The sequence below is a fragment of the Cryptomeria japonica genome, chromosome 1, assembly GCF_030272615.1.
Source record: "Cryptomeria japonica chromosome 1, Sugi_1.0, whole genome shotgun sequence".
NCBI classification, from domain to species: domain Eukaryota; kingdom Viridiplantae; phylum Streptophyta; class Pinopsida; order Cupressales; family Cupressaceae; genus Cryptomeria; species Cryptomeria japonica.
In genome coordinates, this window is record NC_081405.1 from 89,087,120 (window position 1) to 89,231,298 (window position 144,179).

Here is a 144,179-nt window from a genome sequence, read left to right on the forward strand (position 1 = left end):
ACATCGACCACCTTCTTTAATATATATTTTTCTTTAAATTAACCCCGCCATTATCACTATTATATTTTGTTTTATTTTAATTTCATTTTTATTATATTTTAATATATAGTTAATGTTTTATTTATTTATATATATATATATATATATATACTTAAACATTAATCTTTTTTAAATAAATTCTTTAATAAACCCTTTCTATAATATATATATCGGATTTTCATTACATAATTTAATTTCATAAATACATTATTTCGAATGGTCATGATCATAAAATAAGAAAATAATCACTTAAGCACAATTAAATATTCAATATATAACTGTATATATATATATATATTATGGATTTTTATAAAATAGTTTAATTCCTCAAACTTATTTACATATTTGATAATTACACTCTTATCTATAAGTCTGTGATCGAATTATCATTAGAATTCATATACACATGTATATAATGCGTATATATTTTTTATCTCAAATGATTACATATATGTATAAACAAAAGTCTTGACGAAATCAAATTTCACTATAATTGGATATTGATATATGTATATGATTGAATTCTTATATACATATACATTTTATACTATTGACCAATTTACAAAAGTACTTATTAGTACGCTTTTCCATACATTATACATATCTGAACAAGAAGGACATAAAAACCTAGGGTCGATATTCGTTTTCGAATCATCTACACATTTTATCTCTTTTAACCATAAAGCTTAATATTTCACCATTACTCATGCAACTTATATTCAATTCAATCGCCACTCACATCATGCAATCAATGCACATGTATAATTATTTAAATCAATCTACTACTCATTCCAAATTCATCATTTCAATTTGAACAAACACTCAATAAGGTCATTTTAATCATCCATCTTTCAAGATGCAAATATAAATCCTAATGTGGTGTGTGAAAGATTCCATCTATCCTAACGAAATACAAGAGCTAAGACAACTCTACCTAAACCATGTTCTCGCCTTCATCATTGTTCACCTGTTCCTGCATTCACTTTGCACTCAATCGCTCATTAGCAATGACGATCCTAATTTACAATAAAAATTATTACTGATCATTCAATTGTATATAAATCATATCAGTACATTCGATATCCTTTCTTATTTCATTAACAGTTCTATTTCATTTCAATTTCATGTGAAAAATAAACATTATTTTCCTAATTAAATAATTATGGAAAAATAGGGTTCGTGACACTCCTCGATATAGTATTTAGATAATAGGTTGTAGGATATAAGATTTACAGTATAAGGTACAAGATTGATGGAACATAGTCTAGGTAACATAGGGTTGAGGGTAGTGGTCGCATTGATTCCTCCCTCTATCTCTCCATCTTCCTCTCTCGCTCTTCTCTCTCACCTCTCTCTCCATGAACCATGGTCTCCCCCTCCCTCTCTGTCTCCCCCTTCCTTACCCTCATATATATCTTCCTCCCCTACTCTCTCATACTCTCTCTCTCTCTCTCCCCTCTCCATTGTCTAGGTCGTCACCTCTTCCTCCTAGCCTCTCTCTCCTTCTCTTGCATTTCTAGGTTTCTCCCTCTTGTCTCCACCTCTATACAACTCCATATATGTCTCATTAGGCACCTCTATCTATGCCCCTGTATGTATGTCTCCCCTCTCTCTCCCATATAGGTATACAAGATTGATGGAACATTGTTTAGGGTAGCACGGTGGTATTGATACTTCTCTCTATCTCTCCATCTTCCTCTCTCTTTCTTATCTATCACCTCTCTCTTTCCCCTTCCTATGTCTATCCCTCCATCTCTATCTCCCCATTCCTTACCCTCATATATATCTTCCTCCCCTACTCTCTCATACTCTCTCTCCATTTCATCTATTCTAACACATGTGTTTCCCCATACAAAGGTACCTAGAGGGCAAGAGAGAGGTTATATAGCTAGATTAGAAGAGAGGGGTGAGATAGATAAAGGGGGATAGAAGAGGAGAGCTAATGAATTAGGAGAATGAGAGAGAAGATGAGGGAGAGAGAAAAGAGAAAGAGAGGGCTAAGGAGGGGTAGAGGGAGAGGTATACATGGAGTGAGATACCTAGAGAGGTAGATAGGTGAGGGAGAAAGAGAAGGAAATGATAGGGAATTTAACAGAGAGAGAGAGAGAGAGAGAGAGAGAGAGAGAGAGAGAGAGAGAGAGAGAGAGAGAGAGAGAGAGAGAGAGAGAGAGAGAGAGAGAGAGAGAGAGAGGTAAGAAGGTAGGGAGAGAAGTGAAAAGGGAGGGAGTGAACTAGAGATGGGTTATATAAAGATATAAGATACCTAGAGGGGGAGAGAGACATGAGAGACCTAGATAGGGGGAGAGAGAGAGGGTTGAGATAGATGGAGGAGGATATAGAGAGGCTGGTAATGAGATATGGATGGATATGTAGAGAGGTGGAGAGAGAAAGTGGGAGAAACATAGAGAGGGGTAGAGAGGGTGTGATGGAAAGCTAGTGATGTTGATGGTAAAGAGAATAAGAATTAGTAGGGAAGGGGGAGAGAGAGGGGATAAGGGGTGAAATACATTAATCCTATATATACCCACTTCATTCCACTACCACCAATAAAAAATATTTAAGATAAATTAAAATGACTCCTTCAACCCTAAATCTAGAACTTTATTGCATTTTATTTTCCCTAATTTAAACAACGTATACTTCATGATTTTGCCATGGATTATACCAAACAATATCATGTGTACTAACATGTGATAAGCATGCAAGGATATTAACCTAACAATCTCATGTGTAAATGCCTCTATTACCTAACTTGAGGAACATTCTATTATATAAACATGTGATAAGCATGCAAGGATTATACCAAATAATATCATGTGTAAATGCCTCTATTACCTAAAGAGGAACATTCTATTATATAAATCATCCATTTTGTATAACATCAAATGTGAAAAAAACAACACATCTTGCCAACCATGACCTAAGCTTGTGCATGTTTAAAAGATAAAATATGTAATTTAACCTATGACTTTGTGTTTATGATGTAATTTTATCACAAATCCACAAAAACATGAAATGAGGAATACACTTTTGTTGGGGTGCACATGCTTCTATTACCTAAAGAGAAATGTTATGGTGTCCAACCATTCATTTGAGATAACATCAAATTAACATTAAAATAAAATAAAAACTATGAAGCCTTTGTTATTATTTTATTTGTGTAGACATTTTAAGTTTAATTACATATATCTTGCATCTAGGTGTTCATAATAAGAATCATGATAGATTTTATCTTGAAATTCATGAGAACTTTGTATCTCTCATGACTATTTCTCATTCTTCCTAGACTTTAATTTAGCATGTATTATATTTTTAGTAGTATCTCCTAGTCATCTTCATGCTCTTATATCTAATCTAACATACATGATTCCATCTTACCCTTCTAATACGTTCCTATAAATCATCTTGTCTTTGTGCATTTATTTTAGAGAAGCGAGTCATCTAGTTCTTATCGTAAATGTAGATCACTCAATAGACTTTGAAAGATTAACCCATTATATATTTTGATGAATGTTTCACATCTAATAATTCTTGTATATCTAAAATCTCTCTTTCTTATTATTAGACCTAAGGTTTGTTATCACAAAGATTTACTTTCTTACCTCCATCCATTTTTATTTTTATTTTTATAAATAAGGCTATACAAATTTTGAATTAAAAATATACTACTACAATATTAATAAAATACTATGGGATCACACCCTTAAAGATTAAGTGAAACCAACTCTTTACTAAAGAAAGAGTTCAAATGACCAAGCCCAAACATAACACACCAAAGCAACTAATGCAACACCAATAAGAGAGGGCTCTTTGTCATCAAGTTGTTTTATTCATGCTTTTTGTCCAAACAAAAATCTAATCTTGAGGTCCTTACAAATGTTTTCTTTAGTGGACTAAACCCACAATCAAAAATTTCATGGAAGGATTTTGAAGATGAAGTGCTTGTTCAACCTTTCGTACCATGATTTAAAATATGAAGTGCCCATCAAATATACCCAAGCAACTACGGATTTAGAAGTCACTTGATCGCGGCTCGCCTGTAGCTATTCTGGCTCCAAAACGGACCTTTCGTACAGCGTGTTAGCGACAGGTTAGTCAATCGTAACCGTTAATTGCAAAATCGACGATATAAAATGCGCGACTAACACGCATGTTAGTCAATCTGTACTGTCATTTTGGAGCTAGAATAGACACATCCCACTTGATCAAATTGGCATTGATGCACATGAGGGAACCACTTAAATCACATTACATTTTTAGGCTTAAAAAAAAAATGTTGCTTAATGTATGATTTAAAGCTATCAATGAGAGAATGGAACTGTGTGATTGAATTTAGACACCAAATGAAATGGTGTGTCAAACATTAAACTTCGTGCTTCAAAGCTCTCAACACCAGACTGAAAGTGACACACTGAACATCAAGCAAACATGCATCAATAACGTTTCACTTGCAGCAAAATAGAATAAAAAACTCTGTTAAGAGCTCTTTTATGGGTTTCTCCTCTGTACCACGTTTCTTTTCAAAATGGACCATCTAAACAAATCGAAAACTTAATAAATTATACTGTTTAAACTTTGCACAAGAAAAGCATAATAATTTGTGTTTACCCCAACTATCTATTTGCACTTTCCCAGAGGAGTATCTCTCTGCAGGATAACCAGGCCAGTTGAATCCATATGGTCTTCTCCAAGGTTCGTTATCATTTTGCGTTGTAGCTTGGATCACAGTTCCTTGTATCAGCATACGAGTCTCCAAACGCAAACAATGCTTTCGCCTTCTCTGCATTTCCTTCACCTGCAAATAAAAGACCAATAAATGAAATTCACCTTAAAATAAAAGAGAGCAAAACTAATGAGACCCAACAAAGATATTGTGCTCACAAGCAAAACGTAGCAGAACAATTGCTAAGGACGCAACGATTTTTAGGCCCATGTTAGCCATTGTGAGATTGATGTCTCCAAGCATAGACTCTCTTCTGAACTAAAAAACTGACCTGGAGATCACATAATGAACTTGGTAGGCGCGAGCAATGAGAGCCAGGTGTTCAGCCACAGTACCATCCATGAGAGACATAGTCAAACTTCTTCTGCACTTGCCTCAGGTTCTCTCCGTTGGGTTTCTGTATCACAACTCCTAAATACCATTCAGCGTGTAATTTCCGGCTGCGACGTCCAAACCTTGCATGCAGCATCAGAAAATGAAAATGGAATTCAATAGCGGTCAAATTCAAAACCTTGCATGAATATGTTTGAAATTATGTTTGGGCGGGAGCGGGATAAGAGTTTTAAAATTCAAATTCAAATTCAAATTTTTAGACACGTGAGCCATGCCCGTGAGGCGTGACCGGGAGAGTGGCCGGCAAATGTTAGCCGCGTGCAATTGCTTTCCGTCAACCGCAAAGGGCAACATGCCTCCATGTCAGAAGTCCGATGGTGGGTCCCGGAACGTTTGTATGGTGCTGTATGGCATGAAAGGGCATGCGATTTTGGGGAGCCGCATCATGACATGGTATGCCGTTTTAGAGACAGAATAGCTACAACCGGGCATGGCATGGGGTGGGCCGTTTTGTCGGCTGCATAGCCATTGCCGCTTATCATAGTCCAGGGTTCTCATCACAATCCCAATCAGTCTTGTTCGTACAAATTTCATTGCCAAATCTATGAGTACAGTTAAATGTACTGCTTTCTGCCCCGTGGCTATAATTCTGTTACTGGTACCCTCTACAACTGATACGCATTCAGAATCACATAGTGAACTTAGTCCCACAGCTGTAATTTTAAGCTGGAACGTAAAACAAATTGTGCTGTTTCTGTATCATTCTACTACTTTCTGGTGGCTTTAAATAGCTTTCTCTAGTAAGCATCACTCTGCTTCAGTCATCATAATTGCTACCTTGTGTGGACAACAAAGGCCAAGTTTAAAGGCAGGGGTGAAGTTAATGAAATGGGCCGGCCTTTAATAAAATTTATCTGATATTTTAAAATAAGAACCCTTTCTTAATAATAAACATTGTATATTTATTTAATAATAAATCTACATTTAAATATATGAAATATAAATGATGTGAAAGTAAAAAACAACAAAAAGAATATATATAGATTGAGGTAGGAAAAAGGGTTAAATAGTATACTTAAAGTGGCCTACATATATTTTTTCTAAAAATTATCAAATTTCAAAATATCTAATATTCATATATAAATTAAATTACGATTAGTTATTAAATATAAATCTTTTTTTTTTAATGATAAAAATAATTTAAATTTAAATTGAAAAATAACTCTTAAAATTTGAATTTTACTAATACTTTCTTCTTTGCTTAATGCTATTCTTAGTAAATTGGTTGATAAATTCATAGCACTTAAAGTACATGACAATCATATTAAGAAAAAATGTCAGAATTTTGGAAAATAAAAAAATCAAGCTTTTGAAGAGAAAAAATGGCTGTTTTCATTTTTCAATTCGTCAAACATATTTACTTGGAGGTTGGAGGTGTTTGAGAGTGAGCATATTGAACACTCATTGACCCCATTTGTCTTGAATTTCTTCTACCTTGAAATCTCCAATAGTTATGCTTAGGAAATGGATTTTTTTTTTTAGAAATCACCCAAAATTTCTTGTTAGAAATGGTTATAAATATATATAATCATTAAACTTATTTTATATAAATAAATGTACATATAAATTAAAATTTTAATTAAATCTATTTTATAGAATAATTAAAAAATGAAATTAAAATATAATTATATGTTTTAACTCAAATTATATTTTATAGTAGAAATTAAAAAAATTATAAAACAAAATATTGTTGATAATTGAAATAATTGAATAAGTAAAAAATTAATATTAATATTAAAAAAAATTAATATATCTTTTTAAGTTCAGCGAGAATCTCTTCAAAGATTTTAGAAAGAGATAAACTTGCACGAAACTTGAGAAAAGTTTAAGAAAATTTTAAATTTCTACCATCTGAGTCCATCAAATAAAGGAGAAAGCCATTAATTTGGTCGAAGTGATTGTTAGTTTGTTATTCAAAATGGATGGATACAACTGTATAGTGCACATTAGATATTAACAATGTGATACAGAGCAAAAATATACTCCAACAACGGTGAGCAACAACACGACCAACTTAGAAATGGCTGTTTGCAATGAAAAACGTGTTTCGTCCGTCGAAACGTTAAACAGAGCCTTGCTGTCATGTTTTTGGTAACAGAGCCCACAACTAGCAATTAGGAAAACCCTGCAATTAAAATCATTTCAAATTACATGCAATTTTCTTAAAATCTTTGTCTGTCACATGAAAATGTAATTCAATTTAATCATTTCAGTTATAGAAGTTACAGATATGGAAGCGATATAATGGCAGTGGTTGGAAACTGACTGACTTCCAAACTAACATACATTTTTCAATTCATTATGTGAGTATCATATGCAGATATAGAAACGATATAATGACAGCGACTGGAAACTGATGACTTTTAAACTAACATACATTCTTCAATTCATTATGTGAGTATAATACGTAGATATAGAAGCGATATAATGACAACGATTGAAAACTGACTGACTTTCAAACTAACATACATTCTTCAATTCATTATGAGTATTATACGCTTTTCAACATAATCAATATGTTGATAAACAAACTGCAATACCATAGCAAGTCACTTGCCTCAAGACTCTGCACAAATTATATTGTCCTCTGAGTGTAATATTAAAAATGTTTGAGCTGCATAATTGATAACAAAGATAGAATAAATATCTAAAAGAAATAACATACTACTTGATAATTTCACGATAATTTAATAGATGTGCAAAATATGGATTAATAACTCACCAATCAAGAGAAAAATATTCACCACACACACCATGCACAAGAAATGCAAAGAATTAACCATGAAAGCAATAATATGCTTACAACCAAAGTACAATTTGCAATATGCACTTGAATATCCCACATAAATATTTACTCAAACTAAACTCAATAATGTTCACTTTGTAAGCAATGTATATTAAAAAAAGAATACAAAGATTTCATTGTTCTAAATAAAGCATAAACTAACCATTCTAAACATACAATGAATTCATGCATTCAAATGCATGGAGAAGTCTTATTACGTTGAGAGGCGTAACACTACAATGACACTCACCCAAATTTCTTATCCGTGTCCTTTTAATGACTAGACAACATATAATTTAAAAATAAGTTAAAGACCAAAATTAAAATTAAAATGCAACTTCCTATTATTATTATTATTATTATTTTGATCGGTAATTGTTGCTAAATTTTATTAATATATTGGGATTTAAACTTGGCCCGAACTAGTAGAGGTTACATCAAGGGAACCTCGTCTCCAGACCATCAAGGCACCAAAGTGTAAGAACCCTAAACAGGTCGAACATTACATAATGGTTTTGGTTCCGCCCTTCTCATGAGAACAAAGAAACATATTGAAGGAGGCTTCCTCCTTAACTCTCTTATCTGTCTTCCTCTTCACTTTTGTCCATCCATCCTTCTATGGATTTTTCTTGGGGTTATCATCATACATTTGCCTTACCTCCGGGTTTCAAGCACAATCTTAAATTTCATTTTTCTCCAAACCACCAATGCCTGCCTTAGAGCAAAATTTTGCCCCCAAGTCCTGATTACTCCCCTTACCTATTATATCATCTATATCACCAGTATCAACACTGGCATTAGCCAAAGCCCCAAAAACATCATCACGCACAAAAGAAGAGTTGTCGACACACTGAGTTCGAGCGACGCCCATCTCCTTAGAGGCACGAAGGGTGTTAGTTTCACTATTTTTTTCCACCACATAATGTGACTCAGAAACATCTTTCCACCATGTGCCTTGCTTTTTTGATTTTTTTTAATCACAATTTACAACAATATGGCCCATTTGGAAGCATCTCCAACATTTGAAAGGGATGCCCTCATAATCCACTGCTTGTAGCCAATCTCCTTGTCCAGATTTCAAAACTAAATCAGCAAGGAAGCCTTTTTTTACTATTGAGTTGACCAAAATTGAGATAGGTTACTATAGAGTGACCCCATATCCATTTGTAAGTCCATACAAAACATTCCTAAATCCCACGAACTCCAAGAACCACTATGCCACAGTTTGGCAATTATTTACTCTAAGGGCTCTTGAGAGACAACATGAGAATAACACATCCTACAAAGATCCAAAGACCCAAAGAATAAATAAAGGCCTTTGGTAGCATTCATCCAACCACCTTGACGTGTTGGCGTAGTTTTTTTGACCTCACCATGCACGAAACATAAGATATATTTGTTTCCATGATTGCATTACTCTTAATTGACACATTTTGCAAGCATGAATTAATTGTTGAAATAGTTAGACAATTTCAACTTGCATCACCTCTATATTCGTTTAGAACATTTGTAGGTGCCACAGATTTTAAGAACCGCTCCATCATAGTTTAATAGGTTTTTGCACTTATGTCTCTTAAGAGAATTTATAAAAAACCTATAGTTTGAATTGATCAAGATAGTTGGGGTACATGTGTTGGCACATTTAGTTGGGCTCCACGAAATATGGAACACAATATATGTTTGTTTCCATGTTTGTATTGCTCTCAACTTACATTTAAAAAAAAAAAAATGCATTCATTGTTGGAAAGGTCAAATAGTGTTGAGTTGACTAAAATTGAGGTAGGGTACTGTAGAGGGACCCCATATCCACTTATAAGTCCAAATGAAATATTCCTATATGCTACAAACTTTGAGAATTACTCTGTCATAACTTGATAGTTTTTTGCTCTTAGGGCTCTTAAGAAATTGTGTTGGATAGTATAACCTGTGAAGATTGGGAGATCCAGAGAATGTATAGAGGCCTCTCATCGCATTTACCTACCAACCCCAATGTGCTAGCATAGTCATTTTGGCCCCACCACACATGAAACACAAGATATGATTGTTTCCATGTTTGTACTACTCTCAAATGATGGCTTTTCAAAGAACAAATTCATTGTTGGAACAACCAAATAGTGTCAAGTTAACCAAAATCAAGATATGATACTATGGAGGGACCTCATATCCACTTGTAAGTCTAGATAAAACATTCATATGTTCCACAAACTCCAAGAACTACTCTATCATATTTTGTAATTTTTTTGCTCTTAGGGATCTCAAGAGACATTGTCAAAATAACATAGCCTACAGGGATCGAGAGACTTAGAGGAAGAATGGAGGCCTTTGGAAGCATTCACTTGTCCACCTTGACATCTTGGCATATTTGGTTTGGCTCCACACCACATGAAACACAATATATGCCTATCTCCATGGTTGCAATGCTCTCAAATGACACCTTTTGGAAGAATGCATTCATTGTTGGAATGGTCAAATAGGTTGAGGTTGCCAAAATTGAGATAAGATACTATAGAGGGACCACATATCCACCTAAGGTCCATATGGAACATTCCTATGTGCCACAAAATTTGAGAACTACTTTGTCATAGATTTATAATTTTTTGCTTTTAGAGCTCTTAAGAGAATGTCCAAATAACATAGCTTGAAAGGATTGAGAGACCCAAAGAATGAGCAAAGGCCTCTAGTAGCATTCACTTGCCCAAATTGACAAGTTGGCATAAATGGTTTATCCCCACCACATATTAAACACAAGATATGTATGTTTCAACCATTGCATTTCTCTTAGATGATACTTTTTGCAAGAATGTATTCATTGCAAAAAAAGATAAATTATTGGAGACAGACTCCACATCCATCTGTAAGTCTAGAAAAAGAATTCCCATTTGTCATAGATTTTGAGAACCACTTCATCATAGTTTGATTAATTTTTGCTCTCAGATCTCTTATGAGACTTTGTCATAAGCCTATAGTTTTGAACAATCAAGATAGATGGGGTGCAAAACAAGGCCTCCTCTATGATTTACCCACAAACCCCAATGTGTTAGCACCACCAACTGGGTCCCATGAGACACGGGACATAAAATATGCCTATTTCCATGTTTATATTGCACTCAATTGATGATTTTTCAAGAATGTATTCATTATTGCAATGGTCAAACAATGTTAAGTTGACAAAAAATGAGATAGGGTACTATAGATGGACCCATATCCAAAATAAAATTTTATGTGCAATGAACTCAAAGAACTACTATGTCACTAGATATCTTAAGAGATTGCACTAGAATAACCTTCTATATTTTTTGGCAATTGTTTTGCTCATAGCTTATGAGATTGCACTAGAATAACATAGCTTGCAAGGATAAGAAAATCTAGAGAATGAACATATAATTGTGTTGGCATAGTCATTTTGGCCCCACCAAGCATGGAACACAAGAGATATGCTTGTACTACTCTCAAATGGCATTTTTTTCTAAGAATGCATTGATTGTTGGAATTGTCAAATAATGTTGTCTTGAATAAAATTGAGACAGGGTATTGTAGAGAGGCCCCATCTCCACTTGTTGGTCTAGATGAAACATTCCTATGTGCCATGAACCTCAAGAATTAATTCATCATATTTTTGCAAATTTTTGCTCTTAGGGCTCTTAAGAGATGACACCAGAATAACATAGTTTGTAAGGGTTGAGAGACTTAAAGAATGAACAAATGAATTTGGTAGTATTCACTATAAGATATGCATGTTTCCATGGTTGTACTACTCTTAAATCATGCTTCTTGCAAGAATGTATTCATTGTTGGAATGGTCAAATGGTGTTGAATCGATCAAAATAAATATAGGATAGTGTAGAGGGACCCCCTATCCATCTATAGGTTCAAAACAAATATTCTTATGTGCCATGAAATCTTAGAACTAATTCGTTATAGTTTGATAGTTTTATTTCTCTTAGGGCTCTTAAGAGATGGCGTCAAAATAACATAGCTTTCAAGGATTAGAAGACCCCAAAAATGAATAGAGGTCTTTGGTAGAATTTACCCACCTATCTTGATATTTTAGCACAACCAATTTGGCCTCACATAAAATACGTCTGTTTCCACATTTGCACTATTTCCAAATGATGCTTTTTGTAAGAATGCATTCACTATGGGCATGGTCAAATGGTGTCAATTTTATCACAATCGAGATGGGATTCTATAGAAGGACCTCATATCCATCTATAGTTCTACATAGAACATTGTTAGGTGCCACAAATTTCAAGAACCACTTTGTCATAGTTTGATAGTTTTTGTGTACTTGGGAATCTTAAGAGATTTTGTCAGGAGCCTATAGTCTAGAATGATTAGGACATCTAGGGTGAAATCATCCCATAGCATTCATCCACCCACTCCAATGTGTTGGAATAGTTGGTTGGGCTCCATGAGGCAAAGAACAAAAAATATGGTTCCAGATAAGGTTGCGTTGAACACAAATGACACTTTTTTTAACACTGCATTTATCATCACCAAGGTCAAATGATTTTGAGATAAAAAAAATTGAGAGAAGTTGTTATGGAGGGACCCTACATGCACCTATAGGTTTGGAAATATCTTTTTAGATGCCATACATTTTGAGAACCACTCTGTCATAGTTTGACAGTTTTTTATGCTTAGGTTTTTAAAGAAAATTTGTTAGAGGCATGTAGTTCAAAATGATTAGGACATTTGGGGTAATAAATGAGGCCTTCCCTAGCATTCACCTACCCACCCTAACATATTAGAAATTTAGTTGCCCCTTGTGAGGCAAATAATAAAAAATGTGGCTCCTCACAACGTTATGTTGAATGAAAATGGCACAACATTTCATCCATCGTTGCCATGATTAACGGGATCTAAGACAAGAAAAATTGAGAGAGGTTACCATGGAGGAACCCTACATGCACTTTTAGGTTTAGATATAAAATTCATAGGTGTCATAGATTTCAAGAATCACTTCGTCATAGTTTGATAATATTTTTGCACTTAGATCTCTCAATAGACTTTGTGGAAAGCTTGTGGTCTAGAATGATCGAGATAGTTGAGGTGCAAAACGGGGCCTCCCCTAGAATTCACTCATCTAGCGAATGTGTTGACATAATTAGTTGGGCCACAAATTGCAAAAAAAACAAAAAATATTGCTCCTAGCTAAGAGACGTTATTATTGCTACAATAAATGACACTTTTTGTAATATTGCTACAATAAATGATTGTGAGATAAGAAAAGCTAAGAGATGTTATTATGGAGGGACCATAAATGTACCTCTAAGTTTAGAAGAAATATTTGTAGGTACCACAAATTTTGAGAACTTCTACATCATAATTTGGTAACTTTTCGCACTTAGGTCTCTTAATAGACTTTTCTAGAAGCCTATGATTTAGAATGATAAGAACAACTAAGGTGCAAAATGGTGCCTTCCATAATATTCATGCACTCACCCCAATGTGTTGGTGAATTTGATTGGATCGATGAGCTTAAGAACAAAAAAATATGGCTCTTGACAAGGTTGTGATGAATGCAAATGATATTTTTTAGTAACATTACATCCATTGTCACCACGGTCAAACTATTTCAAGATAAAAAAAAATGATGGATTATTATGGAGGGAGCCTATGTGCACTTGTAGATTTAGACACAGCATCATAAGTTCCACACATTTTGAAAACTACTCAATTATAATTTGATATTTTTTGCTCTTAGGTTTCTTAACAAACTTTGTAGAAAACTTTTCATCAACTAATCGGAGTAAAAAAATTGACAACCTAGGTGAAAGTTATGCCCGATTGAAAAAAGTTACCAAATTCTATTATAAGGGGTGGTAGGGAAGTGGTCCTCAAGAATCCTACCATTGACTAGGTGGTGCATTGTCAATGGCATGACTTTATGAGGTGACGAATGTTAGACACATTTAAGATTTGTTTTTTTTTTTCAAAACTGTAGACCTGAGAGGATTTGGGTGGATTTAATTTAGGTTTAGGTTCCATTTTTGTGCAGCTAGGAATGGTGCTCCCGTGATTGAGGTTCAATAGTCGAGGGCTAGCTTGTTGATACTAGGACCTAGTGATCGAAGGTCGAGTGCCGACAATAAAGACCAAGGTATAATTGTGCATTGGTGTTGGCATGATAGAGGGTGGGTCTGGGGTCTGTGGGGTAGGATAGAGTTGAATTATATGAAGAAAATGTGGTGAATATATGTTGTGAAGTGTGTAAGCTAAGATGCATATATTATATATCTGTGAGAGTGTTCTGAAGTAGATCAGATCTCAGATGATGAAGATTGAGTTTGAAAAGGTTCACATGACATACCTTTTGTATTTTCTACGTCTTATTTGTATTTGAGGTTGGTGCTTCATAATCTTAGTTGGTGCTCAGTTTGTTAGATTAGGGGATTGGTGTCTCCTATAGGTTGGTGACTGCAAATTAGATTGGAGATTGGTGTCTCCTTCTTAGTTTGAAATTCTCATGGGTTGGTGCCTACAAAATCGTTGTAAGTTCATCATTATATTTTGTGGGGCTAAATTTGGATAGTAGATCCAAGCAACTATTCCCACTATGGTTTATGTGGTTTATCTAACTTTGAGTTTGTTAAGATAATGCATTGTGTTAGCACCCCTCCATTTTTCAAATTACAAATGCATGTTTACATTTTATCAAGTGCCCCATAGTCGGTAAAATCTTAATACCTTGGAACCATGTTTCAAAGTTCCCAAGTTCTAAAGTGATCTGATACCGCGACCCCAAAGAAGGACCATTGTTTATCGGACGGTCAGACGATAACTGAAAACCTGCATTAATCAAAGATTTATGTTTCTTCTTCGATGACCGATACTACCTTTTGAGACCAATGTCGAGCATCAGAGAGTTCAAAATCTCTTGTTTCATGCCCTGTACGCTCCTAGGTCAATCAGGTACTGTACATCACACACCTTCCAAGGAATGAATCAAAAGAAGATTTGCAAGTACCCTTATTGATGGTTGATTAAACGGCTAAAGGCAAGTAAAGGTGGTGGCATGAGTTGTAGCATTTGATTATGTCACCTTTTTGCAGATAAAAAATTATTGCACCACCACTGGGAACTGGCCAAAATAACGCATGCTATCATGAGTTTTCTTTGTCATAATGGTTTTGCCTTGTGATGACCAGTTGCCGGTTGTTAATCCTGACTTGAATTGGCCAGATAGCGAACAAGAAAATATCATCGAAGGCTTGCACGCTCTTGCATGGAAACAACAAACTGATTTTGCAAGATATAGAAAGGCAATCACCTTATTGGCAAAAATAGCAGGAAAAGGCCGAAAATCACAAACAATGCTTGCAAGAAGAAATAGTTGGGAGGAGAAACCCTAGTAATTAGTTTTTTAGATGACAAAGAAGATGATTCTCAAAGGGAAAGCTCCGGTGATACAACCAGATGCTAATGACATGCAGGATGACATCCTCTTCAATTTGATCGATTTTTCTTGTGAATGTATATAGGATGAAGATGAATTTGGAGCGGTAATCTAGGTGTTGATCAAGGAAGAAACAAAGGCCGAAATGATTGGCAACCAAATTGTGGGCAAGAATACAATACCTAAAGAAAGGGAAGAAAATTAGGATTATTTATGGTATGGGTTCAGTGTTAATATTTTCTGATGAGTTTTGTTTTATCTAGGATGATTTTGAAACAGTCATTTTCAAGACCATTACTCTTCAAGAACCATTACTTTGAAACGACAAATGGGTATTAGTAGTTATAAAAGGGTAGGAAAGAGAAAGTTTTTAAGGGGGGGAGGTTTTTGGGAATGCAAACTTTGTGTTATTTTCTGAAAACTCCAGTTTTAGTTAATATTGTTGCTTTAATAATAAGTAAGGAAGCTTTTGAACAGTTTATCTAATGTGAATAGACTTTGTGCTACCAAGGATAAATTTGCATTTTTCCTATGTGGGTGCTTTTTGTTCAAGTTTCTGAACTCTAAGTTACTAAAGTATCTGTTTTTCCTCTATCGTTCACTATTATATGGTGTTTATCTTTGAATAAATATTGAATGAAAGTGACATTTTTTTATAATTAGTTGAAGGTTTCTTTCCTTATTCACATTTTGTTTCCTTTCTCTTTCTTTCTTTTCCTTTAAGGCTTTCTCGTTAAAAGTCTCACCTTTTCTACTTTTTGGTTAAAAGCATACCTAGAAAAACCTAAATTTATTTCATAAGAGGGAGTTGTTCCTCTCAAATTTAGAGGAAAGTTGCAAAGCAGTTGCAACTTCTCCAACTGTTGTTAATAGTTGTTCTCTTGCTCGGGCTACGAGTCAATAATGTCACATTTTTTAAGAGAACAAAATTTGTTAACCAACAAATTTTTTGGTGACTCTGCTGGGGAGAAGAAAAGATCGGTGCCTTCTTGCTGCAAATATCTATTAGTGCTTCCCCAAGAATGGAGGTAGGCGACTCTGTTTAATTAAATATCTCAAGAAAATGGCCCAGTGCTAGGCAAATGCAAAAGACCAATCCAAATCTAAAAGATGGCCTGCACCAACAATTGAGGAAATATTGGCTGAAAAAAACAAGATACTTCATTCTTTTTGGAATTCTTTCAAAGAAAGTATCTCTAAGGCTGAAAGAACGAAGTTATGCCCATCTAAATATTATAGATCTTCTTTGTTGTTGAAAAGAGTACATCAAAGGTACTCTCATCTCAAGAATCTTGAAAGAAATATTCATCAATCACAGGCTTCGATGAAGGGAATAGAATTGTTAAAAGAAGATAAAGGATTGGTGTCCTATAACTTCTCTGTTCTTGGTGAGAAGAATACTGTGCAAGCATTAGTAGAACCATCAATACTGCGAGGCCCCAATCAACAACACAATAATTTTTTGCACCGAACCAAAGATGAAAAACCTGTCTTTTTCACCATGCATGTATGTGGAGCAAAGGGAAAAATCATTTCTCTCTTGAAGGAAAGGCTCTATCGGATAAAAATAAGATTGTCTTTATTCCGAGTTGGTTTTTGAAAGATTATCAGGACAAATTTTAGTGTGGAGTTGAGGATAAGAATGGTCATGTTACCAAGGTAGAGATAGAGGCACTCACTCATAACTCCGACAACATTGGAAGAGGTATGAATGTGTCATCGTCTGAATCTTTTGATAAAAGTTATGAAGAAGGAAGAATATTAGGAAAAGAAATACATGCATGTAAAAGTAGTTCGTTTGAATCAGTAAAAGAAATGAATGACTTGTTTCTTCAATCTTCTAGTTTCATCAATGAGGACTTTATTTATGAAATAAGAGAAGATGTGGTTTCTGTTAAATTTGATCCTATGATAGTATAAAGTAACATTCAAAAGCTACAATCACCAAATATACACCTCAAAATTGATCTACTCTATAGCTTGCAAGAACAATCTTTGATTCCTGAAGATGAAATTGTGATTAATATTACACCAGAAAAGAATGTGTAGGAACATTTGAGGAAGCCTGAAAGTGAAAATGATTGGATCAAATTTAATGCACTGTATTTGCCAACTCATTCTTATGAAGATATAAAACTTAGAGATAATCCCCTCTTTGAAATCTCTCATTCCTTCGAAACTAATATTAGACAAAATAGGTTCAAGTTTTGTCAATTTGAAAGAATGGAAATCGATAACCAAAGAAATAAGGATGGAATAAGGTGTGATATTCCATATGAAAAAGGAATCGTGCTTTCAATAAAGGGAAATTTGCCAGTTCGTAAGGATGAAAGTGTTGATAGTAAGATGGGTGAATTGATGATTGCAAATTGTCAAGTGGTTGTTTTTAATAGTAATCTTGGATCTAGCAATGTAAACCCTAATTTCCATATTGGTGTTACACATGAAGTCATTGGTAAAGAAGATTTTGATTCAGAGGTTTTGATGAAGAATGGTTATTTGGGCATGAGTATGTGCTTAAGAAGTTTCTGCAGTTCATCATTTGGAGGTCTAATATTGCAATGGTTGTAGGGTGGCAGTTATCTCCAACTGCAGCATATGATCACAACCCATTTTTTCGCACAAGTGCCTACTTTTCTCAACCTATTAATGGATTCATCTAAGAAACTTTTAACATCTTCAAGGTAGAGCCATTGGGCCATGTGTATATGGTTAGGTATTTTTGGTGTGCGGTTAGTTTAGTTTCCTTTTGCCTTGTCTCTTTTTGGTTTGTGTCTAGTCTTCCCTCTGCTCCTCTGCAAAGTAGCATTCTATCTCCTGCACTTTCTGACTTTGTAGCTCAATGGATAATGCACTGGTCTTAGTTGGGATTCTGGGTCCCTTGCTGCGTCCTCCTAGTCCTTGTCCCCAGTCAGAGCTAGTTGTTAGCACCCCTCCATTTTTTAACTTACAAATGCCTATTTACATTTTATCAGGTGCCCCGTAGTCGGTAAAATCTTAATACCTCATAATCATGTTTCAAAGTTCTCAAGTTCTAAAGTGATCCAATACTGCGACCCCAAAAGAGGACCATTGCATATAGGACGGTTGGACGATAACTAAAAACTTGCATTACTCAAAGATTTATGTTTCTTCTCCAATGATTGATACTACCTTTTGAGATCGATGTCGAGCTTGAGAGAGTTCAAAATCTCTTGTTTCATGCCCCGTACGCTCCTAGGTCGACATAGTATCGTACATCGCACGCCTTCCAAGGAATGAATCAAAAGAAGATTTGCAAGTACCCTTATTAATAGTTGATTAAATGGCTAAAGGCACATAAAGGTGGTGGCATGAGTTGTAGCATTTGATTCTGTCACCTTTTAGCAGATAAAAATTTAATACACCACCCCTAGGAACTGGCCAAAATAACACATGCTATCATGAGTTTCCTTTGTCAGAATGGTTTTGCCTTGTAATGACCTGTTGCCAGTTGTTAATCCTGACTTGAATTGGCCGGATAGCGAACAAGGGAATATCATCGAAGGGCTACATGCTCTTGCATGGAAACAACAAATTGATTTTGTAGGATATAGAAAGGAAATCACCTTATTGGAAAAAATAGTGGAACATGTCAAAAATCACGAACAACGCTTGCAAGAATAAATAGTTGTGAGGAGAAACCCTAGTAATTAGTTTTTTAGACAACGAAGAAGATGGTGCTCAAAGGGAAAGCTTTGGTGATACATCCAGATGTTAATGACATGTAGGATGACATCCTCTTCAATTTGACCGACTTTTCTTGATAATATATATAGGATGAAGATGAATTTGTAGCAGTTCTTTGGGTGTTGATCAAGGAAGAAATAAAGGCTGAAATGATTGACAATCAAATTGTGGATAGGAATCCAGTACCTGAAGAAAGGGAAGAAAATTAGGATTTTTTATGGTATGGGTTCAGTGTTAATGTATTCTGATTAGTTTTTTTTGTCGAGGATGATTTTGAAACAGTCATTTTCAAGACCTTGACTCATCAAGAACCGTTACTTTGAAATGACAAATGGGTATTAGTAATTATAAAAGGGTAGGAAAGAGAAGGTTTTTAACGGGGGAAGGTTTTTGGGAATGCAGACTTTGTGTTGTTTTCTGAAAACTCTGGTTTTAGTTAATATTGTTGCTTTAATAATAAGGAAGCTTTTGAATAGTTTATCTCATGTGAATAGACTCTGTGCTACCAAGGATAAATTTGCATTCTTCCTATGTGGGTGCTTTCTGTTCAAGTTTCTGAGCTTTAAGTTACTTTTTTGTTTTCCATCTATTGTTCACTGTTATATGGTGTTTATCTTTGAATAAATATTGAATGATAGTGACATTTATTGATAATTAGTTAAAGGTTTCTTTCCTTATTCGCATGTTGTTTCCTTTCTCTTTCTTTCTTTTCCGTTAAGGGTTTTTGGTTAAAAGTATCACCTTTTTTGCTTTCTGGTTAAAAGCATACCCCAAAAAACCTAAATTTATATCATAAGAGATAGATGTACCTCTCAAATTTAGAGGAAAGTTGCAAAGCAGTTGCAACTTCTCGAACTATTGTTAATAGTTTGTTCTCTTGCTCAGGCTAGGAGTCAACATTGTCACATTTTTTAGGAGAACAAAATCTGTTAACCAACACATTGCAAGATAAAAAAATAAGTTTGGGATAAGTTGCACATAATATCTATGAAGGAGATGACAAGGTAAAGTAAGCAAAGCTTTAGACCTACCAAGGTTAGTTTGAAAGTCTAAACAAGGAAGAAGTGAATGTTGCTACATTTTTACTTTGGCTAGATGAAATTGTCAATAGCATCAAAGGACTTCGTGGATAAATGAAAAAAACAATGATTGTGAAAGAGGTACTCAAATTCCTTCCCTCAAGGTTTGATTCAAAAGTATCTACAGTGAAAGAAGCTAAAGATTTGAACACTCTAGTTATGGATAAATTATATGAGATGAGAATTGTGAATAAAAAATCTTCAAGAAAAGAGACATTTTTCAAGGCATCTAAGAAGATCGAAGAATCTTATCCCAATGTTGAATTAGATCTAGAAGAAAACTTTGTAAGGAAGTTGCAGAGAGGCTCTGAAAAATACAAAGATAAGTTACATTTCAAATGTTTCAATTGTGGTAAAATTGGTCATTTTGTTCCCCAATGTCCCTACAAAATAAGTAGCAATGAAGATAAGGAGCACAATGCCTATTGAAAGAAGCGAATGAAGCACAAGAAGAAGATTTTTCAGAAGCATAAGAAAAGTTTCTATTGTAAAGAAGATAGCTACTCATCTAATGAGTACGATTAGCACACCTTCAGAAGTGAAAATGAAAAGAAAGGAGCTCTATTCATGGATATGGAAACCTTAGATGGTGATGCAAAAAATGTGAATTATGGAGATGAAGAAGTGGATTTTGAGAAAGAACTATATTACGCCTACAAAGAGATTGAGAAACTTAAGAAAATAATCACGAAGGACATTAAAGCCAAATTTAAACTAACACAAAGTATTGAAAAATCTAAGTAGCCGATCATAGATCTAAAAGTTTAGATAGAAGAAGAAGTATCCCTGAGAAAGGATTTGCAGAAACAAAAGAATTAGTTGTGCAAGAATTTGAAGTTTAGAAAAAGCATTGATATTCTAGATGAGATCATAATCTATCAAAAATCACAACACATCAAGACCGGTAATGGATTTGGTGATATTAGAATAGTAAGGCTATTGAGTATTCAATGAAGGCAACCATAAAGGATTCAAATGAGAATGGATCTAAAAGTTCAAGATCTATTTAGAACAAGGTGACTAAGGTCAACAACAAAGAAGATGACGTTATCACCCGAGTTCACAAATAAAAGAGCAAATTTGAAAGACAAATCCAAGAGGAAAAGCGTACAAAAATCACCACACATCAATACTGGTATTGGATTGGTGATATTAGAGTAGTAAGTCTATAGAGAATTCCATGAAGGCAACCACACAGGATTTAGATGAGAATGGATCCGAAAGTTCAAAATTTGTTTAGAACAAGGTGATGAAGGACAATGAGAAAGAAGATAACGTTTTCCAAGAGGACGTTCACAAATAAAAGAGTGCATTCAAAAGGCAAATCCAAGAGGAAAAGTGCACAATACTAGGTGCAATTATTCCTTTTCTAGTTACTTTTTTATTTGTAATCAATTTGGTCATAAGGTACTAGATTGCAAAAGGTTGTTTCCAAGAAGAACTAACTTTGTAAGCAGAAATCTATTTGCATCTTTGTTTAGTTTTAATATTATTTGTTATAAGTGCAACAACTTGGATCACATTGAAAGACGTTATAGAAGTGGTTTTATGAATCCACCTAAGTTAGATATAAAGGAGACTATCTCAACAAACCATAAGAATGGAATTGATAAAGTGTGGAAAAGGAAACAAAAAGAATAGATGTCAGAGAGTTCAATGATTGCACAAACCGCTCTTCATACATAGAGTGAGTAGAACCTATGGATCATTGATAGCGGATGTTCTAGCCACATGACCAAAGATAAGAGAAAGTTTATCAATATGATAAAGTGGAACAATGGAATAGTAAGACTCAATAATAAATCAATTAGTAAGATTTTAGAAAAGGGTACTTTAAGCTTTGATAGCGGAAAAACTAAGACATATGATGTCGTGTATGTAGAAGGTTTGAAATGTAATTTTTTGAATGTAAGACGTGTGAAAAAAGCTACCATCTTTCATTCAATGCAAATGGATGTGAGATCTAGAAAATCAAGCATTGATGAGATGATTGCAAAAGGATGTAGGACAAAAGGTGATGTGTATAATCTCAGTAAAGTCAATGGAAAGAAATGTCTTGTAGTATAGAAAGAGGAAAGTTGACTATGGCACATAAGGATGGGGCATAAAAAATTGATCATCTTGTGAAGATCATATCTAAGGAAGTAGTAAGAGGTATGCCCAAAATCACAACTCTCATGTACTCTCTACAAGGAACGTTAGGAAGGAAAGAAGACCAGAGTAAAGTTTTTGAAAAAGGAGTATTTGACTACAGATCCATTCAAGTTAGTTAATATAGATCTATGCGAATCAATGAGGACAAAGAGTCTATAGGGTGACATTTATTTTGTGATGCTTGTTGATTATTTTACTAGAATGTCATGGGTTACTTTCTTAAAAGAAAAATCTAAAGTTTTTGAGAAGTTCAAAATATTCAAATATTTGGTAGAGAATGATATTGGTTGAAATATCAAATATCTAAGATTTGATAGAGGTGGTTAGTTTACTTCTAATAACTTTGAATAATTGTGTGAGAAGCATGGAATCTAGAGATACTACTTTGCTACAAGGACTCAACAAAATGGAGTGGTGGAAAGGAAGAATGGAACAATTCAAGAGATGGCAAGAACAACATCGAGCCAAGCGAGGCTACTTGATTTATATTAGAGAGGAGTTGTGCATACCACAATTTACATTCTGAATAGAGGACAAACAAGGGTAAATAACACTGACACACTATGAATTGTTAGCAATAGCAAACAAACATGTACAACTTGCCTTATAATAAAAATTGAACCAGGACATTTTATAGAAGCTAGTAAAGATGGAAATTGGTTAGAGGTAATGGAAGAGGAGCTAAATGAGGTTGAGAAGAAAAAAACTTGGGAACTTGTTCTAAGACGTAAAGACATGAATGCCATTGACACAAAATGAGTTTTTAGAAACAAATTGAATGAAGAGGGAAAAGTAATTAGAAATAAGACCATACTAGTATACAAAGGCAATGCACAAGTGGAAGGAATTGATTTTGAAGAGGCATTTGCTCCGTAGCAAGATTGGAGGCAATCATAATGTTTTTAGTCTTATTAGATTTCAAGAATTCCAAGATATATTAGATGGATGTCAAGTCAACATTTTTGAATGGTGAATTAGAAGAAGAGGTATATATTGAGGAATCGAAAGAGTTTCAATAGCCAAAGAATCTAGATTTTTGTATATAGATTGAAGAAAGCTCTTTATGGACTTAAGAAAGCCCCTAGAGTGTGGCATTCAAGATTGGACAAGCATCTCTGGCAGCAAGGTTTCAAGAAAGGCATTGTAGATAGTAGCTTGTACATCAAAATGGAAGGTGATTATCACTTAATTGTTGTTGTTTGGGTTGATGATATTATCTTTATAGGTAGTAGTAATGAAATGTGTAAGGATTTTGTTGATGAAATGCAAAAATAATCTGAGATATCAATGCTTGGTGAATTATCATTCTTCCTTGGCTTACAAATCTCATAGTGGGATATAAGCATATTTATTTCACAAAACATATATATAAAAGAGATGTTGTGGAAGTTTAAGATGGAAAATTACAAATCGGTTACCACACCTATGGTTACATGGTGTAAGTTGATTAAATATGATGAGTCTTCTCCAATAGATCAAACTTTGTATAGATCAATGATATGAAGTTTGTTGTATGTGATTGCTTCTAGACTAAATATAATGCAAGCAATATATATGGTTGCAAGCATTCAAGCCACACGTAAGGAAACTCATGTGAAGAATGTAAAATAATTTTTAGATTTTTGAAAGCTACTAAAAGCAAAATTTTTAGTTTGACAATGTATACTGATGCATATTGAGTCGCAAGTGTTGATGACATGAAGAGCACTAGTGCTAGTTCATTCTTTCTTGGCAACAATATTATGTATAGGTTAAGTAAGAAGCAAGATTGAATGTCTTTATTCATAGTAGAAACAGAGTATGTTGCAACAGTTCCATGTTGCACTCAGGTACTTTGGATGAAACAAACACTAAAGGATATGAAAATTGAGTATGATGAGTCTATTCCTATTCTTTGTGATAGAACATTTTAATAAAATATCATTTTCTGAGAGAGAAGGTTGTAGACAAAGAATTTAAGATGGAGTATGCTGGGACAAAAGAAAAAAATATAGATATCTTCAAAAAACCTCTTTCCAAAGAAATATTTGAATATCTTAGGCAAAATCTAAGAGTAGTATCTCCCTCCTCTTAAATCAAGAGGAAGTAAAATTTTACACTCCCTATTGCAAGAAGACAAGGACATGCACTAAAGTGCAAAATGTAACAATGCATGGAGTTTATCAGATAGGGGGAGAGAAAGTCTTAGAGGAAGGATTCAAGTATCCCTTTGCCATTGACATCAAAGGGAGAGAGATTCCAAAATGCATGAATGCTACATCATGGGAAAGAATCAATAATCCATCTACATTAAGGAAAAGGGAGAGTCAAATAGAGAGATATCCCACAAAGGAGAAGAGATAAAACATAAAATGATGTGCTATTCACAAGGGGAGCATTTTGTTGTTTCCATCAATTAGAAAGGGGGAGATTATTGAATATAGTGTTGTCATTGATGTCAAGGTGTCATGGTGATTGATTTATGTAAAAATATTTGAGGTGACTTGGATAGATCTTTTGTAAAATGTTAGTGTTATCAATGTACCTTGGTATCAATTGTTCTTGCATGTCTACGACATTTTTTGTAACCTGGAAGTGGTTGCGTTGAGTTTCTAAGGTTTGCATGTATACTAAGTCACACTATTGTTTTTGCTACTGCAATCTAGCTTGTGGTTTAAAAAATAAGTAAGGCTACACATGAAGAAAAATATTCCTAAGTTTGTGAGTTTTTTCTCTAGTATACAAAAAGTTAGAGATGATAGAGTATTCACACTAATAGTTCATTGATTGAGCAGAATGTTCTGTTGGATGAAGTAGAGAAGGGTAATGTGCACAAGTAGGAGGAAGTGTATGAAGTTAAATTGGGATTCATTGAGTTCTTGTTGGGAAATGCACACTATGTTCTTACTCTTGGGATATAGTGTCGGTGTTAGAATCGAGCTGACTACATGTTTTACATTGTTTGATTTAAGAAACTTATTCTCGTCCAATTTGCAGACATTGAAATTAGATCTTATGCCGCCATGAAGATGTAAATAATATGAGAATGCATATATAATGCAAATCAGTTCTATTCTAATTTTCAGTAGAAGAGATAAAGTTGAATTCTATGAGGAAAAGGTGGTGAATAAAGTGTGTGAGCTAACATGCATATCTTATACATAGTGTGAGAGTATTCTAAAGCATATCAAATCAGACAAATGATAAAGATTTGAGTTTGAAAAGGTATGCATGATTCCTACATCTTATTTGTATTTGAGGTTGGTGTCTCCTATAGGTTCGTGCTTGCAAATCATATTGGAGATTTGTGTATCCTTAAGTTGAAATTCTTGTGGTTTGGTGCCTACAAAATCATTGTAACTTCATCATTATTTTTTGTGGGGCTAGATTTGGACAATAGATCCAAGCAACTATTCTCACTGTGGGTTTTCCCTTATGGGTTTTCCATGGATATTTGGTGTTCTCTTGTGTTTATGTATCTATCTTTGCATAATTAATTTGATGATAATGTAAGATGCGGTAATGATATTAACATCGCTCTATGTTTGATGTTGAAATTTGTATATAATGATTCACCCCCTCTCTCAAAATATTTGTGTACATAACAAAACCCTCATAAGAAGTCCATTCCAATAAATTATTTTGATCAATCATTTTTCAAATTTCAAATATGCAATAAACCCCAAATTTGCAAAACAACACCTACAAATGTGTCTCATACTTTGATATGTCTCAAATATTTCCCTACATTGCCATGGAATTAACTTTGCACCAAGTTTAATCAAACAAGGGTTATACAAACTTGGGAGCTCACACCTCCCACAACCATGAATAAAATTTTGATACCACTTGTTTGGCAATAATGCATAATATCCACAATGTTTAATCCATTTCTTGCATAGCTCCATTGGTAAAAAACTACATACAAGTTTACATGATAACTATTAGAATATTTAATTATAATTTAGTCACCTATATTTAGTTCCTTGTTTAATGGTCATTTAGCTTTTAAGCTTTATTTAGCATTTAGTTTTTTCTTTTTAGTTAATTAACTTTTAAGCTTTATTTAGCGTTTAGCTTTTTAGTAGTTCACTTTAAACGAGTTGTTCTTAATTTAGAACGTCATCCTTGTAATATTTTTATATACGCTTGTATATTGTTGAATAGATTATCCGATTATTGAATCATTCATTCAATTTATTTTTCATGGTATCAGAGCATGGAAATTAAAAATTTTGAAATTTTTTGTTATTAAAATTTTTCGAAGTTTTTATTGAAGAGATTTTTTTAAAACTGTTTTTTTTTTTAAAAAAGGGGCAGATTCTTTTTCTCTTCCTGGGCAATTTTTTTTTTGAAGGTTGAAATTTTTCCTAGGGTTTCTGCAATTTTCAACTAGGGTTTTGACCCTTCAATTCAAGTCAAAATTTTATTCTGGTTGCAGATTTTTAGTGGGTTTTTTGAGACCTCAACTGGGTCATCGTCAGATTTTTCTGGGCGCATCGTTTTTCGTGCCTCAATTTTTGAGCCGTCGGATTTGCATTATGTTTTCAGATTTTTGGTGGGTTTTTCGAGAGATTTTTTGGGTTGGTCTCAAATTTTTCTGGGTGCCTCGTTTTCTGCACCTCGAATTTTGTGCCAGTAAATTTGCCTTGAAATTTAAAAACAGTTCACAATTTTTGCTATTTCTGTGGACGTTGGGAATTTTGCTGTTTTTTTTGGGCACCATTTATGTTGTTGTGTGTAGAAAATTTTAATTTTTGGGTTTCTTCCAAACCTCAAAATTCGTGCCAGAATTCTCCTCCAGGGTTTTAGATTTTTTGTTTCTATTCTAATTTTTGAATCAGATTGACCTCGTTCAACTTCCATTTTCGCAACATCATGTTGGAACACAGTCAAAAGTTCAACAACTGCCACAACACCTGGAAACAGTGCATGTTCACGATATCTGAATATCGTAGCCTTGATCAGATTGATTTAGGCCAGACCTCGTCCTACAGGTCCCAGGGTTTTCACCTTTTTTTTTCCTCAAAAATTGTTCGAAGGGTTTATAACTTTTTCCTTAAAAATTATTATCTGTCATTTGCAAAGCTTGTGTGGGTTTTCTGATTTTTCGCCATAAAAAATCATGAGAGGGTTTTGCTTGATTTTTTTTCTCAAAAATCAGGGTTTTACCACGTGATGTTGTCTGGTGTTTTCCCGCATGATGTCTGATGTTTCACCGCGTGATGTTTGGTGTCTTACCATGTGGTGTTTTGGGTCTTGCCATGCGAAGTTCCAGGGTTTTGTTCGATTTTTTCCACAAAAATTGTTTCAAGGGTTTTTACCATTTTTTTCCACAAAAATGATGATTTGTATCTTCAGTTTTGGAGGGTTTGCCGATTTTTCCTCAAAATCATGGTTTTAGGTTTCAGTTTGGTTACCCAACATCAGGTTGGATGGATTTTGGTATTCTTGGTCATTAACACTTTTTAGATCCAGGGAGGGTCTCCGCTGTAGCAGAGTGTTCTTTTCATTTGTGATCAAAAGACCCGCAGTGTCTTCTCTAGGGTAGTTAGTAGATAGAATGACCATTAAGGGAGGGTATAGAATATTTAATTATATTTTAGTCACCTATATTTAGTTCCTTGTTTAATAGTCATTTAGCTTTTTAGTTAATTAGCTTTTAATCTGTATTTAGCATTTAGCTTTTTCTTTTTAGTTAATTAGCTTTTAAGCTTTATTTAGCGTTTAGCTTTTTAGTAGTTCACTTTAAACGATTTGTTCTTAATTTAGAACATCCTTCTTGTAATCTCTTTATATACGCTTGTATATTGTTGAATAGATTATCCGATTATTGAATCATTCATTCAATTTATTTTTCAATAACCATTGTCCAAATATCAAATAGACAAGCCACAAGATAACACAAGATATACCTTGGAAAAACCCTCAAGAAGAAAAGACCCAACATCCAAAGACATCCATACTCTATGTATTATTCAACAATAAAACATTGCAATACACTTATAGAGTTTCCATGAAAACTTCTCAAACATCAAGACTCTCCAATGTATCCTCCATGTGTCTAATATAAATCCACACATCTCATTCTATGATTTATAGATGCACTCAGAAGAAGACTCGATACAATGACAATCTACTCACCCAATCAATCTTAACCACTAAACATGTGTTTGATTTTATAGACTCAAGCTCACACAAATAAAACCAAGTGGCAAGATAAAACCATGTGCCTCAAAATCATGAGTACATAAATTCATTGACTCCTCATTTACTTTTTGATACACATTATTAAATAGTTTTTCAGAATAATAATTAATTATTCTCTATCTTTCACATATAAAATAGCTAACCCAATATTACACACAACACCTAATACTAATTGTTTGTGTACATATGATTCCTCAGAAAATTGAAGAGATGAAGGACTTGTAAAATATCAAACATTTTCCTCAAAATTACATTTAAACATAAAAATTGAAGTAATAAAAGATGAGATGCATATATCATGGGTAATAGTGTACCTTTTATTTTTTTAATAATTTATAAATGTAGCCAATTTTAGAAATATGTATACTTGCTCATTACTAACTCAAAACTATCATGCATTTTAAATTGCTAGAAACAACTAGGTAGACAAACAAAACAAAAAATCATGAACATAAGGGAAAATCAATAAAGCAATATAGCTTTTAAAAAAATCAATTTACGGTATTTTTTTAAAGAATCTTCCAACTATGCATGCTATACATTCAGCGAATCAAAAGATATAGAAAATATTATAATTCTAAACTCTCTTATATTTGGAGAAAAAAATATTACACAAAAAAGAAAAATAATAAAATGAAACATACAAATTACGTCTAATATTTCTTATTAGATGTACTTTGATAAAGGGAAGGACAAAAGAATTGTTGAATTGTTCCCAATTGAGGACTTAGTTTGAAAAAAAACATCCAGATGAATGAAGTGAACCTAAATAAATTTTTAAATGCTATGCATATATATCTCAATGTGTTTGGTATATTGGTGCAAGTAGTGTGAATGGTACTATAATTATTGCACCAATATAGAGGGGGTTCAACTTGTGGTTATCTAAACTCTAAAGATACTGTGGAACCAAACTAATCTTAACGACAAAAACATCATACCCACAAAAAATTATTAAATTCCATTATAAACGGTACCTCAAACGTATTTCAACATTACCTAAAAATTGCAACAATTTACAGTCGTTACTTTGACCATCTAGAAACTTACAAGCATTGATATAATGTCAACTAAATCTTCTGCAATCACCAAGCCTCGTGAAGCCTTGACACAAAGACTCTCCCATGCCAACCATAAGCCCAAGTCAATTTGTGTACTAGCGTCCATACATGTTGATTAGACCTAGCTTTTATAAGTTATCATCATTATATGTATCATTCTTAAATGCTCTAACTTTTAGAGGTTTTACACAGAGTTTGGATCATTTTCTTTTGGCATCTTTTCTTGAAGAATGAAATTTAAAAGTTTTGATGCCCAACAAACAAATTATTTTGCCTACTCACCTTCATAGGTCCCATGATCAATTTAGTGCAAAGGACGTCAAACGCAGATCTCATGTTACTCATTTGCTTCATTTTTAGATGACTTAATTTTTTAAATCCCCACATTCAGTTGAATTTTATTCTTTGTTTAAGATCTTTGATTTGAAGTGATTAGTATCTACACTAGGGGTCATAAGCTTGCTATAGTAGCATGCAATCGCTTTGAGCATTTGCACTTTGGGGTCTTTAACATTTGTTTCCATAGCATGTAGATGCTCTTAGAATTGCGCTTTTGAGTCATTTGCTTGCTTTGGTGGCTTATGGCTCTAGGTACACGTTTTTGGTTTTGCTCATGGAGAAAATACTATTTGGTAATTTAGAAGTGCATTAAAGATGCGGATGTATTTTCTTCTGATTTCAGGTAAATAAGATTAATGCTTATTTCCTCAATGTGTTTGTGCACTTCTCATAGAGCATTGATGACATTGCATGATTAATTTTGATTGGGTCCTTATCATTTATGCACTGATGACATTGCATGGTGAATTTGGATTGTTTCACCTGTTTCTTCATCTCTAATCTTCATATCATTTTAACTCATGCAATACTTTACATAAAAGCTCATGGTAGACAAGGGTAGAAAAGAGTGCAGAAGATTTTTCATCAATATTTGATCACACTGTGATCCATCGTTAGGATGTAAAAAGATTACTTAGATTAGTGATTGCATATATCACAAAGTGTCATCTGAAACATTAAAGAAAAAATCTTCTAGACAGTTTTCCCCAAAAGCTTTTTAGATGTGTTCTACCACTAAGTAGACTTGGCTAGGCCTCACAAATTCTAAGGAAATGCTTGGTCTCAACAAGCACTAAGGGATGAGAAAGATCGTCAAATACTTCACATAAAACATCATCAGTAGCCGTCTACACTGAATTAAGTAGAATTATTTGCACACGGCAAGAAGCTTGACTACTAAAAAAATAAAAATAAAGGTGAATTGAAATAAGATTCCATGTCAAGTAATAGTGATCCAACTTGTCTGTCTAGGGATCCCTTGGACCCCTACCTCTGTTCCCATGCAGCAGTAACTAACCTGCATGTGCATGAGTATAATTGAGTCCCCAATTTGGTTGAGTGTTGTGCACACATTGCCATTAGTTCACCCCCTACATGCAGAAATGATCCTGTTGCTGTAACTCCATTGCAAAGCATTACTAAATTAGTGGTGCATGGTACATTCAATAATAATTCGTCATAGACATCTCTACATTATAGCAATTGGTTCTTCCAGCCATAATTGAAGGTTACTTTTTTTTCTTATTTACAATACTTAGCTTTAAGGTCAGCTTCAAGTAGGGTATCATTTCCCCCTGTAATCAGAATTTTTGTGACAAAACTAAAATGCTTCTAATTTACCCACATTGGAAACATTTTGCCTTATGTCATTATCAAGACACTATTTTTGTGATGAAACTAAAATATATCTTTATTTGTTAGGCTATTGATTCAGCATAAATCAATGCTCAAGCTCCTATATGAAACATAGAAGAAGTGCACAACATCCGTTGTTGCTCATCAGTATTTTGCAGATCTTTCATTAATCCACCTACCTATGATACTGTTAAGATTTGGACCATACATTTCCAGGCAGGGAATGCAATACTTCCACTGCTGTTTATGACTTGGTAAATGGTGGAACAAACTGGTGGTGATCATCAAGCAGTACACAATATATCTGTTGTAATGTTGAAAATTGCATATGATAGCAATTTCACACCATTACACCAGTGTCAACTTTAGTATTTATGACAAAAGCTATGTCTTGATTTCAAAGCTTCTGACTCCACAAATGACAAAGATCAAGTGTTTTCAATCTCTGTTTTTAAAAATTAGCAGATTTTTTTAGGACTACAATGCTATGTGTGGATGTTTGTGCGACATTCTAGCATCTCGATAATGTTTTAAATTCAAACGGGAATCTTCTGCATGTCTCATTAACAACGCGTGTCATAATGTCCACATGGAAGAGTAATGGCTCCTCCTGCCTATTTGACCAAACAAAACTCCCTCATTTTCATTCATTTGGGTACTTTTCACTTACATTCACTCTCTAACAAGCAATCTCTGTTCTATCTACTACAAACACTCTGCTTGAATGTTACCAGCCCTTACAATCTTCAAAAATTATAAGCATACTAGCAACAGTCTAAACTCCTCCATCTATTTGCACTATCAAATCTGTAGAACATCTCAAGGGAGGAGCCACAAGACTGTTGGTAACACTCCCTTGCTTTTGCATCTATTGATCTTTGTGTCTTTGCACATATTTTATATCTTTTGTGATAGGAGTTTTCCTCCAAAGCGGGGATTGTTTCTACCAAACGTATATTTACTTTAAGTGTCTTTTAGTTTAGCTTTCTTTTACAATATCTATTTGGCTGTCCCTGGAGGTCAGAAGACCAAAACTGGGGTTTGATTGAAGCAAGCCCCTGAACAGCTAGCAACATTTTTCCTGTTCTCTCTGTGTGTGGGTTCAAGTACGAGATAATCTGAAGATGAGCATTTTGGGAACCCAACAGTTGATTTTGACTGGACGATAGCATGGCACGCTATAGTCCGCACAATGCACCATAGTCCGAGGCCGATAGCTCACTTCACTAGCAACAGGTTCTCTTTTGTCTGTACTCTGTATTTCTGTAACTTTTAGCTAATCTCCTTTCTATAATTCACTAAAATTACTTACACAAGCCTAGTTGTAGAAACTCTTCTCATTAGCATACAGATTTCTATTCTACCTCCTTGTTATATTGAATTAAGCTAAATAGCACAATCAATATTGCTGGAGGTAATTGAGGGCTATTTGCTCTTTAAGGCTGCATTGTCTTAAAGGGTAGCGAATCTCCTCTCTTACACCTGCGCATACCATCTTCACGGTGAACACAAAGAGACTACTCCTCCAAGACTTCACTTAATGCTACACTCAGGATCTTGTGACCCTAATAGACTTTGAAGTATGACTACCACAAACTTTTCTTACAGAAAGCCACTACAGATATTATGAGGTGAATATTTCAGCAGATATATTTCTATTGATTTGATTAGAAGTGCAACCAGGTCTCTACAGGATTTTATTTGCTTAGGGATACATTTAATGGTGTACAGATTAATGAACTTGGACCTCGGTGGTGGTCAATCCTGTTCTAAGATAAATTCCATCTCTGCTAATTACTTTAATGATTCATCCAATGATAAGATAGAAATCTATAATATTCTTCTTCTGGTTAAGCTGTGCAGATAACAATCAGTAGTAAGCTAAGAAATTTCGTTTTCTTGACATTTCTAATATCTGATATGGTGCATCTATAGGTGTTGAAACCTAAAGAAGTGCATAATTAGGACTTAGAAGCACGTATTATGAAAATGCCCTACGAGAATATAGGATGAAATCAAGAAAATGCTAGAATTGATTTAATTCAGAGTTTCTCCTCAGAAAAGTCTTCAATAAGCCTGTAAACTAAATAACTCACATACTAATTATAAAATAGATTAACCTTCAACTTTTATTTTTATTTTTGAGAAATGCAACACCTAATCCAACAAAGAAAATAGAGAAAAGGATATTCATGGATAAAGGGAATGAGAGAAAATATTCATGAAAATCCTCACGATAAAAAGAGGATGATGCTGTACTGAAAATGTATAATAAGGTGAAAAGCTACAGATTGCTTCCAGATTTATGATTCATGTTAATTGATCAGTTCATGAAATATGCATATTTTATTCAAATTTTGACATCTGATTTGACAGTAGCAAGAATAAATTATCCCAAAGATGCAAATTATCAGAGTAAGGTTAACGTAAGTGTTCGCTTCCATTTCCAAGCAAAACTACCTACAGATAAGTTCTCTTTATTTGCATGATAATTCTCAACTAATTGTACCAATACTTAAATTAGATAACTGTACAGAGGCGATTTTGACATGATCCAGAATGATGCCCCTTTCTAAAGCCCCTATAGATTAGATTATGGAAAAAATCTCTTACACCAGAAAAACTCAAAAATGCACAGAAGTTGCCCCATATTCAAGACAACTTTGCTGAAAACCGAGTGACAAAGAATCAATAGCTACACTGGCATTGAATGTCACGTGAACAAATTGAGTAACTTCTAATTTCTTTAGCACTACCGAGTACATGGTATGCTAGATATTACAACAATGGAAGGCAACTGGACATATCTAATGAAATTTCCAATCAGCTTTAAGAAAAATGAATAAGATCAATGATCATGTCAAAGAATTGGATAACTTTCACTCTCTATTCATCAGATGGCAATGTTGGGCTCTTTGAACACATGTCAATCTTGTGCAATTTTCGTAATTTTTCTACAGGATTACATAGACCTGCACATCAGAACAATAATACTTAGTGTGAGCAAGAAATTCATTCAGCATCAGCCAACCCGAACCTATCAATCCTTTGGATATTCCATAAAAATGAAACAATTTAGTTTATATCGGATGTTAGTAAAGCATGCTTTAATTAGCCATACCCAGTCTCTGACAATCTAGCAGCAATGAATCTTGAATACACACTACATTCTGCAAAGTCTAGAAACAAAAACTCCATCTAATAATAGATAACAGCAGCTGGCATCAACTGAAAATAATGTTCACTCAATCCTGATAGAACCACTTTATATCATAGCAGCAAAAATCGGAAAAAATCAGGAAAAATTCGGATTTAATAAAATGTTAAAAATTGTAGGAAAAAGACACAAACTACTTTTTTTTGAAATGTAAGGGCATTTCAACAGCAGAGATAGAGAGAGCAAATAAAATAGAGTTTAACACACAAATTATAGAAAATAGGATTTTGTTGTTTATATTATTCATATTGTTGATTACATTGCATTGCACAAAGCATACTTCATCGTGCATAAATAATAACTAGATGGTTACATATGATAAGATTGCAATAACAATATAGTTTGTACAAAGCAACCTATAAACTTAAGTGCAAAGTTCCAAAAAATCAAACATAGCCAATAGCTCTTACTACTACAAATAGAGCCATGCGCCTTGCAGGCCCTGATGATGAAGCTCCTAGTTTAGAGCCTCACCTAAGTTGTCCAACCTCATGACTATCTGTTGTTAAGTATTCACACATCGCCCCATTGCAAATGGGGACCCCTACTTTTTGTTAATTTTAACACTTTCAGATTGACATAACTTAGAAATTTAGATTTAGTTTTAATTAGTTTGTTTAACTGAAAGAAAATGACAACATAGAAATAAACAAATTAACAGCAAGACACAGTTACCATGGGAAAACCTCCTAGGGGGAAAAACCTTGCCAGAAAAGATCCTTAGATCTGATTATGGATTATAGTTATGTAATCATTACAACACTTATCTCATGTATTTGCAGGTTCAGATGTTGCTGTCACAAGAGGTATGAAGTGACTGCCTTCAACAATCACTTCCTGTCATATGAAGGATAGATGCTACTGCTCCATTACCCTAGATTGTAGGCCTCCAAATAATTCGCTGTGTATAACCTAGATGGCAGTCCTTCAAGCAGTTTGCTTGGCATACATAAATGGTAGTCCTTCCAGTAATTCGTTGTGTGTGTATGAATGGCAGACCTCCAATCAGTTCGCTGTGCATTCACTGAATTTTGCCAACACCTCAAGATGGATTTCGCACCTCCTAATGATAGATGAAGGTTGCTGTAGTTGTAGATGACTGAAGTTCGCACTTAGGCAAGTATGAAGATTTTCGCATAAGATGAAGGAGCTTAATTGACTTGAGTGTATAACAAATGAATCTTGATATTTTATTTATATGGAGCGAACTCCTTGACTAGGTCGGCTTTTCAATAATTAAACTTTTAATTATTTCCTTTTATCTGCCTTGTTAATAGGGTCGGCCCTATTGGATAGTGCGCTGAGTGTTTATTTGATATAGCGTGGGGGATAGGGCCACGTTGGAAGGAAGAGGGGCCAGACCTTATTTGGGCGGATTCCAATGTTGCCCAAGGCAATATGAATCCGCCCTTCCCTAATTAATATCAACACTCCCTCTTAATTAGGGAGGAGAACATAACTATAATCTTCCATCTTGCATACACAAGCAAGGAATGGAATTACATAATACAATCTTCCAGCTTGCACGCAAGCATATAGACTGGATCCACCTTACATTGCCCACAGAGGGTGGAGAGGATCTTTTCGACCATCTTACATTGCCCGCAGAGGATGGTCAATCAATTACACTAATACCATCTTACATTTCCCGCAGAGGATGGTTTTAACAATTACACTTCTCCCTGAGAAGTTTTACAATACCATCTTACATTGCCCGCAGAGGATGGTTTAACATTTTACAATACCATCTTACATTGCCCGCAGAGGATGGTTACTAATTACACTTCTCCCTGAGAAGTTTATAATACCACCTTACATTGCCCGCAGAGGGTGGTTTAACATTTACAATACCATCTTACATTGCCCGCAGAGGATGGTTAATAATTATACTTCTCCCTGAGAAGTTTTTGCAATACCACCTTACATTGCCCGCAGAGGGTGGTTTGATACAACACAACGTATTACTGAGATTGAGATTCCCTTTCAATTAGGGTTTCATTTTCCATAATACCAAGTCTATCCCTGAAGTACGCAAACTTCACTTTGGATAGAGGCTTGGTAAGAATATCTGCAACCTACTCATCAGTGCTGACATACTTTAGCTGAATAGCACATCTTTGCACCATGTCCCGAATGAATTGATAGTGAGTTTCCACATGTTTTGACCAGTCATGAAACACTGGGTTGATAGACATCTTAATACAACTCTGGTTATCACTTTGAATAACTGTAGGATTCCAAGCCTGACCAAACAGCCCTGCAAGAAGCTTGCAAAGCCACACTGCTTCTCTAGAAGCTACACTTGCTGCAATATACTCAGCTTCAGCAGTACTCAATGCCACTGAAGATTGTTTCCTACAAGCCCAAGAGATTACTACGGATCCCAAGCTAAAACAAATACCGGAGGTGCTTTTTCTGTCTTTGACGCTTCCAGCCCAGTCTGCATCTGAATAACCTTCCAAGGTTATTGGAGTGTTAAGTGGATACTTCAGCCCAAAACCAATTGTGCCTCGCAAGTATCTTAGGATATGCTTCGCTGCAACAAGATGAACATGTTTGGGCATGCTCATGAACTAGCCGAGAGCATTTACAGCAAAACATATGTTTGGTCTAGTGTTAACTAGATACATCAGTGATTCAATCAACTGTCGGTACTCAGATGGATCTGCAAATTCAGAGTTAGCTGCAGAAACACTTAACTTCTTTAAGTTAGATTCCATAGGAGTAGACATGGGTTTACAATCCATCATTCTAAATCTTTTCAAAATGTCAATAGTATACTTTCCTTGACTTAGAAAAATTTCGTTAGATCTTTGCCATACTTCTAGACCTAGAAAATAATGTATTAGACCTAAGTCTTTCATTTCAAATTCTGAAGCTAATTCTTTCTTGCATCTAATAATAAGTTCATCTTTACCAGTAAGGAATAAGTCATCCACATAAAGAACTAGAATTAGCATTTCATCATTGGCTACCTTAAAGTATATGTTAGAGTCGACATCATTTTTACAAAAGCTTAGACTTAGCAAGTATTTATCAATTCTTTCATACCAAGCACGAGGAGCTTGTTTAAGGCCATACAAAGCTTTCTTTAACCTGCACACATGAGTTAATCTATCCTGAATCTCATAACCCTCAGGTTGCTCAATATAGACTTCTTCCTCAATGACACCATTGAGGAAGGCTGTCTTAACATCCATCTGATGTAGTTTCCAACCCCTAGCAGCAGCAATGGCTATTATAGTTCTAATAGAGGTATATCTAGCAATAGGAGCAAAAGTTTCTTTATAGTCTATGCCTTCCTTTTGAGAAAAACCACGAGCTACAAATCTAGCCTTATATTTTTCAATACTACCATCAGCATTATGTTTAATTTGAAATAACCATTTAGAGGAAACAACAGATTTATCTTTGGGTCTGGGCACAATGTCCCACACATCATTCTTGATGATTGACTGATATTCTTCATCCATAGCAAGCTTCCAGGCATGATGAATCAAGGCTTCTTCAACATTGCAAGGTTCAGTTTCAATGAGATTGCACATCAAATCAACGTAATTGGAGAATACATGAGGTCTCTTAGTTTGAAAGAAGGTGCCACTGGGAGCAACAAATCTTTCAGCTTCTTGAATGGTGTTCCTTACCCAAAGAGGCCTCTTTTTGGTAACGACAATGTCACTAGGAATATCAGTGGGATTCATGGGCTCTGGTGGATCATCATGATCATCTTGAAGTGGAGGTTCTACTTGCTCCCTCTGAATCTCAGGGTTAGAATCAACATTTATATCTTGATTGTTATTAGTTTCATCAATAACACAAGAACCTTTTGATTTCTTAAAAGCAATATCTTCTTCAAATGTAACATCCCTACTTACCTCAACATACCTTTGACCTGGGATGTATATTCTGAATGCTTTGGAGGATTCACTGTAACTGACTAGAATGCCTTTCTTTCCGGAGGGTTCCAGCTTGGTTCGCTTTTCTTTGGGCACATGAATATAAACAGGACTTCCAAAGATTCTGAGGTGACTGATGTCTGGTTTGGATCCTGTGAAGGCTTCTTCAGGGGTCATGTTCTTTAGAACACGGTGAGGGCATCTATTATGGATATATACTACTGTTCTAGAGGCCTCTGCCCATAGGGAGGTCTGCAAGTCTTGATCGTGAATCATAGCCTTTGTAGCCTCCACAATAGTTCTATTCTTTCTTTCGGCAACACCATTTTGTTGAGGATTGTATGGAACACAAAACTCCCTCTTAATTCCTAACTCAACACAAAAATCATAAAAGCTACCGGAGGTGTACTCACCTCCATTGTCAAATCTTAAACATTTAATTCTTTTACCAGAGGAGTTTTCAGTTAATGCTTTGAACTCTTTGAATTTACTTAGGACTTCATCGGATTCTTTAGATTTCAAGATGTAGATCCAAGTTTTCCTAGAGAAATCATCTATGAAGATTACATAATAAAGAAATCCACTAGGAGAAGCTATAGACATAGGACCACATAAATCAGAGCGAACAAGTTCTAGTTTTTCTTTAGCCCTATTTTCACTTTTATGAAATGGACTTTTAACATTTTTACCTATAGCACAACTTTTACAAATGTTATCATGGATTTGACTGAGTTTAGGCATACCTTTTACTAACTTTTCAAGGGATGGAAAAGCTTGATAATGCAAGTGTCCAAGCCTTCTATGCCATAACTCCCAGGATTCAGGAACCTCATTAATGAGTGCTTGGATAGGGTTAGTAGAGAGTTTATAAAGACTATCATATCTATGACCAATTATATGAGCAGATTTAAAACTAGATTTCTTAGGCCATGCAAGAACTTTTCCATCAGAAAATGCAATTTGATAACCTTTATCTTCTAGAGCAGAAATGGAAATTAGGTTTCTTTTAATTCCAGGAACAAACAAGATATCACTGAGGTGCAAGGAAAAACCAGAAACTAAATTTAGAGAGGTAGAGCCAGAACTTACTGAATAACGAGCGTCATCACCAATTACTACATGAAGGCTGGTATCCTTTTCTACTAAGTCTGAAAGGTGATCACATTAGCCTGTGATGTGTCTGGAGGCACCAATGTCAATCAACCAAGTATTGCTATCTGAAGGAACACTGCTAGATAGAGCGGAGATGAATAAAAAATCATCATTTTGTTCTGATACTTCATTTAGGTTGGCTTCACTTTGGTTAGGGTTATGCTGACATTCTTTAGCATAGTGATCAAATTTGTCACATCTAAAGCAACGGACACGCGAGGTATCTCTTGGTTTCTTCCAAGGGTGCTGGGAACTAAATGGTCTGAATTCCCTATTTCTTTTAGGATAAGGTTTCTTCCAATTTCCCCCTTTCTTGCATTGTGCTGCAAGCATGTGATGATCATCTATATGGGGACTTTTGGTTTGTCCTCTTGTGATGAGGCGAGACTCTTCTTGGATACAGTCATTTTTAAGGCGATCAAGGGTGGGTAACTCAGTCCTACCACTTATGGTTTGGATAAATGACTACCATGAGTGAGGTAGACCATTTAGGGCAATCATGACAAGGTCTTTATCTTCCATGTTATGGCCAATTAAACTTAGTTGATTCTTTAGTTCTGAAATTCTCATAAAGTAGGAAATAATAGAATCTTCTTTTGCCATTTTGATATTAAGTAGTAGTTGTCTTAAAGTAATTGCCCTACTGAGATTGTTAATTTCATATGTACCTTGTAAATGGTTGAACAGTTCCCTTGCAGTGGTAAATGAGGCAATAGAGGTGACTAGGTGGTCTTTGACTGAATCAATGAGAATCTTCCTGGCAGCATCCTTTTTGAATTGTTTTAGCTCGGCTGCATCCGTAGGTTCAGTTAGCTCTTTTGCTTCTATGAATTGGAGAAGATCTTCTTCCTCTAGAGCCAACTTGATTCAAACTTTCCAAGCAGTCAAGTTTAGATTCCCATCAAGCCTATCTTCAACTTTCAGCCCCATTGACCTAACCTAAAAATGAGACAACAATCTGGAAATAAAGGAGTACTGAATTCTGAAATATGAAAGTTGATCTAGCCTATAGCTCTGATACCATGTTAATTTTAACACTTTCAGATTGACATAACTTAGAAATTTAGATTTAGTTTTAATTAGTTTGTTTAACTGAAAGAAAATGACAACATAGAAATAAACAAATTAACAGCAAGACACAGTTACCCTGGGAAAACCTCATAGGAGGAAAAACCCAGCCAGAAAAGATCCTTAGATCTGATTATGGATTATAGTTATGTAATCATTACAACACTTATCTCATGTATTTGCAGGTTCAGATGTTGCTGTCACAAGAGGTATGAGGTGACTGCCTTCAACAATCACTTGCTGTCATATGAAGGATAGATGCTGCTGCTCCATTACCCTAGATTGCAGGCCTCCAAAGAATTCGCTGTGTATAACCTAGATGGTAGTCCTTCAAGCAATTTGCTTGGTATACATAAATGGTAGTCCTTCCAGTAATTCGTTGTGTGTGTATGAATAGCAGACCTCCAATCAGTTCGTTGTGCATTCACTGAATTTTGCCAACACCTCAAGATGGATTTCGCACCTCCTAATGATAGATGAAGGATGCTGTAGTTGCAGATGACTGAAGTTCACACTTAGGCAAGTATGAAGATTTTCGCATAAGATGAAGGAGCTTAATTGACTTGAGCGTATAACAAATAAATCTTGATCTTTTATTTATATGGAGCGAACTCCTTGACTATGTCGGCTTTTCAATAATTAAACTTTTAATTATTTCTTTTTATCTGCCTTGTTAATAGGGTCGGCCCTATTGGATAGTGCGCTGAGTGTTTATTTGATATAGCGTGGGGGATAGGGCCACGTTGGAGGGAAGAGGGGCCAGACCTTATTTGGGCGGATTCCAATGTTGCCCAAGGCAATATGAATCCGCCCTTTCCTAATTAATATCAACACTTTTTGCTTTCTAGGGTTAGTTTTCTTTGCTTGGTTGTCTGGTCTTGGCTTTTAGCCTTTGCATTGGAGAGTTGTCAGAGAGATCATTAGGATAGCAAGCTCTGCTTAAGTAAAAGGGATTGAGTCAGGTGGATCTCCTCAAGAGGTCAGGTCAATTGAGTGATTAGGGGATATTTAGATCATTCCTAGGGTGTTTTTTGTGTACTATCTGATCGCACTTCAAGTTGCTAAATCAAACCTTGGTTGAATGCATAATGTCCTCCTAGGTCCCATCCCTTACATCAAGGACAAAGCGAATTCGCCTTAAGAAGTTTGGAATGTCATCCTGATCCTGAAATGTCTAGAAAATTGAAGAATCCTCCAAAAACTAGATTTTGCATTATAACTCCTAGAGGTTCAAAACCACTCTCAAACATCCTGACAATATATATGGAATATAACTTAAAGTATTCACTTATACTTAAATGTTATATTCCATATATGAATCCTGACGGAGAGACTATCATGTCAAATTTCGCTCTTGACCCTTCCAAAGGGTCAAGAGCGAATTTCCTTGGATCTTCTTCCCTGGTCCTAATTTGCATAAGAAACCTTGTCCTTATGGTGGTATGAAGAGAGCATTAATGTTTGCAACAAAGAGAAGTGATGAAAAGTGAGGAATTCGGACATGATTGCAAATTTCGCTCCTGACCCTTCCAAAGGGTCCAGAGTGAAATCCTCCTTATTGCTTATTTGTTCATTAAGGACATCAAATAATGGACTTGAATGGCAAGGAGAGGATTCAAGAAGATAAGACTAAAGCATGATGAGTGAAAAAGGTCAAGAAATTTGAGCATAAATGTGAATTTTGCTCCTAACCCTTCCAAAGTGTCCAGAGCGAAATTTCACAAAGGACCTAAGATTTCACCTAAGTCATTGGTTGGTTGGATTGATTTGAAAGGATATGGAAGGAAATACATCAAAAGGTTGAGTCTAAGGCGAAGTCAAGTCAATTTCAAGGTGAATTAAGCCTAGAATAGGAATTTCGCTCTTGACCCTTCCAAAGGGTCTAGAGCAAATTCCTCTATAAGACAACCCACCTTGACCCAAACTAGGAACTAGCTCATTCCCAGGCATTAGTGAAGGCAAAACACTTGTTTGGATAAAAAAATATGGTAAAGAAAGGTGAGAAATGAGCTCAAGGAAGAATTTCGCTCCTGACCCTTCCAAAGGGTCCAGAGCGAAATTCACATAACCTTTTATTTTCCTCCTTGTTATGGCCAAGTTTTGGATTTCTAAGCCATGGTTGAAAGGACTTTGATGCGTTCTTACTTTGAAAGGTGAATTGAGGTGATGGAATAGTGAAAATCAATAGGAATTTCGCTACTGACCCTTCCAAAGGGTCCAAAGCGAAATCCTCAGTTTGACCCCCTATTTTGCCTAAGACGTTGAAAAGACCTTGTTTTGAGCTAAGTGGATGGCAAATGGACTTGATTGAGGTGAGGAGAGGTGAGTTTGATCAAATTTGAAGGTAAATTGAATGGAAGAAGTGAGAAATCAACCTAGAATGGAAATTTCGCTCTTGACCCTTCCAAAGGGTCCAAAGCGAAATTCCCCATAAACACTATTTTCTTCCTTGTTTAGACTAATATCTTAGTTCCTTGGGCATATTGGGAAGTGGATTGACATGTGATTAGAAGTGAAGGAGTGAAGGATTTTGTTCTAAATCATGAATTTCGCTCCTGACCCTTCCAAAGGGTCCAGAGCGAAATTCTTGAAAACACCTTTTTTCCTCTTTGATAAGGTCAAATCCTTAGTTTCTATGGTGTGGTTGAAGGTGGATTGGTTTATATTGACTTTGCAATGGAGATTGGAGTTCAAGAGATGAAGAGTCAAGCCTAGAATGTGAATTTCACTCCTGACCCTTCCAAAGGGTCTAGAGCGAAATTCCCAAAATCTCCTTTTTCTCTCAATTTTGTGTCAAGCCAAGTGTGGATCAGGGTGAATTAAGATTGAAGATGTCCTTAAGCATGCCTTTAAATGGCTTGTGACCACCAAAAATGAAGGTTTTTGAGCTAAATCTTGAATTTCACTCCTGACCCTTCCAAAGGGTCTAGAGCGAAATCCTAAATAGGTCCTGTCCTAGCCATGGTTTTGAGCGAATTTCTCCTTTCAAGCCATTTTGAGGTCAAACAAGTGTTGTCTTCATGAGAGGGGGATCCAAAGTTGAGAGTCAAAGGAAAGCAAGGTATGAAGAATGAATCTAGGTGAAGGAAAACAAGCAAATCTTGAATTTCGCTCTTGACCCTTCCAAAGGGTCCAGAGTGAAATTCTCAAAATCACGTAGTTTGCTCATGATTGAGATCAAGAGATGGATTCCTAGGCCTTGGTGGAGAGAAGACTAGTGTATGCTTGACTTGGGAGGCATTTTGGAGTAGAGAAATGATGGAATTTGGACTTAATCATGAATTTCGCTCTTGACCCTTCCAAAGGGTCCAGAGCAAAATTCTTAAAACCTCTATTTTGCTCCCAATTTTGCATCAAGCCTAGTGTTGATTGAGATTAAAAACATCCTTAGGCATGCATTTGAGTAAGTTGTGGTCGCAAAATGTGAAGAATTTTTCCTAAAATGGAAATTTCGCTCCTGACCCTTCCAAAGGGTCCAGAGCGAAATTCCTAGGAGGTCTAATATTTTGCCTAGGTCTTTGAGCAAAACCTATTCCTAGACAATTTTGGAGGCAAAAGGCTAGGCCTAAGATTATGAAATGATGAAATGAGGTCTAAATTGAGCAAAATAGCAAATTTCGCTCTTGACCCTTCCAAAGGGTCCAGAGCGAAATTCTTATAAGGCCTATCCCTGAGGAGGATCCTAAGCGAATTCCATTTTGATGCCTTCTTGTTGATGATTTAAGGTAAGAAATGCTATGTTAAGATGAATATATCATGTGTCCTTAATCACCTTTTGGTTTGTTTTGCAGGTGGAAGAAAATCAGGCCAGGACAAGGACGACCTATTCCAGTCTCATCATCGTCAAGGACATTCCAAGTGCATAAAGGAGGACTCTAGGTGTTTCAAAGCGTTGGAAGACTACAAGTGTTCGAGAAGTTGCAAGCTAGCCTCAAGACCTCATTCTACCACATGAAGAAACCACATGATGACAGAGAAGAATGACCTTACCAAAAATTAAAGGCGAGGTATGCTACCGGAGAAAGAAAACTTGACAGTAAGGAAGCCTCATCAAGCACATGGAAGTTAGAGGTACATCATTCTTCGCATCAAGGACAAAGGAGGATCAATGAAGAAACAAACGTCAGATAAGGTGGCATCCCAGTCACTTTTCCTCCAGTTGGATTGGTCCACCTCAGCATGTCCAGATTCAATGTACCTAATTTATCAGGGACGACACAAGCTTCGGTGTACCTACCCCTGCTTCCTATTGGTCCTCACTCCTTGAATATAATTTTCTCATTGGCTAAGGAAGTTTGTTATAACAAACCCTACTTAGGGTTCCTATCTTATAATCCTAGCCATTGATTCTAAGTCAATCAGAGCCGTCAATTTGTAAAGGGCTCTCTATATAAAGCCCTGGCTCTTCATTTGTAAAGGTTAATAGTTAGGAGTTAGCAAAAGAGAGATAGTCAATAATTAGTAGCTCAATAGTAGATAGCATTTTAGAGTCGACTGGAATCATCCAACTTCAGCTTAACTTCAATTATCGCTTCTTCATTGATATGCATCAACCTGACGGTGTTTATGCTTGTAGCGGTGATATGAACATCATAAAGCTACCCTTAGAAGATAGCACTAACCTTGTGGAGATGATCATAGCATGTCAAAGCAAGACTTAGTTAGAGTTTCATCAAAGGTCATCCATTGCTCCTAATTCTTAGTGTTAGAATTAGATTCCTCTCCAACCCTTATCCTTTTTTCCCTTTTTAAAAAATCAAGGATCAGTAAAGACCCACGTTTCAATGATATCCAAAGTAAATCATATGCTCAGGTCATCAAATGTAAGTCCCCTTGTGATTCCAGCAAAATCACATCATACCGCAAGAGCTTATCCACACGTAGAGACCCTACATATCAGATACTTGGAGTTGCTCCGATTGATCCTTCGGCAAGATCTTCAGCATTCGGGGAAACTTTGTTCAAGAGAGGATAAGATACCTTGGCATTTTATTCTATGTTCGCATGTGCATGAAAAACACATCAACACTATCCAAGTTGGCCTCCACGATCTCTAAATCCTCAAGCTCAAGGAAGTCATTAAAAAGACAGTTTTTCTTTGCTGAGCAGGCATCATAAATTACAAAACAGGAATCAACTGGTTTATATTTGTGATTTAATAGTACTTGCGATTTCTAGAACAATGTGAAAAAGAACTATATTAAGAGTGTGAAAGGGAAATTAAATGACAGAGGCAATTATAAAGTTCATCTTAATAGGTTTTGAATCAAATAGCTCAGGATAGAGTAATAGAAAATGTTTTTGAAATAGAATCTTACATCTCGAAAGACCATAAATGATGTTGAAATGTTCTCATTGATAACTATTTTAGCAGATTTGTAAAACAATGAAGCGAGTATTAAATATTTTTCCATTAGATAATGAAGACCTGCTAGTACAAAAGAAGAGATCGACTATTTGAGCCAAAAATTTAGCTATTATTATTCAAGTAAATTTCCCTTGATTTTGCGTATAATTGGATGATGGGGTTAAAAACATTGATGAACTTTGAGTTGAGAATTTGTGAGATTATAGGTACAAGTTTCAATGAAAAATCAAAGCACAAGGAACATTCCCTTTCAATGGGACAGATGCTACTGAAATCTATCTAGATTGTGAAAGACAAAATATATGAGGCCTGCTTCGGGAGGGATTAAGATAAACCTACAAGACTAGGGCATGACTTCTACAAATCATGTATTAGTTTGCCTAATATCAATTTAACTGGCATGGAATGCTACACTATATGTGCTATTGTACTCCCCTGTAGCCTCTTGAACCTCCATGTATAGGATGAGCCTAAATGGACTGTAGTTCCCTGATAATTGCAGGGCATGCATTCAAGTAATGAGTTTCACCAATTAACAAAGCATTAAGCCTATAAAATAGATAGGAAATTTATATACAACCAAAACAATTATTCATTTTAATATAAAATATTGCTGAAGTTCATTTTTTCAGCACTAAAAGCTGATTTTAAACTTTCTGATAGAAGCCATTCTGCTTCCAGTTCCACAATGTCTATTTACTATTATGTATATACTTTTGCTTCCCACTTTAATATACAATTGTCACTACCCTACTTGCTTGTCATTAAAACTCGATGGCCAATGTCAAATTGAAGCTTCAAATTATCACACTTTGTTGGCATCTGAAAAAGAAATTCACCCCAACCTAACTTTGATAATCTAAACAACCACCTTGGTATTAATATTGAGAATTATACATTAAAATTCTTTTCAATAGTCAAGATCACAAGAATTCCAAGAAAACAAACCTCTTTAGCTTGATATCAATTCTATAGAGTTTTGTTTTCGTTTAGTCTGACTTTCTATATTTACTTTTGGTAAGTACTCTTATATGGTTCATATATGTTCAAAAAACCGGATAGAAGCCTTAGTATTTATGATATAGTCTATGATTTAACTCAGTTAGTATTTATGGTATAGTCTATGATTTCCCACTAAGTTGTCTTTGGATTTATATACATGGAAAGCATTTCTACGAGCTTAAGGAAAATGATAGTAGAGTGGAATACTGAGAAAAAAGCAGCACATCTCTCAACCATTCCACGTTAATGTCTTTAGCATCAAACATAGAAGCATACCAAAGAACGTGTCTCTATTTTAATGTCCTTAACATCTATTAGAAATATACGTCCATTCAAGGGTGCCTACCTATGATTTGCCTCAGCAACCTGATGGGATTTGGCAAATCTTTGATGGTGTATCACGTCCCAGTGGCTAGTGCTCAGTTTTGCGCTAAAAATCAACGAAAAAGCCCCATTAAATATTGGGTATCACGAAAGTTTGGTGAATAGTAAATTCATTTCTTGGGCAATTATTTAAACTTAAAAAAATTCTTGAAAACTGTGGCTGATCAAATTGGGATTTTTAGGGGAAAAAATCGTTTCGGTTGAAGATTTTTTTAAAATTGTGAAAATCGAGATTTTTTGAGGATTTATGCTTCTATGCTTTATATAAATAATATAATGAAAACAGGCCAGGTGACACTGAAACTAGGCTTAAGAGTATGTTGGATTCTTCCTCTTATTTTAGATATATCCAGGCATCTTCTTGAAGACGTGCTTCTTCTGTTTATTGCTAGCAAGTGCATGTTAAATTAATATCAACTTTAAGCAGTCAAACTAGAGATATATCAAAGCATCTTGAAAACCAAATTTGCAGCTAGCTCGGCAATTCTTGTACATTAAGCATCAATGATCTCTTTGAGGTGGACAGGCTTGAATTGTTATAGATTAACACAAATATTAAAGAGTGGCTGTGCCAAAAGTGTAGGAATTGTTGAAGCATAGTCCAATCTACTGGGTGTGCCATAAGGAACTCTTAAAAGTTAAAGCATTACCTCAGGGCAAGAATGATGTCATAAACTGAGCTTTGATTCTGAGTGCCATACGTTAGCCAATCCAGCAACCTTATGAAAGATATCAATTGATAGGATTGGATAGTGAATTGAAGATTCTCTGTTAAAGTTGTGTGAATACTCACACGTGGGTGAGGAACTCTGATATTCCAACAGCAAGTGAATCATTCCCCTTTTGGATTTCTCTCCTCCCTTGTAAGGAGACTTATGTTAAAGTTATTTTACTGAAAGAAATATTCTAGCCATCTAAGGAATATTTTTACAATTCTGTTCTCTGATAACTGTGCAGACTCTAGGATTGAAGCTCATATCTAATACAGATTGAATTGATATACTGACCTATATTTGAGCAAATTCATAGTAATTATCTAAAACAATCAATGACTTCATAACTAAAACCTTTGCTTTGAACTTTTAGCAGTGATATTTTAGTTTCTAGAGTGTCCAAATTCAAAAACTTCTCACACCCAACACTATTCCCAGCCCCTCAAGTGGGGTGCTACATATCCATGCCAAGTGAACTCTAGACTTATGCACCCATCCAATTCTTCTGCATCATATTTACCTTTGCCTTGACCTTACTCCCAATGGCATTTATGTTTTTATACTGTCAAATTAGTGACTTATACCTTTGCAAGAAGAAAAATATCAAGATTCTCAGCAATGGATCCAGAAATACTAGGCACGGATGAAATAAGTGTAAGAGAAGATAAAAAGTAGTTTTTTTGCATGCACTTTTCATTCTCTCAAAAAAATGCAGCTTCATTGTCCACTAGAAACCAATAGAGATGCACCTTTATATGCTTCAAAATGTTTGATTAAGACTAAAATTGAGAAACGTTATCTTTTTACTCCACAGATTGTCTCAATTCTCAAGATTATGCAATTCCAATATATTTCAAAACACATAAATACTAAGCTTGCAAATATCAAATATGCTTTCAGAAAGTTATCTAGGCCTATAATGTTTCAATGACAAATTCTATGAAAGTGAAGAGGATGATTTTACAAATATACAGATCCCAGTTTTACATTAGATGTTTAGATTTGGTAGTTATTATAATAATTAGCACTTCTACTTCGCTATTCTGACTTGCTGCCCTTTAGAGCCCCATTGACATACTACGGTCATTTGTGGAGATTCCTATTAACTCTTACTTTCTTTCTTCTTGACTCCATAATCACACATAGTATAACATTTGCATCATTCCTATGAATTGTACTTTCTTATTTACCATAAGTTTGATAGAGCCCTATCTCGTGTAGATGACTTGAAAATTTTCCCCATCTATAACTTAAAATTAATAAGTATATGCAAGCACATGTTTGAGGTGAGCATACCTGAACACTTAGGGATATCCCATACAGCAATAGAATTAGATTTGCATCGAGAGTCACATATTGCTCGATTATCTTCGTGGTTGACATTCATAGCAAGCATCCATGACCCGATTGTGACATCCTCATTGCTGAACATTCTAAAGCTGTAAATGCAGATGCAGTAGGATTTTATGAATACAATAATTATAGCTTCTATTTGGTGTTAAAGTGACAATCTTAGCATGTCTTTATATAATAACTGGTCATTACACTAGAATATTCAAGCCAAACACAAAACATGAGAGGCAGCTATGCAAGGGAATCACCTCCCTAATATTAAACAAGTGAAACTACTGAGCATAGAAAACAAGGATTCATATACACATTGCACTACATATTTGACATAATATGGCAAAATCAACGTACATAACAAACCAATATTGTAAAAAATCAGTTCTAAACTAAAATTGGACTACACTTGTAAACCCGTTAAAAAATAATACCTAATTCTGATCACTTCCCAATTTTGTGCAATTAGAGTCGAGATAAAAGAAATTCCAACCCAAACAATCTAAAAAGTGAATCACTGGAAAATGCTTCTGAAAACTTACACATAATTATTCGTTATATGGCTTCCATCTATGTGATGTTGACATAGTTAAGTCAATAATAAAAATTAATAGCCGTTTGTTCAAGTTAAGCCATGCCTTTTCTGTTATTGGTTGACAGTAAAAAGGGGACAAAATCAAAAGAGTCAACTAAATGCTGACTACCTGAATTCAAAACAATCACACAATGCCTCCACTGTTTCTGAGTTTTTCAGTTTCATGGTGATGGGGCAGTGTACTTTTCAGTCTGCCAAAGATAGCTTTCCTAACTGATGCAGGAGCATGTGATATCCCCAAAGTGAACCTCATCAAGTATTGTTGTTATTGAGAAAGCTCCTTGTATTATCTTTAGGGATTGTTGGAGTTGTTTGTCATTGATGTCAAAGCAACATAAGAATAGTTGTTATACATTCCCAATAAAGAGAGTGGGTGAAATAAGAAGACTGATATAGAGATATCATGATAAGACATATGATTCAAAGAACAGCGATTTGTATCATTGACGGTGACTTCATAGTCTAAAAGAATATTTAAAGATGGCAGTCAAATTAACATAGCTGACTCTACATTAATAGAGCAGTAATGAAGAGAAGGAAGTAAATATATGGTCGATGAATCTCCTTGGCCAACTTCAGATTAATTGTCTAAGTCAAAAGAATATTAATTTGTTTATGTGAAAGATGGGAACGGTTGGGAAAAGAAGAACAGAAATCCATGTTACAAAAGGCAACAAATATATTAAAAAAGAAAAGCATCGATTTGAATTATAGAAGAACCAATTCATTATGTGTGCTACCATAACCATAGGCGTCATGTGTTATATTCGGTGGTCATGATTCAAGCATGATTCCCCTGAGGTTTCCGTAAGAACCATTACACAGCTTGGGGTTCATTACGTGCGTCAATGTTATAGTTGTTTCTGTTTACAAACGATGAGTTTATAAAATCAATATAACGACTGAACCAGCTAATTCAGCATTATATTAATCCGGCAACTATATTGTTGATCAAACGATATATTCCCTCCTTGCTATTTGATACGTGGTCCAACACGACATATCTATGGAGCAACATAATTACGAGCAATGAACCCATGAACGAAGACAAGCATATGAGAGAAGATGGCATTGAGCTGGTGTCTCCTCCGCACATTGACAAAGTACATTAATGGTGTAAAAGACTCTAAAGCAAAAATGGATCTTCCGCTGCTGTGAGTATTTCGTCCCGAAGTTGTGGACATAGATAGCAATCCGAACCTCCTAGGTAGTAACTGTTGTCACAAAAGCTTGCACCCATGCTGAGCTATCAACTCAGCAACCTTGTGAAATGTGGAAACAACCCAGAAGTGTGGGACCTTGCGCAAGGGGGTTGAATCTCCGGAGAAGGCTGGCTTCCTTCTCAATCCAAGTGCAGGTGTTGAACCAACTCAACATTCCAAATTATACTTCTGAACCTACCCTAACAGCGCGCGGAGGAAAAGGGAAGAGAGAAATGCTTAAAATGAAAGGAGGTGATGCACCAAGATAAGGGATGTTTCTCTCCCCACCCGAAATGGCACAAAGAATCAAATGAAATACCCAGGAGATGCACAAACTTCAGTTGCATGAATGACCTCAACGCATGTATGGAGGTTAGAACTTGCTGAATGTCAAGAGGGGAGAAAGTTTCCCACAAGTCACACCCAGAAACGGGTTAACACAACATATATGTGAAAGAAAGTCACAAACATACAGTTACAATGAAGGTAAGAACACATACACAACATGCATAAGTTGAAGTAAGGCAAGAATGCTGATTTCAATTCATTATAAGGCCAATGGCCAAACTTATAATTGCAAAAATGCAAGAGAAATATACAAGTCTTCAAGAGAAGTGAAAGAGCATAGAATAACTCAAGCCAGCATGGAGAGAACCCTTTACAATGAGGCTTAACAACCTTTATATAGAAAACAGGTTGCAGAGGAGAGACCATTGGTCAAGGAAGAGAAGCCTTGACCCTTGTATGTGCAGAGGAATGTCAGTCAAGGAATGCAGGGAAGTGCAGGCACCTGACATGGTGTACATGCAAGCAACTCGACCATACCTTGACAAGGCAATCCCAAGAAGAAAAGTACTTCTAGAAGGTGGATTGCTTGACAATCCAAAGTCAGAGCATGCAAGCATGACATGAAGGTCAACAAGTAACCATAAATAAGCATGGCTTTGTAGTCCACTTGATGGAAATCCTGCAAAAATCATTAAATGCACCTGTGTAGCTCCACAAAAGAAAGTGTACAAGTCGCAAGAGTTGGTGGAGCATTAAGAATTTTGAGTGTTGATCATACCATTTGGAAGTGTTGAAAGTTGTCGGAAGTCGTTTTGGTGTCTGTTTTATCATCTACCAAACATTAGGATAGGATACCCGAAGGTACTCTATCCTCTCCTGAAAAATCACTAGTGATTCCAAGGTCTATATGTGCGAACAAGCGACTTTAGTGGAATAGCTTCTTGGGTAGTGTATGCTGAAATTTTCAAGGGGACTTACGTTTGACAAGTATTCTTGAACTGCTGGACTTAGATGGATTTAGCAATTTTAGGGTCTTCTTTTTTTTGGGGGGATTTTTTGGGATTTAGACTTTCAAAAGAAAGGGAAAAAGAGATAGGGTTTGAGGAGGTTAATCTAATCCTACAAATTCTGGAGACGGTATCAACTGGATGCTCTCGAGAAACCAAACCTTGCTTCGCCACACTAGGGACAACTACACAAGGTCGGTGCAATCTTCAATGGGTTGTGCTTATGATCGAGATGTTGGGATGCACAGGGGATGGGCTCAGACTAACTTTGCACGGTGAGATGGAAATCATCCATACACCAAAAGTATGAGCGGAGATACACCATCAATTGACACTTATCAAATCCTTCATTCGAATTAACAACAATGAAAGCAAATCTAAGTTAATTTTAACTAAGTGTTGAGGCAATTGAAACCATGCAAATCATTCAAATAATAGAGATTACAAAGTATGAGCGGAGATACACCATCAATTGACACTTATCAAATCCTTCATTCGAATTAACAACAATGAAAGCAAATCTAAGTTAATTTTAACTAAGTGTTGAGGCAATTGAAACCATGCAAATCATTCAAATAATAGAGATTACAAAGCAGCGCACATGCAATATATTATCTGGAAATGACCTTAAGCAACAATACATCAAAAACCTCACCCTCTCCAAATGAGAGGAGGTAGCCTTATATAGTTTTCAAGAATAAATGAACGCCCGAGATCAAATAGTGATCAAGGGCCCAGATTGAAAGCTATAAACCCTAATTAGGGTTTCCCAAAACTAACTACCCTCAACCAATTACATTTGGGACACTTGTCCTTCTTGCTAAATATGAACCATCAATGAAAATAGAAGGTTGTTGCATTGTGAAGTGTGCCCTTCAAAAAGCTTCTTGATAAGTCATGTTCATCGAACCTGGACATGCTGACTTGGAGCGATCTGATTGGTTGGAAAATGACGAGGCGCCACCTCAACGTGTTGGATGTCTTCCTTGAATTCTCCAATTTGTGTCAAGAAATCATCCAAGTATGGAAATTTGATTCCTTCTTGTCGCCATTTGATTCTGATTGGGAGCTTGTCTTTTTAATTCCTTCAGGAAATGAAATCCTTCAAGAAGTTGGAAGTTTATTTAACTTTCCCATATTTTCACCAAGTCTGAGAACTTTTCTTTCTGGATGCCTTGAGATTCTTTCAAGTGTCTCGAATTTGGAGAAGAAATCTCTTCGCGAAGTATTTCTCATACTTAGCCAAATTTTGTCCCTCTCTATGCTCGGACGAACCTTGTTCGTGGTCCCGTTTTCAATTCTGAAATTGGCTCGAAACTCCATTTGTGTTTTCTGTGATGATCTTGCCTTCAGTTGCCAATTTATGTTGCGTGGGAGGAGGGTTAAAAAGCTCTAGGTAACCCCTTGCAAATATGAAATGATGGGATCAAGTTGTTCAGGCATTCGCTGTGATCATGTCCTTCTTCTCGATACCCTGACATGCCTTCAACATTTCCCATACTAAGCCAAATTTTGGCTATCTTCACGCCCGGATGAACCTTGCCTGTGAACTCCAACTGCGATCTCTATGATGATCCCGCTTCTATTTCATCCCGCAACCTGTAAAACCAAAGGAAAATAAGTTAGAAATCTATCTTGGATTAAATAAAATAAAGGCTGCGAACAGCTAAGTGTTTGGAAAATTTCACTTCATTTTCATACTTAGCCATGAGAACGGGATTTTCACATGTAAATTCTCCAACCTTCAAGATAACTGTGATCACAATCCAACACCAAGTGTTATAACTCCGAAAATTTCTTATACTTAGCCAAAACGATGATTTTCCTCCCTTAGAAATTCGAACAAATTTACTAAAAATCATTTCTCAAACTCTGGAAAAACTCAAAAAATACATAAATCTGCATCATGAATTTAATTTCATCTTCAAAAATACTCAAAAATTCAGGAGAGATTCCATAATTCATCCTTATACTGGTTGTCTTTCTCCAAAAATCTGTGAAACTTTTGTCAAAAAAGTTTATCCATCTTCCAGCAATATCCAAAACTTTCTCCAGATGAACTCCAAACTGAAAGTATTTTACTATGCTCTCCTTAATATTTTCGAACTTCTTGGTGTAGAAATGAAGTTTACAACGAAGTATTTGTAAATAAAGTTAAATCCTCAATCAGAAACCCTTAAAATCTTCCAAATCATGTTTCCAATTTTAACTTCATTCTTTTAGAAAGTGTTGTCATGTTTCCAAATTCAAAGAAAATATCTTCTGAAAGTTTCCAATTTGGCTATAAGTTCGAAATATTTATTAATCTTCCAATATTCTCTTTAAAAAAAACTTTCCATTTTGGATTTAAGTTCGAAATCCTTATCAATCTTCCAATATTCTCCTTTTGAAAACTTTCTATTTTGGATTTAAGTTCGAAATCTTGAAGGATTTTCATGACATCACTTTGTATTTTCGTTGATTCTGTTTGACTTTTATGTGTAGGCGGACTTTTGGAGGCTTACCTTCATCCTCCTCAAACTTGGGCGGACTTTCCTTACCTCTCCAAGGCATGACGGGGTTTGAGAAGGCTCTTCAACATCATACTTAGCATCTACTTCCTAGGGCGGAGTTTTGATGGGTCTCCAACATAGGGCGGACTTTGGACTTCACCCCTTGGGCACCCTACACACATGGCAGACTTTAGAGTGTTGGCCATCATGGCCTCTTCCAAAACATGGCGGACTTTGAAGGGTTGGCCACCAACATGGTAGGATAGGGCGGAGTTTCAAGGCCATTCACTCAGTAGCACCTTGGGCGGAGTTTTGGTAAGTCCCCTTAGGCATGGCGGACTTTGGTGGCACCTCCTACATGACTCTCAGACCTTTGGCAGACTTTAGACTTGGCTCCATCAAGGTGAAATTTTGGCTAAGGCATGGGGCGGACTTTGAAGGCCTCTCCTCATGGCTCTCTTTACCCTTGGCGGACTTTGGAGGTCTCTCCTACATGGCCTTGAAGACCTTGGGCGGACTTTAGCCTTTGCTCCTTCATGGCAAAATTTTGGCTAAGGCATGGGGCGGATTTTGAAGGTCTCTCCTCATGGCTCTCCATCAAGGCGAAATTTTGGCTAAGGCATGGGGCGGACTTTGAAGGTCCCTCCTCATAGCTCTCTTTACCCTTGGCGGACTTTAAACTTGGCACCTCCTACCTTGCTCTCTTACTTTGGCGGACTTGGGAGAGGGCTCCTACATGACCTCCATCTTGGGCGGACTTTGGTGGTGTCCCCAACTTGGGCGTACTTCTATCATCTCTCCCACCTTGGGCGGACTTTGGAGACACCTCCTAGGGCGGACTTTAGGCATCCCTCCTCTTGGGCAGACTCCAAGCATCTCTCCCATCTTGGCGGAGTTTTGGTCTACCTCCCAACATGGCGGACTTTTAGACATCTCCAACATGTGCGGACTTCTAGACCTTTGCTCTTCAAGGCGGACTTTTGGAGGCTCTCAAGAGGGCAAACTATATATGAAATATAACATTTAAGTATAAGTGTGAAATACCACTTATACTTTAAGTTATATTTCATATATATTGTCAGGATGTTTGAGAGTGGTTTCGGGCCTCTAGGACTAATAATGCAAAATCTAGTTTTTGGAGGATTCTCCAATTTTCCAAACTTAGTCAAATTTCAGGATCAGGATGACATTCCAGACTTAGCCAAATTTCAGGACATTTGAGGATCAGGATGATTTTTCGAGTTGATTATCCTTTGAAGGTGCCATGACCCCCTAAAATATAGGAACTTAGCTTTTTGGGTCAAAACTTGAAAATTTTGGATCGCGGTCGAAGCAGGTCAGTGGTACAAGTGTAAACCCTAGGTTTGCATCCCGAAAAAGCAAAAAGCCTAAAATCTAGAGATTTAGCTTTTTTAGGTCAAAACTTGGAATTTTCGAGTTCCGGTAGAAGTTGGTCAGTGTTGTGACCATTTCACACATCGCCCCATTTAAAATGGGGACCCCCTCTTTTTGCTCGTTTTTGCTCGCCTTTCGCTTTGCTTTTTAGGGTTTTGGTAGTTCGTCAGTTGTCTGGATTTAGGGTCAAGCCTTAGGGTTTCCGTTTTGATCTTTTCAGGCCAGAGTCCAGTCAGTCTTGAGAGCTTTTTAAGCTTCCTTTTGTAGGATGCAATTTTGAATGGAATGAATTCGCCAGAATGGTCTATTTTCAATTGGAATTTTGAGTGCAGAGTCTTAATTTGTCTAAGTGTTGATGATGAAAATGTGAATTTTATTCAATTGAGTAATTTTGACCTAAATTTTGAGTTTTTTGATATTTGATCCTGGGCATGGGGAATGACTTGTTTTTGCCTTGTGAAGTGATTAAACTTGTGAAATCATGATATTTTGGCCTGTAGGAGCAAAATCGCTCCTGTCCCTCAGTGAAGGACCGGAGCTCGTTTTCAAAAATCTTACTATCTCTGCAGGATCAAGATGATTTTTCGAATGGAAGTAGTAAAGAAAGGCGTGATCTTTCCGTTGAATATAAATTGAAGAATTTCACGAACACAAAAATGCCTCAGGAAGCAAAATCGCTCCTGTCCCTCAGTGAAGGACCGGAGCTTAAAATCAAACATCAACTCGTCCTTGCAGGATTTTAACAACTTGACGATTTGGAGAGATCCAAGGGAGTGCATTTTACCAGATGAATATAATTTGAAGGCACAAACATGAAGAAAAGTGGACCAGAATGCCAAGATCGCTCCTGTCCCTCAGTCAGGGACCAGGGCGAAATCCATTGTAGCTCCCGTCCCTCTCCCAGGGACCAGAGCGAAATTCTTCATAAGGCATGTCTTAGGCAAAGATCAAGCAAGTTTTATGTTTGAAGGCAAGAAAGGAGGTGAATTGAACCCGTTGAAGACAAATTGAAGATTACAAAACGTCTGCAAGGGACCCAAATGCCTAAGTTCGCTCATGTCCCTCAGTCAGGGACCAGAGCGATTTTTACCTTAGACAAATTTCTTGCCAAGTAAGAGCAAATTCCAAGGCATGGATGAGTGAAACGGAGCACTACAAGACCATTGAAGATAATTTTTGAAGTTAGCAAAGTGAGATGAAGCCTACAAGAGCAAGATCGCTCCTGTCCCTCAGTCAGGGACCAGGGCGAAATTATGATTATTTTGCCTTTCCTCCAAGTTCAAGACACTCCAAGACGAAGTACAAGGAGGTGAGGACGTTTTAAGGCATCTCAATGAAGAACGAAGTATCCAAAATCGCCAATGTTGAAGGAATTACACCAAGACACCCAGTTCGCTCCTGTCCCTCAGGCAGGGACCAGAGCGAAATTTTCATAAAAGCCTAGATTTTGAAAGTTTAACAAGTATTAAGCGACCAAGAAGGATCAAGGGACTTCATTTTACACGATGAAAGTAATGGCAAGTTGTTAAAAGCAAGCATGAGCTCAAAACCTTGAAGTTCGCTCCTGTCCCTCAGTCAGGGACCAGAGCGATATTTACCATATTGACCAAATCCTTCAAAGGATCACGATAAGTCAAGGTTTTGTGAGATGATAAAAGGTCTAAGGTATCTTAAGAAGATGATATGCAAAGGTTTCAAACGTCAAATGACTATCAATTGAGCCAAGGAAGCTATATCGCTCCTGTCCCCTCAGTCAGGGACCAGGGCGATTTTCACAGGATCCTTCATTTTCCTTCAAAATCAAGACAAGGCAAGGATAGGCAAGATCAAGGACATCATTAGGAAGCAATGAACGAAGAACAAGGGTTGAAAGATGGCGAGTTTTGACTAGAACATGGAGATCGCTCCTGTCCCTCACCAAGGGACCAGGGCGATAATCCTCCAAACATCTATATGCCTTGTGGAAGTCAAGTGAAACAAGCGTGGAATGGAGGAACTATGTCATTGCTTGCCATATAAAGAGTATTGGTGATTAAAGAAGCGAGATCAAGGAGAGAAACACCAGGATTGCTCCTGTCCCTCACCAAGGGACCAAGGCGATATTTGCTAAAATACTTGTTATCCTTCGAAGATCATGTCAAAACAAAGTTGCAAAAGGTTTAAAACGTCGTTTGGAAGGCAATGAACGAGGAGTTAAAATCAAGAATGAAGAATTTCAAGTAAGAACATAGGGATCGCTCCTGTCCCTCTCCAAGGGACCAGAGCGATATCACCTCAAGAGGCACTCATTTGCAAAGTCAAGTCACCCAAGTTCGAAATTCATAGCAAAAACGCCAGCTTCAACGTAAGGATGAAGATTTTGAACGTCAAAAGCACAAGAATCAAGACCAAATTGAAATTTCGCTCCTGTCCCTCAGTCAGGGACCAGGGCGATGAGGTTTGCACTTTTCCATTTTCAAATTTTGGGCACTCAAACATTTTTTTGAATTTATTTTAAATGCTAAATTCGATAAATTAAAAAATTCAATTAAAATAGCATTTAAAATTTGCGCAAGATATTAATTAATTATTTTTGCCTTGTAAAAAATCGAATTTGTTAAATTAAAAAACGATGGCATTTAATTAATTAATTATTATTTTAAATAAATAAAATGGGGCACTTGGAATTTAAATTCTTTTACAAACAAAAGTCGGCCTTGTTTTCTATTTTAAAATTGGTTTTTAATTGCTATATTTTGTAAAAGTCGGCCTCAAGGTAATTGTGGTGTGAGCGCCTATAAAGGGTGGTGAAGATTTTCATTTTCACATTATCATTTTATCATCCACATTCAAGTGCGATTTGGAGTATCCAAAGGTGGTGCGAAATTATCATTCAAGTGGAGGTGCGAGTGGTGTTCAAGGTGCGAATTTCATCAAAGGAAGGCGTAAACATCATCTAAGGAGTGCGAACGTGAAGTTTGAATTAAGGCGAAAGACATTGAAGAATACGTCAAAGACTCCAAGGGTGGCGAAGTTGATAAGAAAGACGTTCACTTGAAGATCACGTGGAAAAGACTATCTAACGTTAATTTTGCCTAGGCGAATCCATTTGTTTTGCATTCTAGACTTAGCTCTCTAGTGAGGTATGGCAATATGGTTTTATTGTTTTAATTTTGAGCGTTTATTCGTCATAGCCTAGATTTTGAATTTTGAAGTTTTGAATTCCCCTAGCTCAATCGTTTTTTTTTAGGAAATGATAACTCAAAGACTTATCATGATGTTTCCTAAAATTTACTCTCTAATTTATGATATATATTGCAAGATCTAGTACTTATTATGAAATGTTGTGTAGGTATGGCGACCCCAAAGGCGGGAGCATCCACCAGTCGTCCAGCGCTCATGAAGGAAGATCAAAAGACCGAAGAAGTGGAGACCAAGATCGTGTCTAAATGGAGCAACATTGGAGATACTAACTTGGGCAACTTCAGCACGAAGAAGTTTCGAGATGTCCCTTACATTGGCAAGCCATCACCTGTCGCCTGGAGGATAATTGAAAGTGGCATCATTAAGGCGGTCGGCTTCCCTCCAGCAGTACAGTGTCATGAGTTGATGATCGAGTGCGCTCGTCATTATGATCCTCGGTCCAAAACGATCGTGTCCACTGAAGGAAACACTTTGGCGTAGCTTTCAGAGGAAGCTATAAGTGAAGCTTTCCATCTTCCAGAGCACAGAGACATGATATACAAGAGCATAGAAGGAACCAGGTCAATGTACGGAGATGATCCAGATGCTTGCCTAAGCATCATCAACAAGAACTGGTTACTCAAGAGTCGTCCTCGCCTGAGTAAGGTACCGAACACACCACACAGGATTGATTTCCAGGAGGAGTACAGAGATTTGATTACAATGCTCAACCGAGTTATAGGAGCCCCTCACGCCTTCTATTTTGAGAAGTGGATGTTCTACTTCATCCAGGTGATCGTTCAAGGGAAAGGAACAATTCATTGGGCTAGAATGATTAGCCATTGCTTGGACGTTCAGTTGACGAGACTAAAAGCTACCAAGTCCTTCCACATGAGTTCATACGTCATCTATGCCTTGATTAGGAGTTTTGAGTACGCAGGACTACCTCACAGAGGAGTGATTGGAAGAGGACCCGGCGAGGTCAGGGTTTGTGATTCCTATGTCCACTTGCATCATCCGCCAGGAAGCAACTACAAGCTAGTTAATGATACCTTCACGATGAACATCACAAGGACGTTGCAAGGTGGGATTCACAACAGATTATCTCAGGATGCACAGGAATTAATAAAGAGGTATGGTGCTTGGTTTATTCAATTTCCGAAGTTTACTTATATCAGAGTACATGGATGTCCTTTACCTCCATACATGTTGCCGAGATATCCGACAGACAGAATTGTGTTACTTGAAGTAACAAGACAGTTGGCAGCCTATGCGAAGGCATTCAGACACAGACATGGGAATGGAGTTCCGGTACCTATCATTTTGGGCAATTCAGTCGAGGTATGTCCTAATGCTTTAGCTATGGATGACGCAGAGAAGGAGTTAGCCTTGTATTCTTTTTCATCCTTTGCTTTGAGAGAAAGCTTTGATCCACATAGACATTTAGAGGAGACAGTCGGTAGGAAGTTTAAGCATGAGTACCAAATTGAAGATTTTATGATGAATCTCTTAGATGATCTTGAAGTGAAACGAAAAATGCATTCTAGATTGCCTTTGGATTTCATCAGGAAATGCAGGATTTACAGAGTGGCTGACCAAGCTCAGGACAGTGGCAGACATATCCAGTCATCCTATGATCGAAAGAGTAAATCAGTAAGGTTAGATTGGAATGAGCCCGAGGTCGTGGATTTAGATGCTTTGATGGCTCCAGTCTTGTCTTGTACTCGCAGATGGGTTGACGTACAGCATCAGAAGTTGAGAGAGCAAGGCATAACTATGACTTTCACTTTGGAAGAGAAACCAGCCGAAGGTGGAGCTAGTGTAAGCGAAGGCAATCCTAATCCTAGAAATTCAGGTGAAGGTAACCTTCGAAGTGCAAGTGAAGGCAATCTCCATCCAAGAGGTTCGAAGAGGAAAGAAAGACCAAAAAAGAGGGAATCTTCCAAGAAGAAGCAAGGGGCCAACCGAGATCGTTCATCCGGTACTTCTTCTAGACCAGAGAAGAGAACACTTCAAGCGGAAGAATCCATGGAGTCGATGGTACAGAACGATAGGCAGGAAGAAGGACAGGCACCGCAAAGGTCACCAGATGGATCTCTCCAGGATTATGAGCTAGATGAAGATAAAGAAGATAACGAAGTAACATCTCCTCCCAGAGAAGAAGAAGTAGTGCATAAGGAAATTCAGGTTCAGGAGACAAGATCGGCCATCCCAGATTGGTTGAAGGAAAGATTAACCAAGGTGATCGTGATAGAGGACGAAGATAATATAATTGATTTAGAGAGCCTTGTTGGACGTTCACACGAAGTAACAGAGAAGAGAAAGGCTACCAAGATGTCCAAGATGATTCGAGATGAGACTGGATCCAGAAAACTGCAAATAGCTACACCGGCAGTAGACAAATATGAAGGTGAGATCCTAGCAGAGGAATATGATATACAGACTTTTGAGTTAGGACCATCCACAGCAGAGCAGACACTAGATGATGCCACCGATTCATTTGAGGCATTGAAAGACAAGCTTAGAGAAGAAATGGAGAAGAATAGAAAGCTTGAGAGAGAGGTCGGTGCATGGAGGACATATTTCAGTCACCTCAATGAACCTTTGGGACGTCAGGATCCAGCTAGATCACCAGTGCAAGCACTTCCCCTTCAATCAATTAATGAGGCAGAAAGATTCAGGAATATGGTCCAGCGTACGAGTACTTGGATGGATAAATCTCATACAGTTGCCGTAGAATTTGTAACAAGGATAATGAAGACTATTCATCAAGCTATCCAGGTTCTTGAGATAATCCACAATTTGATGATAACAGTAGCCGCATTTGCTCATACCAAAGATGTTATCATTCCTGTCTTGAAAGTAATCAGACACACATCAAGGAAGGTCTTAGCGCAGGAAAAGATCATGGATGGAGGACCTCACAGTTTGCTTCAGTGGTCCACCTTACTCCAGATGAAGGAAGTTCTCTTCGAGGACATCAGTACTAGATGTAGTCAAGTTGAGGAGGTGATCAATCCGATCCAGGACAGAGTATTTGAGGTACTTCGTACCATTCTTGGCAGGAGGATTGAGGTCGAGACAGATGTGGATATGCAGGAATTAGAGGATAGAATCAAGGTAATCTTTTGCAAGGACACTAATATCACAGACGAGCAATATGATCAGATGTTTGCCACCATGCTCCTGATTGAAAGAACAAAGGAACTTGAATCTTCATGGGACGCAGCTCTTCTAGATGCATTTGATCAGGTCATCCACTTGGAAGAAAGTATGAAGAATCTTCCCGAGATTCCAATTGCAGAGATCGAAGGAATCGTATCAAGATTCATTGCATATGCTAAAAAGGAACATTGGAAAGGGAATAAGATTCTAGATGAGAGGTTGTTATAGATGACATGGCACCTTAATTGTCATTGGTTTATGTCTCCTAGGTTTTTGTGCCGAACTTAATATTTGGCTATGCATTTAATATTGTTCAGTAAAAAGGAGGCCATTTGTAACAAACCCTAAGTAGGGTTTAGGTGTCATGATCTTGACCGTTGATCTGCTTTCAATCTGGACCATTCATTGTAATTGAGGATGCTATTTATACCCTCATTTTCATTTCATTTGTAATAGAGATAGTTAAGAGATTAGAGAGAGAGTTTGATGTATTAGAGAGATTAGAGTTTAGAAGCAATTTATTTTTGTAGCAAGATTGAGTTTGAGGAAAGGAATTCAAGCAATTGTTGTACATGATGACTTTGAAATCAATGAAATATTGAAGTTATGGTGTTTTGTTGCAACTTTCTTGGTTATCTTCATGGTTGTTCAATTCATTTGAATCATGCTCAATCAAAGTAGTGTGTTAATTTGAAGGACATAGTGTGAGACTTGATCTTTGGTAGGATTCGTAATCCAAACCACTAGCTTCTTGCTGATTGTAGGAACGCCTTGCGTGGTCGACTGGAGATATTTGAATCACTTAACCTTCAATCATTATTGTATCTTGGATATGTACCTTCGTGGTAGTGTCTTTGATCTTTGATGCATTGAAAATCATTTGTTACCTTAGAAGATCGCATCAATTTCAATTGAGTTGTTATTTTATGGCGAAATTGAAGTTGGTAGAATCTTGCCAAGTCTTGTCCACATGAAGTCATTCTTAGGGTTAGATTAGATTAGACCTCTTGCAAACCCTATCCTTTTGTTATTTTTTGAAAAGCTTCTTTAGTTTAGTAAGACTTTCGGAGTGTAAGGCCCCTTAAGGATACAGCAAATCACATCATACCGCTGGAGCTTATCCACACGTAGAGACCCTACTAACCAGAACATTGGAGTCATCCTAACTGATCCTTCATGCGAATCTTCAGCAGTTAGAGACTTTATTCAAGAGAGGATAAGATGCCTTTGGGTATTTTATTCTGTGTATGATGGTGTACAAAATACACGTCAATAGTCAGTGGTATCAGTGCAAACCCTAGGTTTGCATCCCGAAAAAGCAAAAAAGTCTAAAATCTAGGGGTTTAGCTTGTTTAGATCAAAACTTGGAATTTTCGAGTTCCGATCGAAGCAGGTCAGTGGTGCAAGTGTAAACCCTAGGTTTGCATCCCGAAAAAGCAAAAAGCCTAAAATCTAGGGATTTAGCTTTTTAGGTCAAAACTTGGAATTTTCGAGTTCCGGTCGAAGCAGGTCAGTGGTGCAAGTGTAAACCCTAGGTTCCCATTCCGAAAAAGCAAAAAGCAGGCATCCCTAAAAAATAGGAAAAACTTTCTAAAAATAGCCATACCGGGGATTGGGCTAAAAAGGCCAAAAACAAAACTTCCTAAAAAATAGGAAAAAGCAAAAAAGCAAACTTTCTAAAAATAGAAAGTTGTCCAAATTCGTCCAAATCAATTGAGATCTTCGTCCTTTGGCCTCTCTAAGCACTCTGGTGGTGTTCGCATTTCGAAAGCACATAACTTAGTTTTTAACTTTCAATCGTCAGGCCTGAAATGCTCTGAACTGGACAAGGCTTGGTGAAACTACAGCAAAAGGTCATAGGACACTAACAAAACCCTAGAAAGCAAGAAAAGAGAGGGTCCCCATTTGCAATGGGGCGATGTGTGAAAAAGGTGACAACAAGTCGGAATTTGGGAACTTCTGGGTTCCGGAGTTCCGAAGAAGAGAAGACCTAGGAACATGGGAACCTCGGGGTTCCGGGGAAGAGGACTTAGGAACTTGGGAACCTCAGGGTTCCGGAGTTTCGAGGTCAAGGAAGGGAAGACTTAGGAACTTGGGAACTTTGGGGTTCCAGAGTTCCAGGGAAGAGGATTTAGGAACTTGGGAACTTCGGGATTCCGGAGAAGAGGACTTAGGAACTTGGGAACTTCGGGGTTCCGAAGAAGAGGACTTAGGAACTTGGGAACCTCGAGATTTCAAAGTTCCAGGGTCAAGGAAGGGAACACTTAGGAACTTGGGAACTTCAGGGTTCTGGAGAAGAGGACTTAGGAACTAAGGAACTTCGGAATTCCGAAGAAAAGGACTTAGGAACTTGGGAACCTCGGGATTTCGGAGTTCCGGGGTCAAGGAAGGGAACACTTAGGAACTTGGGAACTTCGGAAGTTCTAGAGAAGAGGACTTAGGAACTAAGGAACTTTGGGGTTCCGAAGAAGAGGACTTAGGAACTTGGGAACCTTGGGATTTCGGAGTTCCGGGGTCAAGGAAGGGAACACTTAGGAACTTGGGAACTTCGGGGTTCCAAAGTTCCAGGGAAGAGGACTTAGGAACTTGGGAACCTCGAGATTTCAGAGTTCCGGGGTCAAGGAAGGGAAGACTTAGGAACTTGGGAACTTCGGGGTTCCGAAGTTCCGAGGAAGAGGACTTTGGAACTTGGGAACCGTGGTGTTCTAGAGTTCTGGGGTCAAGGAAAGGAAGACTTAGGAACTTCCTTTTTACAAGACAACACTTCACACTTCATGATTCCATTGTTTTCTCTTTGATCAACTGAGGTAGTGCTGGTCCATAGAACATATCTATGATCGATTCTCGTTGATGGACCAAGGGTGTCATAGAATGACAACAGTAACCGATATTGATAATATTACCACTAATATTGATAATCTTCAAATAACGATAACCATATGACGGGGATATTCTCTTAGAGCCGTTTAAGTGTTATTGCCGACTTTGGAATGCTGCCACCTGAAGGAATCATTCGATGAAAGGGAAAACAAAAGATTAAGGTCAAAAACAAATTAATCATTGATTAGTCAAGAAGTAATGAAGTTATTCAAGGTGCAATGAAAGGATGCAACCATTTGACACGATAGATACTTAAGGGGTATCGGTAAGGGAATATTGGGGCTTTTTTATATTCATATTTGGGTCTCCTTCAGTAGTACATTCAGGGTTGCATAGATTATAGATAACAATCAGGTTCAACACCATTATTTGCATACTTAAAGGAATGATCAGAATATATAATTCCAATCAGTGAAATAAAGAGGATTCAAAGCATCCAGGAAGATAATCATCAATCAGATCAGATCGGATCAGAATTATTATTAAGTTACAAGCAGTAGTATCTTGTCCTTGGTGGAATGCAAGGGGTACATTCATTCCCATGATCAAATGAGAGAAAGATAAGTTCTGCCCTCCGAGCCACTCTTGAATTTTATAATGGAATATATTTAATTATAATAAAAACCATATTTATTAATATATTACAACTCTAATTTAAAGTTAGAATTGTTGTCTCAGGATAAAATAATGGTATATCCCAAATGGGGACATTACAGAGCATCGGACTGTTTTTGGTTTTCTCGTTTGCCAATTTTGATTTTGTAATCTTTGTTCCATTTTTGGCTTGACTGAATTGTCAAATTCAGTTTTGTTAGTTATAGATGTTGAAAGTAATGGATCAGGAAGGGAAGAAAGAGGGATCAATCGGTGAAGTGCAGCGAGTTTAGTCAGTGACGAATTGGGTTGGAAAAATTGGAGGTCAGAAGAAGAATTGCAGACCAGACAACAGTTTGTTGGCTGACCCAAGACAGACTGTGAAACATTATTGTGTATTAATTGCCATCGCATGAGGAAAGAGTTAATTTTGTTCTGTTATGTAATTATTTCCATTCGAAGGGCATTCATTCCTCATCGAAAGATGTAGACAGTGATTACGCATAGAGAATAGGGGACTAGGTGTTGAAATGGTAATTGATTGTATTAAAAATGGAGATGAAAGGCCTCCATAAATAAGAAGTTACAAGACAATTTTTCTAAATCAGAAACAATCATAAACAAAAAGCAGAAATAAAAAGTTACTAAACTAACAAACATTATATAAATGATCATTAAATAATAAATACGACAATATTACTTTAATACGCTCCCTTAATGGTCATTCTACTAACTACACCAAGTAGCCCCTAAATTTTAAAGACTTGTCTGGGCTTTTAGAGACTTGGTTACAAGATTACAATTCCATCTTCAACAAGTTGTCTGATGAAATGACAATGAAGCTTAAAATGTTTGATTCGCACATGGAAGATTAGATTCTTGACAAGTTTTAGCACCTTTTGATTGTCACAAAACAAGGGTGAAGGCACTGCTTGAGACATTTTCATGTTAGAAGCATCCTTCGTAGCCATATTGCCTCACATGCTGCTTTAACAGTTCCTGGATACTCTACTTTTGTTGAGGAAAGAGTTACCACATGCTGCTTCTTACTTGTCCATGTGATTGTACCTGTACCAAGACTGAATACATGCCTAGAAGTAGACTTCTTGTCATCAACAAAACCTACCCAATTTGAGTCTATGCCAAAGTCTGGTGTCCCTTTCAAATACCTTGGTACACACTTCGCTGCAATCCTATGTTCAACTTTAGGGGTTGTCATGAAATGAGATATGTATGTAGTGTTGGTGTTGGAAATAAGCCACACCTGGACCGATGATGGACTGGTCCAAGAGGGGCCAGTAGCTCAGTGGTAGAGCATTCCAGCAACGTATGGAAGGTCCTAGGTTCGAGTCCCAGCTGGTCCATGTCTCAACATGTAGCTCACAGCATAATCAAGATCAGGTCTAGTGGCTATAAGATAGAGGACACTACCAACTAGTTGCCTGAAAGTTGACTCATTCACCATAAGTGAACCTGATTTCGCTGATAGTTTCAACCCTTTCTCCATAGGTGTAGATGAAGGTTTGCAATCTATCATCTTGAACTTATCCAGCAAAATCTTGACATAATTCAATTGAGAAATAAAAATTTTGCCACATGTCTACCAAACCTCTACAAGGAGACAATAATGCAGAAGTCCCAAATCTATCATATCAAATGCTTGACACAAATTCAGTTTGATTAGCTCAAGCAACTGTGCTCCATTACCAGTAATGATGATATCATATAGATGACAAGAAAAATTGTGTCATTACGAGCACTCTTGACATACAGGTTGGGATTTGAAGGACTTCTTTGAAAGCCTTTAACAACCAAATATTGATCAATCTTGATGTACCATGCTTTGGGGGCTTGTTTTAGGCCATAAAGAGCCTTCACCAATTTGCATACTTGGTGCTCTCTGCCCGCAACCTTGAAAAATTGACGCTGCATCATGTAGACCTCTTCTCCAAATCACCATTGAGGAAGGCACTCTTCACGTCCATTTGATGAAATTTCCAACTAGATTGTGCTACAATGGCTAGAACCAGGTTGATGGTGCTCATCTTTGTTGTAGGAGAAAAGGTTTCCTCATAATCAATGCCTTCTTTCTATGAGAAGCCTTTAGCCACCAACTGAGCTTTATATTTATCAAGTGTTCCATCAGCTTTGCCTTTCACTTTATAGATCCATTTGCAGCCAATGGGTTCCTTCCCTAGTGGAAGATCTAATAGAACCCAAGTGTTATTCTTTAGAAGACTACGATGTTCAACTTCCATAGCCTTTTTCCATTCAAGTATATATTTTGCCTTTGAATAAGTCTACGGCTCATAAACACTTTGAATGTTGGCCATAAGAGCAAGATTGACCGTGCTCTTCTTCTTACTCTTGCCTCTAGAGGATCTACCTGCAACAAGCTCATTATCTTGAACATCACCGATAACCTTTTCCCACCACTTAGGCCAGAGAGTAGAACCATCTACTTCCAAATCAAAAGTATCAACATGACTTGGGCTGCCTAGAATAAAATCATCTAGATGCTAATCCAGGTTATCTTGAGGGAACTCTAGTTGTACAATGTCATGCCTAAGAGATTCCACAAGTTCAAGTTTGGAATCATCAGAATCCCTCCCTTCAAGTGGAGCTAATGGAAGCCTAACACCTATATTTTTTGTCTGTAGAGACTGATCTTCAAAACATTGGATATGAGAAGAGAGTAGAAAGGGCCCACCTTCATCAAAAACCACATCGCTACTAAATGTGAGATGATCAGTGTCCACATCAATCAGCTGATAGGCCTTATGATTGTCATTGTAGCCTATAAGCATCAACTTCTAACTTTTGGAATCCAATTTTGTTCTCTTTGCATCTAGAATCCAAGCATATGCTATCAAACCAAAAACCTTGGGGTGGCTGATTTATGGTTTCCTCCCAGACCACACTTCCTTGGGAGTCATCTTAACAGTCTATGTGGGAGATTGATTCGGAAGGTATATGGTATTATACACCGCCTCAGCCCAAAATTTCTTAGGCACATTCTTGTGTTCTAGCATACACCAAGCCATCTCTGTTATGGTTCGGTTCCTCCACTCAACAACACCATTTTGCTAAGGGGCATAGGGTGTGGTAAGTTGATGTTTGATACCATGTTTAGCACAAAAGTTTGTGAAGTCAACGGAACAAAATTCACCCCCATTATCTGACATAAGAGTTATGATTTGATGTCCTGACTCTTTTTCAATTAATGCTTTAAACTTCTAAAATTCATTAAATACATCTGATTTCGCTTTTCGAAAAAACACCCACATTTTTCTATTAAAATCATCGACAAACAGAAGAAAATACCTAGCACCACTGACCGATGTTGTATGTGTTGGTCCACAAACATCTGCATAAACGAGCTATAGGACCTTGGATGCTCTCCAAGCTTGTCCATTGGAGAATGGAGTTTGATGTTGCTTCCCTGCTTGGCAAGCTCTGCACACACCATGTGTTTGTTGTTGAATCTCAGGTAAGCCTTTACCAAATTCTCTAGAGTCAACTACGAGAGATATGACAAGTTGAGATGCCCATACCGTTGATGCCAAAGAGTGTTGATTGATGAACTCTTCGCAACCATTGCAATCTCCTAAGAATCTCCAGTATCAACCAGCCTATACAATCCATGATCTTCGAAGCCAATTGCAATTGGTTTCTTGGACTCCTTATCAACAATATGGCACTTGTGTGCACTAAAGATGACATCCAACTTCGGACAGAGTCACATAATTTGACTAAAAGAAAGAAGATTGAGCTCCATGCCTAAAAGATTGTATATGTTGAGAAATATGAGATTTCCCACCAGATGTGATCTAAACATTGCCCTTGCCGAAAACTGTAAACTCTTCACCTCCTCCAAAGATCACAAAATAGGAGCAAGCCTTGTACTTTGTGAACCAATCTCTTCTGTGTGTGAAATGCTAAGAAGCTCCATAATTAACGTACTAGGCAGATGATTTGGCATGGTCTACTGGTCTTTTGGCCATCAATGCAAAAAAGGCAGACTCCTTTTTATCAGTATGCTCTACAACATGGGCCTTCTGTTGAAACCCTCCCTGGTTGGATTTCTCATCAGCCAATCATTTTCTGCATTGTTTCTTCATATGGCCTCCAGTTGATCACAAATATTCTTGATCTTTGTAAGATGCTCTTGTAGGGACATCCTATTGTCCTCACTACTGAAAACAACATATTCTTTAAAAAGAATACTTTGCCCTTGTCTGATGTTTCATGGAGATCTTTCAGATGCATCCAAATCTCCGCAATTGTCTTGCCAAATGACACTTGTGGAAGCATGTCATTTTTGAAGACTTATCCTGGTCTTTTCCTGCCGCCAAGGGACTAGCAGTTTTACCCAAAACAATCTGGTCTAGACATTAGTATTCAAAAATGGTGAGCATGTGTTGTAATCTAAGTCACCAGGTTCGGCCGAATTTCAACATTGAAGTTCAAAATTCGCTGAACTTGAAACATTCTGCAAAAACCCTAAAAAATTCAATTAAATTCGAATAAAAGTTTAGGGTAGCCGAAAAAGGTTTTTTTCGCTTGCGTTTTAGGGTTTCGTTGAGGTTTTAATAAATAGGGCAGCCACGGGAGTTGCAGTCACGCCCACGGGAGTCGCCATTGCCCAGTTCGCCCATGGGAGTTGCAGTCCGCCCAGTCTGCCACGGCGCCAGTCCGTCACGTCCGCTACCAGTCCACCACGGCGCCACCATTGCCTGACCTGCACAGGTAGGCCACCATTTTTTTATTTTATTTTAGGTTTAATAATTATAAATTATAATGTTTATTTTATAATGTTTATTTATAAATTTATAATGTTTATATTTTATAATGTTTATACTTTATAATGTTTAGGGACCACTTCCTTGCTAATACAGGGGGTTCAGGTGAAGGTTTTCAAGCATGCATAGGTGCGACTCCAGAACTTAAAGCTATTCTAGAGAAAGAGTTGGCTGCTTCAACGGTAGGCAAAATGAAGAAGGCACAAAAGAAACAGAGAATTGAAGGAGATATATCTAGATTCACATCTGTCATGTCTTCCTCTTCTGTGCAATCCAAACCAGTGAGTGATTCAAAACAAAGTGGAACACTGAACAACTTTTGGAAACCAGTAGAGAAACAACAGGTGGATGATGCAGTTGCTGATTTGTTTTACACAAGTGCTATTCCATTCAATGTTGCGAGAAATCCTCATTTCCGTAATGCAGTTCAGAAAATTGCAGAGTTTGGCAAAGGGTACACACGGCTATCAGGACAACTCTTTTGCAGAGGTCAAAATACAGAGTGACTGAAAAATTAGCTAATGTCAAAGCCACTTGGAAGGAAACAGGTTGCACTATATTGAGTGATGGATGGTTAGATATGTGTCAAAGGCCATTGATTAATGTTTTGGTGTCTTGTCCTGAAGGTGTTGTGTTTTTGAAAGTCATTGACACCATGAACCACAAGTAAACTTCAAGAGTATATTTTTCAAATATTAGAGGAAGCCATTCTTGAAGTAGGGGTGGAAAATGTGGTTCAAGTGGTAACTGATAGTGCAGCAAATTGTGTGGGAGCTGGGAGGCTGATTGTAGAGAAGTACCCACAGATATATTGGAGCCCATGTGCAGCCCATTGTCTCGATTTGTTGCTTCATGACTCGGCTAAATTCCCATGGGTAAATGAAGCTATTCATAGAGGGAGAGCAATTGCAAATTTCATACGGAATCATCGTCTCACATTGAGTATTTATAGGCAACATGCATCAAAGGAATTGTTGAGGCCTTGTGAAACAAGATTTGCTTCATATTATATCACTTTGAAAAGAGTGGTTGAAGAAAAAACAGCCTTGAGATCTGTTATTTGTTCCAATCAGTGGGAAAGTTCAGTGCTTTCTAAAGGCCCTAAGGGGAAGAACATAGAGCAAATCATCCTAAACAGCAATTTCTGGGAAAGTGCAGCAAAAGTTTTGCTTCTATGTGAACCAATTGTTGATGTGCTTCGTATGGTTGATGGTGACACTCCTTGCCTTGGCATGCTTTATGAAAGCATGGACAGGTGTAAGGAATCTATTCAAAAAGCACTAAATAATGAAGAAGCAGAATATATGCAGATATGGGAGACAGTTGATTGCAGATGGAAAATGATGCACACACCTTTACATGCAACAACTTGCTTTTTGGAGCCTAAGTTGTTTTCTATTGATAGAAGGGGTGATAATGAAATCATGGCAAGGCTTTACCAAGCCATTAGCAGGTATGTACCAGATCCAAAAATTGTAGCACTAATCAAAGATCAAAGTTGGCAATACAAGAGAGGAGAAAGGATGTTTGGAGGGGCAGAAACCAAATATGACTTGCCACGTATGCCTAGATATAGATGGTGGATCACTTATGGATCATCAACTCCTGAACTGCAAGAGTTTGCTATTCGAATTTTGAGTCAGGGAGCAAGTTCATCAGCTTGTGAGAGGAACTAGAGTTGCTTTGACCACATCCATTCCAAAAAGAGGAACAAATTGTTGACTAGAAAGTTGGGAGATCTTGTCTATGTTCACAACAATTTGAAATTGTTGATGAACAAATCAGCAAAGAACACTTCTTTAGAACAAACTCTTGAAGGCATAGCCATGCCAGATGTAGATGAGCCTGACTTTGCAGATGATGAACTGAGTAGTGATACAGATGATGATGATTTGGCATCCCAGCCAAGTGCTCTTGATGACTTAGAGTTATTTTAAAGTTCTAAAGTTTTTGACTGTTATTGTACCTTTTTGACAAAAGAACATCTTTGAAATTGTGAAAGCATATGTTTCCTATGGTTTATATTTTATAAATGTGTCATTTTTTTGTAATGATTTCAAATCTATTTATCAATGTTAAACTATTTAGGCAATTTTATAGACATATTACATATATTTATTAAAAAATTTAAAAAATTACATATGGCGAATTTAATTTAAATTTTATACATTTCGAATTTTTTCCGCATCAAACTTCATTCGAATTTCAAAGCTGTTGAACTTCGAATTCGAATTCAAACCTAGTGACTTAGGTTGTAATTATTGTCGTTGAAGCGTTGATTGCTTTCCAACATGATGTTGGTCAATGATGCCATCCCTCCCGCTTTCCAATACACAAAAAAATGAGGTAAAAACCAGCAACGAATTTTTTAAAAATCTGATTTTTCTTGTCAAAATCAGTCAACCCTTCATTGTGTAGCTGACACAAATCCCAAGGTGCTGAAATTTTGAAAAACCCTTCTAACACAGATCTTGAGGTGATTTGCTTAGAAAGAACACCATATTCACAAAAAACCCTAGCCATGGGTAAGAACAAAGCTGATTCTATGATCAGAAGAAAGAAAACATAAATAATAGAAACCACATAAACAAATTCATCTGGAACCCTATTCGAAGAAGGATTCACCTAACGTGGTTTTTGTTAGACCCTTCGCGATTTTTGCACAGACCCAAAAAATGGTCGCATTGGAAAACACACCTGTTAGGTCACGAAAATCTCGGAATCCGACATAGAAAACAAAGAAAACACACCTGTTGGGTTGCAAAAATCTCGAAATCCGACATAGAAAACAAAGAAACTACCACAATTTTTGTAAAAAAAGTCATTAAAAAAAAATGGCCCACAATGTACAATCTTGTTGCATGAAAAGGCAAAAAGACACCCACATCGCAAAACAAACTCGAACCCTCGCACATAGGCTATAGAAAATGTCCTGCAATTTTAAAAAATTGCCTTAAGCTTGCACGTGATTTGCAAGAGAGGTTGTGATTCTTACAGAAAACCTGCACAAACACACACAAACCCATCACGATTTCAAAGTAAAAATCTTGCAATTTAATGAAGAAATGAAGTCGCGATTTTCAAGTGAAAAACCCTCAAAAAACTTCGAAATGCAAAAAATCGCCACGATTTTCAGCTTGAAGAAAACCCTTGGATTTTATCCCACGATTTTTGTTTGTAAAAGATCAAAATAAGTTTTGAAAACTAGTTTTCAGGATCACCATGAAATTTATTTTAAAAAAATTCACCAAAAAATTATCTGGCTTTGATACCATGATATGGTAATTGATTGTATTAACAATGGAGACGAGGCTCCATAAGTAAGAAATTATAAGACGATGTTTCTAAATAAGAAACAATAATAAACGGCAAGCATAAATAGAAAGTTAATAAACTAACATTACATAAATGATCATTAAATAATCAATATGACAATACCATGATCTGGTAATTGATTGTATTAACAATGGAGACAAGAGGCTCCATAAGTAAGAAATTATAAGACGATGTTTCTAAATAAGAAACAATCATAAACGGCAAGCATAAATAGAAAATTACTAAACTAACATTACATAAATGACCATTAAATAATCAATATGACAATATTACTTTAGTAGTAGACGCCAGTAATGGCCAGTGTAGGAATGTTTTAAAACCAAATTTTGAACAGTGATAGGAATAGTGTAATAAGCATTGGAAAACAGAGGAATTTAATAGGAATGGAGCAATAGCCTATAATGCAATGATATGGCTTATGGGCTTGTTTATTTCTGATTTGGAAAGTCTGAATAAGGTTGCAGTCGATTGTGTGTGTCATCATCTTTTCATATATTAGGGGACAAGTTGATCATTAATGGTGTTGCTCTGTTTTGTTTATTGTCTCAAGATAAAATATGAATGAGTTGTCAAAGTTACTTTGTTCTGCCTGACATAGATGCATGGAGAGTTGTTCTGATACGTCTCTGAAGTTTAGTGGAGGAATGTTTTAAAACCAAAATTTGAACAGCGATAGGAATAGTGTAATAAGCATTGGAAAATAGAGGAATTTTAAAAGGAATGGAGTAATAGCCTATTATAATGCAATGATATGGCTTATGGTCTTGTTTATTTCTGATTTAAAAAGTCTGAATAAGGTTGTAGTCGATTGTGTTTGTCATCATCTTTTCATATATCAGGGAACAAGTTGATCATTAATCTGTTCTGTTTATTGTCTCAAGATAAAATATGAATGATTTGTAAAAGTTACTTAGTTCTGCCTGACATAGACACATGGAGAGTGGTTCTGTTATGTCTCTGAAGTTTATGATGTTTTGATAAGTTGCTGACAACCTTCAAGGTTCCTGTCACTATCTGAAGCTAATGTTAACATTTTGAGTTCCTGTCCCCATTGTGGCCAAAAATGGTTTGCTTTCGTTGTTGTTTGGAATAGTCCTCGTTCATCATTTGGTATTAGAACTACAATAGGAGCGCAGAAGCATGAAGGTGTCTCAAGGAAACCCTAGAAATCAGTTGCAGAAGAGGAGTCTGCAACTACAGGGGATTTGAGCCTTACAAGAATTTGTTGCAGGTGAGAGTAGACCCATGACTACAGAAGGTGGAGAAGAGGCACATAAAAGATTGCTTGCGATTGTGAGAGTAGAAGATGAATTCAAGGGGAATGATGAGATCGGTCATGCGAAAGCCCACGATAATCCCATCTTGGGAAAAGTACTGGGACGAGGTGGAGAAAAGAAAGCTTTATGAGAGAAATTGGAAATGGTTGCAAGTAGAATGGATGCCTTGGAAAGGAAGTATTTTCCTAATGATGTTGTGATTGCAAGGATTAGACAAGAAGTTGAAGATAAGCAATTTGCAACAAGGACATGTCTCGTGGAAAGCATGAAGGCATAAAATGACGATGAGGAGATAAGTTCAATAGAGTCTGAAAATGAAGCCACAAAGAATGAGATTGCCACAGTTGAGGAGGTTGAAGCACCTAAAGAAGTTAAGATTCAAGCATTAGAGGCTGAAGAATTCCCCAAGAAAGAGTTTGGATAGCTGTACCGAACGAAAAGGAAGTTAAGATTGTGAATACTCTTCCTGCATTGATCCATGAGGAAAGATGTACGGAACATACAATCAAAACAATTTGCAGGAATTAATAAGATACTCTGATACACAAATAATCATAAGTTCATAACATAATAATATACCCTAGGGCAACCATTTTTTCAAAAATTTAGCCTTCAAACAAACTTGAACCAATTGTATTCCCAATAAAAATGCAATTACAATATGACTTCCACACTCAAGCCTTCACAAGAGGGATAACCAACAAATTTGGAGAGCCTCCAGCAACATAACGCTATTTGCAAATACACTATTAAACCTCCATCTCCAGTACCTAATAAGTAATGAATAGAATACATGAAACCAGCAAATATTAATTGCAAAACCATGAGCCAAAACCACCCAAAATGAGGCACTCAAATCCTAAGTCAAAATCCAATGCCCAAATTGCTATAGTTGTAATGCCCACCTGTGTTGGCTCTTGCCTTGTTTGGTGATGTAAGAGCCCAAGTGTTTGTGCCTTATTTTGTTGATCAATTTTTAATTTTGATGCTTTACTATACTTGCTGATAATATTATTCTTGCATTGCCATCCAAGTGTATCGATCATGTATTGTGGGCTATGTAAATGTGTGAAAATGTATATGCTTGGACTCAGTAGTGCTCCAATTTTACTATTTTCATTATGATGTGGTTTTGCTTATTCTCATGGAGTTCAACATTGTAATTATTTATTATGCATGTGTATACCTGAGATGATTTTTAATTAGATGTAGATTTTGATATAATCTCGTTGGTGGATATACACACTCACACACACAAAATCACATAATATACGAGGGAATTCTTTGGCTTTCCCAACTATAATAAATAACTGTGGCTGGCCTCTTATTTTGTTAAAAACACAATGCAGAATTCAGGCTATTCCCGCTCTTGCTGTGCGTAGGATGTTTCGACCCAACTCAAAAGGATCTTCAAAGCTGATGAAGAAGAAACTGAAAATGCAAAAAGGAAGATAATTGACAACAGTATTTTCTGGAACAGACATGTCCACAATAGTTGAATATAGAATATGTTTTTTGGAAAATTATTCTGATTCTTTGCAGGAAGCATTGGGGAGATTTAGCTGTTGATAATTTTTTACAAGACCACCTGAAACCAATGGCATTAGCAGCAATATTGTGGATATATTTGATATAACCAGGGTTCGATCAAGTGAAGACATCAAGCAAGCAATAACACTACACAGAGATGGAACTAAAAGAAACAATATGGAAGTTTTCAACTTCTATATGGGACATTACGATTCCATGTTATCCCTAAATCGTATTGAGGGTGCTATTGCTGAATTGGAAGGTCTAGGAGCACTAATACACCATAGGCATTGAAGACCAACATGTCTGCTATCTGAAAAGTCCTTATAGGATGATTATGTGTGTGTGCATGTGCATATATGAATGCATACATGCATGCATGTATGTGTGTACAACTATTTTGTATGCTTGACTTCCTCAACCGTGTTGGCACACGTTTCCCCAACAGTCATATATATAATTTTTGTGCCTCTTTTAAAAAAACTTTGCTGGAAACTTTTTCAAAACAAAAAAATCGCGAAGGCACATGCTGACACAAAACGGTTTCATTGAATTGTGCCTTTGAAAAAACGAATCTCCACGACGTCTATTCCCAAATACTTATCTCCGTATCTATGAAAAGCCATGTATAAAAAAACGTGTGAAAGAAATCAACAAAACTTGGTTCCAAAATAAACTCCAAAAATAGTCGAAACAAAGTAAAAATGTGTCCCTTTGAATTGTCAAATGATGGCATGGCATTAAGGCTGACTAAGCAGCTGACAGAGGTGGCAAGCAAACACACACCTTGTTGAAGGTGACATACATGAAACTAAACCACACACACAAACTGGTCAAGCTGGTCAAGCAGCTCAAGCACAAAAATTAACCTTGACATCAATGACAAAAATTCCAACAAACTCCCCCTTTGTCATTGATGGCAGCTCCATCTCCAACAACAACTTCTCCATCTCCCCCTTTGACATCAATGACTAATATCAATCTGCAATCAACCAAATACTAAAACAAATTCATAATCAAACCTACAAACACTGAACAGGGGCATAAAATAATACAATGAATACTCCCCCTAAGGAATGCAACCCTTCAATGATGGAGTGAAATCATTCCTAACTGCTATCTTAACCTTTCAAAAGTATCTTTAGGCAAAGGCTTCGTAAAAACATCTGCAAGTTGATCCTTAGTAGAAACATATTCACGCTTTACCTGCTGATCACTGACTTGTTCACGCAAAAAATGATACTCGATCGAAATGTGCTTAGTTCTAGAGTGCAAGACAGGATTTTTAGATATGTTAATAGCACTCGTGTTATCACATAAAATAGAAATAGGACAACTAAAGTCTACCTTGAAGTCTTCCAACGTTTGCTTCATCCAAAGAACCTATGTGCAGCAAGACACTGCTGCAATGTATTCCGCCTCAGTTGTAGGGAGAGAAACAAAAAGCTTGCTTTTTATTGTGCCATGAGACCAAACACTTACCAAGAAAGAAGGCAACTCCATTTGTGCTCTTCTTATCATCCACTGAACCACCTGTTGTGACCATTTCACACATCGCCCCATTAAAATGGGGACCCCCTCTTTTCGCTTTTTGTTTTGCCTGTTCTTCTCTCTGCTTTTAGGGTTTTGAGTGAGTGAGTTGTCTGTCTGGGCTAGGGCTAAGCCTTAGGGGTTTCTTTTGAATGTTTTTCAAGCTAAGTCCAGTCAAATTTTGAAAGTTATTAAGCATCCTCCCGAGGATTGAGATTGTTGAAATAAGGTAAGTCTGTCAGGAAGGTCAGATAGGTCTCAGGTTAGGTCTAGATTCAGGAATTTTTTGGGGTAAAATCAAATTTTGTCTAAGTGTTAGCATTTTGAAGGTAAAATTGTGTATTCTTGCCTAGGTAAATTTTGATCATTTTCGAGGCAAGATGATGCCTGAAACAGAGAAATTGCTCCTATCCTTTGCTGGAGGCCCAAGGCAAATTTCATTCTAAGTGCAATTTCTTGTTTTGAGAAGGCTTGCTAACTGATTCCTGGCCTTGAAAATGACCTAACTCTGCCTTGTGAAGTGATTGGAGACTTAAATTTTGGATAGATTAGCCAGAAAGGACAAAAGCGCCCCTGTCCCTCACCAAGGGTCCAGGGCGAAAATGTTATTCAATGCATATTTGTCACTGACTTTTTTATTTTGTTTTGTGCAGGGTCTCCAGGAGGGATAATTGAACGTGACTTGATGCTTCTGAAGATTTTGAAGGCATGAAAGTGATGAATTTTGAAGGATTAAGAGAAAGCGCTCCTGTCCCTCACCAAGGGACCAGGGCGAAAGGACTTAGCAGAGTCATTCCTGACCTTGTTTGGTCAAATTGAAACATCAAAGGCATGATGGACGGCGAAATGAACATGATAAAGCATCCTGACTTGATTAAAAACAATGAAATGATGGAGTTTTTGCCTAGAAGGTCAAAAGCGCTCTTGTCCTTCACTGAAGGACTAGAGCGATTTTCTTCATATGCACAATTTTAGACCTTTCTTGGGCTTGAACTCTTATTCATGGTGTGTAAAGAGATGATATCTTCCCTAGCAAAGGAATTTCGAGATGAAAAATGAGGCACTTTGGCCTAGAAAGCAAAAAACGCTCCTGTCCCTCACTGAAGGACCGAAGCTTGATTTTCAAATTTGCACTATCTTTGCAAGATCAAGACAATTTTATGATTTGAAGAGACCAAGGAAAGCATGTTTTGTCCATTGAATATAATTTAAGTGGTCTACAAAGGAGTAAATCAACCCAAATGACAATAGGTGCTCCTGTACCTCATTGAGGGACCATGGCGTTTTTCCAAGTTTCTCCTCTTTGTTTGAGATTTTATGGCAAAACTTGACTTGGATGGGAAGGACGAATGATGTTTTATGCCTTAGATGCGATTGAAGGTTTAAAAGACAAGGAAATATACCATGAAGTAAAAGGGCACTCCTGTCCCTCTCCAAGGGACCAGGGCGAAAAACATATTATCTAGCTTTTCTCTCCAAATTTGGACAAATCTAGGCCAAGGCGCAAGTTTGAAATAATGTTTAAAATGCTTCGAGGTGGAATTGAGATGCAAGAGTTGCAAATTTTGATGACAATTGGCAAAAGCGCTCCTGTCCCTCTCCAAGGGACCAAGGCGACATTTCCAAATATGCCCATTTACCTTACATTTTGAGATGCTATTTTTGTTTCCAAGGCTCAAGAAGGAGTGAAATGTGATATTCTACGTCTGGAGGGTAATTTGAAGATTAATGTGATCATGAATTTGTGCAATGGACTCAAAGCGCTCCTATCCCTCACTGAAGGACCAAGGCGATTTTTATGTAATCAACAATTTACCTTCGAGATTATGCTAAGGCAAGGTTGTGCGAGATGGGAAGGATCTTCTAAAGCATGGTGAACAAAGATTTGAATTCAAAATTTGAGAATCCTAGCCTAAAATACAAAAAGCGCTCCTGTCCCTCTCCAAGGGACCAGGGTGAAAATCCTTGGAACACTCATTTTGCCTTTCAAGAACAATTTAAGCATGCATGGAACAAGTGAAGGAGATCATCACTTATCCCGCAACGAGAATTGACAATTAAAAGATGAAGGATTGAGGACAAAAGTGAAAAGGTACTCCTGTCCCTCACCCAGGGTCCAGGGCGAAAAAGTCCTAAACACACTTCCCTTCTTAAAATCAAGTGAATTAAACTCAAGACTCCAATTGAAAATGCCATTTTGATGCCTGGATGAAGTGTTGGCAATGCAAGGTCTAGATTGAGAAAAGAGCTCATGTCCCTCTCCAAGGGACCAGAGCGAAGTCATTGGCATTCATTATTTTTTACCTTATTTCAACATTAACATCCTCCAAATTGCATTAAATGCCAAAATTGCCAACTTCGAAATATTTGGGAAAATTTAAATTAAATTGGCATTTAATGAAAGACGCATGGGCATTTAATAAATTGATTTTGAGCCTTAGAAAATCGAATTCCTATTAGAAAGGCATTCAAAACTAATTTTTATTAAATTAAAATTAAAAAATGGAGCGCTTGGAGGCTTATTTTTATTTATTTTATTAGGTCGGCCTCTTGTTTTTGCAATTTTATTTATTTTTTTGGCCTATTTTGCCAAGTCGGCCTATGGGGAGGTGAAGTGGTGAACGCCCTATATAATAGGGGTGTTTTGAGCAATTTTAATCAATCATTCATTCATTACTTCAAGTGCAATTTTAATCTGGTCTATTTGGAAGCGAATTTGTCCTAAGTATTGAAGACTAAAGGTGATGGAGTTGATGCTTGTGAGGACTAAAGGAGGCGCATTTTGCTAAAGGAAGGACTTCGATCTACATTTTGCCTAGCCAAAATTCACCTTATTTTTGCATCATTTCTTAGAATTAATTCTCAAGAGGAGGTATGGCGAGATCACCTTGACACCATTATTGAAGATTTGAATTTTGCGCTCTGTTTTGAAAATCCTAAGTTTGATGTAGTTAATTAGGAAATGATAACTCAAGATTTAACATGAAATTTCCTAATTAAAATCTTAAATCTTCCTTTCTACTCTATATTTCTACGTTGCAAAATATATTACTCATTATGAAATGTTGTGTAGGTGTCAAGATGGCGACCCCTAAGGCAGGAGCATCCACTAGTCGTCCAGCTCTCATGAAGGAAGATCAGAGGAATGAAGAATTGGAGACTAAGATCGTGTCAAAGTGGAACAATATTGGAGATACCAACTTGGGGAACTTCAGTGTCAAGAAGTTTCGAGAGGTCCCTTACATTGGCAAGCCATCACCTGTCACAAAGAGAATAATTGAAAGTGGCATCATCAAGGCGGCCAGTTTCCCTCCAGCAATCCAGTGCCATGAGCTGATGATCGAGTGTGCCCGCCATTATGACTCACAATCAAGATCGATCGTATCCAAGGATGGGAACACTTTGGCATACCTTTCGGAGGAGGCTATAAGTGAAGCTCTCCATCTTCCAGAACATAAGGACATGATTTACAAAAGCTTAGAAGGAGCCAGGTCAATGTATGAAGATGATCCAGACACTTGCTTGAGCATCATCAATAAGAATTGGTTACTCAAAAGTCGTCCTCGCCTGAGCAAGATTCCCAACACACCACATAGGATCGACTTCCAGGAGGAGTACAGAGATTTGATAACTTTGCTCAATCGAGTTACGGGGGCTCCTCAAGCCTTCTATTTTGAGAAGTGGATGTTCTACTTCATCCAAGTGATAGTTCAAGGGAAAGGAACGATTCATTGGGCTAGAATTATTAGCCACTGCTTGGACGTGCAGTTGAGGAGACTAAAGCCTACCAAGTCATTCCACATGAGCTCATACGTCATATATGTCTTGATCAGGAGTTTCGAATATGCAGGACTACCTCACAGAGGAGTGATCGGAAGAGGACCCAGAGAGGTGAGAGTTTGTGACTCTTATGTTCATTTGCATCATCCACCTGGAAATGACTACAAGTTAGTCAATGATACCTTCACGATGAACATCACTAGGATATTGCAAGGCGAGATTCACAATTGACTATCTCCGAATGCACAAGAACTTGTAAAGAGGTATGGTGCTTGGTTCATCCAGTTTCCAAAGTTTACATATATCAAAGTTCATGGGTGTCCTTCACCTCCCTACATGTTGCCGAGGTATCCGACAGACAGGATAGTGCTACTCGAGGTGGCTAGGCAGTTGGCATACTATGCGAAGGCATTCAGACACAGGCATAGAAATGGAATTCCCATGCTCATCATATTGGGGAATTCAGTTGAGGTATGTCCTAATGCTCTAGCCTTGGATGATGCAGAGAGGGAGTTGGCCTCATATTCATTCACGTTCTTTGCCTTAAGGGAGAATTTTGATCCTTATGGGTATATAGAAGAGACATATGGTAGGAAGTATAGACACGAATTTCAGGTAGAGGACTTTTGGATGAATCTCTCAAGTGATTTAGAAGTGAAAAGAAAGATGCATTCCAGATTACCTTTAGATTTCATCAGGAAATGCAAAGTCTACAGAGTGGCAGATCAAGCTCAGGACAGTGGCAGACATCTCCAATCAGCCTATGACAGAGAAGACAAAGCAATGAAGATAGATTGAAACGAGCCTGAGATTTCAGACTTGAGAGCTTTGATGGCTCCAGTTTTGTCATGTACTCGCAGATGGGTGGATGTACAACATCAAAGGTTAAGAGAACAGAACGTACCAATGACTTTTACTTTGGAGGAAAGACCAGAAGAAGGAGGAGCATGCGCAAGTGAAGGCAATTCTCATCCTAGAGGCGCGAAGAGGAAAGAAAGACCTGAGAAAAGGGAACCCTCCAAGAAGAAGCAAGAGGCCAATCGAGATCGCTCATCAGGTACATCATCTCGACATGAGAAAAGGACAAGTCAAGTTGAAGGACAAGAGATGACGATGCCTGAGGTGGATGAATCTATGGAGTCAATAGTACAGAATGATAAACCTGAAAAGGGGAAGGCACCTCAGCATTCATCAAGTCAATCCCCCCAAGTCAATGAGCTACATGAAGAGAAGAATGATGATGAAGTGACATCTCCTCTCTGAGAAGACGAACCATTGCCTAAAGAAATACAAGTTAGAGAGACGAGATCCGCCATTCCAGATTGGTTGAAGGAGAGACTGACAAGGGTGATTGTGATTGAGGATGAAAATAATGTAATTGACTTAGAGAGCCTTGTAGGAAATTCTCAAGAAGTAACAGAGAAGAAGAAGGCCACCAAGATGTCGAAAGTGATCAGAGATGATACAGGGTCCAGGAAATTGCAGATAGCTACACCGGTAGTGGACAAGTATGAAGGTGAAATTCTCGCAGAAGAGTATGATGTAGAAACATTTGAGCTTGGTCCACTCACTGCTGAGCAGGCACTGGATGAGGCGACCGATTCATTTGAAGTACTTAAAGACAAGCTTAAGGAAGAAATGGAAAATAATAGAAAGCTTGAGAGAGAGGTTGGTGCTTGGAGAGGCTACTTTAGCCATCTCAATCAGCCCTTGGGACGTCAGGATCCAGCAGTGTCTCCTGTGCAAGCACTTCCCCTTGAATCAGTTGGCGAGGCAGAGAGAGTCAAGAGCTTGGTTCAGCTTATGAGCTCTTGGATTGACAAATCCCACACAGTAGTCGTTGAATTTGCAACAAGAATGATGCAGACAATCCACCGAGCTATCCAGGTCCTTGAGATCGTCCACAACCTAATGATAATAGTAGCCGCTTTCGCTCACACTAGAGATGTTATCATTCCTGTTCTGCAAGTAATCAGGCAAACACCAAGGAATATCCTAGCACAAGAAAAGATAATGGATGGAGGAGCTCATAATTTACTTCAGTGGTCAACTCTACTCCAGATGAAAGAGGTTCTTTTCGAGGACATCAGCACCAAATGCAATCAAGTTGAAGGCGTCATCCATCCAATTCAGGACAAGGTGTTTGAGGTATTGTGTACCATTCTTGGCAGGAGGATCGAAGTTGAGACCGATGTGGACCTTCAAGAGTTGGAAGAGAGAGTCAAGGTCATCTTTTGCAAAGATGAGAATGTCATCACGGATGAGCAACGGGATCTAATGTTCACTACTATGCTCCTGATTGAGAAGATCAAAGAACTCGAACCTGGATGGCATACGGCTCTTCTCAAGGCCTTTGATCAAGTTATCCACTTGGAGGAACGAATGAGGAATCTTCCCGAGATTCCTATTGCTGAGATTGAAGGAATTGTGTCCAGATTCATTGCATATGCTAAGAAAGAACATTGGAAAGGGAATAAGGTTCTAGAAGAGAGGTTGTTATAGATGATGTGGCACCTTAATTATCATTGGTCTATGTTTCCTAGATTTTTGTGCCAATTAAATATTTGGCTATGCATTTAATAATGTTCAACTAAAAAGGGAACTTTTTGTAACAAACCCTAATTAGGGTTTAGGTGTCAGAATCTCAGCCGTTGATCTTCTTTTGATCTGGGTCATTCATTGTAATTGAGGATGCTATATATACCCTCACTCAGTTTCATTTTGTCAATTAGATATTAGAGATAAGCAATTAGAAATTAGATAGTTAGAGCTTTTGGAGAGAAGAAAGTTATTGAGCATTGAAGAAAGAATTTCAAGCAATTGTTGTCTATTTTGGCTTTGAGATCAATAAAATATTGAAGTTATGGTGTTTTATTGCAATTCTTGTGGCTATCTTCATGGTTGTTTGCTTTCTTGAATCATTCTCAGTCGAAGTAGTATTTAAGTTTGAAGGACTAAGTGTTGGGCTTGATCTTTGGTGAGATTCACGTTCCAAACCACTAGCTTCTTACTGATTGTAAGGACGCCTTGTGTGGTCAACTGGAGATATTTGGATTGCTTGAACCTTCAATCATTATTGAACTATTGATATGTACCTTTATGGTAGTGTCTATAATTCTTGATGATTTGAAAAATCACTAGGCACCTTAGAAGATCACATCAATTCCAGTAGAGTTGTAATTCCTTGGCAATACTGAAATTGGTAGAATCTTACCAAGTCTAGCCTACATTGAGTCATTCTTAGGATTAGATTAGAGTTCATCTCTTGCAAACCCTATCTTTTGATCTTTTTGAGAACCTGTTAGTTTTAGGAAAATTCTGTTCCTGTAGCTCGAAAACGTAAGGCCCCTTGAAGAAACAACATTCACAACAACCACTAGTGCTTATCCACACGTAGAGATCCTACAACGAAGAACATTGAAGTCACCCTGATTGATCCTTTCTCGCGATATCTTCAGCATTCAGAGGCTTTATTCAAGAGAGGATAAGGTACCCTTGGGTATTTTATTCTGTGTTTGATGGTGTACAAAATACACGTCAACACCACCCCAATCTGCATTTGTGTGTGTTGTAAGTAAAAAATCATTTCCACTTGGATCCAAAGACCATACTCCGTTGTACCTTTGAGGTATTTGAAAATTCTTTTGACTGCATGAACATGTGTCTCCTTAGGGCCAGCTTGGAACCTTGCAACATATCCTACAGCATGCATTATATTAGGTCTAGTGGCTGTCATAGACCTTTAGAGAGTTTGATTAGCATTCGGTGATTCATCATCCTTAGTGAGTTTACAACCAATCACCATAGGAGTGCTAACAAGAGTACAATCTTCCATTTTGAATCTCTTCAACATTTCTCTGATATATTTAGTCTGGGAAAAAAATATACCTTCCTTAGATTGATGAATCTGCAGCCCAAGGAAAAATGACAGCTCTCCCAACATTGACATTTCAAACTCCATCTTCATGTTATTTGCAAAAAAAATCACACATCTACACACAAATCACTTCCAAAGATTAAATCATCAACATAAACAACCACAATCAACATATGTTTACCTTCCTCTTTGATATATAAGATGTTGTCCGCAACACCTCTTCTAAACCCCTATTGAAGCAAATAACTATTCAATATGTCATACCAAGCACTAGGTGCTTGTTTGAGGCCATAAAGTGTTTTTTTCAGCTTGCACACATAATCTTGATTCTCTGACACAATAAAACCATCAGGCTGTTCTACACATACCTCTTCATTTAAATCACCATTCAAAAAGGCAGATTTAACCTCCATTTGACAAACTTTAAAACCTTTAAAAGAGGTAAAAGCTAAGAACATTCTAATAGCTTCTAATCTAGCAACTGGTGCAAAGGTTTCATCGAAATCTATACCTTCAACCTGAGCATAACTCTTACACACTAACCTTGCCTTATTTCTCACCACTTGGCCATCCTCATTCAATTTGTTCCTAAAACCCCACTTTGTGCCAATCACGTTCTTGCCCTTAGGCCTTGGGACAAGTTCCCAAGTTTCACTCTTATGGATTTGATCTAGCTCTTCTTTCATACATAGCTGAAACCCAAGATTTATCTTCTGCTGCCTCTTCAAAAGTCTTTGGTTCAATCATGGACGCAATGAAATATCATCATCCTCATAGCAATTTACTTTTCTTCTTGATGCTCTAGGTCTATCCTCTTGCATAATCTGATTAATAGGATTGTTCTTCTCAACAAATCTTGATGTAGACTCGAGAGAAGTTCTGATTGTAGTTGTGTTTCTATCATGTGAAGTTGTAGGACTAGCTGAAGCATCTACTGTACTAGACTAATTGTCTAATGTTCCACTCTCAAAATGTGAATCAGCACCATCATTTTGATTGTTATTAGGTGTATTTCCAACAATGTTGCTTGCTGTCCCAACTTGTGGATTGGTAGGAATTGGTTGGCCAACATTTTCAGCTTCATCACCCTACAAGCTATCATCACAACTTTGCAATCTCTTAGAAGAATCAACAATCTCATGAATTTTCACATTAGTGCTTTCAACTATTTTATGCAATCTCTTATTGAAACATTTATAGGCCTTACTTTTTGAAGAATATCCTAGAAAAATACCCTCATCTGCTCTAGGATCAAATTTGCCTAAATTATCTTCATCTCTTAATATAACATGGTCTGCCAAAAATTTAAAAATACTTAACAGTTGATGCCCTACCATTCCATAATTCATATGGTGACTTGTTATGCTTTGCCCTTACCAAACTTCTATTCTGAATATAAATAGATGTATAAACAACTTCTTTCAAAAAACAATCACTTACCTTAGATTCATTCATCATGCTTCTAGCCATCTCCTGGACGGATCTGTTCTTTTTCTCAACCACCCCAGTTTGTTGAGGTGTCCTAGCAGCTGAAAATTGCCTCTTAATGCCATACTTCTAACAAAAACTCACAAACTCATTAGAGGTAAACTCACCTCCATTGTTTGATCATAGGCATTTGATTTTCAATCCCTTCTTATTTTCAACCAATTCTCCAAGGCTTCTGATTTTTCCTTCCAAAAGGCCACCCAAGTCATCCGTGAGTAGTCATCAATTAATAACATAAAGTATTTCTCACCTTGCATGCTTGTTGTCCTTGTTGGTCCACATAAATTACTATGAACTAGCTCTAGAGGCATTGTGCTTGAGTATTCCTTTGCTTTAAAACTCCTACGAGTTTGTTTACCCAATTAACAATCTTTACACACTATGTCAAATGGTTTAGTGATTTTTGACAAGTCTCTCACCACCTCCTTTTTGCTGATCTAAACAAGACTATCAAAGTTTATATGACCAAGTCTCATGTGCCACAATCAAGATTCATCAAATACACTCAAGCAACAAGTTTCACTTTTAGCATCATCAAGAATATACAAGTTATTCGCTGCCCTAGTTGCTTCAACAATATGAGTACCATCTTTACTAATCTTACAGCAGTCAGAACTGAAAGTTAGACTATGACCTTGATCACACAACTGACTGACACTAAGTAGATTATGTTTCAAGCCTTCAACAAACAACACATTCTCAATTTTAGTCTTACAATCACTCAACATGAGTGTACTTTTACTAGCAACTTTAGCAGATGAGTTTCCACCAAATCTAACCTTACCACCATTGAATTTCTTGAGAGTTAAGAACTTATTCTCATCTCCGATCATGTGTCTAGAGCAGCCACTATCCACATACCATATATCTCTCTCATTATGTGCAATGAGAGTTGTTTGCACAATCAATTACTTAGTTTCAGCTTCTTTCTCTTTCTTCCTCCAAACTTTGGTTTCCTTGTTTGCCTTTCTTCAAAGCTTTGTTCTCATCTCATATGCGGTCAGTATACCATGAAGCTTGTCAATGGTCATTTGATCAAGATCAGCCATCTCCTCAACTGTAGAAATTTTTGCATCAAACCTTGAAGGTAGAGATCTTAAAATTTTTTGTATAACAACTTTATCATCAACTAATTCTCCTAAACCATTGAGAGAATTAACCACTTCATCAACCCTTAGAAAGTATGCTGCAACATTCTCATCTTCTTTCATTTTCAGACTTTTGAACTGCATTCTATGAGTCTAAAGTTTGGCCTTTTTCATTTTTTCATCTCTTTCGTAGGCATTTTTAAGCTTAACCCACATAGCTTGAGCACTGTTACAGTGCATAACTTCCACAAACTCAAATCCAAACAATCCACACAAGATAGCATTCATAGCCTTTGCATTGCTTTCAAAGGCTCTCTTTTCATCAGCAATAGATGGAGGATTTTGAGGGGGTGTATAGCCAGTTGAAATAGAATTCTAGACATCAAAACCAAGTGACATTAAGGAAGCTCGCATTCTAACACACCAAAAGGCATAGTTTGATCCATCGAATAAAGGAGTCCTATTTGTAGCTCGTCCTTCTAGAGCATTCATTTTGCACTCAAACAAAAACAACCTTCAAGCTTTTGAAGAAGGTACTAGCTCTGATACCAATTGAGAATCACACAAGAAACACTAGGGGGGGGGGAGGTGGCGTGGAGGGGTGAATCAGTGTTTCAAACTTTTCTGAACTTTCAACACATCCAAGAAACCAAATATCATAAAATGCAAACAAAATATGAGACAAGAACTCAGATTTATTGTAATAACCCTTGCTGCGATTTTATATCAGATTTGCAAAATTCTAATAACCCAACTCAAATTTATGATTTGCAACCAAACGGGGAAATTGGGTATGCTGAAAATTGCACCAATGAATTTATAAACACTCAAAACCCTCATAAAAACATAAGAAGATTCTGCAGAAATTTTGGCATTATAACAGCATGCAAATATATGTTTATGACAGTCTACAAATCTGCCATGAAGCATTACAAAATAGACTCCAGAAATGGAGCTCAAAGCTTCACAAATCCACTATAAAATCCAAAATACTCTCCAAACTCCTCACACTTTCCCACAATAGAAAGATGCATGAAAATAAATGTCTACCAACAACCAAGAACAGCAATATACGCTGTTATTACCAGCAATACAGATCTGAAATGAACTAAGAAACTACAACACGCTATCTATTACAATCCCTGTCAAAACAGCACACATGAAGTCTCTTTGAAGCACAACTGCAACCCCTGAATGTGATTGCCCCCGGAGACTTGTAAACACACTGCCTGCAAGCCTCTATCCCCCTGGTTTATCAGCCTAGAAGATCACTCCTTCAATTGTTTCTCAGCCTCTAAAGAAGAACAAAAGTTGTTAAAATAATAAGATAGAATGAATGAAATTGGAGCCAAAACAATACTTAACCCATAATAATTTTGAATTCAAACTTGGTGCACAAATCCAACGCCCGGGAGGGAAATATGTTTGTAATTCGAATTTGTAACATTCACTTGTCATTTGTCAACCACCTTTCAACATTCATTCCAAAATCCATTGCTCTCTCTTTATTTAACAACTTCTATTTCCCTTCACAAACTAGAATTTCTATTTCCAAACTCATGCCCCTTTTTTGGTTATTAGTAACAATTCAAATTTATTTCCATTTATTCAGATTTGAAGAATTCCTTTTGGCAATTAGACTTTACCAGTTTATTTGAAGTTTGTAATTGACTATTTCAGATAACTGGGCTTACTATAAATAGTAAGTTGTTAAATTTAGAAAGGGGACATGACATTTATCTTGTGGAAAACCCTTTCGGGTAAAAAACCATGGCACAAAAATTTCTTCAATAACTTAGAATGGGCACCAACCCAGATTACAAAGTACATAACAAAAAGGAGAGCACCAACTCTCCAATCAGCACCAACTGATATAGAAAGGCTCCAACCCCTAGATAAAAGAGCACCAACTCCCTTCTGAGCACAAAAAGTGAATTCAGAAATACAAAACCAGAACTTTCAAACTTCTCCAAATCACTGTATAGAGTCAAGATATAAAAATCATCAGCTTCACGAACTTAATACAGATTTCACGATAGCCATCACAAATATTTAAATCAGATCACCACCCTTGTGTGTACAAACCCAAGAGAAGCTCTTACGACAAAACAGAAGAAGAACGTCTCATTCCTTTACATATGCAGACCACTTCTATATCACCAAATCGTGCCAACCCTCCTCACAGAATTTCTTTTCTTTAAAAATCAATCTCACAGCACTTCTTGTTGTGTTCCTATAAATTTCAAACCATCAGCACAGTGAAAGAGAATTCTCTTTTTTATCAAGCAACACGCCTAGCATTATCCAACATTCACGACTTCACCAAAAACTTAAAAATCGCATCTCACCACATGCAGCGCTTTTTTTAAGTACACCAACAGATAGGCACGATAAGTGCCACAATCATTAACCTGTTCCATTACCCACACGATGTATCTTTTACGGCAAATTCAGCTAGAAAAAAACTGAATGAAATCCACGACTCTACAAAGAAAATAATTAACAGCAGCACAAGATTCAGACCACTACCACCCATTCTCCAAGCGATTTCCGCCTTTTATAATTAAACTTTTGCTTGAAACTTTCAAGACAAATATGTATTGCACTATTCTTATTATAAAAAACGGCAGCTTTACATTCAAATTGGCAAGGCACAACAAGAGGTTATAAATGCGATGCCAAAAAAAAACTTCAACTCCCCACAACGACAGCAGCCATACCGAAAAAAAAACGCTAAGGCACATGCTGACACAAAACAGTTTCATTGAATTGTGCCTTTGAAAAAAAAAACGAATCTCCACAACATCTATTCCCAAATGCTTACCTCCGTATCTTTGGAAAGCCACGTATAAAAAACGTGTGAAAGAAATCAACAGAACTCGGTTCCAAAAATAAACTCCAGAAATAGTTGAAACAAAGTAAAAATGGGTCCCTTTGAATTGTCAAACGATGACATGGCATTAAGGCTGACTAAGCAGTTGACAGAGGTGGCAAGCAAACACACACCTTGCTGAAGCTGACACACATGAAACTGAACCACACACACAGGCTGGTCAAGCTGATCAAGCTGATCAAGCAGCTAAAGAACAAAAACTAACCTTGACATCAATGACAAAAATTCCAACAGGCATGTATTGTTAAAGAAATGAAAAGAAAAGTTATTATTTGACCTGGGGGTTTAAAAGAGGGATTTTGCATAAAGGGAAGGAAGCTCATTTTGTGGGGGTGATATTTGATGGCTGCATACTCCTCTTCTCCCCTTATTTGTTTCAAAATTTGGATTATTGGTTGGGTTTAAGATTGGATCAAGCTTTGTGCTCGTTTGGTGGCATGAAAGAGCTGCTCTCTAAACCTCTTCTTGGGCATGGGAAATTACCATGGTTGAGTGTGAAGTTTTAGGCTGCTTTTTTTGGTTGCTTGGCATGTAATGGTGGAAGGAAGGATCACTGGTATAGAGGTGAGAAAAAGAAGAAAAATTGCTCATTTGTGAGAGCTTGCAATGGAGGTATCTTCTCTTTGTTTCTCCATGTATTTTGTGCTTTGAACTTTATGCTTGTACCATGCCTGCCTTGAGTGGATGCATTTGGCACTCCATATCGTAGAAAAGATTGCAAGAGTGGATTGTTAAATTTGTTTCAATCAATTTAACAATCAAAATTATTTATTTCGAGATTTTTCTATTTTACATTGAAACTATGGTGAAATTTTGATGTGAATGGTAAAGTGTATTTCCTTGCCCTTAGATTCAAATGGGTTTGCTTGGAATTTTGAGTTTGAATCTTAAATTTTGGGTGGTGTTTGAGCTCCCACCATTGTTCGTTTAAAAATGCAAGTTCATGTGTCTTTGAAAAATAAAAACTTGAATTTTGCATTCATTTGCACATTGCATTTTGTATCAATCAATGAACAATGGGGACATGTTTCCCTCCCAAACCCTCACGTTTGAGACGAGGATGTATCTGGGACGAGGGGTTGGGGATGGGGACGGGGTGTCCCCTACCGTCCCACCACCACCATTGGGACATCCGAAGACATTGGGGACATTGAACATTTTCAGGGCATCATAGAGACTCCTAGGAGTCTCCTGGCTGTCTCAAGGATGCCTAGAAGTCTCCCATAGCCCCCACTTAGAAATTCGAACTCTAAGCAAAAATGGTGGAAAATATGTGAAAATGGCATCCTTGTCTTCAAGCCAATCTCATTCTCTTCATCAAACATATACATGAAATATAACATTTAATTTATATTTCATTGTATATATTGGCAGGATGTTTGAAAGTGGTTATAGATCTCTAGGAGTTATAATGCAGATTCTAGGTTTTAGAAGATTTAAAAATTCAGACTTAAGTCAAGTTTCAGCAATCAGCAGCCTCCTATCAGCATTCTTTCGCTCTCTCTATCTCACTCTCTTTGTCTCCCTTGACCTCAGGCCTATCTCTCTACCTATCACTCTTCCTCTATCCCCTCCCTCTACCTCTCTCTATCTTACTCTCTTCTCTCTGCCCCAAGATCTAGACCTATCTCTACATCTCTCTCTCTTACCCAGACCTTTGCCAGGGGTGCTACCCTCAACCTCGTTTTGGTGTTGCCCCCAAACCCCCATCAAACTATAATTATAAGCAAGTAATAAGCCAATGATGAATCATGATCATAAATCATATTTTCAATATAATAGAAATCTCCAATTTGACAATTTTATTTGGTATTCAAGAAATCTTAGTATTTATATTTGCAATTTTGCTATTTTACTAATTTGCCAAAAATTCATTTGAAATATAATTCATTAAATCTTTTCATAGCTAGTTTTTCAAGTACTATATGTATATCAGCACCTCCACCCCGAGACGCCGTGACCCCACTGCTGTCGTCTGCCCACCCCCAGTTGTCCCCAAACTTAGACCCTTTATCCCCCCGTCCCCAACAGTTGTGGAACATAGGTAGGAATAGAGATCTTTTTCATGTTCAGACCTCGTTTTCCATGTCATGAATCTTTATGTTGTGTTCTTGTGTGAGATCTTGTGTGTATGCATTAATAGCGTTGACAAAAACTCTCATGTACACTTGTTTGTCATTCCATGTATCAATGTGATTAGCACATGTATGCATTGACTAGTGATTGTGTATCCCTCTTGTATGCCTTAAAATTTTGCATGTCTTGATGTGTTGGCATGTGCATGCAACAGTTGGCAAATGTGTAACCCTCCTATATGCTTTTCTTGGAAAGCTCTATCTCTAAGATGTGGATAGTGTGTATTTGTCCAACCCCATGCTTGGCATAAATGTTGTTGGACTACCCAATGGGATGGGCCTAAGGTTTCCACAATGTTGAGTGGCATTCTATCACCATTGGGGCTCGTGGATTCCTTGGAGCAGCTTGGAAAACACAAAGATTTCACTTCTTGCAATATGGTAATTTGTAATTGCAAACCACCTAAATTCATGGTGTGAACTCTAACAATTATTGTAATGATTACCCAACCTCAAAGTCATAAGTGTATAGTTGTGATGTTTTTCTCAAGACTTTTAATTCAGAAAATATGGTTAGTAGGTATGCATTAATATTGAGTCGGTTTCACACCTTATACATTAATTTTAATTAGCGCAATTTAAGGGCATTTTCACTTTATATCTCATATCATAAGATTGAGACACTTGTCATAATCGCATTCTGGGAAGCATAACCCTTCAAATATATAATTGTTTTTGATTAAGGAAAATCAGGTTTTAAGGGACCCAAAACCCGCTTACAAAATGGAGGACAAGCATGAAAGAAACAAGAGAAGACAAGACAAAAACAGAAGAGCTGCAAAAAGACCAGCAGAAAACCCAGCAGCTAGGAAAAAAGACAGCACAGAGCCAGCGAGAGACTGGCAACCAAAGACCAGCATTACATATCAAATAAAAACTTTTATGGACTCCTCTGCATTCTTAACCAACAGCATCAAATATATAATTGTTGATACAGGGAAAGCATGACAGATATTGGAAGGCAAAGGGTAGTAATTGCATTCGAATGGAAATTGTCAATGATTGGTGAGGTCCTCAACAGAGGTAAGTTATAACTTCAAAAATAGTGGCAAAGGGTAGTGATTGCCTTCCAAGGAAGCAGTCAACAATTAGTGAGGTCCTCAACAGAAGTACAATGACTTCAATATTCATGGCATTGACAACAGTATGAGTTCGGTATATATAATTACAGAATTTAAGAGAAACCAAAGGAAACATCAGAATGCTAGTCAGAGTGGCATGATCCCATGACCAAGAGATTGATAACCACAGCAAATGACAGCAGCTGCTGCAACATATGATAAAATATAGAGTCTATTAAGGTTGTCATTTGTTATGCCAGAATAAATTTTAAGAAGGGATGTTAGAATATAGAATTCATTTTAGGTTTAATATATAGGCTGACAGTCGGCTAAAAGCAACCTACATGGACCATGTCATATTGTGTCAAGGTTAAAATGAGGTTAATGGCTAGCTAAATTCATCTAATAAATGTGTGTAGTAATGCATAGATTTGGATTGTTGCTTGCCGAAAAAATGAAATATCAAGACAACCATACATCAAGTTACAAAGTACAAATTACTAAGTTCTTCCGGCCAAAGTCAGACTTCAAATTTTTAAGTCTTCACTGGAGTAATTTTGTAATTTTTGGAATGGTCATTGATAATATATTATTGAAATGCTTATTTCTTCAATACAGAAGACATCAATATAGAGAGTTGAGAACAAACATTAAAGCATAATTGTGTGAACACCTTACCTATCATTTCTTGCCACTGCAAGTCCTGCTACTACTTCAGAAGAAAGTGCATATATAGGCCCATATGCATGATAGAAATACTCACCCCCTAGTAGGTAACCCAAAGGTTCATACCTGCATTGAGTGTCAAAATATTTCCATTTAGTCAAACTCAGCTCAATTGTTTTAAAATATTGAATTTGGTAAATAGGTTCAAGCATAAATAGTATTAGATGCAGAATTTTCAAAAAGTTGTAAATTAAAACAATAGCCATCCAAAATAGATGTTTAGAACTTTTGTTTACCATTTCAACTTAGGATCAGTGATTACTGGACCCTTTTTCATGCATCCAATATATGTCCGAGGAGAAGGACGCTCCTTTGCCAGAAGTGTTGCAAGACGATCTGAAAATTGAAGAACAACAAATATACAGATTGAGCGTATAACCCAGCAAAAATTTGCACAAATTTATCTTCTAAATGATTTTTATTAGAACTTCAAATTAAAAGTTCCAATTTGTAATGAAACAGCTCAATGTCAGGGCTACCTGGCCGCAAGTAAATGTCATCATCAGCTTTAACATAAAAATCAGCATCAAAAAGAGCATATGCTGCTTTAAAGAAAGCCAACCTGGAAAATAGCAAAGATCTATTTCAGTGTACTGAATAACAGAGATTCATCAAAGCAAAGTTGAAATTTTAAACTCATTCTAAGCCAGCACAGAATCTCACGTCTTATAAGGAAGTTTAAGGTATTCTTCCTCAACATCTATAAGCATAAAGTCTTTGTATTTCTCAATCTCCTTCTCAAGTTCTGCCATTTCTTGCACATTTTTAGATCGACCAATCACAAATCTGAAAGCTAAACCTGTTGCTTGCTCCAAACTGCAAAACATTTTTTGACCTCACATCAAATATTTTCAAGATAGAAAAGAAAAGGATATAGAAATATAATTCAGTAGGCACAAGACAAATGAAGAACACCACCTGAAATAGGATAAGGTACACCAACAAAAGAAACTATTGCAACCACATGAGGTTGAAGCTAAGAAAAGAGATGCCCAGTTGACTTCGTCACCTTATTTCATCCATATAGAATTGATGCAAATATGTACATATTGTGAATCAACCACACAGAATAGAAGACAGAAAATATATCACAGAAGCACCATACAACTCATCGCAGAACAGTGTAAAAAAGAGAAGCAAAGAAAGTCTATCAGATCCCATCATTATATAAGCAGCCCACTGTATTGCATAACTCTTCATGTACAATTTCCCAAGGGAGTGTTTAAGAATCTCGGAGCAAAGTGCAAGAGGAAAATATGGGGGTAAGAACAAACAAGCACCAAATAAAGTACTGTGATACAGCTGCGTTTAAAGTGACATTACCAAATAGAAAACGAATGTCAAATCTACCATCCTTCACCAAGGCCACCACTAGTTCATATTTTAAATCCAGATATCATTTGTTCTAGAGCTTAAGATGAGGAGATCAATTACAATGTCATATACACCTAACCGATTACACTATAGTTGATCCTAATTGTAGATTTGGAGGTGAAATTACAAATTGATTCAAGAAGTATGTACCAGGCAAAATCATCATCATTATCATAAAAAAACAATAAAAAACAAGAATTTGTTAAAAATAACTCCAAAGTGAGGATGAGAAAACAATGGAAAATGCTAAGACATGATTAGTGTTGTGTGAAATTTGCACACCATTAAAATCTTTAACCCTGTTGTGAATGTTTGGGTGCTGCAGCAATCCAGGCTCATTCCATGGATTTGCATGAGAAGATTGAAGGTCCCAAAGCAATGGTGAAGATTGGTGGAGCCAATATGATATGGTGATAAGATATTTTGTGCAGCTAACATCTATCATGGCATTGAATATTTGGAGGATGGCATTGCTTATTGCAAGTGTTGATGGGTGTTTTGTGACCACACTAACACAGAATAAAGTTTCCAAAGGACACTCTATCTTCTCTTGAACAAAATCCCATGTATGCTAAGATTGCGAAAGATCATACAAGTGACTCCAAGGTTCCTACTGCAAACGTGCGACTTCACGATGGATATGAGCTCATTTGGCTTATGTAACATGCTAGTAACACAAAGGGACTCACTTTTGGATCATTCTTTCACTTTTTTGCTGTGGCTGGAACTTGATCATCAAATATTGCAATTCTGTGATGCCTCTCTCTTTGAACAAACCAGAAATATACTGAAAGTAAAAAGGGGAAAGGGTTATTAAATCTATTCTACTTCTAAGGACAATGATATCAATGGATAGTGCTCCAATGGACGAATTCCACATTAACCAAGTTCAGCTTCACCAAGCTCAGTGTAATGTCCCCTATTTATACACTGTCAATTCCCAAGAGCAACATCTATGTTACTACCTTTAATTACTATTAATTGAGCATAACTAACTAATTCTTTGTAATATAACTTATGATGCCATTAAAACCATGCCTAAACCCAAACCAATCTGACCCCATTCCCAGAAGAGGGCTTGGCTGCCTAGGGTGCTTGACAACACCTCCTTAATGTAACCCAGATTACCGGAACTCAGTCCATTCACCCTTGGGCCCTGCAGCCCAGATTTCAGGAGGAGTCCTTTCACCCTTGGGGCTTTCTATTGAAATGGTTTTACTCCGCCCTTCCCTAGCAGCACCCATCTCCCTTGGGGAATAGAAGGATTAGAATAGATTTATGACTTAGGACAAAGTTATGGCAATATCACTTTGTACTATCGATGTATATTATGACTGTCATACATATTGCAGTCTATATTCTTATTACTATTAAATTCTGCATAAGAATATTATCAGGCTGCATATATTAAGCATACATATTAAGCACATCCCCATGCATACCACCAAGAACAAGGATGTTACTGCCTGTAACTTAATAATAGTTCTGATCTGATCTGATCAATGGTGATGTCACTAGATGCTTTTGATTCCTTCCCTTTATATCTCTTAATGTGAGAAAGAGGTCACACCTCTTCATCATGTATGCCCTTTGGCAAGCAGCAAGAGACACACCCTTTCATCATTAGCACCCTTTGAAAGAGTGCAACTCTTCCTTATTTCTGCCCTTTGAAAGGGACACAACCTTCCACAATCAGATCTGCACTTCTCATTTCCAAATTCTCCCCTCCTCAAATGAGGTTCTCTTCTCCCTTTTATATCTCACGTTTGAGGGAGTCACAACTTATCATTTCATGCCTTTTGACCATTCATTAACTTTAATCAAATTTCAATTATATTTAATTATATTCTGTTATATTTTTATTTTATTTTTATATTTATTCTTTTGTATTTTATAATTATTATTATTTATTATTAAATTAAATTTCTAAGTAGGGACATTACATTGTTGTAGGAAAACTCATTGGTAAGAATCATCCATTGTTCATTACAGAGCTTTCTCTAATGCCTTTCTAAGAAAACCCAAACAAAGTGTTCGACAACTTAGTGAGAGGTCCTCCAGCAGCAAGACAAGATTGAAGTAATAATTAATAGTCCTACTTTTGTTGTCAGTCACAAGGGACATCACATGAATATTATTACATTAAACACAATTTTCTCTCATCACGGTCATTCTAATCCATAAGAGGCAAATTTTTTTTGATACAAAGAGAACTGAGAAGAAGCTTATGCAACAAGATATCATTAAATTTGATTTGTTATAGGGTTGGCAATTCATACATGTCTCTTTATAAAAAAAGAAAAGCAAAGAAAAGTACAATCACTACAGCTAAATAGCCTGAATATTGCCATATCCTTGAAAACTAGAAATATTTTGTGCTTCTGAAAAAAATAAGCTTATTAGTTGCCGTAGACAAAGAAAAGATCCTACTCTGATCTTACAGAAGTTTTATAAAACTTGAACGTGAAAAGCTAGAACGGAGCTTTTTTTCGTCAAATTAACTTTCTCAAAGCTGTTTAAGCAATTCAGATCAAAAACTAGGTGCACATGAATTTTAGTGAGAAATCAATGCAGCTGGAAGAGTCAACCTTGAAAATGAATATTCAAACCAAAAATGTATAAACGACACAATTTTGTAACATCCTCAAGAGATCTACAGGATTTCTAGGACAGTAAAGGTGCATAGAATTTACACAAGATTTCTGCAGCTTATAAGACACTCACATCATTGATGTAAAAAGGTCGGCTGTCATTTGTATTAGATCTGTTTACAAGACACTTGTAAACTATCAATACTCACTTTCTTCAACTTCACCCTTTTCTTGCTTCAATATTAGGCACAAAGTGCCCTTATCAGTATCTTTTTCCATCTTCCCATTTGAGTTGCAATATGAGGAAGTTTTCGCCTGAACCAAGATAGTGTAGCAACCTTGTGCATGGAAATTTCTTCTTGGGAGTACCAGTATTCTCATAATTACAATTATCTTCTAATGTAGATTCATAAATAAAAGTTTGACTCTAATTTCCAAAAGAATGAGCAAACTTAACTCTTTTATGAGTTATTGCCATAAGTGCTTGACTAGTTAATCTTCAGCTAGTTGAGTTACTCTTGAATCAAAATCTCATGATTAATTATGCTGGTTTTTACCTTATCTTTTAATTGTCAAGTTTTCATAGAGTAAGGATACTGAGTACAAGTCTAGCTACCGTAGTTGTTATGTGACCTACTGAACTTTACATATACAATTTTTTTGGTCCTACAGTGTTAGATATTTACCATTAACTTTCCTGAAGTAAATTTTTTAGTTATTATTTGTTGTCATAGAGAAGTTGATCGGTTATATTTAGAATTCATGTTGTTCAGGTCCAGCGCCAATCTTTTAACTGTATTGTAGGACTTTGTTTTTGTTGATATTCATTTTTCTTTTGTCAGCCGATTCGCAACAAGTGAAGGTCCTAATTTGGAATCAGTTGGCTCAAATAGCTTATTAATAACTTAACATTTGTATTCAAACGCTATGCCTTTGATAATTTGTTATTAATGCTTGCCTCCAATATTGGAAAATTAACTGTAAGAATCATGAACGGCTTGTGAATTCAAATCCCAATAACAGGCAAGAAAAACTTTGACAAATATGCATCCATCACAAATCTTCTAAATGAATTTTAGGGGTTTTCTTGCTGATTTTCATTTTGAATTTCCAGTGATTTGCTTATTTAGTGTCAATTCACTGAAATAACTTTAGTCCCAAAACATTTTATTAACAAATGCTGTGTGATTGATAATTCTAACTTTAATACTCATCTCACCCAAGCAAATCAGCTCTAAGGATTGTGAAAAAGTTACGAGCGTGATCTCCAATTCCCATCAATAGGGAAAAAATAATGAAAGAAACTATAAAAGTACATGAACTTCTCAACAATGAAATTAAACCCAGTCAAACTGGACAAGTTCAAGTGGTAGTATTAGGGGCCAGGACTTTAACAATGGAGCCCTAAGTTCAAATTCCAGAAAATAAGATGAAGAAATGAAAATGAGATGCAACTATGGATGAGGCTGAATGCAAGTCTAGCGAATTCAGTGAATGATATCCTTCAGCTGTGGCATATTAGCCAATAGTTAATAAATACAAGTCCTGAGTGAAATTTACCATGAAGATGTTAATCGATAGTTGTGTCTAGACTCTAAGCCAAAGGTTTGTTGAATGCAACATCCCATGTGAATTTGATAGAAGCAAGACCCAGAGTAATGTTCGTTCGTGTTATTCCCTGCAGGCAACCTTGTTCGTGTTACTTACAGGTTTTAAGCCATTATACATTGTGGTTGGCAATTTAAGATAGTGATCGCTGCCTTCATTTGTTAGTTGCTAATAGTTAGCATTCGGAAACATAACAGTTTATATTCAGAAAGGATGATGTTCAGCTCCAACACTAATATTTTACATTATATTAGGATTTCTATGGATTTTACTTTTCCAGCTGATTTGCATCTCTAGATGAATAAGAGGTGCCAATTATAAACCAATTAGCTCAAATCACTTACTCCTCTCCAGACACCAGAGATTTGATAATTATAATCAAGCATTGCCATATGATCTCTTGGCCTTCATGACGAGAGAGACCCAGAACATTAGTACTTACATTGCTACGCAGGCAGATCCAGAAGCATTTAATAAAGCATTAGACTAATAAACCCTAGGGATTCCTGACAGGTCACTGTTTCGATCGGGAGAAACAAAATTGGAAAAAAAATAAGAAAAGAAAATAAAAACAAGAAAGAATAATTAATTCAGAGTAATTGAAAGTAAAAGCGAAACAAGGACAAAATATTTTTCCCTACCTGATCAAGCCGTCCGGATCGGAGGGCAACCATGTTTCCCGCAAAGCTTTCCGGCGCTCGGAAGAAGCAAATCCGGTCTGAATTCCGACGACGCCCAAGACCTTATGTCTGGTTTCTTCCTCCAATTGACTCAAACCCCCAGGCCATCCCAAATACCTGGCATTGGCCCCTCCCAGATGAAGGCTTCTCAGCGTGTCCTCCGCATTGCCGCATCTGAATTTATATACAGGCCTCCCTCTTATCAATGCAAATACGCCGAACGAAGTTCCTATAATTCCCACACAAAGGCAAAAGATTGAAAAGAGTGGACCGCATGATTTCTGCTGAAACCGTGATTTGTGTTTGCCGTTTTGCCACAACGGGAGAAACTTTGACGCCATTTTCATCGAAGCCGTCTGATTTTTCTCACCTTGATTGCTTTGCCTATTTGATGACTTACCGATTTTGATTAGAGTGTTTTATCTTCTGCAGTTCGTTTGGTGAGCGTTGGGACGAGTTCGTTCCAAGCTTCCTTGCAATCCCCGTTTGGAAGGGACAAGAATATGTTGGATCTTGTTCTTATCTGCACATGTTTCTGTTGCTTAAAAAACAAATTCACTGGCAGAGCGCATAAATAAATTGATCCCTGCGCTCCTATTTTTAAGTCGGATGTCACTTCCTGGAAATTAAGTGGAATTTTCAAAAAAATAAAAAGGAGAAAAAAAGTTACGAGTTTATCCAGTGATGTTACCTAGCATTCCAAAAGTGGTATCTGCATTAATTTGTTTTTAAATAAATATTTATTAAGAAAATATGTTATAAAATTTATTTATTTTTATATGAGAGGAATTGAAGGTTAGTGAGTTGACTCTCTTATAATCGGTGGGGTGCAATGGATTTCACACTACACATTGCATTTAAATTAGAGATCAAATCTACTATCTAAAAGTATTATGAGATCGAGTGAGCCCACTCTAGACTACTTAAAGTGATTGTGAGATCAAGTGAGTTGATCCACACTTTGGACTACTTAAGTGATTGTGAGATCAAATGAGTTGATCCACACTATGGACTATTCGATTGAGTGAGTTGATCTGAGGGACCTTTTGAAATATATTCAAAGGTAATTTTTCTTTTTACTTACAGTAGAATAATGATTTTTTTCATTATTAGAGTAGTTTAATTGATTTTAAATTTATTATTGCTTCAAGTATTTATTGTATTTATATAATTATGTTGTTCAATATATTTGAATGATAATCGTAGACACTTAAAATTGATCATGTCCTAACAACACACTTAACATCACAATCTTAAGATCATTTTCACCATTTTTAACATGATCTTAAATCCATCATAACCATACAAAACTAATTAGTTAGGTAAATTATATTTATTTAATTAAATATGATTAACCCTTTAGCATTCCCTCCATCATCAAGTTAAATAAATAAGTGTATTTAATTAAAAAAATTCTTACATCCCTCTCCACTAATTAATTGGTAATCTTATTATATGATCAATTAGACTAAAATCTCAATTTCTAATCTAATCCACATTGATGACAAAATTCATGTCTCATCCACAATTCAAAATTAAATTAAACCCCATCATCAGATCTCAAATGAAATCAATCTTCAATCCTAACCATTATTTTTTTATCAAACATATCCTAGTCATTAATTCCCAACTACCATCTATCAAAATTTAAATAAACTTTGAAACTTAGTCATTCACCTAATCAATCCCAACTATGCAAATCAACTTGCATCCTCAATCAAATAATAAAAAGAATCTATTAGAGCAAGTGCATGTTGAAATATTAGGGACTCTGAAGAGCAACAAAACATCAAACATATCATCCACATCAATGACAAAATTCATGTCTCATCCACGACTTAAAATTTTAATAAACCCTATCATCAAATCTTAAATGAAACCAATCTTCAATCCTAACCATTTTTTTTTTATCAAACATATCCTAGTCATTAATCCCCAACTACCATCTATCAAAATTTAAATAAACTTTGAAACTTAGTCATTCACCTAATCAATCCCAACTCTGCAAATCAACTTGCATCCTCAATCAAATTATAAAAAGAATCTATTAGAGCAAGTGCGTATTGTCATATTAGGGACTCTAAAGAGCAACATTACATCAAACATATCATCCACATCAATGACAAAGTCCATGTCTCGTCCATAATTTAAAATTAAAATAAACCCCATCACCAAATCTCAAATGAAACCAATCTTCAATCCTAACCATTATTTTTTTATCAAACATATCCTAGTCATTAATCCCCAACTACCATCCATCAAAATTTAAAAAAGACTAGAACTCTACAAATCAACTTGCATCCTCAATCAAATTATAAAAAGACTCTATTAGACCAAGTACATGTCATATTAGGGACTCTGAAGAGCAACAAAACATCAAACATATCATAAGCATATCCACATATCCTAAGTTTGCTTTAGTTTATAATTTTTTAATTTAAATTTTTATTCATAGTTATTCAATTGGAGGTGGTGGGGGGATTTTAAATTAGATTCAATTTTGGTCTTGGTTCCATACGTTTTCCTTAATTTTCTCACATTGTACAATAAGACTTGTATACATTTAATTGCATCCAATAAAAGAAATTTTCAACTACAAATATGATCTTGGTATTGTAATGGATGGAAAAATAGGGTTTCACAAGTTAAACCTTATATTCTAGGAAATGATCTAACTTTCCAAACAATACATTAGAGGAAGGGAGAACTCAATTGATTCAATGAAAGAGGATTGAATGTAGATCACATCCTTTTTCCTTTGTCTAATTGTTGTCACTGGGATTTGCACCCAATGCAAGCTTGAAATTCTTGCAATCTAGTGACACATTAGACTGCTCTGAGGCTATGGGTATCCTATTATGAGAGCAAACCTCTGGATTATAGGTCGGCTTCCTATTTGATCACCTAATACTAACTTTAAATTGACTTGGAAAAGGGATAGAAAGTGTATGCAGGAAAAGCGGGCCGATAGAACTCAATATGTGAAAAATGGAGCTCTATGGAGCCTTGCTCACACACCCATAGGACTTCTTGGTGCAAGCTACGGAGTCATGGAGTATGGCTCAGCTTCCCAAGGATGGTTCCATGGTTCTCTATCTTGCACGGTCCCTCAAACCAATGTTTTTGCTCTCAGATCACTGAGCAAAATGGTTTAGGGATGGCAAATGCAAGAACGAGGGATGCTTTTCTTGATTTTAATATGAGATGCATCCTAAGTTATGCATGATGCTACAAATGCAATAAACTAGCTATAAGATGACAAGGTTAGTAAACAAGACTATCCTAGCATACTAAATTGGTTCATGATTTAATCTAAATGATAAGGAATATACTCTAAATTAGCATATTTAGATTAATTCTTGTTTAAGAGAGAAGCTAAATGATTGAGCATAAAAATGAGATATGAAAGATTGAATGGATTTAAGTACAAGTGTGATGCTAAAGACTTGGATGATGAAAATGGAGGAATGAGAGCTCTATTTATAGCAAAAATAGGGCAATGGATGGTCAGGATTGAAAGAGGCAATCAAGGGCCAAGTTTGAAAGTTGGGAATCCATGTTTGCAATTGGCACCAATGAAATGGTGACAATTGTCAACATAAGGTTGGTTGAGAGGAGATGTAAGAAGCATTAAATGCTTGAGAAGACCTCGTGGTTACCCTAGGGGTTAAGGGTTAAGGTTAAGTTAGGGTTATCCATTGGATAAAGCTTTTACCCAAAGGATAAACTCTTGTGCAAAGGTTTAAGGATAACCATGGTCAAAGCAATAAATGCTTGATGAGACCCTTGGGTTAGATGGAGGTTGAGTTTATGGAAATTCTTTAACCATGTAAGAGGGTTGAGTTAACCATTAATGGTTATGAAGACTTTGGGGATAACTTTGTAAGAGTCCTTCCAAATTTGGGGGCATTCAACAAGTTAGATAAAGGTTTTAATGCATTTTGAAGACTTTGCTCCAAATTTGAGAAGTGACCTCCTCAAATTTAGGGAAAAGGGATAATGGATGGGTTTGGGTTTATTAATTAGGTTTAGAAGAATCTAGAAGAGGTTAGAAAGAGGGTTAGGATGTAAGTGGGAGGTGTAGGATTTTGCAAGTGGGTGAGGGAAAATAGGTTTTAATTGAATTTAATTCAATTTGGTTGCAATTAAATAAATTAGATTTATTTAATTTAAGATAACTATTTTAATTAAATTTGAATTTAATTAAAAAGTGGACAGGGGCTTTAATTGAATAAAATGAATTTATCCTATTAAATGGGATAGTGAATTTAATTGAGTAATTTACTTAATTAAATAGAGGAATGTGGATAATTCAATTAAATTGGATTTAATTAAATAGAGAAATGAACATAAGATATTCATTTAGGAATATGGTCATTTTTATACGTCTACATTTTGCCCATCTTTGAAGTGACGTGTGTGCGCATGTTATTTCAAAGAAAATGATGTGTTGTTGCGATTTTATGATCGATGTCGTTTTTATGAATTTCATGTTATGCCCCAGATTTGATAAACGATGGTGATAATGCCCCCTTGGGAGATGAATCAATATTTTGAAAAAATTGATTTGATTTTGATAATTTGCGTTTGGTATGCAAGATTTTGGCTAGGTGAAACATTGAAATTGATTCATCTCCCGATAATTGACGTGTTTTAGGGTATGAGGGAGACCGCGAGCAAATTACATGCTCATTTCCCTAACCCTAATTTCATTTTTCCCTATAAAAGAGAAAAAGTGCTTTGATTTGTTTCATTTGTGCTTGTTGACTTTGGAGAAAGGGACTTTTGGAGAGAAGACAAAATGCCTATTCCTTATTCTACGCATCGATTTGAGCGCGTTTGGAGGCATCAAAGACCTGCCGCATACAGACCACCGGTAAGTCAACGCTTTTGACCCTTTTTTTAATTTTGAATTTGATCATTTTTGGTCCGTTTTTTATTTTTGAAATTCGATTTTAACGATTTAGTGCATAGAAGTCCTCGTTTAGCGCATACGATAAATTAGGTAGCACATAGGGTATTAATTTAGGGTAGCATCCGAAAATGAATAGGTTAGCGCATGAAGGTTTTAGGTTAGCGCATGGTCGTAGGTTAGCGCATGATGAACATAGGGTAGTGCGCCAAGTTAAAAGGGTAGCGCATAGGTTAAACATAGCGCATAGGGTCCACAAGGGGTCGCATGGGTAGGGGGATTTAGCACGTAGGTTAGACCTAGAGCATAGGGTCAAATAGGTAGCGCAAGCATGGGATAAATTAGCACATAAGTCGGTTTTAGCACTTAAGGTAGGTTGGGTGGCGCATGGAGAAAAAAAGATAGCGCATAGAGGTAGTCTAGCACATACGGTAGACGTAATAGCGCGTGGAGAAAACAGGGTAGCGCATGGGTGTAGTTTAGCGCATAACCAGGTTTAATTAGCGCATGGATCGGGTTTTGCAAGAGTTAGTAATTTTTGAATGTGAAAAATTACAAATGAAAAGGTCAGTTTTGCCTGGGGAGGTGGATTTTTGCCATTTGTTGTGTCTTTGATCATGTTTTTGAAAATGTGTCCAATATGAGTGTTGATATAACTTGATTTAATTTGTGATTTGTTTCAAGTTATTGATGTAGATATGAATGTGTTGTTTTGATCGAACCATGATTTGTTTTTGCACTGTTTCAAGTTCAATGTGTGGAGCCTGATTTGTGTTACAAGCTAAAATGGGTTGGAAACTTGAGTTGTTTTACAAGCTGATATGGGTGGGAAACTTGTTTTGTTTTACAAGTTTATGTGATGTGGAGACTTGAGTTGTTTTACAAGTTTTGATATGGTTTTTGAAAACTTGAGTTGTGTTACAAGTTGATATGATATGATGTGGAACTTGTTTAGATGAGCAAATTGTTTCATGTTTTTGATGTGATTTTGATTTTGATATCTTTGTTTTGATGTGGACACTGATATTGAACTTGTTTTGTGTTTTGACAGGAGCGATTGGGAGTGGTGCAGTCGCGGGAGCAGTTTCCCAAACCTTGGGCATTGATACCTCGGTTGGCACAAGCTGACCTAGATGTGATTGAGGGATGTGGTTTATCATCTTTGCTAGACATGCCTCGGTTCACTGTGAACCGGGGTCTACTTACAGCGCTTGCCGAGAGGTGGCACAGTGATACGAACACCTTTCACTTTGCTACTGGTGAGATGACAGTCACTCCAGAGGACTGTTATAGGATCTTACAGATTCCCGTAGCAGATGCTTTATTGCCATATGAGCAGACGGAGGAGAGTGGTACTGAGGCACTGCGGTGCATTTTTCGTGATGAGACGATATGCGGGTATGAGATCCCATGGCAGGAGTTCCTAGATTTAGATTATGCGCCTCTCCCGTCAATACTATCAGGGTTCATCGGTGGATCCCTTTGTCTTGATTGTAGGTCAAAGGGATTCTCTGTGAGCTAGGGATTGGTTCTCGAGGAGATGGTGACCCAGGGCCGCAGGTTCGCTTGGGGATCAGCCATGTTAGCCCACTTGTACAGGGACCTGCATGAGGTTGTGTATCTGGGTTACGACAGTTTTTTAGTTGGCGTGACACTTTTACAGGTATGGTGTTGGGAGCACATTCCAACAACGAGACCACTGGTGGATAGAGACAGGCCTACTGGACGGACATATGCTTATGGTTATAGGGGTCTAGTTGTCTAGCATAAGTTGGGCAAACTGGAGCATTGGAGGAGGGTTCTGGATGATATAGATACGGTCATCTGGCAACCGTATACAGATTGTGAGGTCTGGGCAGAGGATGGGCTAGAGATGCCTTATGTTTTTATGAGCCAGTTTTTGATAGGGCGGACGCCCTTTGTGATAGAGAGATTTCAGGTGGGCAAGGTGTTGAGGCAGTATGGTCGGCAGTAGGGTATACCACAGGGGACCTGCCTGTATGCATGTCGGAGATAGGACGTACCTGATTGGGGTCCTACCATTGACAGTGGAGCAGCTGTAGAGGAGTTCTCCAGCTTAGCGGGTCAGATATGGGACTATGCTCCCAAGATATTAGACGCAGGGATGACCCATGAGTTTGCGGGTTTATTTGCAGCTCGTGTTGTTGCCAGGATATCAGATCCTGAGGAGATGCAGTCGACCTTCGATGATGATGAGGAGGATGTTGGGGGAGATGGAGATGACGGAGATGATGGAGGCGGAGGCGGACGACGGGGTAGAGGATATCAGGGGAGGAGAGGAGACAGGGATAGAGATGGGGGAGGTCGAGTGGAGAGAGCAGTTCGGCGAGCTATGATGGACAGGGGGAGAGGAGGGCTAGCGATTGGAGCAGGAGAGGAGGGGAGAGTGGGAGAGGTGATGGTAGCGGTGGGAGGGACAGATGAGTGGAGGTGGCCGACACAAAGGAGGAGGACTGATGAGTTACCTCCACCAGCACCTAGGACAGGCAGAGGGATAGGGGGTACCCCTTTACAGGTGCCCCTACGGGTCTGAGTCCTGACATATGTGGAGGATGCTCAGATCAGGACCCTGCAGTTGACAGTTCAGCAGTTATAGGCACAGCTACTGATGTAGCAGCGTCAGATTACTTAGCTGACTCTAGAGCGAGATACAGAGATACAACGGCGTGGTCAGGCAGAGGAGCTGGCAGCTAGCATTCAAAGAGCAGCAACAAGGGGCCCGATGAGAGATATCATGTGAGAGTTGTCCTCGAGAGTGAGGGAGGCGGAGTATTATACACGCCATTACGAGGATGTCGTGCCCAGGGAGCGCAGAGTACAGAGCTTCACACAGGTGAGATCGAGTCGATCTCGAGAGACTGGGACAGAGTCAGAGAGCAGAGGCGTGACGAGGCCCTCGAGACAGGATCCTCCTGGAGATCCAGGAGCTAGGACATCAGCTGCGAGACCATCCCCCTCAGGAGATAGTCATACTTGAGAGACGATGTCTCTATTGTATTTTTAGATCATTGTTTTGCTTGTACTGGGCACAGACATGACAGATTTTGTACATTCGGACCATTTTTGATATATACATAAAGATGACACCATTTTCTTTGATCATGTGATTTGCTATGGATGCATGTTATATATGCTCTTTCTTTACTTTATGATGATGCAATGCTTAGATAGATGATATGATGCATGATGTAAATGTATGATGTATGGTTTGATATGCAGTGAGATGTATCTTGAAAATGAGATGTATGATAATGATAATGATGTGAGATGTATCTTGAAAATGAGATGTATGATAATGATAATGATGTGAGATGTATCTTGAAAATGAGATGTATGATTTGATAATGATGTAAGATGTATCTTGAAAATGAGATGTATGATAATGATAATGATGTGAGATGTATCTTGAAAATGAGATGTATGATAATGATAATGATGTGAGATGTATCTTGAAAATGAGATGTATGATTTGATATGCAACTACTTTTAAAATGATATGCAAATATTTGTTTTTCAAGCATCCTCATTCTGCATTTGTCATCCTGATATAACCATATGTTATTTGCTTTCAATATAGGTATCATCATTGAGCATTGATTTGTTTTGGGATATGTTGAAAATTTATACAAGCATAATGGTATAATTGAACCATAATGACCTGAGAAAAAATTACGTGATGTTTGATTTTGCAAGATAGCACAAGCGTCAAGGTATAATTGAACCAGGACGACCAGAGTGCGGATTGCGTATAAACAGACAAGATTAAACCATTTGTATGCGTAAAGTGGAATCATGTCTTCAATGATATTCGTTGTATCACATCTCGAGACAAGTATTTACACAGTACAAATGATCGCCTCACAGACAGAAGACTAAAAAAAATATTGGAGTTTCCCCATGATCACTAGCTTTGAAGCATTTAGTGAGAAAATGCAGAGAATCCAATAATTTAAAAAGTTCAAAATGCAAAAATAGTCAAGACTTTATGCGATAATGCAACATTTAGTACTTCAGAAAATCATCCATCTTTGGTATTTTTGTGATTTGTGTTTTTAGTGATCCAATGTTTTGCTTTGTGATAGAGTGAAGTTTTTGGTTGTTGGATGTGATGTTTCTGAGTTTTGCCAATAGTCTTGATGTCTTGAATGTGTTGCAAGTTTTGACGATTTATTTTCCCTAGCTGAGTGTACCTTTTGATGTGGATACGTTCAGTGATTTCCAAGCCATGGTGGAATGTGGTAAAAGGATATATGGATAAACCAGGATAGTGACTACGCTAAGTATATCTTGACTGGATATTTGCTAAGTGTCGAGCAATGGCTGATAGTACTTTACTGCAAGTGCATAGATATAGATGAAGGAGTTGTTCTTTCACAATAGCGCCCGTTACCAAGTTTTCACCAGTTGCTTTTATTGTACCTTTTTATTTGCTTTTTTATTTTTTGCTTGTTTTTGCTTTTTCCGTGCAAAAGACTACTCAAGTGTAGTATTTCTTCAGATGAATGTTGTTAGTTGGTTCATCGAGCACGTCTCCTTCTGAAGTTGTAAGTTGATAAGCACCTGATCCATAGACTGATATGATGACATAGGGACCCAACCAATTAGGTTCAAATTTCCCTTTCTTTTCTCAATCTTGTTGATTTCTTGGATTTTCTTTGAGGACTAGGTCACCAACCTTGAAATTGCGAGGGATGACCTTGTGATTGTAGCTTCTGCACATGCGTTGCTGATATGCTTTGAGATGAGTGTAAGCATGTTGACGTCTTTCATCTAATAATTCCAGTTCTTGCAGTTGGTTGACCCGATACTCTTCATCTGGGATTAAGTCTTTTATAAATACTCTGAGAGATGGAATTTCTACTTCTAGCGGTAAAATAGCTTCGGATCCATAGACCAATGAGAAAGGTGTTGCTCCTGTAGGTGTACAGATGTTGGTTCTGTATGCCTAAAGTGCTGGATTGAGTTGTATATGCCAATCTTTGCTTGCATCATTTACTGTTTTCTTGAGAATCTTCAGTATTGTTTTGTTGGATGCTTCTACTTGACCATTCCCCTGGGGGTAGTATGGTGTAGAGAATCGATGTTGTATTTTGAATTGCTCACATAGTTCTCGGACATCTTGGTTTTTGAATGGTTGTCCATTATCGATGATGATGGAACTTGGAATACCATATCTGCAGATCAGATAGTTTAGGATAAAAGACGCAATTTGCTTTCCGGTTACCATGGTCATTGGGACTGCTTCTATCCACTTGGTAAAGTATTCTATTGCAGTTATAATGAACTTGTGTCCATTTGAAGATGAAAGATGAATTTTGCCGACCAAGTCTAGTCCCCACTGACAAAAGGGTCAGGATGTTGTAAATGGCTGCAGTTCTTGTGCTAGTGCATGTATCAGATTGCCATGGATTTGGCATTTAGGACACTTCTTGGCGAAGTGGTAAGAATATTTTTCCATTCTAGGCCAGTAGTATCCCATCCTTAGAAGCTTTTTAGCAAGAGTAGTCCCACTTGAATGTGTTCCACAAATACCTTCGTGAAGCTCGTGTAAAGCGGAATCAGAATTATTACGATCAAGGCAATGAAGAAGAGTACCATCTAGACCTCGACGATACAAAGTATTAGTGGTAAAGGTATACCGGACAACTTGTCGGATAAAATTTCATTTTTGGTTACGGGATAAGTCAATGGGTAGGATATTGTTCTTTAGATAATCATATATTGGTCCATACAAAGGCGAATCCGAACCGGTTAAGGCATAGACAATATGGGATTTAGAGTGGTCATAGGCTAGGGAGAATAGTTGCTCTACCAGGAACTCGTAACAACATTGTTGCTCTAGAATTTGTAGTAATGAAGTGATAGTAGCCATGGCATCGGCTGCTTTGTTGTTCATCCTTGGTATTTGCTCGAAGGTGATGTGTACAAAATACTGTTTGAAGTCATCCACCATTCGTTTGTAGGGTAGTAGCTTGTCATTCTTTGTCTGATAGTCGTTGTTGATTTGATTGACGACTGGTTGTGAATCTCTGTAGACCTTTAACTCTGTGATTTTCCATTCTACGGCCATTTTGATGCCTATAACCAATGCCTCATATTCAGCCACATTATTTGTGCATGGGAACATAAGCTGGTATGATCTTGGTATGGTATGCCCTTCAGGAGTGATGAAAAGAATGCCAACACCTGAACCATGTTGGGTGTAGGATCCATCAAAGTATAGGGTCCATTGTGTGGTAGAAATAGCAAGAACGTCCCTGTCCAGAAATTCAATCTCCATAGTTTGTTTTCCTGGTAGCGGTGCTTCAACTAGTTGATCTGCAATTACTTGTCCTTTGATGGCTCTTCGTTCTATGTATTGGATGTCAAATTCACTGAGAATCATGACCCATTTAGCCAATCTACCAGTAAGAGCTGCCTTGCTGAATAGATATTTGAGAGGATCAATTTTTGCTACTAGCTTAATTGTGTGTGCTAGCATATAATGTCGGAACTTCTGAGATGCGAAGACCACCGTTAGACAAGCTTTCTCAAAGAATGTATAGTTGAGTTCATAGCCATTCAATGTCCTACTGATGTAGTATATGGCTCGTTCCTTTCCTTGTTGATCTTCTTGTGCTAACAGTGCCCCCAGTGATATATCTATTGTTGAAATGTATAGAATAAGGGGCTTTCCTCCGACTGGTGGTACTAGAACTAGCGGGTTCATCAGATACTGTTTGATTTGATAAAAAGATTATGCACACTTGGTCTCCCATCTGAAAGGTACATTCTTATGGAGCAAATGATTGAATGGTAGACTTTTATCAACTAGTTGAGCGATGAATTGCCTAATTGATTGAAGTCGTCCTTGTAGAGATCTGAGTTGACTGATATTCTTTAGTGGTGGCATTTCCATAATGGCTTGTACCTTTGCTGGATCCACTTTAATACCTTTAGCTGAGACAATGTAGCCCAGTAACTTTCCTGATGTAACCCCAAAGACACACTTCTTAGGGTTGAGCCGAACTTGGAATTTCTCCAATCGATCAAAGATTTTTGTTAGGATGCCGAGATGTTCTGCTCTGGTGAATGATTTAGCTAGCAGATCGTCTACATAATCTTCCATGAATGTGTGCATCATGTCATGAAAGATTGTTGTCATTGCTCTTTGATAAGTAGCCCCTGCATTCTTTAAGCCAAAAGCCATAACATTCCAACAATACGTTCCCCAAGGACAGGTGAACGTTGTTTTATCTTTATCTTCTGGGGCTATTTTAATCTGATTATAGCTTGAGAAACCATCCATTAGTGAGAGCATTGCATGGCCCGCTATGAGGGTTACAATTATGTCGATGCTAGGTAAAGGAAAGTCATCTTTTGGATAGGCTTTGTTGACATCTCTGAAATCAGTGCAGATTCTGATACTGCCATCTGGTTTTGATACTGACACTATGTTGGAGATCCATTCTGCATAGTCGATGGGTCGAATGAATCCAACATCTAATAGTTTCTTTAGTTCAGCTTTGACCATGAGTGCCACCTGTGGATTCATCTTTCGTAGTTTTTGCTTGACTGGCTTAACTCCTGGAGAGATGGACAAGTGATGCATGATTAAGTGTGGATCAATTCCATGCATATCTGCATATGACCAAGCAAAGTTAATTTGCTTTTCTTTAAAAAAGATGATAAATGCCGATCTTTCCTCCTCTGTCAGAGATTATGCAAGGTGTATGTTCTTGACTGCTTCTGTGGTACCAATGTTGATTGATTGAGTGGGCTCAATCAATATGGGTGATCGCTCATGAAAGTGTTCTGGAAGAGTGTCAAGTCTCCCATCTTTAGGTGCCTTAAAAAGGTTTTCACCCTCAGATGCATCCTTTATTTTTACTTTTTTGTGATCTAGAGCTGCCATTGACTGGTTTTCAGCATCAGATCTTTTATTTGGTTCATTTTTGCAACTAAGAGACTTGACACTCTCTGGTTTGCAAACATCGTTACTTCGTTCACTGGTAGAGTTTGTTTCCAAGTTAATGGTACATAGGTAATGGATAATAGATTCATCATCTGGGAAAATTGGTATATCATGTATTTCAGGTTTGTCCCAGTCAATGAGGTCAGGAAAGACAAGTGGTAAGGAATCATTCGGTGGATTAAGTTCTGCTAATGTAAGTGTCAAGACAAAGGTTTCATCGTGATTGGTTTTGGCAAAGAAGTCAAGGATTTCGTCGAGGTCTTTGATGGTATTATCTTATGTATAGACTTGTTCATAATGTTTCTATTCACTTTCCTTGGCGTCATAGATATTCTGCGGTCCAAATTCAAGAGGTCCATCTTTTGCATTATGTTCTTCCTGAGAAAGGGATATGGTACTAGTATTGTCAATGATATCTGCAGTAGCATTTGAGTAGCTTCCCCATTCATATTCACTGGAATCAGTCTTTGAGGCATCATCCCAGATTCTATCAGTGATGTAAATAGGTATGTTGTAGGGTGAAAATAGATCTTTGATGACGGATACCAGTTTGATAGTTTTTGTTGATTCGGTGTCAGATCTTGCTTCTACTTTCTGTATTTGTTCATAGACTGTGCCTCCTTGGAGAGGAATAATGGTATCAGGAGATGATATCATCAGTTCTTGAGATATTGGCGTTTGAATATGAGCTACTGCTGCAGATATGGCCTTTTTGTGGCTTAGAAGCTTTTCTTGATGTTGCTTCTGTTCTTGACGTTCATGTGCCTTGCAGATTGTTTCTGCTGACTCAAATAGTGCTTCCTTCCAGGATTCTTCTTTGTACTTCTTCTTTGCTTTCCATTGAGGTTTTGGAGTTATTAGTGGTGTCTTTCTTAATAGGAAAGTGAGTTTACAACCCAATCCTGTTTTGTCTCTACTGGGCTGTGAAGGAAGGTCTATGGGTTCAGTGACTCCTTTGCATTTTCCAATAGGTCCTTTACCGTCATATCCCATTTGCTGCATGATTAAGTAGCCCTTTCCATATAGGTGTGTTTGTAGAACTATATCAAGAGCAGTTGCTATGTTATCTTCTTCCTCATCTTTGTATAACCAGCTAAGAATGTCTTTATCTTCTTATTCATGTGCTAGAGTGCCTAGTTGGATGAAGGTACCATCAAATTTGGTGATGGGTTGAGTCACCTGACGTGTTGATGGAGTGGGAAATCCATGAGATTTGGGTGATGTTGGTAATTTGGCCAAACACATGGGTTCCAAAGAGTATTCTCCCATACCTTGTTCTTTGATTCGCATTTTCTTCTTGAAATCTCCAGGTAATGATTAAGGCTTTGCCTTCTGTAGATCTGATGTTGAGGATCTTTGTTTTTCCCTATTATGAGGAACCAAACTGTCCTGGGCTGCCCCCATTGCATTACAATGTTGAAATGGATTGTGATCAGTAGATATAGAGACCTCTTGTCCGTTATAAGGAAATTTGACACACTGGTGATACGTAGAAGGCACTGCTTGCATTTCATGTATCCAGGGTCGACCTAATAAAATATTGTAGGTGAGGTCTATGTCTAAGACCTGACACATAGTATCTTTTTGCACTGGTCCAACTTGAATGGGTAACATCACGGTTCCTTTAGATGACCTTTCCTCATCATCATAGGCCTTTATGGTAATCTTTTTACGGGGATCAATGGACTCCTCTGAGAAGCCTAATACATAGATAAGTTTTAAGGTACATATATTAAGTCCAACTCCTCCATCTATCAATACTCTTTTTACTTTACTTAGTGTTTATAAATGATGACTTCAATATGGAGAGGAGTGTTATGCAGATGACTCAAGGAAGTATTATCATGCTCTGAGAAGGTGAGATTATGAGGCCCTGTCATATGAGTGACCATGGCTTGAAATCTATCTGCATCCAGATCTTGAGGTACATTTGTTTCCAATAGCGCTTGCTCCAATATGTTTTTGTGTTTTGGTGACAGTTTTAGTAGTTCTAGTATAGATATCTGAGCCGAAGTTTTGCATAGTTGGCTGACTAGATCATATTGGATTTTTGGTGTAGTGGTTGTAGGCGCGGTATGTCCCTTCAAGACATATTTCTGAGCTCTGGTTGTGACATTGATAGATTCATGATTATGCTGGTCTCGGATGGTAATGACATTCACATGATGGTCTTCAGCTGATATGTGATTGATGGTGTTATTGTAGATGTGGTTGATACGAGCTCCATGTGTATCGCTTGAGGTTGAAGCTCCATCTTTGTTGTAGTTTGGAAGAGGATTTTTAAAGGCTCCATGGTCACCATTTGTTTTGAGACCATCTACCATTAAGTCACCCCGATCAATCATGTCTTGAACAATGTTTTTCAATCTCATGCAATCATTTGTTCGATGACCTTTGTTACGATGAAAATCACAATAATGTGAGTCATTCCACCAAGGTGGTTTGATTTGGGGTTCATAGTTGCTGATTGCAGGCAAAGAGAGAATCTTGTTCGCTAGAAGCTCTCTGAATGCTGATTCTAGTGATTGTCCTAGTGGTGTGAAGACACGTTTTTGGAAATTGTTAGTGTTGTCGCGCGATGTGTTATTAGGTCCTTGATTTGTGGTTTTGTTTTGAGTATCGTTGGTGTTGTTTGCGTTGGGTTGACCTTGATTGATATTCAGTGTATATGTGTTAGCGTTGGGATTAGCACCTTTAGGATTTTTCGTAGCTTGAGGATTTCTAGATAATGCGAGTACTGGTTGCTTGGATTTTGGATCATGTGATTCATTGTTGCCTTCGTTTTTGTTTCGAGTCCAATATCGAGACTTGTCTAAGTTGTTGTTGTTTTGTTTATTGTAGTTAAATGAATTTGTTCCTTCTTTGAAGAATTTGAGCATTCCCTTTTTGACACATGCTTCCTCTACTTGAATGTCGTTTTCAATCAATTTAGCGAAAGACTATGCATTGGAGTTTGAGCCTGTAACTCATCTCACCATTCAAGTTATCGATGAAAATTTCCATTTTCTCTTTTTCAAGAATGTCTCGAGGATATTGTGACACCATACGTCGCCAACGTTGAAGGAATATCATGAATGTTTCATTATTCTTTTGTTTGGTGTTGCAGACATCTAGCATGGTTATAGCATCTTGAATGTTATAGGAGTATTGTGTTATGAACTTGTTAACCAATTCATCAAACGATCTGATAGGTGGTGTAATTTTGGATAACCATTCCATTGTTTGTCCTCCCAAGCTTCTTGGGAATAACCTCATTAGATAGGTGTCATCATGAGCAAATTCAATACTCATGGTACATAATTCTCTGACATGATCACGGGGATCACTTTTTCCATCGTATTTGTCAAATTTAGGTACATCTAAGTTTGGAGGAAAACGGATCATGTGCAATCTTTTGTCAAAAGGATAAGGACATATTTCGTTTAATGAGTACCGCACTATTGTCCCTTGTTGCATGTCTTGCATTTGTCTTTGTAACATTTGCATTTGTTTAGTAAGGGCAACCAAAGGCGCATTGTTTTGCTGAGGGAAAAGTTCTTCCCTTGTATTGATCCTGGGTTGAAATGGTGTATGGAACGGTATGTTTTGCTTGGGAATGTATTGTCTTGGTGTATATTGCTCCGGTATGTTTTGATCCAGGATGTTTTGTCTTGGTGTATGTTGTTCTAGTATGTTTTGTTCAGCGATGTCTTATTCAGGGTCGCATGCTTCCCCTTCCCGTTGTCGTTCTTGATATTCGTAATGTTGAGGTCGCGTTCTAAACACATCTACGTCAAAGTTTTCAGGGAGTTTGACTCCTTTGCTTGTGAGCATGAGAAAGTATTTTTCTTTGTCATTTTCGATGAGCTTTTCTACAAGCTTTTGGAATGAAACACTTTCTTGACATTCCTGAAGAAGCTCTTCAGAAATTTCAATATCTTCTAGGTGTAGACCTTCAAAAGGATTTGACAACCTTCGATTCATACTAGACTCTGCTTGTGCCTCGCTTTGTTGGTTTTGTTGAGAGCGAGTAACAAGCATTTTAGTAGAAACTTTCAGTGACGAAGGGGACAAAATCCTCTTCGATATGTTGCTCAGGGGTTGGTAGTTCAGGTCGGGGTGTGTTATAAGTGATACACTCATCGGGCAGGAATGTTGGATTGATCCTTCCTCCATAGTTTATGATTTGATTAAAAGCGGATTTTTGACAATACGCCCTAGTCTTTAAAGGCTCTTTGTCAAATTCGTTGGATTTGTTTTGGATATAACGTTTGACGTGATGAAGGAATACTCGATGAGATTTGAAGAGTTGACGATTGATGTATAAAAACTTGTTTCTCTTGATAAATTTGGAAAAACTTGGTTGTTGTTTCCTTAACGTGATGTTACGATAAAGATTCTTTCTTCTCAGAATATGGGGATTAGTCATGCATAAGTGATCAATGGTTTCCTTTGATTTGTTTTGGATTTAGTTGATCTTGTTTTGAAAATTCAAGTTTTACTCTATCAACGTGAAGGTTTAGATGCCCCTTCACGACAAAGTGTGTCAAATGATATGGATAAAGTCTCCCGATATGGAAACTTGATTCGACAACCTGAGGTTTTAAACAAGTGTTTTTGAGATGAAATCCGTGAGATGATAAAGGATCCTTTTGATACTTGTGATGATGTTTCTAGATTTTGATAGGATATATATGTTTTATCGTGCGATCAGTTTCGGATTTGTACAACGTTTGTTTGACACAAACTTTGCTCAAGAAATGGTTTTCACAGCTTTGTTTTCGCTACTCTGCTTTGATGAAAAATGATGCTGATGAAAAGAGGCTTCTGAAGATGTTTTCCAAATTTTCAAAATTCCTCAGTGTTTTGCCCCTTGCTTTTCTGTTTTTGGTCACGCGCTAAAATATAGACAAGATGCGCTACTAAATTTACTTCACGCGCTAAAAGAATGACCACACGCGCTAGGCTGCCCCTTGCCATGCACTAAAGTTTTCGACTGTTAAAATTTGTTTGTTGTTGGGCTCAAAAAGATATGCGCTAGTATGGGTCTGTGACGCGCTAACTGTTAAACCCTACGCGCTAAAGTTTGACTCCTATGCGCTAAGCTGATGCTTCAACACGCTAGGCTGTTTTCTAGATGCGCTAACTGTTTAACACTGTTTTGACATTTTGGATAAAACGCTACTGTTTTGACCGAACGCGCTCACTTTATGCTTTGATGCGCTAACAAAAGTACCCTATGCGCTAAGAAGTTCTCATGCGCTAAACTGCCCTGATTTTTCCTTTGGTTGGTTTTTTTTGTAATTTTGAATTTTATTATGAGTTTTTCAGTCTTGATGGATGATTTTCTGAAGTAGCAAATGTAAGCACGACACAAAAAGGACAACCATTTTGCCTAATCTAATAAAAAGTGTATGTTCTACGAAGATGTGTTCAAATCCCCAATGTTTTAACAGGTTTGGATACGAATAATACACTTCAAGAAGACTCTTTATTCAAAAGTCATAAATAACATCATAGCCCACTAGTCTCGATACTTCGTCAGCTCAAACAGTTGTGTCACCCCCTAGAGGGCGCCCATTTTTTTGCCTTTTGCTAGAAATTAACTCAAAGTGAATTGCTTCATGATTGAGTAGTTATCTTGGGAGATATATGGTGAGTGATCTTAGGAGATATATGGTGAGTGATCTTGGGGGCGGATTCTTCCCCACCTTTGCACTATGATGTTATAAATGTCTGGTTATTGACTTGGCTCAAGGTTTCTATTTCTATGGTTCGTAATCAGGCTTCCTGTTCGGCCGTCAATGATAAACTCCCTCAGGAGGCTTCCCAACCTTTAGAACAAAGGCTTTACGTATCTCAAGGATACTGGGGGAAGGCTAATCGCTGCGCGCAACCGTTGAAAAGGACTTTCGTCACTTTCCACTTTTGATTATAGTGGGTTGGAACACTTGGCGTCAAAGTCATTTCCCACTTAGGTCATTCCCTTCACACCGGCCATAAATGGCTTTAAGAGTTGATTCCAACTCCTCGGGAAGGCAGACCTGCTAAAGGATTTATTTGTTTGAAGTAAAGAAATCTTTAAGAGTGGTTTGGATTTTTGATCACCTAGTTAAGGGGAGAGCATATTCCTTCCACTTTCGAGATAAGGCAAACAATTTTTCTTTTTAGCCTTTTAAGATAAATGATTTGCTAACTTCTATTGGGAGATGTTGCTCCAAAAAACATGGTGTTAATTTTATTTCCCCAAATCAGTGATTTCTTTAATCTGGAAAATAATCGAGTCAACAAAGCAAAAGTTTGATTTTTGAGTAACAAAAAGGAAACCAGTAAAAGGGGAATAACTTCCCTCCTTTGATTGCAACAAAAGCTTTTAAATGTGGTTCTTTCCCTTGCAATTTTTTTGAAAATGAATCCTTTTATACACCAAAGGATGGTGAGGTTCTTTTTATAGCTACTTTTGCAAAAATGAAGGTTTGTATGGTTCTTTTTAAAGCCCAAAAATAAGTTTTCTCCTATGAAAGCAAGAAATGTTCTGATTTGTGGTTTCTTTTATAGCCCCAAAAAAGTGAGTTCAATTTTAAGAACAAAAGAAGTTCAGATTTTCTTAAACTAACTTAACTAAGTTAGTGAAAAATCTAACTATCTTAATATTTTAAAACTAAGCTCCCATCTGCAACAAATTTGTTAGAATCCTGCAAGAAAACAAGAGGAAAACGTTAGATGATTGGTGGACTTCAACAAGTCTACTTTTTATCCCCAGTTATAGATTTTAAATTTTTGATTTATGTCTGTCAATGATGCGCTACAGAACAAACTGTATGTGCTACAAAATAACAGTGATGCGCTAAAAGAAATTGGTGATGCACTACACTGTTTTCAGGATGCGCTACTCTGTGTTCCGGAAGCGCTGCTCTGTTTTTCTCCCACGCCGAGACCTACAAGAAAAGTTTAGTATTATGATGCACTAATAACCGACTCCACACGCTAGATGATGGACCCAACGCGTTGAACAATAAACTGGATGCGCTAGGTTGTTGACTATATGCTAGGGAATGCTTCCCACGTGTTGATTCTTGTTTCTCGTGGACCTACAAAAGTGGTTAAATTTAAAAACCGATTTGATATATGGGGTAAGGCCCCACGGTGGGCGCCAGAAATGTATGCGGGAAAAGTGGGCTGATAGAACTCAATATAGAAAAAACGGAGCTCTATGGAGCCTTGCTCACACACCCACAGGACTTCTTGGTGCAAGCTACGAAGTCATGGAGTATGGCTCAGCTTCCCAAGGATGGTTCCATGGTTCTCTATCTTGCACGATCCCTCAAACCAATGTTTTTGCTCTTAGATCACTGAGCAAAATGGTTTAGGGATGGCAAATGCAAGAACGAGGGATGTTTTTCTTGATTTTAATATGAGATGCATCCTAAGCTATGCATGATGCTACAAATGCAATAAACTAGCTATAAGATGACAAGGTTAGTAAACAAGACTATCCTAGCATACTAAATTGGTTCATGATTTAATCTAAATGATAAGGAATATACTCTAAATTAGCATATTTAGATTAATTCCTGTTTAAGAGAGAAGCTAAATGATTGAGCATAAAAATGAGATATGAAAGCTTGAATGGATTTAAGTATAAGTGTGATGCTAAAGACTTGGATGATGAAAATGGAGGAATGAGAGCTCTATTTATAGCAAAAATAGGGCAATGGATGGTCAGGATTGAAAGAGGCAATCAAGGGCCAAGTTTGAAAGTTGGGAATCCATGTTTGCAATTGGCACCAATGAAATGGTGACAATTGTCAACATAAGGTTGGTTGAGAGGAGATGTAAGAAGCATTAAATGCTTGAGAAGACCTCGTGGTTACCCTAGGGGTTAAGGGTTAAGGTTAAGTTAGGGTTATCCATTGGATAAAGCTTTTACCCAAAGGATAAACTCTTGTGCAAAGGTTTAAGGATAACCATGGTCAAAGCAATAAATGCTTGATGAGACCCTTGGGTTAGATGGAGGTTGAGTTTATGGAAATTCTTTAACCATGTAAGAGGGTTGAGTTAACCATTAATGGTTATGAAGACTTTGGGGATAACTTTGTAAGAGTCCTTCCAAATTTGGGGGCATAACCATGTAAGAGGGTTGAGTTAACCATTAATGGATAAAGGCTTTAATGCATTTTGAAGACTTTGCTCCAAATTTGAGAAGTGACCTCCTCAAATTTAGGGAAAAGGGATAATGGATGGGTTTGGGTTTATTAATTAGGTTTAGAAGAATCTAGAAGAGGTTAGAAAGAGGGTTAGGATGTAAGTGGGAGGTGTAGGATTTTGCAATCGGGTGAGGGAAAATAGGTTTTAATTGAATTTAATTCAATTTGGTTGCAATTAAATAAATTAGATTTATTTAATTTAAGATAACTATTTTAATTAAATTTGAATTTAATTAAAAAGTGGACAGGGGCTTTAATTGAATAAAATGAATTTATCCTATTAAATGGGATAGTGAATTTAATTGAGTAATTTACTTAATTAAATAGAGGAATGTGGATAATTCAATTAAATTGGATTTAATTAAATAAAGAAATAAACATAAGATATTCATTTAGGAATATGGTCATTTTTATACGTCTACAGAAGGATATGCATAAAATAAAACTATTGTTAAAAAGGTGATCCACCAATGACTGAAATGATCTAAAATGCTTACAAAATCACAAAAATGCTCAAGTATTGAAGCTATACAATCTCACAACTCTGCTACTTATGCCTGCAAAAGCGATTCTTATGAAAGGCTCCGACTTTTTGATGTATACAAAAAGGAGAACAATGAGGTTCTCACAGTTTTGATGTAAAGGAACGAAAACACTAACATAGACCTGCACTATGACATAACATTCTTAGCATTCAACTTTGAAGGAATTTGATGAAACAAAATGATAAAACAATATTTTACCATAAAATTCACAAACAATAGTTGAAAAACCAAGAATAATGAGAAGGAAAACAACTTATTTATTGAGAATTAGGAGCTATTTGCATTCCAAATCTGTAGAACTGCTTACAATCTGAATATTACTCATGAGAAAAATGAAAATACTCATAAGTAATGAGTTACAAGAGCAAGGATCTCTACTGTTGAACAAGTACAAACTCTAGAACTGTTGAACTCTGAGTGACAAAGCAGTCACTTATACAAAAAGCCTCCAAAAATTCAAAATGAATTTTGGCTCTAAAAAATATGTGTTGTCATCTCTCCACCAAATCAGGACTCTAACTAAAAGAAAAACTCCTCCAAAACCAATGACTTCTCATCATTTCACGTTGAGTTCACCTGGACGCTACCGGTTACCTGACCATTTGATTTAACCACCTGTATTAATCGTCAGCACATGGCAGATTAACATTCAACTGCTGGGACTGCTGATAGCTTGTCGCTATGTTGCAAGCATTAACATTCAGGCACCTTTTCATTATGGTACAGTGACAACCACTAGATCTTCAGGAACCTATTCGCATTTTAACCACTTTACCTTCAAAACAAGCCCACTTTTGAGTCACTCGTTTGCAGACCGTTTACAACTCGCACACCTTCTTATCAGGTTATCAGCGTAGCGTCAAAACACTCTCGTCGATATCCGATGGCACGCTCCCAACAATATGCTTTTCTATCGAGTTATCAGGCAACACAAAAACTAGTCTTGTCGATACCCGATAGCTCCACTCCGAACTCACTCCGACTCACTCCAATCCGCTGGTGACCTCATCGGGATATCGGGGTAGGTGGAAAACACTTTAAACGATATCTGATAGCTCCTTTTCGGACTTATGCAAACTCATCGGGCATTGGGGTAGGTGGAACCGATTGTTCCGATAGCCGATGGTAGCACTCCACACGCTAACTTCCAATGGCCGATGACAACTTTCTGTGCTCCGCCACGTGGCACCACCGGATTGGCTCTAGATTTAACTAGATGCCACCTTAACCACCACGTCATCAGTCACTGATCCGCGATGACTAACGGGCTATCATCTTAACATTGTGGAACAACGACAACCATTGGATCGGCTCAAACTTGCTCAACCCTTAACACCTGAGCCACTCACCTTTTCCGCACGTGTTTTATTGCCAAGTCACGGTGAGTATTCGATGATTATCTTCCCATCGCGACATAGCAACAGCGGTCAGATCTTTATTGATCACCATTGATCTTCCTTGATCTGTTCGACCTTTAGCCTCTCTGAGTGGCTCTCTCTTATGCCACAGTGTCACCATGTGTCAAACACTGGTTCGCACATGAGATCCACCTGTCTCGCCACTTGGACCTACTACTGGACTTGGGCCTGCCTTGGTTCGTTCGATATTATTCTTTCGGCCAAACTTCCTCCCTCGACGAACTACTCACATGTCTCATCGATACCTTAGTTTCATTAGCGGGACCGGTTTTGATTTCTTCGATGTACCTTATGTCGATGGAATCGATGCCTTCGGTGAATCCTTTTAGAGATCCATTGAGGCCAAGGTTTGTTCGATGGGTCACTCTTTGGTTTGTCTGCGCATCCAGCTGGCCACCATCTGGGCACCACCTGTCTGCCACCTGGCCAGTCACTAGGGTATTTATTCCGGGCACTTCACAACCGGGGTACAGTGACAATCATGGATAACCCCAAAATTTCACTCCACCGTTTAATCTTTCTTGATCTGCATGCCCTTTAACCACCTCTTTTCAGCATGTGCTTTATCACCAAGTCGTGGGGAGTATTCGGCGGGCATCTTTCTATTGCGATATAGCGACCACCGTCGGATCTTTCTTGATCTGCATTGATCTTCTCAACTTGCTCGCTGGTTAATTTTCCTTTTCGCTATAAAATTCAAGCACCTTGAGATGCGCATGCACGTGGGGGACCCACCAACACTAAGTTTCTCCTTGTCAAAAGCCCGTAAGCTTTGACACTAAGGATATATGCGGCTTTGCCTTTAAATGCGATGAATTTTCTCTACGTGGCCAATGTGGGATAAATGGTCTACGCCTAGGCCTTTCCATCGGGTCATCAGGATAACATAAAACTAGCTCCTTCCGATAGCCAATGACTTACTCCAGTCTGTCCATTTTTCTATTGGGCATCAGCGTAGGAGAGAACCTCGCTTGCTAATACCCGATACAACCGCTTCACGCCTATGCTTGCTCATCGAGGTAAGTCCTGCCGATCGGGGTAGGTCTTGCTGATAAGGCAAAAATTCAAAAACTGCAAAGAAACCCATCTCCATTAGCATGATGGGCTCAACCCTTGTGGGAGCCACATTTTAACCCACATGTTGTATTTTACTTTTCTTGTATCTGCACATGAAGAAAACAGGTTAGACAAAAATAGTGCATATATGATTTCTTGTTGATGATTTGACCTGATATTTACTGATTTGCTTGGAATACTAGTTGTTGTGATACACATGAGGGATGGATTGTATGTTTTTAGATGCATATGCGGATAATAGATGATGATTATCATTTCTCTAACACATTTTCTCAAATGCAGGTACCCAGGGGTAGTGAGGAGGCAACACACTAGATGCAAGTTGGGCAGAGGGCTTACAGATGTACAAAACAATTTAAAGAGGGCTCTAGTGTGTTCCTTATTTGCACCACATCAGTCAGTCTCACGGCTTGTGTGAGACATTGTATATTCATCAATAAGAGATTACTTTTTTCAGAAATTGTGTACCTTTCTAGCTTCTCTTAATTTTGAAGACATAAAAATGTAATCTTTTAATTCCTCACATCAAACACGTGAATGTAAAAATAACAGAGTAAAATGTACCTCTCTGTATGTTAAAACACTATAGCTCTACTTGATTGAGCTTGTAGCGAAAATAGGTAACACTAATTGAAATTGATTTGAATGTATTTTAATATTAGATCTAGGGTGAATGATGAAGAATTGACATGAAACAACAAAAACAACAAACTATAGATGAGATATAGAGACACGGAGCTAAATCTATGCAAAAGAATCAAAGAGGCACCTATGATAGCAAGTTCGGTCCAAAAATGTGAGACTGTGTGGTAATTTGTGTCTTGGTCCCTTGTGTCAAATGTGGACATACTACAATCTTTCGGGATCAGGATGTCACACAAAATCTATTCCCAGAAGCTCGTTAGAAATTCTTGGGACCGTGGCAATTTTTTCATCTCGATCTTGTGATTTTTGCCTCTATAAAAGTCAATCTGATCATCATCATCTCCTTTATTATAATCTCTATTCATGACTCCTGGATCTGTTGCCTACATATAGAAATAAGGAAATAGTGTTGTTGATAGGGGTTTGCCTTAGGTCAAACCCTGAGTTTGGAATTAACCTTGATTGAATTGAATTTGTAAATGGAAATGCTAAATTAAATGTTGAATGATATACCTCAAATCCATTGTAATTGATGATGAATGATTATGCAATGCTCTTCATATGTGATCACAAGTGTTAATGCAATAACATGAATATGAATGACCTAATCAAATACACATGCCTGCATGAAGATTGATGTAGATTTTTTGCTCCATGATGCTTGAAGGATATGGTGGGATGAAATGTTGCCTTGAATGCTTGATGTTGATGCAAAAATGATGGGTGCATTGTGGATGTCAAAATGAATAGGATGAATGCTCTTATATAGTGTTCTCAAGGTAATTTACCAATTAGGCCAACCTCCAATGGTCAAATTGAGACACTGAGGATCGAAATCACCAAGGAGGAGAATGTGCACCAACCCATTTAAATTTGGTTCTGTTTAAGGAGGACCAATATGCCTTAGGTTCCATGTTCCACCAAAAATAGGGCAAACAAGTGGGAGATCAGGGTGCACAACTCGAGGCATAGGTTCAGTTCTTTGTGCAAACATATGACATCAAATTAGAGGTAAAAAAGGAAATGAGTCTGGGAGAGAGCTAAGACAGGACACACTAAAGTAGGGGCACAAAAGGTAGTGTAAATTATTCAGGGTTATAATGTACAAAGCTACATCTAGCCCCCACTTTAGCAGGAGTGTGATCGTACACACATACTCATGGTAAAGTGGCCATAATTTCTTGAGTATAAACATGTCTCAAATATATTGTCACGATACTTATCCCACACTTATCCAGTGTTCATCAATTAAATAATAATTTCCTTTCTAAAGAGGAGAACAAATCTCATGTTCTATAACTCTCACATAATAATATATACACGTATATAGACACACAATAGAAGGAATACAAACATGATTCCACATCCATATAAAGCTATTGTTCAAACTAATAACATAATAAAATATAAACCCTATAGTTTTTTCCATATTATTATACAAGTATAAAAAGATGCATTTTCTTTGCATATAATGTGCAACTATATTATCAAAACAAAGAAAAATACTTCCAAGTAGATGGAGAACATGCTTGGATAATGCTTTAAAAATTTGAGATGAGAGAAGATGAAAGTCTTTGAATCCTTCACAAAGTAAGCTCCTCTAATATCCCTCCCAAACTTCTCAAGTAGGCAAGATGAATGCAAAAATATCTCTCCTTTATCCTTATTACAAATGAGTGAAAACCAAACTAACTCATTTTCCTTGGAAAACAAAACTAATTCTCCATTTCCTAAATCCCCCCCGAGGCTCAAAATAAGTGTGTTCTTGCTCTTAAAAAAATCCTTTTTATATTCAAAGGAGAAGAAATTATTAAGCTATGAAAGCATGTCCTTTCCCCATGAAAAGTTTAAAGTTTGTTTCTTTTAACCATATTATGTGGGTTGGTTTATACTAAAATAACCAGCACATGGTACTATTAAATAGGCATAACAAATTTTTTTTAAATTCCCACTCTATAAAATCAACCTCATGGTGTTATTAAGGTGGGGGGGAGTTTGTTTACCCATACTCCATGTGAGTATGGTGTTCCACCTTTCATGGTTGTTGACCCTCCTCACCACTACCACTTACATGGTATTTACCACCCTCTTTACTATGATAGTTTGTCGAAAAGGTGATATGATCTCTATAGTTATAACCAATAATGAAAGAGAGATTTAACACAAAGCAAAAAGACTAACACAGGGTCAAACACTAGGGTTTAACAAAGACAACTTACAAATGAAATTGATACATCACAAACTGATTGCGACTTTTACTTATTACCATAGCAGCTTAAGTTTGTGTGTGTAGGTCTCAAGACAACACTGACACGTTTTCCCTCTGTCTATACTCCTCTAGACTAGATGATACTCTCCTTGTTATTTTTGTAGGATGAATTCGATGAACTCCTTCATAGATATCACTTGGACAATCAAACATGTGATTAGACCACTTTCATACATAAAGTCATATTCCATAATAAAAAATTCTTGTATTCAAAATTATCACAAAATGAACAATTTAATCTATGTATTTCATTGCAATTTTCAAAACACGTTAGAAACCAAATTGACATCATAGCATGTCATTAATGACAATTCATCCAAATTCATAGTAATTCTACCCTTATAACATGAAAGTTAAAAGTAAAAACCATTCAAAATTGGAATGAAATACAAAATAAAAATTGGGGATGTAACATTAACGAACCACTCTACGAGGATTTCCCTTTCATTCAATTCAAAGACAATCATATTCATGGAGAAGTGTTTAAGGTTGATAATCCTCTTTATGAGGCATTTGATGTTTTATCTTTACTAGGCCTCCCTCAAATATTCCTCGACCATATTTTTCTAAAAGATTGATCAATATGATACATGTGAATGGTTATGAAACTCCTAATAAACCTGTGATTATTGTTAAGGGTGGTAATAATCCTCAAATTACTCAACCTCCTAACAAACCTATGATTATTGTTAAGGGTGGTAGTGTTAGAATCTCTGATAACAGAGGAAAACTGAGAGGGGGGGATCAGTTTTCCACAAATTAAACAATTTATGCATATTATAAACCATTTACCGGAGTACAATAAGAACAGCATAGTGAAAGATAAAGCATGAAAGCACATAACACACAACATCGATATTTTGACGTGGAAAACTTGGTAAAGGGAAAAACCATGGTGGGAAACCCTACCCACAGTTAGATAATACTTCTGCAGCAGTATGTGAAATAATTACAATGGGGATTGCACTTGTAATCAGGCCAAGTGCCTAGAGCGCACTGCTCATAACAAAAGGGAAGTTTCACTGACTTACATAAACATCAGACTACAATCTAGAGAAAATGAATTGTGAAAATAACATCTCCTAATGCTTGATACAGTTTCAGTTAAGAACAAATGTCTACTCTGCAACTCTAAAACATTCACAACCCTTCACTGAATGATATAACCTTGTTCGCACAGTTACCTCTCTTTGATAATGCAGATATAACCATACCGATCCATCCTCTACAAATTACATGAACTGCTCATCACAAAAGGGAAGTCTCACTGACTTACATAAACATCGGACTACAATCTAGAGAAAATGAACTATGAAAATAACATCTCCTAATGCTTGATACAGTTTCAGTTAAGCACATAGGTCTACTCTGTAACTCTAAAACCTTCACAACCCTTCGCTGAATGATATAACCTTGTTCGCATAGTTACCTCTCTCTGATAATGCAGACATAACCATACCGATCCATCCTCTATAAATTACATGAATATATCACCTATAAATATAGATCATCAACCTTGATAACAAGGTCGGCTAAACCCTAACCCCATAAACCATAATTACAAAAATTACATCACATGATACCACTTGACCAATATTATGATTTACATTACATAGCATGGATCTAATTCAAATTCCCAAACAATTATATCCATCATAAATTATGCTAAGACTTATATCAACACGTTTCACCAACCGGTAGAAACCCTCATTGCAAATAACACAGAATAACCAATCGGATCCAAATAGGACCACCAAATCATCATGCTAGCCATTGCGAAGCCACCAAACAATTTAGACATGATCAAGAATACCTTCAACATGTTAGGAACCATTTCTATAAGCCGGACCAAAATCACTTAACCAAATCATCGAATATCACCAACCAATACCAAGAAATATCAACCGGTAATCTAGAACATAAGCGATAGCTTCCAGAGCACCAAATCATGAACCAACTGAATGTGAAAAGCATATAACCATCCTGAATAACCATCCAAAATTGAAACAACCAATCTAATCATATCAGATCAAAATCATTGATAACCAAGTCCAACCGGTACAGGTCCAACTGGGATAGCACCAGCAAACCGGGACATAACCATATCCAACCGGAGCACAATGTTGACATCAATGATAACACATAAACAATTTCAGCATATTACCAACAATCTGCCCCTTTGGCATTGATGGCAACACTAAATGTGAAAAACATCCAAATGCCAACAAACTCCCCAAATAATCAAGAACCAACAAAATATCTCTCCCCCTAAGATTTTTCGTTTTTCACATGAACACTATTTCCCCCTTTGACATCAATGACAAAGGGTTGATGCCAAACTAAACAGCTGACTACTCCCCCTGAGCAACAATATCATCCCATCAACCCAGATTAAAAGATGTTTGTGATAAGCTCACCGGATTGATGCATCCCTGCATCTCTATGTCTCTATCACAGGGGTGGTGACCCCCAAATGATCTCTGAGATATTTAAAAGTATCTTTAGGCAATGATTTTGTTACAATATTTGCAATCTATTCCTTAGTAGGCACATATACCAACCTGACTTCCTTTGCTTCAACCTTTTCCTTTAAGAAATTATACCTTATAGAAATGTGTTTTGATTTGGAATGAAATACCAGATTCTTTGACATATCAATGGCAACAATATTATCATAGTGAATAACAATAGGCTCCTCATATCTTACCCTTATATCCTTCAACATTTGCTTCATCCATAAGATCTGAGTGTAGTTTGTTGCAACATCAACATATTCAACTTCAACAATAGATAATGAAGTGCATGACTGTTTCTTGCTAAGCCATGAAACCAATTTCTTCCCAAGAAAGAATGCACCACCTATAGTGCTCTTCTGGTCACCATCATCTCCTGCCCAATCTGAGTCTGTATAGGCACATAATCTGAAATCATCATCCTTTGGATACCATAACCCATACTCTATTGTTCTTGCCAAATATCTAAATATTCTTTTAACAACAATATCATGACTTCCTCTCGGATTTGACTGAAATCTAGAAGCAATGCAGACAACATTCATTATATCCAGTCTGGTCTAAGTTAAGTACAACAATCCACCAATCATTGATTTGTATCTAGATGGGTTCACTCTAAGAGACCATCTTCCATATTTCTCATCCAATTTTCATCTTTACTTGCTTCAATAAAAGATTTTGGCTCAATTTGAGAAATTAAACATACCTCTTCAGCAGTTAACCTTCTTCTTGTCATCACACCTTTCCTCTTATCTCCAATGATATGATCTTCAGAATGACTCAAATTTACATACCTAGGAGTCTTAGGATTATCTTGACTTTTTGACTCTTTCTTCTCATCAATAGTCACTATGGAATTTTTTGATGTTACCGGAGCAATTGGATTAATGCTCTGAACTGATTCTTGCACAGTCAGTTCTGATCTGAAAATCTCATCTTTCGATCCATGGTCATATGATCTAATCTGATTATTACCTTGTCCATCCACTTTGACTATCCTATTCAGTCTTTTGTTATAACATCTATATGCTTTGCTCTTAGTAGAATAACCCAAAAATATTCCTTCATCACATCTAGGATCAAATTTCCCTAATGCATCATCTCTTTTAATATAGCATTTACTTCCAAAAATTCTGAAATACTTGACAGTAGGAGTATGATCGAACCATAATTCATAAGGAGTCTTACCGGTATCATATTTTATGTGTACTTTGTTGAAAGTGTATACCACAGTATTGACATCTTCTCTCCAATAGATATCAAACAATTTGGCTTCCATCATCATTGATCTTGAACATCTAAGATAGTTTTGTTCTTCCTTTCCACTATTCCATTCTGTTGTGGAGTTCTAGGTGCAAAAAATTGTCTTCTGATTCCATGCTTCTCACAAAAGTTGTTGAACTCATCGGATGTAAATTCACCTCCTTGATCTGATCTTAAAATTTTTATCTTCAGTCCTATTTTTGTCTCAACCATCGCTTTGAAAATTTTGAATTTCTCAAGAGCTTTTGATTTTTCTTTCAAAAATGCAACCTACATCATTCTAGAATAATCATCAATAAGCAACATAAAGTATCTATCACATTGAAAAAATTTAGTCCTTGTCGATCCACATAGATCAGTATGAATAAGATCAAGAATTTCATTAGATTTATCATGTATGCTTCTAAAAGAAGTTCTAAATTGCTTACCCATTTGCAATTCTCTACGTACCAGATTATGAGGCTTGACAATCTTGGGAAAATCTCTAACAACTTGTGTTGAACTGATCTTTACTATGCAATCAAAATTCACGTGACACATCCTCTTATGCCATAGCCAACTTTCATCAATTTGAGCAATCAAACAAGTCTTCTCACCGGAGTTCAAATGAAATATATTTCCTTTCGTCTGAGTTCCAAAGTTAATTTCCAAACTAGATCTATTGATAATCTTCCATTTTCCATCTTTGAATTGCAAATGAAATCCTCTATCCACCATCCAACCTACGCTCAAAATATTATGTTTCAAACCTTCAACATAATAAACATGGATAGTATTAGTCTTACCATCCAAGGATATTGTTCCTTTGCTTTTGATCCTACATGCCTTGTTGTCTCCAAATTTGACTAGTCCACCATCAAATTCTTGCAGAGACAAGAATTTCCTCTTGTCGCCAGTCATGTGACGTGAGCAACCACTGTCTCTAATCCATTCATTGTTCTCTTCAATTTTAGCAGCTAGAGCCTTCTCCTCAGTATTATTTGTATCAATGACAAGTTCCGAAGAATCATCCTTGATAGCAATAAAGACCCAATCTTTGTCGGAGCTTCCATTACCCGATCCACTCATAGGTTCATCATCATCTTCATCAGTAATACCAAAATTATCATCACCAACATAGTAACATGATTTATCCTTATTCCTTCTAAATCTAGGTCTACTCTGATATTTTGGATTTAGGTTTATAATTCCTCATAAATATTTCTTGATTCCTAGTAGCTCTTTCAAGACATCTCGAAGCAAAATGACCAATATTATTGCATGAAAAACATTTAAAGGGAACTTTTCCTTCATACTTACTTCCAACCGGTCCTTTAGGGATTCTTCTGGCAATTAGGGCTTCCAACTCTTCAAGTTCTCTGTCTTATCTCTCAATGTCTTCTAATTCTTTAGCATATAACTCCTTCTAGTCTGTCTTATGCTTACCGGAGGCAGATGCTCTAAATGCAGTCTCATTTTTAGTAGCACTCTGATCTCCAAGTTCTTCAAGTTCAAAAGCAGTCAACTTCCCAAGTAATGTATCTATGGTAATAGGAGTATTTGACATAGTTTGGAGTTCATTTATTGTAGTAGCCTTCATTTGTAAGTCGAAGGTAGAACTCTCAGAATCTTTGACAAAACCTCATCCTCATTAACATTTCCACTGCAACATTTGATTCCCATGACAATCTCATTCACTCTATCCATGAAAGAACTTATCTTCTCATCTTCTTCCATCTTCAAAGTTTCATATCTCACCTGGTAACCTTCAAGTTTTGCAATATTTACTGCTTGCTCGCCTTCATAAAGAGTTTCAAGCTTCAACCAGATCTACTTTGCATTTTATAGCTCTATGGAATTCAACAACTTCTCATCTGATAGGGCACTTACCAAAGGTTCTTTTGCTCTGACATCATTATCAACATTCTTTTGTTCATCAGCAGGTGCTGGAGTTCCAGAATTAGGATCATGAGGTGTATACCCTTTCTCCGTTATCTCCCAAACTTCAGCTCCAAGACATCTCAAATGAATCTTCATTTGCTCCTTCCATATTTTTTAATTTTTACCATCAAATCTAGGACTCTCCTTCCGGTAGGGATTAAATGTAGAAGTTGATGCCATCGGATCTCCTCAAGCAGTTAAGCTTCTGCAGAGAGGACCTCACTCTGATACCAATTGTTAGAATCTCTGATACTAGAGGAAATATGAACAACACAATGAAAGATAAAGCATGAAAGCATAGAATACACAACACCAATATTTTGACATGGAAAACCCGGTAAAGGGAAAAACCATGGTGGGAAACCACACCCACAGTTGAATAATACTTCTACAGTGGTATGTGAAAAAATTGCAATGGGGATTGCACTTGCAATTAGGCCAATTGCTTAGAGTGCACTGCTCATCACAAAAGGGAAGTCTCACTGACTTACATAAACATCAAACCACAATCCGAAGAAAATGAACTGTGAAAATAACATCTCCTAATGCTTGATACAGTTCTGGTTAAGCACAGATGTCTGCCCTACAACTTTAAAATCTTCACAACCCTTCGCTAAATGATATAACCTTGTTCGCACAATTACCTCTCTCTGATAATGTAGACATAATGATACCGATCCATCCTCTACAAATTACATGAATATATCGCCTATAAATACATATCATCAACCTTGATAACAAGGTCGGCTAAACCCTAAACCCATAAAACATAATTACAAAAATTACATCACATGATACCACTAGACCAATATTATGATTTACATTACATAGCATGGACCTAATTCAAATTCCCAAATAATTATATCCGTTGGAAATTCCACTAAGACCTATATCAACACGTTTCACCAATCGGTAGAAACCCTCAGTGCAAATAACACAGAATAACCAATCGGATCCAAATAGGACCACCAAATCATCATGCCTTCCAATGAAAAGTCACCAAACAATTTAGACATGATCAAGAACACCTTCAGCATGTTAGGAACCATTTCTATAAGCTGGACCAAATCACTTAACTGAATCATCGAATATTGCCAATTGGTACCAAAAAAATATCAACCGGTGATCCAGAACATAAGCGATAGCTTCCGAAGCACCAAATCACGAACCAACTGAATGTGACAAGCATATAACCATCCTGAATAACCATCCAAAACCAAAACAACCAATCTGATCATACCAGATTAGAATCACTGATAACCAAGTCCAACTGGTATAGGTCCAACTGGGATAGCAACAACCAATTGGGATAGAACCATATCCAACTGAAGCACAGTGTTGACATCAATGGCAACACATAAACAATTATTATAGTTAAAGAAGGTTATAGTCCTAAAAGTCCTTATGAGTATGTTAAGCAAATCACCCAACAAAGCTACAATGTGGTTGCCCACACATATAACACAAGAAATAATGGGCAACCCGATCCTCCTCTAGTTATTCCTTCCTCTCTTCCTACTTCTCAACCAATACTTCCTCCAACACCTCATCTTGTCAACATCTTAGAAAGGAATATGATATTTTTGAACAACTTCAAGCTACTCCTACCAAGATATCTATTTGGGAGTTGATTCAAACTTCACCCATGTATCACAAAATATTGCAAGATGCCTTAAATAAATTAGATGTTCCACCTATTGTGATGCCTACCAATAATATGAGTTCTTTGGTAGATTGTATGCATACAACTAAAGTTGACACTATGTTTTCTCAAAATGAGTTACCTCCCAGAGACATTCAAAATCAATATGATCCTCTTATGATTGTTGTCCTTATTAATGGTAGTGTTATAAGAAGAGCTTTGGTGGATAATGGATCTAGTCTTAATGTTTGTAGCTACATTGAATTATTACACAACATCAAAGGGGATATGTCTCTTATTCAACCTGGTTCTCTTTCTATTTGTGGCTTTGATAATGTTGCTAGAGCTTCATTAGGTACTATAACCTTGCCCATTAAGGTACGTCATGTTATTTTACTTATGCCTATCCAAGTCATGCTCGATAAACTTACTTATAACCTTCTTCTAGGAAGACCTTGGATTCATGCTATGGAAGCTATCCCTTAACTCTTCATCGCAAAATCAAATTTATTTATGAAAATGAGATGTATACTTTAGAAGATGACACAAATATACAAGCTTACTTGCAAACCTCATTTGAATCTCGAAATCCTTTAAATTATTCAATTCTTTGTACAATAGAAGTGAAAAAACCATCTCCTCCTAAAGATACACCTTCACCTAAAGAAGTACTCTTAGAATATGATTGTTGGTCATTAGATTTTACACATTCCTTTGTGGGAATATACGAAGTCCCTCCAAGAGAGTCTAAGATTAAGGAAGATGATATGGTGGAGCTCAAAATAGAGCCAACTTTGTTTAAACAACTTAGTAACAATTTTGTGGCTGCTTCTAATTCAAAGAATTCTTCTAGTTCATCTACTTATGACAAGGAGCCATATGAGGCCCCACCATCTCTTTTTGATATGGTATCTCTTTATGGTTAGAGTTCCCACCTTCTAGCCAAAAGTGGATACAATGGCAATGGTTGTGGCACAAGTGAACAAGGGATTAGAGTTCCTTTAGAAAATCACATAAGTGAAGAATCCTGAAGACTTGGACACAATCCTTCAAGTCCCACCACAACATCCTAGAGATCATCTCTCAATGTGAATGTTATATTTTCATCTCAATCTATTCCTCTAGTTAATCTTCATTTAATTGATGAACCTTTGCCTTATATTAAATATAAATCTCAACCATTTAGTAGTGATGACTTTGATATGTTAGATGAAGCACTTGATAAATTCATCTCAATTAAAACATCGTATACATCTCTCAGATCTCATCCCACTCATGAAAAAATCACAATGATTGACAATCCTCTTTATGAGGAATTACAAGAGATTGATAAGATTGAAAATCCCCTTTATGAGGTTTTACCTTCTATTCATTCCAATATCTTCCCTTATAAAAATGAGGCCCTAATGAATTATACTTGTCCCTCTCCTATTCTCTTATGCATGAGGCATTTTGTGTGCAAGAGGATGATACCATTATCATTTCCTCTAATGAACTCCCTCTTAGAGATAAAGCATTGAATAATGACAACTCTCCTCCCAAACATAATATCCTCCATGAGAATACTTTGGTGGAAAAGAAACATGACTTAGAGGCCTCTTCTTCTCCTAGAGACCACTTTGTTGATCAAGACGTTTCAATGCAACATCATGATACTTGTTTTCTTGAAGACATTTCTCCCAAAATCCAAGAGGACTTCATCACTTCCCAAATAGACATGAATGTTTTTAATAAAGATGTGTATGCCCCAATAAAGATCAATCCTCATTCTTCCATTCATCCTTTTGGTGCTTCACAATATGCTTACACTACCAATCTCAAAAAGGTTTGTGCGACAAGTTCCCCCCAATTACAATTTCATATGCATTACAATCTTCACTTTAACATACTTTCTAAACAAGAATATAGTGGACATGATATAGAAACCAATGTCCCTGTAGATCTTATATCTTATGGCATAAGTTTCCCCACTTCTTTCTTGTCTACACACATTTCTTCACACGACTTTCCTTTCTTTAGAGAAGACCAAATCTTGTTAACATTTTTAAGAGACCATTTTATCACTTTTCACCTTTACAAATTTCTTTCTTTTTGCTTATCATATGATGAATTCTCTTACTTCCATTGATTTTAGAGCATTTTAGATGTCATATTCATGTTCTTTGTCCAATCTATCATGTAATTTAATAGCATTAGTGGCTATTATGCTGCTCCTCATTATGTGATATTGGTAGCTTACCTATTGGGGGCTCATTGTCATTCATGGTGGTACAATTTCATGTGCAATCATACTCTTGGTGGCAACATAACAACCTATAAGCCAAAAATGTGGTATCAACCTGCAAAGGAAGAAAACATCTCAAACACACACATGAAACATTATGTTAGAGGTTAGAAATCAAAATTCAAAACCAAGAAACTAGCTTTGAAAAACCAAACTCTAAGCACATCCCATGTTCCTCTATCTCTAAAGATCTTCAATATTCAAGGTGGCCCTCACTTGGAAGAGCACTTGATCTCTTGGATGACAACCTAGAGAATGAGATTCATGTATGATTCTAAGATCTAAATGGAATGCAACTAAGATATTTGTGAAATGCTAAGATGAGATGATGAAGATGAAATGCAAAACTAGATGATTAAGATGCTAGATGAGTTCCAAATTCAAAGTTAAGATGACGCTAGATGAGTGAATTAATTTATGTGAGTATGCAATGCTAGAAAAGATATGAAATTAAGCTAAAAGATGAACTAAAATGAATCTAAATGCTATGAGATGGATGCTTGATGCTAATGCTTGGATGCTTGAAGATGACTTGGATGCCAAAATGAGCTCCTTAACCTGCAAAATGACTATAATTTGGATGCACAAGATTGTTATATGATTTGAAGAAGGAATGGGCTCTATTTATAGGCAAAATAGAGAAATTGATGGTTGAGATTGAGTAATCTCAACAAGGGATAAGATTGAAAGTTATCAATCCATGGGAGAGACTCAATCCAATCCCAAGTTGACAAATGTAACCTTGAGAGGGCTTGAGAGGATGCTAAACAAGCATTAGATGATAATCAAGCAATTAGGGGATAACCTCAAGGAGTGACATCATTGGATAATGTCATTAACCAGGGAGGCATGCCATTACCCAAGAGGTACACTCTTGTGCAACATGGGAAAAAGGTTAAAGGGACAACCATCATGGCTAAGGGGTGTGGGCTTTTAAGAGGCATTAAATTCATTTTGAAGACTCTGGAGGATAAGTTACTCCAAGAGGAAAACCACTAGTGGTTTATGTAAGAGCCTTACATGTTTGGAAGACTCAACAAGTTAACTTGTTGAAATAGATAAAGTCTTAAATGCATTTGGAAGACTTTCTTCCAAATTTGGAGAAGTGACTTCCCCAAATTTAGGGAAAGGATGTGATTAGTGGATTAGACATGATTAAGGTGGATTAGAGGGTTTCTAGAAGAAATTAGGATGCAAGTGGGAGATGTAGGATTTTGCAAGTGGGTGAGGGAAAATAAGTATTTTAGTAAAATAAAATGATTTAATTTAGCCAAAAGGGATGCAACTTGCATTTGTAGGATTTTGCAAGTGGGGGGATTTACAAATAAATTTTGATTTATTTAAATGCAAAGGGATTTTTCAATTAAATGTGAATTTAATTAAAATGGGAAAAGGGGATAAATGGAGATTTATATTGCTTCATTAATCAACTCGCTATAGTAAGGAAACTAGAGTTCCTTATATATATATATATATATATATATATATATATATATATATATGAATAGGGATATTAATAAAATCTAAATTTAATTAATTGGAAGAATTAGAGATAATTAAATGAATAAGATTCACTTAATTCATTGTGCAACTTTTAGGTGTCTACACAGCCTATTTTGTAACTTCTCTTGTCTCTATGCTGGGGGACAAGAATACTTCTCAAAAAAATTCTTCTTCTTAAAGATAAAACTTTTCCTTGTTGAAGTTGTGTCTTCTATAAGGATCTCTTCTTAATTGAGGAGGTGTATATTGTTGCTAAGGATCCCCTCCCTCTTATTGGAACAAGTGTCCTTGATGAGAATCTTATCCTTTCTCTAGAAGTATGTATTCTTATACATCTTCCTTAGTGATGAAAGTCTATAATCATTCGTCAAATCTTCCTCTTTATTAAGGACACACTTTCCATTTATTGAGTTGTATCTCTATAATGAACCCTTCTATATTGTGGATGTGCATATCTTGTTGAGGATCCCATCAACCCTCTTGAAGGAAAATATATCCCGGATGAGTATCTCTTTCTTGTTTTAGAAGAGTGTGTCTTTTATGAATGATCTCTCTTTGTTGTTAAATGTGTATCCTTGTCTCCTTTCTTGGGCGGCAAGAATAATATTTCAATTCTCTCTCATTTCCAAGAATTGTCTTTTCCTTTGTTGAGTTGCATTTATTCATAACTTGAGGTCATTTCTTACATAGAGTGGTCCTCCATGCGAATACATATATTTCCACTTGTTGGACTTGTTATTTGTTTGAGATGGTACATCTTCTTATGAACAATCTCTCCTTAGTGAATGTGTGCAATTTCTTTACTAAGAATCCACTTTTTCTTAGCATTGGGGAAGGTGTGTATTCTTAGTCCCCTTCTACTGCCAAATATTTTATCCCTAATAAATATGCCCTCTATTTTTGGAGGTAGATATTTTTATGTAAAGATATCTTCCTCTGTGCATGTCTCAAAAGGATCACATTACAATTGTTGCGAGATATCTCTTTTACAACTATCTTTTCCTTTCTCATAAGAGTTATGCTTCTTTAGCTTGGAGTTATGTACATTGTTGCCTAAAGGATATCTCCTTGGTGATGAAGGTGTGTATCCTTGTTTCTATCTTTTACTTAATACATCAACATAGGGCTACGTTGACATCTTAAAGGGGGGTCATTGATCGCGACCTCCTTGTAGCATATGTTCAATTCAAGTTGCATATTTCCTTGCATGATGTCTTGCTTGGTTATCCTTTTTCAATTCAATTTTTTGGATTTCCTTACAAACAATGTTCTTTATTTGTCATTATTACATGTCTTATACGGGTTGTTGCATGCTTGAAACTAGATCAAAATCTTAGACAAGATACTTAATTCCTGAAACCAGATGACATTTTGGCAAGATAAGTTGACTAGTATAACACAACTTGCTAGACCTTTCAACTCCTCTTTCTCTCTTTTTAGGATGAGTGGATCTAGAATTCCATAGCTTGCTACTCGACTCTTCCTTCCTACATGGATCACACAACTTAACACGTCTTGTTGTCCCATGAAAATCTATGTTTCTGTGGATCACCTAGCATAAAATAGTCTGCTAGCCCATAGTATCCACTTTCTCTCTTTCTTTTTCCTCTCATGGATCACCTAGCATAACACAAATTGATAGCCCATGGAATCCATGCTTTCCCTTTTCTCTCCCCCATGAACCCATAAAGATAACATACCTTGGTAGTTGCTGGATCATGGTTCATCATTCAATGCATGTTATTAATCTTTTCATGTGAGCACTTGTGATCTTGTAATAACATTCCAAGAATGATATTAGTGGTTGAGTCATTTTGACTATTGAGGTCTCTTCAACGAGTTGACTTGGAGCCTTTATTTTTAGTGCTAACCCCTTTGTGTCTTTTGTATTTATGTGTGTCTTTGTCTTGTGTAACCTTGCAAATGATTGTATAAGTTAAGATCCTAAGCTTAGGAGCTTGTTCCCTCAAGTTTAGTGATGAATTATCTCTTTGTGATCTTACTCCCAATTTCTCATCTCTATCTCTCTCTTTTTGACGGTCTAATTACTAGGTACACTATAATGCAAGAAGTTACTCATTAGCCCAATTAAGAATATTTGGTCAAATGGGTTCGAGACAAAGAGATATGTTTCCAAATTTACATGTTTGTTATTTACATTATCAAGAAGTCTTATAAATGCTTTCACATGGACTAGGGATAGTAACCTAGAATCCTAGATTGCAAATAGCAAAGAGGGAGTCCATTTTCAATAAGGGTACTTCAATGAAATTCATTTTTGTTTTAAGACTATTTTTTTCATGATTTGACTAGAGAGTCGAAACTTTCTAAACCCTAGGTTGAGATTAGTCTGCAAGTCAAGTAAGAGGTGAGTGAACTTATGAATATTTTGAAAAATAAAACTTTGCACAAAGTGTCATATTTGTCATTGCATGCGACTAGTTAGTTTACAAGTGTTGTCAAAACATAGATCTTCCAGTTTGGTCATTCTTATTTAGAAAATAGTCTAAAGTGTTGCACATATGAGTCTTGGTTATCATTGAATTGATGTCAAACTTATTGGTGGTTTGGTTTATGGTGCTACTGTGTTGTCAAACTTATTGGAGGTTTGGTTATTGGTTCTATTGGTCCAAATGTTGGTTGTTTATGTCTAGTCTTTCTTATTGGTGGTCTATCTATTGGTTTGAAAATGTCTTGATGCATAAGTATATGGTTGTATCTAGATGTTGGTCTAGATGTCTATTAGTGAGTGATATCATGCAGAGTTGTATGCAAATTTTGTGCAGAATTATGTGCTGCTTTCAAGAATATGTAGATATGCTAGGTAAACTAACTGTAAGTGTTCTAGATGGTAAGTATTGGTGAGATACCATGTTTCCAGCGGATGAATGTCTTTTTTCTTGGTCCAGAAACTGCTTTGGTGAATGTTATCTTTGTCTCGTAATGTTTGGTTGTACCAAATACGTATCAGATGGATTTGTGGATTGGTATATAATGGTTCTGGTGGACCAATCTTCTTACATTTCAGTTTTTCAGTTGGACAAATGTTTCACTGTGAGCACCATCTATGTCTGTGATAAGATTTTGTGCAATTTCAGGATGTTGGGGAGGAATGTGTTGCATTCCTCATCCTAGTTCTCTATGGGTGTTGTGGATAATTGGAATTGTTCCTATAATGTTATGCTACTTTTTGTAGCGGTCCACATATCTTATTTTTGGGGTTTGAATTAAGTGTTTGGGTAAAATAGATTGATATGAACTATCTTATGTGTTTTGGTCTGAGTGGTTGCATGTAAAGCCTTTTTGGTGATATTTGGAAAGTGTGTCGACTTGGTGTGAATCTTCATACATCTCTTTTTCTTTTTGTATGTAATATTTTGGGTTGATGATGCATATACATGCTACATCTTTAAGCCGACCTAATAGAGGTTATTGATGACCCAATCAATATAAAATAGACAGATCAATTGGGTTATGAGAGAGACATGGAAATTATAGATACAACATGTAATGAAGTGAAGAATGATGGAAATTTAATGCGAGTTTAAGGTTATATAGTGGTTTGGATGCGAACGTATAGTGTAGAGATGGAAGTTGGATCAAATGAGTATTAAGCTGTGAATTGTTATTTGCATATTGATAGATAGTATTCTCTCTTGTAGTTAAATATCTTATTATTATTATTATTGTTATATCTAGACAAGTATTTTGTTGGAAACAAGGCAGAAAACTGAGAGGAGGGGGGGGGGGGTGAATCAATTTTCTCAAAAACTTTACTTATCTCAAACACAATTTCAGATCTGATAATTAACAATGAAAGCATAAATCAACACCACATCAATAACACACATAACACCAAGATTTTTTACATGGAAAACCTGATTAAGGGAAAAATCATGGTGGGAACCTACCCATAATATGATTCATTACCATGTTAAAAGTATATGAAATATTACAATGGGGAATGCACATGCATTCAGACACACTTCCTAGAGCTCACTGTTCAAAATACATAACAAGGAAGGCTACAACCCTTGGGAAGACTCGTTGTCTTAAAAACATATTCAAATTATATCTAGAAGATCATTAACCTTTATAATAG

At 36.9% G+C, this 144,179-nt stretch overlaps 1 protein-coding gene and 1 long non-coding RNA gene across 3 annotated transcripts; both read right to left on the minus strand.

The window, feature by feature from the left end:
* Positions 1 to 4,498: 4,498 nt before the first annotated feature.
* LOC131876602 (uncharacterized) lies at positions 4,499 to 5,273 on the minus strand. Its single transcript, XR_009372809.1, has 2 exons — positions 5,034 to 5,273; positions 4,499 to 4,834 (listed from the first exon to the last, which is right to left on the minus strand). It is a non-coding gene; the product is annotated as an uncharacterized LOC131876602 (long non-coding RNA).
* Positions 5,274 to 30,619: 25,346 nt separating this feature from the next.
* On the minus strand, positions 30,620 to 102,539 carry LOC131041904 (probable beta-1,3-galactosyltransferase 12). 2 transcript variants are annotated; one of them, XM_057975135.2, is made up of 7 exons: positions 101,887 to 102,539; positions 96,336 to 96,488; positions 96,152 to 96,234; positions 95,909 to 96,008; positions 95,625 to 95,738; positions 49,322 to 49,464; positions 30,620 to 30,984 (listed from the first exon to the last, which is right to left on the minus strand). In XM_057975135.2, exons 1-7 carry the CDS (start codon positions 102,270 to 102,272, stop codon positions 30,857 to 30,859), a joined length of 1,107 nt encoding a protein of 368 aa, XP_057831118.1. In that variant the 5' UTR covers positions 102,273 to 102,539; the 3' UTR covers positions 30,620 to 30,856. The 2 variants fall into 2 exon arrangements, with proteins under 2 accessions (XP_057831118.1, XP_057831119.1); XM_057975136.2 differs by lacking the exon at positions 30,620 to 30,984 and adding an exon at positions 33,776 to 34,197 and having other exon boundaries at positions 101,887 to 102,536.
* Between the last annotated feature and the right edge of the window lie 41,640 nt (positions 102,540 to 144,179).

Coding starts and splice junctions, on each gene's coding strand:
- LOC131041904 (XM_057975135.2), bottom strand. CDS start 102,272: ATGAAAATGGCGTCAAAGTTTCTCCCGTTGTGGCAAAACGGCAAACAC. Junction 49,465..95,624: donor GCAGTGGCAAGAAATGATAG/GTAAGGTGTTCA, acceptor CTGCATTTACAG/CTTTAGAATGTTCAGCAATG. Junction 30,985..49,321: donor GGATATCCCTAAGTGTTCAG/GTATGCTCACCT, acceptor ATGGAGTTACAG/CAACAGGATCATTTCTGCAT.